Source organism: Cavia porcellus, unplaced genomic scaffold, assembly GCF_034190915.1.
Source record: "Cavia porcellus strain 051 isolate PalLab524CR breed Dunkin Hartley unplaced genomic scaffold, mCavPor4.1 scaffold_19, whole genome shotgun sequence".
Lineage (NCBI taxonomy): Eukaryota > Metazoa > Chordata > Mammalia > Rodentia > Caviidae > Cavia > Cavia porcellus.
Window position 1 is genome coordinate 63,698,955 of NW_026947502.1, and position 144,179 is coordinate 63,843,133.

The following is a 144,179-nucleotide window of genomic DNA, read 5'->3' on the forward strand; positions in this document are numbered from 1 at the left end:
ACACGAACAACAAAATTACAGAGAGGGAAATAAGAGAAACTGGACTATTCACATTAGCAAGCAAAAAAATGAAATATTTAGGAATTACTCTTACGAAAGAAGTGAAAGACTTATACAGTGAAAATTATAATACACTGAAAAAGGAAATTGAAGATGATCTCAGAAAATGGAAAGACATCCCTTGCTCATGGATAGGAAGAACAAACATTGTGAAAATGGCCATTCTCCCAAAACTGTTATGCAGATTCAATGCAATCCCAATAGAAATTCCATCAACATACCTTATAGATCTAGAGAAATCATTCCTAAATTTCATCTGGAACCAGAAGAGACCTAGAATCGCAAAGGCAATTCTAAGCAGCAAAGACAAAGCAGGAGGCATCACAATCCCTGACTTGAAGTTATACTACAAAGCAACAGTAGTAAAATCAACATGGTATTGGAATCAAAACAGAGCCGAAGATCAGTGGAATAGATTAGAAGATACAACCACAACTACGAACACACTCAACCACCTTATCTTTGATAAAGGAGCCAAGCAGGTTCACTGGAAGAACGACAGTCTCTTTAATAAATGGTGCTGGAAAAACTGGCTCTCCATTTGCCGAAAACTAAAGCTAGACCCATGTCTATCACCAGGTACTAAATTAAAATCTAAATGGGTGAAAGATCTGAATATTAAAACAGAAACACTAAATCTATTGGAAGACAAATTAGGTGGAAACCTTGGAGACATAGGAGTAGGTAAAGAATTCATGAACAGGACTCAAACCGCACGGGAAATACTTCCCAGAATCAATAACTGGGACCACTACTTATTAAAAAGTTTCTGCATGTCAAAAGAAATCTCCAGCATAGTGAAAAGAAAACCCACAAACTGGGAAAAGATTTTAGTGAACTCTCTCTCAGACAAGGGACTCTTGTCTAAAACATATAAAGAATTAAAAAAACTCAGACCTCCAAAATTCAAAGATCCAATCCAAAAATGGGCATCTGAGATGAATATGCAATTCTCAGATGAAGAAATGCAAATGGCAAATAAATACATGAAAAAATGCTCATCATCATTGATCATTAGAGAAATGCAAATTAAAACCACACTGAGATACCATCTCACTCCTGAAAGAATGGCCAGGATCAAGAAAACCGACAACAAATGCTGGAGAGGCTGTGGGGAAAAAGGAACTCTCCTGCACTGCTGGTGGGAGTGTAGACTGGTACAGCCTTTGTGGAGATCTGTCTGGAGATTTCTCAAAAAGTTGGGACTGGAAATCCCATTTATTCCAGCTATTCCACTTCTAGGCATATTCCCAGAAGAACTGAAAGCATCATACCACAGTGATATATGTGCACCCATGTTTATAGCAGCACAATTTGTAATCGCCAGATCTTGGAAACAACCCAAGTGCCCATCAACTGAGGAATGGATAAAAAAGTTGTGGTATTTCTATACAATGGAGTATTATTCAGCTATAAAGAAGGATCACATTGAGATATTTATCAATAAATGGGCGCAGCTTGAGACCATACTCATAAGTGAAATAAATCAATCTCGCATGTATGAATCCCGAATAGTTTCCCTAATGTAAGCAATGATTCAAATATATAAAAATATGTGGTAATCATGATTCCCCACTAGGTGGCCTTGGAGCCTTATAAAGTTTTCACTCATTAATTAGAAAGGCTTTATTCTGGGCTTCTTGATATGAAAATATTTGAAGCTAGAGTATATGAAGTTTTATCCAAATATACCAAGGAAAAAGACACTATGGTAACTACTATTAAGTCAGGTTATAAGGTGGTGAAGTACTAGGTTGTTGAAACAGTCATGCTGTGACCTCTATTGTTATATTGTTATGTCCTGCTTTATCTCAATCTCCCCCTTATTGTTTTAAAAAAATTATTTAGTCATTTCTTATGTTTGTCTTAATTAAAGAAAAAATTCAAATTTTAGGATATATAAATAGTAACTCTTTTTGATTTCCTATTAACTTGTTTTGAAGTCCTGTAGTAGTCCCACGATCTTGTTTTGACTGATTAGACTCTGTTCCATTCTATATGGTAGTATCAAGTTTGAAGACATAGGCAACTACTTTGAAGACAATAAGATTCACTAAGATACCCATTCTGGTTTGACTATTGTCTTCTTTGGAAGTCCTGTAATGTTTACAATGCCTAAGTTTTATTGGTCTTGTTCTCTACTGTTTTGTCCAACTTTATAATATCTAATGAGATAGACAATTCTTTTTAAGGAATCAAGGGACAACGTTGATAACCATTGTTGATAAACTTGTTCTCTGTTCTACATCATGTGCTATGTCTATCCTTGGTATTGACTGACAGCTTTGTTTTGCCATATTTGACTGTATTCTCCCCCCCCCAAATAGTAATAAGCACTAAGGAGTAATGAAATCCAAAGTGCATGAATTTTGTTGTAAAAAAGAGAGGGGAAAAAAAAAGAAAAAGAGCTCTAACGGATATAACAGCAAGTGTGTTTAGGGGTGTTAAATAGCTGACTGTATCAATGTTTTTGGATCATTGAACACAGCTGTTTGCAGTCTACCTGTTTGAATGTCCACCTTGTATTCTTTGATACTGTGATTTGAGGAACTATTTTCAAGATGATAATATGTAATGTACTAACAGGTGATTTCTTACTGTTATTTTTTTTGTTTGTTTGTTTTTTTTTTGTTTTGTTTTGTTTTGTTTTTTTGTAGTTCTGTATTACGTGTACCCTTACACCGCTTTGGTTTGTTTTGTGTTTTTCTCTTTTTCCTCTTAAATAAAAAAAAAAATACTTGCTCCTCAGAGTGGTGACAGTTGGGAGTAGTGGAACTATTACGAGGTGGGACGCAGTGCGAAGCCTTCATTCAGGGGCCAGATCCTTGAAGGAGACAATGCGACCCAGCCCCTTGCATTTTCTTTCTCTTCCAGGCCATGCGGTGAGGCTTTTGCTCCACCACACGCTGCTGCCATGACATGTTGCCATGATTGCACAGACAGAAAAGCATGAGCGATCCATCTTGGACTGCAATTTCTGAATCCCCGAGCCACTGTAAACCTATTCACTTTGTAAGGTTCTTTCTCAGGTATTTGCTATGGTGGTGGAAAGCTACCACAAATACTACTGCCAGTGGCACGGTTTAGCCTGTTTCCTTCCCTCCATTTGTCCATGTGGACATTCCCAACATTAGCATGCAGAGCACATCCGCAGCTGGTTCTGATTTCCCTAACATTCGTGTAAGCGCCCCATGTCCTGAATGTATCACACTTTACTTAAATAGCCTCCTTTAGCAAACACTTGTGCTGCCTGCAGTGTTTATATTTTACTGTGCCTAGCCCAGTGATGGTCCAGGATGTCATTTGTTACCAATGAACACTTACAGGAAGGGCAGCTTCCAGGCAGTCAGGCAGCAAGACAAAGGCCAAGTGCATCTGCAGCTCTGTTGACTAAGTGCTGCCTTGTCGCCTCATGTGGTGAGTGGTCACTGCTCTCCTCCGTCACTGAGAAGCCGGTGCCGCTTCCCACTGCTCTCAGAGGTGTAGACCCTTCTTCAGTTTCTGGATGCTCATCTGCTGATAGGTGCTAACAGGAAATTGGCTGTGATATTTATTTGTTAGGCTGTAGTTATCAGTGAGGAATAGCAGGTCATTGTGCTTTTAGTGTGTAGCTAGCTGCATTTAGATTTTTGTGAACTCCCTATGTTCATCGTCCATTTTCTGTCTGTCTCTTTATGTGCTGTGAGGGTAGACTTTGTCAGTGATAAAAGTGCATATTGTTTTCCTTTTTGGTACCCTTCTCAGTATTTTTTGGCTTCCAGAAGTGTCTGTCTTCAAGTACTGGTCTCTGTCCATTTGCTATCAGTAATTACCAGAAAATGGTCATTTACATAGCACAGAAATAGATTTCTTACGGCTGGCACACAGGGAATGCAAGACAAGACAGCAGCGGACTTTATGGTCATGAGGCTGATCCTCATGGGTGGCACTCCTGAGGTGGCCTTCAGCTGGCTGGAATGGCTGAGCTGACCCCGTCAAATTCTAAGGCAAGTCTGAGGAAGACTGTTACCCCAGAGTACTTAGCCATTGAAGAACAGGGGTAAGGCACCTGCGGGCTAGAGATAAATTGCTCTCTGTAACTGGCTGAGACTTGAAAACCGATAATAGCTTTCCTGCTCTTTGTGCCTCAGAGTCCATTCTTGGATCTGGGTCAGTGAGAACATCTCTCATGTAGCAGGCCATGAGCACGGAAAAGTATGCAAACACTTGCAATAATGATGGTGTGGGATTTCCTCTCCGTCAGGTTTCTGACTCAGTGGTAGCGATGTGACCACCACATGTGCTATGAGTATTCACGTGACTGAGAGCCTTTGTCATAAGGGTTGCTGAGGACTTTGCACTTTCTCATTACTTTCCTGGGAAGCCGTGACAGTAGGAGCAACATCAGCATCACCAGTATCTCAAAAGCAGCAGCAGCAGTATTAACGTCTCTCCACAGCTCAGCTCGGGCATAGGATGAGCATGAGCTGTTGTGCCATGTTCTCTCCTCAGGCCACCTCAAATGACCCCCAACCCAGAAATGGCAACGCCTTGGGTCACAGACCAAGTGCAACAAGTGGTACCTATGCCATACTTTTGCCTTAGTTTTATACTATCTGCTGTCACTTCCTACCAACACAGCAGGCACAGCCTGGTCAAGAAGTCCTGAGGCACCTCACCCCAGGTCCACACAATCTGGAGTATTTCTCTGCACCAACTAGGTTCCCTGGACCTCAAATAAAATTTGTGAAGCACTATAGCATACTCTCTACCAACATGGTTTCCATTTTTACCATGAGGGCCAAAGTGGTCAGGAGGAGAAGCAGAGCAAAAACGTGCCAAAACCTAAACTTGAAGCCAGACTTCAAGGACATCAGGGATGAACCCCGTTTTGGAATCAAGTCTTCCTTGGCACTGACAGCACAAAACATCAATGATGTCAGGCAAAAGGAGGGCCCAGGACAGCCTCACCTGAGACTTCGTATGTACACTGTGGGCCCAGGAAGGTCCCCCAGTCCCAGATGCTGGCCTGCATGTCAGCCAATGCTCTGAGACACCTCGTATGCAATGTCAGTGCTAGAAGGCATCAGGCCCTGAAGGGACAGGAGGATAAGGCAGGACTTTGAAGTAGCATCTTGAGAGAAAACAAGCAGGCAGCTGCAAAGCTGGGTATCAGAGCAGGAGAGTGAATCAAACTTTTAGCTATGAGCGTAAGCAGCTGTAGCCCTTGTCACAAGAAGATAGGGTGCTCTAGCAAACTGATTGAAGCTGGTGCAACAAAGACAGCAATGGTTGTGACAAAGAGCTGACTGCACTGAAGATTCATTATACCTTCACCACAGTGCATTTGCAAGATAAAATCTCCACTCAGAGGAGACACAACACATGTTCAAGCACACTGCGGGCACTGTGCCAACCCACACTGCACAACAACCAAATATCCTGTGCACACACCCAGGTGTTTTTGGGAAAAACCCCAGGAGAAAGGATAACAGTTCCTCCAATTCGCACAAAAATATGATGTATCCTTTGTGAGGGCTTCTCTGTCTGTCAAGCAGCTGACTTGCCAGTCTCTTCCTGCAGCTGCCTATAGGTCAGTTGGCTTTGTTTTACTATAATAAATTCATCAGTTAAAGCTTCTGCCTCTTAATTCATGGTATTGCCTTAATTTTGATTCTCACAAACACTGAATCAGGGACTCATACTAACTGGTGACAATTGCACTTCCAGGCAGCCCCACTCCAATGGGAGGCTATTCTCCCTTGTCAGGGTTAGGAGCCTGCCTCCTAATAACTTAGGAACCTCCTCCACCCAGAATGCTAAATGTCTGAAGCCCCAGTATGTTGGAGGCAGAGAAACTTAGTGTCAGAGAGCAGAGAGCAGAAGGAGGCTGGAAATGTGGCCATCGGCATCCACAGGCACAGACCAAGCAGTCTTGTGCACATCTCGTCTCCATTTGGCTGAGTGCAGTCTGGGAGTCTCCACAGAGTTGCTGCCCAGGGGAGTCTGCAAAGCCAGCTTGTGAGTGTGATGCTAAACCAAATAGAAGAAGTGCTTGCAAGGGGCCAGATGTCCTCTCGATGGGAAGGATGGCACAGGTCCAAAGAGCAAGGAGAAACTCACAGCAAACAGACTTGACTTGGAGCCCTCTAACTGGGTAAGCGTGACAAATGAACATGTGAGCTGTCGCCAGGGACAAAGAGGGAACCCACCAAGAGCAAGATTACAGCTCCTGGGCCAAAGGTAGCACAGTGAGGTATGTGGGTACAGAAAGAATCGGCTCTAAATTTAACCATGCAGCTTGACAAGTTAAGGGAAAATAAAGTCCCTGCACTTCTCCCTAGATGACAGGCTGGGGAGGGCTCTACTGGTGTCATGGCGCTAAAGTGCTTGTCCCTAGTACATTGAGGAGAAGTCCCTAGCTGGATGGGATGCTTTCTGTGACTTCTACAAGACTCAGCCTGTATAGCAAAGACCCTAGGAGGCCCTCAAGCTGCGCAACGCACTGGTTCTGAGATGAGAACAGTATCTATGCTGGCGTGCAGGTTGGCTATTGAGAGACTCACTTGCAAATGGAGCCCTACTCCAACAGATGACATTCTGGGACCGGCAGGACTGGCAGGAACAAGGGTAGCAGTGACTTCAGTCAGTTGTTCCCTCCCCGAATGGGATTGGTGGAGTGAGCTTGGCCTGGGTCACGTGATCTGGCCGAGACCCACTAGGTCATCAGCAATCATTTCCCTGTGGGGGCGGTGCACACTAATGCAGTGAAGGCCTTAGCAGGCTGACTGACCCGGAGCAGAGGGGCCAGCATACGCTGCCCCTATTTGCAACTCACTAGCACACTGCAGTGGGAAGGGTCACCTAGACAGCATGCTTCAGAAGAATTGTAATCAACAAAGACAGAAAATGGGGTCTCCTGGGAGAAACAAAAAGATGGGAAGAGAAAGCTACAAGAATAAGTCCCCAGGTCCCAACCCTGAGAACATGGGCCCAGGACAGATAAATACAAAGGAGAATGAGGACAGCAAACATGCAATATCAGATACAGCACCAGTGGGCATGAAGAGATACATTTGGGACCTCATAGACGAATTCAAAAGTGAAATATTTAGCCAAGTAAAGCAAGATACAAGAAGATTAATAAAAGAGATGCTAAGCAACCCCCAAAAAGACACAGAGAGAAGAATGGAGAAACTCAAAGGAGAGGACCATTTGATGAAGAATATAAAGAAAATATACAATACATGAAGCAGATGCAAAGAGATTACCAGGAAATTAAAAATCTATGGAAAGCTGGCAAAACTGCTCAAAAGAAACTAAGGATAGATTATCCAAGCTGGAGGACAGCTTTGCAATGTGGGATGATGAAAGAAAAAGTTTTTAAAAATAAAAAGGAAACAAGCATTAACAATATAAAGGCTAGAAGATGACAAGAGGATCTATAAATTGAGAATAAAGAATGCGAATGAAGAAAAAGGGGTACAAACAATGGAACTACAAAGGCTACTCACAGAAATAATTAAGGAAAACTTCCCAAACATAGGAAAAGGAAATGATAGGCAGAGGTGTGAGGCATACAGAACTACAAGCTAAACAGAGCCACACCTAGGAATATAATAATCAAGATTCCAGAATTTTAATATAAGAACAGAATATCAAAATCTATTAGAGACAAAAAACAAATCACCTACAAAAGAAGGCCCATCAGAATCACGTCAGACTTCTCAACACAAAGGATCAAGTCATGAAGAGCTTGGAGCAGAATATTCCAAGCCCTGAAAGAAAATATCCTCCAGCCCAGATTGATATTCCCTGAAAATCAGTCTCTAGAAATTAATGGAGAAACAAGATGCTTCCAAGACAAAGAAGAACTTGGGAAATTCAGGACCACCAATCCAACTCTAGAGAGAATACTAGAGGGCATTCTAGAGAGAGAGAAAAGTACTAGGATTCCAGGACCAGTGGCAGAGAGGCCTCAATGAATGGAGCAAAAAACAGAATGAAGAAGACAAGCAGACAACGGATGGCAAAAGAAGGGCATAAGAGAAATGAGGCAGAGAAGGTTGGTTATAATCTCTAATATAGATGGCCTTGATACACTAAATTAAAAAAATAAAGAACCACACGTAGTGTAGATCAGGATGTAGGGTCCACCGAGACATGAAAAAGAGTACATGGACTGAAAATCAAATATGAGAAAACAATGCTCTATGTGATAGAGAAACAGAGAGTAATAGGGGCAACTACAGAGGTTGGATAGCTTGGAAAGACAGGCTTTAATAGGTAAAGGAATGCAATTAGAGATCAAGTCTAGGACAGAGAAGGTTGGGAACCACTTAGGTAAATAGCAGGTTGCTCCCCACCCCCAATTTAAAACCAAGGGTCTTGGTGAGACCCAAAGATGCACAGTGTACCCTGGGGAAGTGGAAGGGAAGGGAGGGTCTTAAAAAAGATGGCAGAAGATACTGTTAATAGTGTATCAGGATTTAAAACCCACATTACTTGCACCACTCTGCTTAGATAGATTTTATTCTGTCCCAGTTTGTCTACGTGCATTAGATTTGAGGGCACAGACAGCTATCCCAGAAACATCAGGATATAGCACACTAATCAGCTTTAATTTCCTGTTAACTTAATCTGGAGCCCTGTGTAACTTATACTGTTTTATCATGACTGATAGTGGTTAAATCTAGTTTGTTTGATTGCTGTTTTGTACCAACAGAGTTTATTCAAAACTGATATGATTGATAATATCAATTCTGTGAGTATAAGAACTACACAGATGACAAGATTTACTATGACACACAATCTGGTTTGACTACTGCCTGTTTTTGAAGTTTTATACTATATACAAAGTAGTGTTTTTATTAATAGTTATATACCGATATATTCAGTTATACTATGCCTGACGATATAGCCAATTCTATTGATGATAACAAGAGACAACACAGGCACTACGGTAGAACTCCTTGTATAACAGTCTTATATATCTTTTGCGTTTCATGCATTTATAGGAATATGTTTTGTTTTGTCTTGCTTTGTTTTGTTTCTCCCTCTAATATAGAAAGGATAGAAATACATGTTAAGACTCATGCATGATTTAATTTGCATTTCTCTAATGACTAATGACGATGAACATTTTTTCATGTGTTTATTTGCCATTTGTATTTCTTCATCTGAGAATTGTGTATTCATCTCAGATGCCCATTTTTGGATTGGATCTTTGAATTTTGGGGGTCTGATTTTTTTTAATTCTTTATATGTTTTAGACAGAAGTCCTTTGTCGGAGGAACAGTTCACTAAGATTTTTTCCCACTTTGTGGGTTTTCTTTTCACTATGCTGGAGATTTTTTTTTTTTACGTGCATAAACTTTTTAATAAGACATGATCCCAGTTACTGATTCTGGGAAGTATTTCCCATGTGGTTTGATTCCTGTTCAGGATTGCTCTACCTACTCCTATGCCTTCAAGGTTTCATCTCACTCCTGAAAGAATGGCCAGGATCAAGAAAACTACCAACAACAAATGCTGGAGAGGCTGTGGGGCAAAAGCAACTCTCCTGCACTGTTGGAGGGAGTGTAGACTGGTGCAACCATTTTGGAGGTCAGCCTCGGGATTTCTCAAAAAGCTGGGATTGGAAGTCCCATTTGTTCTAGCTATTCTACTTCTATGCATATTCCCAGAAGAACTGAAAGCATCATACCACAGTGATATATGTGCACCCATGTTCATAGCGGCACAATTTGTAATTGCCAGATCTTGGAAACTACCTAAGTGTCCATTAACTGAGGAATGGACAAAGAAGTTGTGGTATTTTTATACCATGGAGTACTACTCAGCTATAAAGAAGGATCTCATTGAGATACTTATAAATAAATAGATGCAGCTTGAGACCGTACTCCTAAGTGTAATAAATCAAACTCACATGTATTAATACCGAATAGTTTCCCTATTGTAAGAAATGATTCAAATATATAAAACTATGTGGTAATCATGATTCCCCATTATATTGCTTTGAAGCCTTATAGTGTTTTCACTCGTTAATTGGAATGGTTTTATTCTGGGTTGTTTGATTTTATTGTCTGTGATAGCATGAACATCTATTTTGAAGAAAACAAGACATCTTAATAGCTAGTGCTGATCTAATATCATCCTGTTTTGAAGTCCCATCAAGCTGTTGTTCTTCTGTCTCCATTGGTTTTATCATATTGTATCTTATTGGGTTTTATTATATGTGATAGTATAAACAAAAATTTTTATAGGCAAAGAAATAATATAGAAACCATTGTTCATTTTCTTTTAGCTGGTTCTAAATGCCCTGTAATACTTTCATTCTATTGAATGGTTTCACACTGTCTTGATATGTTTGATGCTGAAGTTATACTCAAATATTTCAAGGCAAGAGACACTATGGTAACTACTATTATGTCAGGTTATGTGGCAGTGAAACACAGTGTCGCTTAAATTGTTCTGTTCTCACCCGTGTTGTTGTGTTGTTATGTCCTCTTTTATCTCAATCTCCCCTTTTTTTAAATTATTTTTTTAATTAAGGGAAAAAATAAATTAAAAAATAGCAGGATATAGTATAGTAACTTTTTTGTTTTCTTATTAACCTGATTTGAACCCCTGTATTGCTCTCACCATCTTATATTGACTGATTTTAATCTATTCTGTTTTGTTTGATAGTATCAAGTTTGAGGGTATAGGCAACTACTTTGAAGGCAATAAGATTTACTATGATGCCCATTCTGGTTTGACTAGTATCTTCTTTTGAAGTCCTGTAAGGTCTCCAATGTTTAAGTTTTATTGGTTTTGTTCTGTACTGTTTTGCTCAGTTTTAGTATACCTGATGATATAGGCAACACTTTTTCAGGTAGCAAGAGGCATAATGGTAACCATTGTTGATCACCTGGTATTCTGTTTTCACATCATGTACTATGTCCATCCTTTTGTTTTGACTGAGTCCGTTTCGTTTTGTCACATTTGGTTTTATTCTCTTCAAAAAAACTCATAAGAACTGTGGGAGTAATAAAACCCAAAATGTGTAATTGTTTTTGTAAAAAATAGAGGAAAAGAAAGTGCTCTAAAGGATATAACTGCGTGTATATTTAAGTGTGTAAGATAGATAACCATATTACTGAGTTTTGTTGGATCATTGAACAGAACTGTTTGCAGTCTCACTATTTGAATGTCCACTTTGTATGTTTTAATTTTGTAACTTGAACAACTATTTCTAAGATGACAATATGTAATCTGTTAACTAGTGCTTTCTTACTGCTTATTTTTTTGAAATTCCGTATTGCTTGTACCCTTTTACGGTTTTGCTTTTTTTTATTTCTCTTTAAACATCAATTAAAAAAGACTCATGCATGTGTAGAACCTATAAATATTTTATGAGAACTGATCTTTTGACACATGATGAAATGAACAAATACTTTGAAGAAAAAGACACGCTAAAGTACCAAGTGCTGATCCTGGAGTGTCATAACGGGTATCAAACCAGCAATAGTATTATTCTTTGTTCAGAGTGATATTAGCCTGCTTGGGTTTGTTCAATCTCAACATAATTGAGGAGATGGATAACTGCATGTATGTTTCAGTGTATAGGATTGATAACCATATTTCTAAGTTTTTGTTGGATAGTTGAACAGAACTGGTTGCAGTGTCACTGTGTGAATCCCCACTTTATATGCTCCACTTTAGTATCTTGAATAACTATTTGTAAGAGGATGATCTGCAATCATCAACTAGTGATTTCTTACTGTTTATCTTTTTCTTTGAAAGTATGTGTGATTTCTACCCCTTTTCTGTTTTGTTTTGTCTTTCTTTAAATAAATTTTTTTAAAAAGTCACTACTGTACCCAGTGCTGATCCCAGAGTGTCATGATGTGAAATCCAGCAATACTGTTATTTTTTGTTCAGAATGATTTTAGCCTGCTTTAGTTTGTTCAATCTCAACATAAATGAAGCTATGGATAACTGCATGTATGCTTAAGTGTATAGGATTGATAACCATATTTCTAAGTTTTTGTTGGATAGTTGAACAGAACTGGTTGCAGTGTCACTGTGTGAATCCCCACTTTATATGCTCCACTTTAGCATCTTGAATAACTATTTGTAAGAGGATGATCTGCAATCATCAACTAGTGATTTCTTACTGTTTATCTTTTTCTTTGAAAGTATGTGTGATTTCTACCCCTTTTCTGTTTTGTTTTGTCTTTCTTTAAATAAATTTTTTTAAAAAGTCACTACTGTACCCAGTGCTGATCCCAGAGTGCCATGATGTGAAATCCAGCAATACTGTTTTTTTTGTTCAGAATGATTTTAGCCTGCTTTAGTTTGTTCAATCTCAACATAAATGAAGCTATGGATAACTGCATGTATGCTTAAGTGTATAGGATTGATAACCATATTGCTAAGTTTTTGTTGGATAGTTGAGCAGAACTGTTTGCAGTCTCGCTGTCTGAATTCCCACTTTACATGTCTCACTTTTGTAGCTTGAACAACTCTTTGTAAGAGGACAGTATGCAAACGTCAACTAGTGGTTTCTTACTGTTTATTTTTTCTTCGAACGTATGTATTATTTCTATCCATTTTCTGTTTTGTTTAGTCTTTCTTGAAATAAAATTTAAAAAAGAAGACTGGCTGGGACTGGCCAGGACATAAGCCAGGGTCAAGTCAGGGAAGCAGTGCCTCTGCACTGCGGGCCAAGGAGGGGAGCCCCGCCAACGGTGTCCAACATTCCCACGTGTCACGGACCGGATGACAGGACAGAGGACTCCCGGTGAGCAGCCACGGTAACACAGGGTGCCCAGAGCCTCCTCAGAGCTGCCTGGGGTTGCGAGGGAGGTCTCTAGCTGGGGTGGAGGTAGGGTTGCAAAATGGCAACCCATGCAGGCCGGTCCCCAGCAGCCAGTCTTCCAGAGGAAGGAATCTGTGCCCTCATATTGCCTGTCTGCCCACCAACCCGTGGCCCCAGAGGGACCGAAGATCAAGGTGAGGTCAGACAGCTTCTCTCAAGGCAGGTTAAAGATGGAACAGTCAGAGCAGAGATCACACACAGGACACTCTTTGCGGACAAAGCAGCTCCTCTGGCTCCACGTGGCCTGGGACACAGGATCCAAGACCCCGAGAGACGCCAAGAGAAGCATCACCCCAAAAGGCAGAGCAGGGGAGGGAAGCCGGGGAGGGTGCTGCGGAGCCAAGCTCACAGTGCAGAGGAGACTGGGCAGGGCTGGAGGCAGCTCCTAGAGGTCAGGGCGGCCAGGCAGCCACAGCGCTGTCAGGTGGAATCCTGAACAGGCCTGCAGGGCCCAGGGTGCGGGGTGCCTGCCGAGGGGAGGGGCGTCTTGTGCCGAAGTGGGGGCACAGCGTGGAGGGAGGGAGGGTTTTCAGGACAAGAAGGAGACAGTGAGCCCCTCCACCCTGCCTGCCTTGAGCCGGGCCTGGACTGTCCCCTCAGCGCTGGGCGCCTGCCTACCAGGGGGGGAGGGGAGGAGTGGGCGCCGCGGGCCGGCGGTCCCCCAACGGCTAAGGGGGAGGGCGACCCCCCACAGCTTCCGGCAGCGGGGGAGGGGCGACTCCGGGAAGGTTCCAGAAGGCCCCGCCCATCCCCCAGGACAGTTCAGCAAGGAGGACAGAGCGCCACCTCCGGGGAGGTTCCAAAGAGCCAATGGCTACTCCCGCGGGCAAGTTCCACAAGGTAGGTCAGGGAGGCCTGGCAGAAGGGCGCCACAGGGTGGAGACAGGCGAGCCCCACGGAAGGTTCCAGAAGGTGGGGCTGGTGGGGCGCTCCTAGAGCCTAGTGCCAGGACGGTGCTGCCGGCGCCCTCCGCGGTGCATTAAGCCAGAGATCTAAACATAAGGGCACAAAATGTGCAGGATCAACGAGAGAATACAGGTAGTCAATCTTCATGACTGTGGTTGCGGCAAAGTAATTGAACAACAGAAAATGATTTGCAACTCATGAAACTTCCCAACAACTGTGCTTCGAAATACAGTCTGAAAAAGGCGAAAGTCAGCCCACATACTAAGTGTGCAAATTGTTTGTCTGAGAAAAGACTTATGTTTTCAGTGCACAAAGTACTCTTACACTTCATTCATAAAAAGAGAACCCAATTTTAAAAGTAGCAGGTGATTACAATAAAATAAACAGAAAAACAATAGCACATACAAAGATGTCCAATGTATGCTTATGTATCAATAAGCATAAGGGAAATGCACATCAAAGCAATCAGGAGGGGCCACTTCACACCCACCTGAGTGGCTAGATTCAGAGTGAGATAGCAACTACTGGAAAACACTTACCCTCCTGCTGGTGAGAAACCATTGCCTACCCACTTTGCAAAAAGCAGGCTAAAGATTTCTGGTCCCAAATCAATTCACACCAAATAAACAAGGGATCCCTCCCCGTGATAGCTCCTGTGGCTTCCATGAAGGAAGGTGTCACTGGATGGAAAGCTGTAGTTCCTGCAGAACTGTCTGAGCCCACAGGGTACTGGTCAGGCCCAAGGAACTGTGCCAGCTTCCTTCAGCTTGATCTGAGAATTGGAAAGGACAGAACCTTAGGTGATCCCAGGTGGCTCTGGTCTGAGGGAGCTGGGACCTCACTATTGAGCAGAATGGAGGCTAGCACCATGGCCATTTTGCCACTTGTCATTAAAATAACCTCTGAACCCTAAAATAGCAAGATAATTTTGACACATTTGCACAATGAATATGCAACCCATGATGTCTGAAAGAGAAAAGGCAGTTTGTGTAATGAAAGCACACAGTGACTTGAGTGCGCAGTAAAGGAAAGAAGAGAAATGCCAGTGTCACTGGTCGAGTACATGGAAGAAAACAATTGTTCATGAATGGTTTCAACAATGACTTTATTCCACACTTACAGTGCAACATACATGGTTAAGCTGGGAGACTGGAAGTGTCTCAAGGGGACAATGGAATGTAAAACTGGTCTGAGGAAAGGGAAGGCTATCAGACTCCTCCAAGGAGGGTTTCTCTCATCAGTGTATTGGTGGCAACAATGGAAGCAAAAATCAGGAAAAATGCTGATGCCATCAAACGTACACTCTCACTTATTACCTCATCCTCCAATACAGCGTCCTCTATGTCCCTCTCTACATTAGTAGGTCCTGCATCATTGCATCCCATGCCATTACAACAATGAGTAAAATAGAAACTATTCGTTTTCAACTTTTGTCTTGGAGTTTCAGGTGGCTGTAGGGCTGTATATACAAATGTGCAGTTCCAAGTACAGTTCTTGAAAACCAGTAGCTCACGAGGGCTCACACCTAAAAGGGACACATGAAAGTTACTGATTCCACATCTCCTACTTGTGAACACCATAGCACATTCAACCAAAACTATTTCCATGCGCACATTCTGCATTTCCAAATGTTCCAAAAGTACATCACTAGAACTGTTGACTGAGGAGAATGTCCAGATCCACAAGATGGCGTGACTGCTCCAAGAGCCACTTTTAAAGATATTTCTATCCATACAGCCATATTTAACCTGCCACTAGCCATTCCAAAGTGGTGTTTTGATACCTTGTTACAAAGCTGTGTGTAGTTCACCATACTGTCTTAAGAACTCTGGAGCCCTAGACACTACAGGAAGACTAGAAATTAACTTGTATTTTGGTTCCAGACATGAGCAATCCCACAGATGTTGCATAGGAGTGACCATAGTAATGTGCCCTTTTGCTGCTTTCCTGCAGCTGGTAAAACCCTTTGAGGTTAACTACCTTCCTTATCCCTCTGTATCAGTCACTCTGCCATCACTGAAACAACACAGCCAATGCCTGCAACTTAAAGCAGGAGAATGTTATTTTGGCTCAGATTCAGTGACTGTATTCTGCGGTTGGTTGGCTGTAAGGCAGCAGAAATGGTACAGTAGGAGGACATGGCAGCAGAAACCTGCTTCACCCATGGCCACCCGGAACACAGAGAAAGGAGGAGCGGGGAAAAATAATATGACCTTCCAGATGCCCTTGGTGACTCACCTCCCATCACATCCTACCTCCCATCAAGCCTAAACCTCCCACCAGCACATCTGACCACAGACTCAACAAAGGGTTAATCCACTGATGAGCGCAGCATCCCCACAATCCAATCACCTATCAAGCCCCATTTCTGAATACACAAGACTTTGTGGGGAACATTTGAGTTCTAAATCACAACACCCTCCACCTGGTATTCCAAGCTCTTGCACCAACATGCAAATGCTGATGGGCCCTTAACCCCAAACTCCCCAGCACAGACTTAATGTCCCACTCCACAACTCATGTGTTCACTTTCATTAGAGGGATCACCTATTGGCCTTAGTCACTCAGAGTCAACTGAGTGAGTTCCACCTGAGACATCCTTCAGGAAACCCCTACTGTGGCCTTCATTGCTATTCCTCTTTCCCTGGTGGTTGACAGGGTGTTTATACAGATACTTTCATCTGAAACACCCTAGTACTAGTCGGTTAACTCTTATGTTAACTATAACCTGGAGCCAAACAGGAATGCACATTGTTGTAAAAATGTCTCCCAGGTTCATGCAAGGGCAGTAATTCCGTAATGACAACTGGAAAACCACAGAAGTCCACCATCACTGGCTCCCTGCTGGGACACAGCAGAATCACACCTTTCTTCAGGTGTACCAAATCAAAATGATACCCGCAGGGTGATGGCACTGGGTGCTATGAGGAAGGGGCAATCACAGGGTTCTTTTTTCCTTTTTGCAACAAAACTTGGGAAACAGAATGCCATGGGAAACTGCAAAAGCACACATGGTGGATAACCAAAGGTAGGAGAAGGATTCTCCTCAGGGCCCCAGATAAGGCCTACCCCTGTGCACCAATTGTTCTGCTTGCCATGCCAAGAGTGCTAGATGGGCCACTGGGCCTCTGATCATGAATGTCAAGATTCAAGGAAGTCTTTGGGCTCATCAGAGAGGGCCTCTAGAGAGAAGAACATCTCTCTCAAGTAGTAATGACTTCAGAGTAGGTAGCAAGTGAACTTTGGAACTCAGGCTCTGTCCTGCCGTGTCACTTGGTCATGTCATCTTTGTGTGACAGGCATTGCTCTGAGATGTTCAGCTACTCCCATTGCCAAGACCTAGCCTGTTGAATGCTCCCTCCAGGAACACCTAACTAAAAGTCAAATGGGAAACAAGAAATCACTTAGATTTTCCATTGTGTCTATACACCTGACTATGAAGATACGAGGCCCGAGTCTAGCAATATTCCCACCCAGTGGAGACAGCAAAGATGTGTAGATCCACCTCTTGCCTTGCCAATGAAGTCCTACAAGTCGATTATCAAGAGACCTCACCAACTGTTGGTGAACATGCTCAGTTTGCAACATACCAAAAGGAGTGGTAATGTTGAACACAGAGAGAAAAATAGACTGACCCTGGTCCCTAAAATTGCTCAGGTAGAGTGACTTTCCCACAATGAGTCAAAAGGACAAAGAGATACTTACGAATGGAGACTGTCATACACCGTCTAAACGCATAAACACATCGTCTCTTAACATGACAGGCGAAGGTATTTATGAGTTCACAATCAAAGCATTCCACATTAAAGGTCCCTGAGAGAAGAAAACAGGCACTGGGTTTCTTCTTCAGTGTACCTTTAACCAATCACCAGCCCCCTCCGTTCTCCTCTACCAGCTGCCTTTTTCCTTCTATCCCCAACCACACCCCCAAGCCTGCTCTGCTCAGTCCTCAGCACATTTCTAGTTACAATATGACCAGTTCCTCAAAGCAAAATGAGATCCAAACGGGAACTCTACTCACTCTCAAGACTGGTTTGGGGATGCCCCAGGAAGCCACATGTGGGACTGCTGAGCTCTCCACCCAAGGATCACTCCTCCAAGGATGGCTGGCCACTCCTGAGAGCCTGGCATTCTTCTAGATCTCTCAGGACTCTACCCTCTTCTCTGTCTCTGACCAGGAAGTGCCATCTCCAGACTCCCCCTCAGGTCTCTTGATCTGCAGCTCTTCTGGTGAAACCCTTCCCCTTCTTGTCCCTTTGACTGCTAGTGAACACACTCCAACCTGACCTTGAGGTCCCTGATTACAGTGACAATACATACTCCATCTGGATAGGGTGATCCAATTTCTACCCAAGACATCCAGTGACCCTGATCAACTCCAGGTGAATTCAAATTCAAAGACAGTGAGAGTCTTGGGATGATACTCACATTGAGACTGAGCCTCAGTGACATTGGCTTCCATCCCTGGGAGCTCCATGACAAGGAGTAAGGCAAAGGGAAGCATCAGTCCTACAGGAACAGCCTAGAGCAAAGAGATCCACAGCTATTCAGAGAGGGCATGGCCTTTCTGCCTAGCTTCATTCCCCAAGCAACAAGCACAGGAAGTCTTCCCTCCCCCCTCTTCCCTACCTCTGGAGCCCTCCTCCACTGCAAAATGGAACCTATCATGGGAATCAACAAATGTTCTGCCACAGAAAAAAATATGGTAATTTAAAATTCACTTGAATGTATTAACAGACAACTTGGTGCTGTAAAGGAGAAAATTAGAAAACACAAAATCCCAGAAAGAAGAAAATAAAAAAGAATGATTACAATCTGGAAAAGAAGAGGCAGGAGGGCTGTCGCTCCCTGCCCAGCTAGTGCAAGATACCAACACTGGCCTCAAAAATCAACAGGGCGAAGGCTCTCAGAGAGAAAGAAAAAAAAGTAAGAAGTGAACATCTGAGAGGCAGCCACAGGAAAACCAAAGTGAACCCTTCTATAGCAGCATCGAAAGTGAAAGTCATCATCTCAAGCAAACAATGAAAAAGAGGGAACCAAAAGAAGAGCAACAGCTGCAAATGAGGGAAGAAAGACGGAATTCACATGGGAGCTCGGCGTTCTCCAGGAGTGAACATACACTTGAAGAGTAAAGGCCAAGTGAGAACATGTGACCAAAACTGCTGACCAGAAAATGTTCATAGCAGAAATGCTACAAGATCATAGGGACGATGGAAGGGTGCATTTACAACATCTCCAGACAGCAGGACTAGGACAAGCAGTACCCGAAGCACAGGAGGCTGTAAAATGGAAGGCAGGTGGTGTGAGGTCACCTGTAGACTTCTAGGCCAATTTTTTTTGTGGAACTTGCACCAAGGTAAGAGGATGGCGGTTTCAGAGGAGAAAGCAAATTAGGAAGCTTGAGGGTAACTTTTCTCACTCACTATAGGACTTTACATCAGATATCATTCATCAAAGGGAAACAAACTAGAAAGGAGAACATCCTCTGGGCCATAATTGAAGAGACATTTTCAAATAATAAGGGTCCTTTGGAAGATTCTCAACAGAAATGACACCTATTTTAGATGGAGTGGTGATAAAAATGGAGAGACTCAAAGGTGGTCTAAGCAGTCATAAAGGGACCGGAAAGGAAAAGGAGGGACCCTTGGGCATAATTCAAACAGAGAGCAGAGGTGGGAAATGCAGGGTTTCCACTTCCCATTTGAAGACAGTCAGGAATTGATCCACATAAAGTACCAGGAAGCAACAGGGAGACGATGTCCAGGCAGCTGCCAACACCCCCAAGCTTGGGAGATCGAGGACCAAGGTGGCGTGAGGTTGGCCCTGGGTAGTGAGGAAGCTCATGTGTGTGGTGGAGCCGGTACCCAGGATCGGGGTGGGGGGTGGGGGGGAGAGGAGGAGGAAGGGAGGGGGAGGGGGAGGAGGGGGAGGGGAAGGGGGAGGGGGAGGAGGAGGAGGAGGAGGAGGAGGAGGAGGAGAGGAAGAAGAAGAAGAAGAAGAAGAAGAAGAAGAAGAAGAAGAAGAAGAAGAAGAAGAAGAAGAAGAAGAAGAAGAAGAAGAAGAAGAAGAAGAAGAAGAAGAAGAAGAAGAAGAAGAAGAAGAGCGACGTCCAGGGGCCCTACGAATACAGAACAGCAGCACAAAAGGACCCGGGCCACAGGGTTAAGGTGAGAGGCTCAAGGATCCCCGGAAAATGGAAACCTTGGCAGCATCTCAGGTAGAAGCGGGCGTTCTGGATGACACTTCACCAGGACGCAAGGGACTGGTTTTGGGGAACACAGAGGTTGATAGATTGGAGCACGCGGGCTGGCCACAATAAGGAGGTGAGGAGGGTTTCTAGAATCCCGGGGTTCACAGAATGAAGAAAAGTCCATGGAGAGGAGGCTGCAGGATGAAAGCACCCCCAGACGCAGGTGGGGGGCCAAGAATCCAAACAGACCAGGGTGAGCAGTCCTACCACCCCAACGCCCGGAACCCCGACCGCACAGGGCAAAGCCAGCACCGCGGAGAGTGGCAGCGCCGTCCCGGCACTAGGCTCTAGGAGCGCCCCACCAGCCCCACCTTCTGGAACCTTCCGTGGGGCTCGCCTGTCTCCACCCTGTGGCGCCCTTCTGCCAGGCCTCCCTGACCTACCTTGTGGAACTTGCCCGCGGGAGTAGCCATTGGCTCTTTGGAACCTCCCCGGAGGTGGCGCTCTGTCCTCCTTGCTGAACTGTCCTGGGGGATGGGCGGGGCCTTCTGGAACCTTCCCGGAGTCGCCCCTCCCCCGCTGCCGGAAGCTGTGGGGGGTCGCCCTCCCCCTTAGCCGTTGGGGGACCGCCGGCCCGCGGCGCCCACTCCTCCCCTCCCCCCCTGGTAGGCAGGCGCCCAGCGCTGAGGGGACAGTCCAGGCCCGGCTCAAGGCAGGCAGGGTGGAGGGGCTCACTGTCTCCTTCTTGTCCTGAAAACCCTCCCTCCCTCCACGCTGTGCCCCCACTTCGGCACAAGACGCCCCTCCCCTCGGCAGGCACCCCGCACCCTGGGCCCTGCAGGCCTGTTCAGGATTCCACCTGACAGCGCTGTGGCTGCCTGGCCGCCCTGACCTCTAGGAGCTGCCTCCAGCCCTGCCCAGTCTCCTCTGCACTGTGAGCTTGGCTCCGCAGCACCCTCCCCGGCTTCCCTCCCCTGCTCTGCCTTTTGGGGTGATGCTTCTCTTGGCGTCTCTCGGGGTCTTGGATCCTGTGTCCCAGGCCACGTGGAGCCAGAGGAGCTGCTTTGTCCGCAAAGAGTGTCCTGTGTGTGATCTCTGCTCTGACTGTTCCATCTTTAACCTGCCTTGAGAGAAGCTGTCTGACCTCACCTTGATCTTCGGTCCCTCTGGGGCCACGGGTTGGTGGGCAGACAGGCAATATGAGGGCACAGATTCCTTCCTCTGGAAGACTGGCTGCTGGGGACCGGCCTGCATGGGTTGCCATTTTGCAACCCTACCTCCACCCCAGCTAGAGACCTCCCTCGCAACCCCAGGCAGCTCTGAGGAGGCTCTGGGCACCCTGTGTTACCGTGGCTGCTCACCGGGAGTCCTCTGTCCTGTCATCCGGTCCGTGACACGTGGGAATGTTGGACACCGTTGGCGGGGCTCCCCTCCTTGGCCCGCAGTGCAGAGGCACTGCTTCCCTGACTTGACCCTGGCTTATGTCCTGGCCAGTCCCAGCCAGTCTTCTTTTTTAAATTTTATTTCAAGAAAGACTAAACAAAACAGAAAATGGATAGAAATAATACATACGTTCGAAGAAAAAATAAACAGTAAGAAACCACTAGTTGACGTTTGCATACTGTCCTCTTACAAAGAGTTGTTCAAGCTACAAAAGTGAGACATGTAAAGTGGGAATTCAGACAGCGAGACTGCAAACAGTTCTGCTCAACTATCCAACAAAAACTTAGCAATATGGTTATCAATCCTATACACTTAAGCATACATGCAGTTATCCATAGCTTCATTTATGTTGAGATTGAACAAACTAAAGCAGGCTAAAATCATTCTGAACAAAAAAAACAGTATTGCTGGATTTCACATCATGGCACTCTGGGATCAGCACTGGGTACAGTAGTGACTTTTTAAAAAAATTTATTTAAAGAAAGACAAAACAAAACAGAAAAGGGGTAGAAATCACACATACTTTCAAAGAAAAAGATAAACAGTAAGAAATCACTAGTTGATGATTGCAGATCATCCTCTTACAAATAGTTATTCAAGATGCTAAAGTGGAGCATATAAAGTGGGGATTCACACAGTGACACTGCAACCAGTTCTGTTCAACTATCCAACAAAAACTTAGAAATATGGTTATCAATCCTATACACTTAAGCATACATGCAGTTATCCATAGCTTCATTTATGTTGAGATTGAACAAACTAAAGCAGGCTAAAATCATTCTGAACAAAAAATAACAGTATTGCTGGATTTCACATCATGACACTCTGGGATCAGCACTGGGTACAGTAGTGACTTTTTAAAAAAATTTATTTAAAGAAAGACAAAACAAAACAGAAAAGGGGTAGAAATCACACATACTTTCAAAGAAAAAGATAAACAGTAAGAAATCACTAGTTGATGATTGCAGATCATCCTCTTACAAATAGTTATTCAAGATACTAAAGTGGAGCATATAAAGTGGGGATTCACACAGTGACACTGCAACCAGTTCTGTTCAACTATCCAACAAAAACTTAGAAATATGGTTATCAATCCTATACACTGAAACATACATGCAGTTATCCATCTCCTCAATTATGTTGAGATTGAACAAACCCAAGCAGGCTAATATCACTCTGAACAAAGAATAATACTATTGCTGGTTTGATACCCGTTATGACACTCCAGGATCAGCACTTGGTACTTTAGCGTGTCTTTTTCTTCAAAGTATTTGTTCATTTCATCATGTGTCAAAAGATCAGTTCTCATAAAATATTTATAGGTTCTACACATGCATGAGTCTTTTTTAATTGATGTTTAAAGAGAAATAAAAAAAAGCAAAACCGTAAAAGGGTACAAGCAATACGGAATTTCAAAAAAATAAGCAGTAAGAAAGCACTAGTTAACAGATTACATATTGTCATCTTAGAAATAGTTGTTCAAGTTACAAAATTAAAACATACAAAGTGGACATTCAAATAGTGAGACTGCAAACAGTTCTGTTCAATGATCCAACAAAACTCAGTAATATGGTTATCTATCTTACACACTTAAATATACACGCAGTTATATCCTTTAGAGCACTTTCTTTTCCTCTATTTTTTACAAAAACAATTACACATTTTGGGTTTTATTACTCCCACAGTTCTTATGAGTTTTTTTGAAGAGAATAAAACCAAATGTGACAAAACGAAACGGACTCAGTCAAAACAAAAGGATGGACATAGTACATGATGTGAAAACAGAATACCAGGTGATCAACAATGGTTACCATTATGCCTCTTGCTACCTGAAAAAGTGTTGCCTATATCATCAGGTATACTAAAACTGAGCAAAACAGTACAGAACAAAACCAATAAAACTTAAACATTGGAGACCTTACAGGACTTCAAAAGAAGATACTAGTCAAACCAGAATGGGCATCATAGTAAATCTTATTGCCTTCAAAGTAGTTGCCTATACCCTCAAACTTGATACTATCAAACAAAACAGAATAGATTAAAATCAGTCAATATAAGATGGTGAGAGCAATACAGGGGTTCAAATCAGGTTAATAAGAAAACAAAAAAGTTACTATACTATATCCTGCTATTTTTTAATTTATTTTTTCCCTTAATTAAAAAAATAATTTAAAAAAAGGGGAGATTGAGATAAAAGAGGACATAACAACACAACAACACGGGTGAGAACAGAACAATTTAAGCGACACTGTGTTTCACTGCCACATAACCTGACATAATAGTAGTTACCATAGTGTCTCTTGCCTTGAAATATTTGAGTATAACTTCAGCATCAAACATATCAAGACAGTGTGAAACCATTCAATAGAATGAAAGTATTACAGGGCATTTAGAACCAGCTAAAAGAAAATGAACAATGGTTTCTATATTATTTCTTTGCCTATAAAAATTTTTGTTTATACTATCACATATAATAAAACCCAATAAGATACAATATGATAAAACCAATGGAGACAGAAGAACAACAGCTTGATGGGACTTCAAAACAGGATGATATTAGATCAGCACTAGCTATTAAGATGTCTTGTTTTCTTCAAAATAGATGTTCATGCTATCACAGACAATAAAATCAAACAACCCAGAATAAAACCATTCCAATTAACGAGTGAAAACACTATAAGGCTTCAAAGCAATATAATGGGGAATCATGATTACCACATAGTTTTATATATTTGAATCATTTCTTACAATAGGGAAACTATTCGGTATTAATACATGTGAGTTTGATTTATTACACTTAGGAGTACGGTCTCAAGCTGCATCTATTTATTTATAAGTATCTCAATGAGATCCTTCTTTATAGCTGAGTAGTACTCCATGGTATAAAAATACCACAACTTCTTTGTCCATTCCTCAGTTAATGGACACTTAGGTAGTTTCCAAGATCTGGCAATTACAAATTGTGCCGCTATGAACATGGGTGCACATATATCACTGTGGTATGATGCTTTCAGTTCTTCTGGGAATATGCATAGAAGTAGAATAGCTAGAACAAATGGGACTTCCAATCCCAGCTTTTTGAGAAATCCCGAGGCTGACCTCCAAAATGGTTGCACCAGTCTACACTCCCTCCAACAGTGCAGGAGAGTTGCTTTTGCCCCACAGCCTCTCCAGCATTTGTTGTTGGTAGTTTTCTTGATCCTGGCCATTCTTTCAGGAGTGAGATGAAACCTTGAAGGCATAGGAGTAGGTAGAGCAATCCTGAACAGGAATCAAACCACATGGGAAATACTTCCCAGAATCAGTAACTGGGATCATGTCTTATTAAAAAGTTTATGCACGTAAAAAAAAAAAATCTCCAGCATAGTGAAAAGAAAACCCACAAAGTGGGAAAAAATCTTAGTGAACTGTTCCTCCGACAAAGGACTTCTGTCTAAAACATATAAAGAATTAAAAAAAATCAGACCCCCAAAATTCAAAGATCCAATCCAAAAATGGGCATCTGAGATGAATACACAATTCTCAGATGAAGAAATACAAATGGCAAATAAACACATGAAAAAATGTTCATCGTCATTAGTCATTAGAGAAATGCAAATTAAATCATGCATGAGTCTTAACATGTATTTCTATCCTTTCTATATTAGAGGGAGAAACAAAACAAAGCAAGACAAAACAAAACATATTCCTATAAATGCATGAAACGCAAAAGATATATAAGACTGTTATACAAGGAGTTCTACCGTAGTGCCTGTGTTGTCTCTTGTTATCATCAATAGAATTGGCTATATCGTCAGGCATAGTATAACTGAATATATCGGTATATAACTATTAATAAAAACACTACTTTGTATATAGTATAAAACTTCAAAAACAGGCAGTAGTCAAACCAGATTGTGTGTCATAGTAAATCTTGTCATCTGTGTAGTTCTTATACTCACAGAATTGATATTATCAATCATATCAGTTTTGAATAAACTCTGTTGGTACAAAACAGCAATCAAACAAACTAGATTTAACCACTATCAGTCATGATAAAACAGTATAAGTTACACAGGGCTCCAGATTAAGTTAACAGGAAATTAAAGCTGATTAGTGTGCTATATCCTGATGTTTCTGGGATAGCTGTCTGTGCCCTCAAATCTAATGCACGTAGACAAACTGGGACAGAATAAAATCTATCTAAGCAGAGTGGTGCAAGTAATGTGGGTTTTAAATCCTGATACACTATTAACAGTATCTTCTGCCATCTTTTTTAAGACCCTCCCTTCCCTTCCACTTCCCCAGGGTACACTGTGCATCTTTGGGTCTCACCAAGACCCTTGGTTTTAAATTGGGGGTGGGGAGCAACCTGCTATTTACCTAAGTGGTTCCCAACCTTCTCTGTCCTAGACTTGATCTCTAATTGCATTCCTTTACCTATTAAAGCCTGTCTTTCCAAGCTATCCAACCTCTGTAGTTGCCCCTATTACTCTCTGTTTCTCTATCACATAGAGCATTGTTTTCTCATATTTGATTTTCAGTCCATGTACTCTTTTTCATGTCTCGGTGGACCCTACATCCTGATCTACACTACGTGTGGTTCTTTATTTTTTTAATTTAGTGTATCAAGGCCATCTATATTAGAGATTATAACCAACCTTCTCTGCCTCATTTCTCTTATGCCCTTCTTTTGCCATCCGTTGTCTGCTTGTCTTCTTCATTCTGTTTTTTGCTCCATTCATTGAGGCCTCTCTGCCACTGGTCCTGGAATCCTAGTACTTTTCTCTCTCTCTAGAATGCCCTCTAGTATTCTCTCTAGAGTTGGATTGGTGGTCCTGAATTTCCCAAGTTCTTCTTTGTCTTGGAAGCATCTTGTTTCTCCATTAATTTCTAGAGACTGATTTTCAGGGAATATCAATCTGGGCTGGAGGATATTTTCTTTCAGGGCTTGGAATATTCTGCTCCAAGCTCTTCATGACTTGATCCTTTGTGTTGAGAAGTCTGACGTGATTCTGATGGGCCTTCTTTTGTAGGTGATTTGTTTTTTGTCTCTAATAGATTTTGATATTCTGTTCTTATATTAAAATTCTGGAATCTTGATTATTATATTCCTAGGTGTGGCTCTGTTTAGCTTGTAGTTCTGTATGCCTCACACCTCTGCCTATCATTTCCTTTTCCTATGTTTGGGAAGTTTTCCTTAATTATTTCTGTGAGTAGCCTTTGTAGTTCCATTGTTTGTACCCCTTTTTCTTCATTCGCATTCTTTATTCTCAATTTATAGATCCTCTTGTCATCTTCTAGCCTTTATATTGTTAATGCTTGTTTCCTTTTTATTTTTAAAAACTTTTTCTTTCATCATCCCACATTGCAAAGCTGTCCTCCAGCTTGGATAATCTATCCTTAGTTTCTTTTGAGCAGTTTTGCCAGCTTTCCATAGATTTTTAATTTCCTGGTAATCTCTTTGCATCTGCTTCATGTATTGTATATTTTCTTTATATTCTTCATCAAATGGTCCTCTCCTTTGAGTTTCTCCATTCTTCTCTCTGTGTCTTTTTGGGGGTTGCTTAGCATCTCTTTTATTAATCTTCTTGTATCTTGCTTTACTTGGCTAAATATTTCACTTTTGAATTCGTCTATGAGGTCCCAAATGTATCTCTTCATGCCCACTGGTGCTGTATCTGATATTGCATGTTTGCTGTCCTCATTCTCCTTTGTATTTATCTGTCCTGGGCCCATGTTCTCAGGGTTGGGACCTGGGGACTTATTCTTGTAGCTTTCTCTTCCCATCTTTTTGTTTCTCCCAGGAGACCCCATTTTCTGTCTTTGTTGATTACAATTCTTCTGAAGCATGCTGTCTAGGTGACCCTTCCCACTGCAGTGTGCTAGTGAGTTGCAAATAGGGGCAGCGTATGCTGGCCCCTCTGCTCCGGGTCAGTCAGCCTGCTAAGGCCTTCACTGCATTAGTGTGCACCGCCCCCACAGGGAAATGATTGCTGATGACCTAGTGGGTCTCGGCCAGATCACGTGACCCAGGCCAAGCTCACTCCACCAATCCCATTCGGGGAGGGAACAACTGACTGAAGTCACTGCTACCCTTGTTCCTGCCAGTCCTGCCGGTCCCAGAATGTCATCTGTTGGAGTAGGGCTCCATTTGCAAGTGAGTCTCTCAATAGCCAACCTGCACGCCAGCATAGATACTGTTCTCATCTCAGAACCAGTGCGTTGCGCAGCTTGAGGGCCTCCTAGGGTCTTTGCTATACAGGCTGAGTCTTGTAGAAGTCACAGAAAGCATCCCATCCAGCTAGGGACTTCTCCTCAATGTACTAGGGACAAGCACTTTAGCGCCATGACACCAGTAGAGCCCTCCCCAGCCTGTCATCTAGGGAGAAGTGCAGGGACTTTATTTTCCCTTAACTTGTCAAGCTGCATGGTTAAATTTAGAGCCGATTCTTTCTGTACCCACATACCTCACTGTGCTACCTTTGGCCCAGGAGCTGTAATCTTGCTCTTGGTGGGTTCCCTCTTTGTCCCTGGCGACAGCTCACATGTTCATTTGTCACGCTTACCCAGTTAGAGGGCTCCAAGTCAAGTCTGTTTGCTGTGAGTTTCTCCTTGCTCTTTGGACCTGTGCCATCCTTCCCATCGAGAGGACATCTGGCCCCTTGCAAGCACTTCTTCTATTTGGTTTAGCATCACACTCACAAGCTGGCTTTGCAGACTCCCCTGGGCAGCAACTCTGTGGAGACTCCCAGACTGCACTCAGCCAAATGGAGACGAGATGTGCACAAGACTGCTTGGTCTGTGCCTGTGGATGCCGATGGCCACATTTCCAGCCTCCTTCTGCTCTCTGCTCTCTGACACTAAGTTTCTCTGCCTCCAACATACTGGGGCTTCAGACATTTAGCATTCTGGGTGGAGGAGGTTCCTAAGTTATTAGGAGGCAGGCTCCTAACCCTGACAAGGGAGAATAGCCTCCCATTGGAGTGGGGCTGCCTGGAAGTGCAATTGTCACCAGTTAGTATGAGTCCCTGATTCAGTGTTTGTGAGAATCAAAATTAAGGCAATACCATGAATTAAGAGGCAGAAGCTTTAACTGATGAATTTATTATAGTAAAACAAAGCCAACTGACCTATAGGCAGCTGCAGGAAGAGACTGGCAAGTCAGCTGCTTGACAGACAGAGAAGCCCTCACAAAGGATACATCATATTTTTGTGCGAATTGGAGGAACTGTTATCCTTTCTCCTGGGGTTTTTCCCAAAAACACCTGGGTGTGTGCACAGGATATTTGGTTGTTGTGCAGTGTGGGTTGGCACAGTGCCCGCAGTGTGCTTGAACATGTGTTGTGTCTCCTCTGAGTGGAGATTTTATCTTGCAAATGCACTGTGGTGAAGGTATAATGAATCTTCAGTGCAGTCAGCTCTTTGTCACAACCATTGCTGTCTTTGTTGCACCAGCTTCAATCAGTTTGCTAGAGCACCCTATCTTCTTGTGACAAGGGCTACAGCTGCTTACGCTCATAGCTAAAAGTTTGATTCACTCTCCTGCTCTGATACCCAGCTTTGCAGCTGCCTGCTTGTTTTCTCTCAAGATGCTACTTCAAAGTCCTGCCTTATCCTCCTGTCCCTTCAGGGCCTGATGCCTTCTAGCACTGACATTGCATACGAGGTGTCTCAGAGCATTGGCTGACATGCAGGCCAGCATCTGGGACTGGGGGACCTTCCTGGGCCCACAGTGTACATACGAAGTCTCAGGTGAGGCTGTCCTGGGCCCTCCTTTTGCCTGACATCATTGATGTTTTGTGCTGTCAGTGCCAAGGAAGACTTGATTCCAAAACGGGGTTCATCCCTGATGTCCTTGAAGTCTGGCTTCAAGTTTAGGTTTTGGCACGTTTTTGCTCTGCTTCTCCTCCTGACCACTTTGGCCCTCATGGTAAAAATGGAAACCATGTTGGTAGAGAGTATGCTATAGTGCTTCACAAATTTTATTTGAGGTCCAGGGAACCTAGTTGGTGCAGAGAAATACTCCAGATTGTGTGGACCTGGGGTGAGGTGCCTCAGGACTTCTTGACCAGGCTGTGCCTGCTGTGTTGGTAGGAAGTGACAGCAGATAGTATAAAACTAAGGCAAAAGTATGGCATAGGTACCACTTGTTGCACTTGGTCTGTGACCCAAGGCGTTGCCATTTCTGGGTTGGGGGTCATTTGAGGTGGCCTGAGGAGAGAACATGGCACAACAGCTCATGCTCATCCTATGCCCGAGCTGAGCTGTGGAGAGACGTTAATACTGCTGCTGCTGCTTTTGAGATACTGGTGATGCTGATGTTGCTCCTACTGTCACGGCTTCCCAGGAAAGTAATGAGAAAGTGCAAAGTCCTCAGCAACCCTTATGACAAAGGCTCTCAGTCACGTGAATACTCATAGCACATGTGGTGGTCACATCGCTACCACTGAGTCAGAAACCTGACGGAGAGGAAATCCCACACCATCATTATTGCAAGTGTTTGCATACTTTTCCGTGCTCATGGCCTGCTACATGAGAGATGTTCTCACTGACCCAGATCCAAGAATGGACTCTGAGGCACAAAGAGCAGGAAAGCTATTATCGGTTTTCAAGTCTCAGCCAGTTACAGAGAGCAATTTATCTCTAGCCCGCAGGTGCCTTACCCCTGTTCTTCAATGGCTAAGTACTCTGGGGTAACAGTCTTCCTCAGACTTGCCTTAGAATTTGACGGGGTCAGCTCAGCCATTCCAGCCAGCTGAAGGCCACCTCAGGAGTGCCACCCATGAGGATCAGCCTCATGACCATAAAGTCCGCTGCTGTCTTGTCTTGCATTCCCTGTGTGCCAGCCGTAAGAAATCTATTTCTGTGCTATGTAAATGACCATTTTCTGGTAATTACTGATAGCAAATGGACAGAGACCAGTACTTGAAGACAGACACTTCTGGAAGCCAAAAAATACTGAGAAGGGTACCAAAAAGGAAAACAATATGCACTTTTATCACTGACAAAGTCTACCCTCACAGCACATAAAGAGACAGACAGAAAATGGACGATGAACATAGGGAGTTCACAAAAATCTAAATGCAGCTAGCTACACACTAAAAGCACAATGACCTGCTATTCCTCACTGATAACTACAGCCTAACAAATAAATATCACAGCCAATTTCCTGTTAGCACCTATCAGCAGATGAGCATCCAGAAACTGAAGAAGGGTCTACACCTCTGAGAGCAGTGGGAAGCGGCACCGGCTTCTCAGTGACGGAGGAGAGCAGTGACCACTCACCACATGAGGCGACAAGGCAGCACTTAGTCAACAGAGCTGCAGATGCACTTGGCCTTTGTCTTGCTGCCTGACTGCCTGGAAGCTGCCCTTCCTGTAAGTGTTCATTGGTAACAAATGACATCCTGGACCATCACTGGGCTAGGCACAGTAAAATATAAACACTGCAGGCAGCACAAGTGTTTGCTAAAGGAGGCTATTTAAGTAAAGTGTGATACATTCAGGACATGGGGCGCTTACACGAATGTTAGGGAAATCAGAACCAGCTGCGGATGTGCTCTGCATGCTAATGTTGGGAATGTCCACATGGACAAATGGAGGGAAGGAAACAGGCTAAACCGTGCCACTGGCAGTAGTATTTGTGGTAGCTTTCCACCACCATAGCAAATACCTGAGAAAGAACCTTACAAAGTGAATAGGTTTACAGTGGCTCGGGGATTCAGAAATTGCAGTCCAAGATGGATCGCTCATGCTTTTCTGTCTGTGCAATCATGGCAACATGTCATGGCAGCAGCGTGTGGTGGAGCAAAAGCCTCACCGCATGGCCTGGAAGAGAAAGAAAATGCAAGGGGCTGGGTCGCATTGTCTCCTTCAAGGATCTGGCCCCTGAATGAAGGCTTCGCACTGCGTCCCACCTCGTAATAGTTCCACTACTCCCAACTGTCACCACTCTGAGGAGCAAGTATTTTTTTTTTTATTTAAGAGGAAAAAGAGAAAAACACAAAACAAACCAAAGCGGTGTAAGGGTACACGTAATACAGAACTACAAAAAAACAAAACAAAACAAAACAAAAAAAAAACAAACAAACAAAAAAAATAACAGTAAGAAATCACCTGTTAGTACATTACATATTATCATCTTGAAAATAGTTCCTCAAATCACAGTATCAAAGAATACAAGGTGGACATTCAAACAGGTAGACTGCAAACAGCTGTGTTCAATGATCCAAAAACATTGATACAGTCAGCTATTTAACACCCCTAAACACACTTGCTGTTATATCCGTTAGAGCTCTTTTTCTTTTTTTTTCCCCTCTCTTTTTTACAACAAAATTCATGCACTTTGGATTTCATTACTCCTTAGTGCTTATTACTATTTGGGGGGGGGAGAATACAGTCAAATATGGCAAAACAAAGCTGTCAGTCAATACCAAGGATAGACATAGCACATGATGTAGAACAGAGAACAAGTTTATCAACAATGGTTATCAACGTTGTCCCTTGATTCCTTAAAAAGAATTGTCTATCTCATTAGATATTATAAAGTTGGACAAAACAGTAGAGAACAAGACCAATAAAACTTAGGCATTGTAAACATTACAGGACTTCCAAAGAAGACAATAGTCAAACCAGAATGGGTATCTTAGTGAATCTTATTGTCTTCAAAGTAGTTGCCTATGTCTTCAAACTTGATACTACCATATAGAATGGAACAGAGTCTAATCAGTCAAAACAAGATCGTGGGACTACTACAGGACTTCAAAACAAGTTAATAGGAAATCAAAAAGAGTTACTATTTATATATCCTAAAATTTGAATTTTTTCTTTAATTAAGACAAACATAAGAAATGACTAAATAATTTTTTTAAAACAATAAGGGGGAGATTGAGATAAAGCAGGACATAACAATATAACAATAGAGGTCACAGCATGACTGTTTCAACAACCTAGTACTTCACCACCTTATAACCTGACTTAATAGTAGTTACCATAGTGTCTTTTTCCTTGGTATATTTGGATAAAACTTCATATACTCTAGCTTCAAATATTTTCATATCAAGAAGCCCAGAATAAAGCCTTTCTAATTAATGAGTGAAAACTTTATAAGGCTCCAAGGCCACCTAGTGGGGAATCATGATTACCACATATTTTTATATATTTGAATCATTGCTTACATTAGGGAAACTATTCGGGATTCATACATGCGAGATTGATTTATTTCACTTATGAGTATGGTCTCAAGCTGCGCCCATTTATTGATAAATATCTCAATGTGATCCTTCTTTATAGCTGAATAATACTCCATTGTATAGAAATACCACAACTTTTTTATCCATTCCTCAGTTGATGGGCACTTGGGTTGTTTCCAAGATCTGGCGATTACAAATTGTGCTGCTATAAACATGGGTGCACATATATCACTGTGGTATGATGCTTTCAGTTCTTCTGGGAATATGCCTAGAAGTGGAATAGCTGGAATAAATGGGATTTCCAGTCCCAACTTTTTGAGAAATCTCCAGACAGATCTCCACAAAGGCTGTACCAGTCTACACTCCCACCAGCAGTGCAGGAGAGTTCCTTTTTCCCCACAGCCTCTCCAGCATTTGTTGTCGGTTTTCTTGATCCTGGCCATTCTTTCAGGAGTGAGATGGTATCTCAGTGTGGTTTTAATTTGCATTTCTCTAATGATCAATGATGATGAGCATTTTTTCATGTATTTATTTGCCATTTGCATTTCTTCATCTGAGAATTGCATATTCATCTCAGATGCCCATTTTTGGATTGGATCTTTGAATTTTGGAGGTCTGAGTTTTTTTAATTCTTTATATGTTTTAGACAAGAGTCCCTTGTCTGAGAGAGAGTTCACTAAAATCTTTTCCCAGTTTGTGGGTTTTCTTTTCACTATGCTGGAGATTTCTTTTGACATGCAGAAACTTTTTAATAAGTAGTGGTCCCAGTTATTGATTCTGGGAAGTATTTCCCGTGCGGTTTGAGTCCTGTTCATGAATTCTTTACCTACTCCTATGTCTCCAAGGTTTCCACCTAATTTGTCTTCCAATAGATTTAGTGTTTCTGTTTTAATATTCAGATCTTTCACCCATTTAGATTTTAATTTAGTACCTGGTGATAGACATGGGTCTAGCTTTAGTTTTCGGCAAATGGAGAGCCAGTTTTTCCAGCACCATTTATTAAAGAGACTGTCGTTCTTCCAGTGAACCTGCTTGGCTCCTTTATCAAAGATAAGGTGGTTGAGTGTGTTCGTAGTTGTGGTTGTATCTTCTAATCTATTCCACTGATCTTCGGCTCTGTTTTGATTCCAATACCATGTTGATTTTACTACTGTTGCTTTGTAGTATAACTTCAAGTCAGGGATTGTGATGCCTCCTGCTTTGTCTTTGCTGCTTAGAATTGCCTTTGCGATTCTAGGTCTCTTCTGGTTCCAGATGAAATTTAGGAATGATTTCTCTAGATCTATAAGGTATGTTGATGGAATTTCTATTGGGATTGCATTGAATCTGCATAACAGTTTTGGGAGAATGGCCATTTTCACAATGTTTGTTCTTCCTATCCATGAGCAAGGGATGTCTTTCCATTTTCTGAGATCATCTTCAATTTCCTTTTTCAGTGTATTATAATTTTCACTGTATAAGTCTTTCACTTCTTTCGTAAGAGTAATTCCTAAATATTTCATTTTTTTGCTTGCTAATGTGAATAGTCCAGTTTCTCTTATTTCCCTCTCTGTAATTTTGTTGTTCGTGTATAGGAATGCTATTGATTTCTGAGTATTGATTTTGTATCCAGCCACATTACTGAATTTATTTATTGTATCTAAGAGTATTTCAATGGAGTTTAGGGGGTCTTCTATGTAGAGTATCATGTCATCTGCAAACAACGATAATTTAACTTCTTCTTTTCCTATCTTTACCCCTTTTATTTCTCTTTCTTGCCTAATTGCTCTGGCTAGTACTTCCAGTACTATATTAAATAGGAGTGGTGATAAAGGACATCCTTGTCTTGTGCCTGATTTTAAAGTAAAGGCTTTCAATTTTTGGCCATTTAGTATGATGCTGGCTGTTGGTTTGTCATAAATGGCCTTTATTATATTGAGGTAAAGACCATTTATTCCAATTTTCTGTAAAGTTCTTATCATGAATAAATGTTGGACCTTATCAAAGGCTTTTTCTGCATCTATAGAGATGATCATGTGATTCTTATTTTTGGCTTTATTGATATGGTGGATTACATTTATTGATTTGCGTATATTGAACCATCCTTGCATTCCTGGGATGAATCCCACTTGGTCATGGTGTATAATCTTCTTGATGATTTGCTGGATCCTATTTGCCAATATTTTAATGAGGATTTTTGCATCTGTGTTCATTAGGGAGATCAGTCTATAGTTCTCTTTTATAGTTGGGTCTTTCTCAGGTTTTGGTACTAGAGTAATATTTGCTTCCAGGAATGACTTAGGAAGGATTGCTTCCCTTTCAATTTCATTGAATAGTTTGAGGAGTGTCGGCATTAGGTCTTCTTTATATTTCTTGTAGAATTCTGCAGTGAATCCATCAGGGACTGGGCTCTTCTTGGTGGGTAAGGCCTTAATTACATTTTCAAGTCCATTAGCAGAGATTGGGTTATTCAGCAGTTTTATATCCTCTTGATCTAGCTTTGGTACTTCATATGCTTCTAAGAATCTATTTCTTCTGTGTTATCAAACTTTTGAGAGTAGAGGTTTTCGAAATAGGTGTTGATGATCCTCTGTATTTCTATTGGGTCTGTAGTGATTTCTCCTTTTTCATTTCTTATTGCATGAATTTGAGCTTTTTCTTCCCTTTTTTTAATAAGGTTGGCTAGGGGCTTATCGATTTTATTTATTCTTTCAAAGAACCAACTCTTTGATTCGTTGATTCTTTCGATTGTTTTCTTAGTCTCTATTGCATTGATTTCTGCTCTGATTTTTATAATTTCCTCTCTTCTTTTGGCTTTGGGCTTGACTTGATCTTCTTTTTCTAGCTGTTTGAGGTGTAGCATCAAGTTATTTATTTGTATTCGTTCTGTTTTCCTGATGTGGGAACTCAGTGCAATAAATTTTCCTCTCAGAATGGCTTTCAATGCATCCCACAGATTCCGGTAAGTTGTATCTGCATTTTCATTTTCTTTTAGGTATTGTTTAATTTCTTCTTTAATTTCTTCTGTGACCCACTGATTACTCAAGAGTGTGTTATTTAGTGTCCATGTGTTTGTGGAATTTTTGCAGTATCTTTTGTCATTAATTTCTAATTTCAGAGCGCTATGATGCGATAATATGCAAGGGATGATTTCAACTTTTTTGCATTTGCTTAAATATGTTCTGTGAGCTAATATATGGTCTATTTTAGAAAATGATCCATGTACTGCTGAGAAGAATGTGTATTCTGATGTTGTTGGGTGGAACATTCTGTATATGTCTATCAAACCCATTTGTTCACAGGTGTGATTCAGTTCTGTTATTTCTTTGCTCATTTTCTGTCTGGTTGATCTGTCCCTTGGTGTCAGTGGTGTATTAAGGTCTCCTGTTACAATTGTGTTACTGATAATTTGAGTTTTCATTTCTGTTAATAATTGTTTTATATAACTGGGTGCTCTGGAGTTTGGTGCATATATATTTAAGATAGTTATCTCTTCCTCTTGGAGTTTTCCCCTTACGAGTATGTAGTGACCTTCTTTGTCCTTTATGGTCATTGTTGGTTTAAAGTTCACGTTGTCTGCAAACAGAATGGCTACTCCTGCCTTTTTTTGGATTCCTGCTGCATGGAGAATTGTTTTCCATCCTTTGACTTTCAGTCTGTGAGTATCCTTCTGGGTTAGAAGGGTTTCCTGTAAACAGCATATGGTTGGATTTTGTTTCTTGATCCATTCTGCTAGTCTGTTTCTTTTGATTGGTGCATTGAGACCATTTACATTAATGGTTATTACTGTTAAATGCTGGTTAATTGTAGGAATGTTATCTCTCTGCTGTTGCATCTTTATCTTTCTGTTCTGTTTAATTATTTGCTTTGCTTAGTGGTTTTTTCCTTTGTGTATCTAAACTGTCTTTCAATATTTTTTGCAGGGTTGGTTTGGTGTTCATGAAGTTCTTCAGCTGTTCTTTGTCATGGAAGTATCGTATTGCACCATCTATTTTGAATGATAGTTTTGCAGGATATATCAGTCTCGGTTGGAAATCATTTTGCTTTAGGATCTGGAATACTTCACTCCATGCTCTTCTTGACTTTATCGTTTGTGCTGAGAAGTCTGCTGTGATTCTGATAGGTTTTCCTTTATAAGTGATCTGTCTTTTCTCTCTGACAGCTTTTAATAATCTATTCTTGTGTTGGATTTCTGGGATGGTGATTATTATATGACTGGGTGTAGTCTTATTTTGGTTATGACTGTTTGGAGTTCTATATGCTTCACTGATCCTGATGTCAGTTTCTGATCTCATGCTTGGGAAATTTTCAGCTATTACTTCTCTAAATATCCTCCTGACATCCTTCATGTTGTCTGCCTCTCTTTCATTAATCCCTATCATTCTTATGTTATTCTTCTTTGCATCATCTTGCAGTTGTTGAATTGTTGTTTCCTGATTCCTTGTTATTTTCAAAAGAACTTTCCTTTCCTGTTCACTAGCTGCAATCCTGTCTTCAAGGTCTGAAATTCTATCTTCACTTTCATTAAGGCGGTTTTTACAACTTTCAGTGGAGTTTTTTATTTCCTGTATATCTCTGTGCATCTGCATTATGTATTCTGTTTGCTTCTTATATTGCTCGTCTAGGGATTCTATCTTTTTGTTTAGTTCCTCCAATTTTTTATCTGTGTTTTCTTTAGATATATTTAGAATCTCTTTCATTTCTTTTATCATTTCTTCTTTTATCTGGGAGATTATTTCGAGTTTGAATTTCTTTAAAGCTTCCTGGAGTTGCTTGTCAATTTCAGTGGCTATTGTGTCTGATATATGAGGTGGATGGGATATATTTTCTTCTATATACATCGCTCCTAGGGTTTCTTGAGATGGGCTGGAGGTTTGAGGTTGTAATTTGGTCTTTCGTTTTGTCATTTTCCTATATTTCTGTGTTTCAAGTGTTATTTGAAAGCTTCCTCAGGATCTGATGAAAATCCCTTTCTATGTTTGGAGCTACTGAGACTCTCGCACCGCGCTACCCCAAGCCATTGGGCCTACAGAACCAGTGGCCCTCCTCTGCCTGCTCAGAACTCCACAGTTCCAGACAAGCTGGGCCTCAGGGACACTGTGCGCCCACCTGCCCCTTGGAAGCTCCACAGTTCTTCAATCGCAGCCGGGTTAGGGTACTCACCACAGGCCGCAGTGGTTCAGGAACCTGTGAACCCTCCCTGGTTGCAGAGATATCCAGAGTCCTCCAGACACACAGAGAGGCCAGTGAGGGCACCCCAGATCTGCCCAGCTCCTCCTCTGCAGACCTATGGCCAGGCGCGGCAGCTAAACAGGCTGGGCTAGGCTGATAGTGTGGGCCCGCCCATCCGTCCACAGCTCAGCAGGTCTCCAAGTGGAGCCGAAATGGGGAGGCTGATATGGAAGCCTCAAACCCACCTCTCTCCTTCACTGCACCTGGAAGCCTGGGGGAACTCCAGCAGTCTGGGCGGAGATATCCAGAGTCCTCCAGACACGCAGAGAGGCTGGTGAGGGCACCCCAGATCTGCCCAGCTCCTCTTCTGCAGACCTATAGAGGAGCAAGTATTTATCACACAATTTGAGGGATATTCATGCACCAACTTCTGTCAGTTGTATTAGTGAATAGATTTTTCACTCAATACTTTAGGCATATCATTCCACTGTCTTCAACATGGCAAGGATTCTGTTGAGAAGCTTTGTAACCAAATGAAGAGTCCCCGATCTCTAACTACATGGTGTGTAGTGGGGGAGGGGTGGTGGTATGTGTGTGTGTTTGTAAAGTGGATAATGTGAATGCAGGGGCAGGAAAATCTCAAGTCCGTAGAGCTGGTCAGAAAGATGAAGTCTTTGGCCAGCCACTAAGGCTTCAGTGTTGAGACAATATTTATTTGACACCAAGAAACTTCAGGTTTTGCTGTTAAGACTTTTCACTTGATTGGATGAAGTCCACTGTATTACTGGGGATAACCTTAGTCTTCTTCCAGTCATGTTATTGTCCATGCTAATTATGTCTACAAACTGCTTTCACATCAACACTAATATCAGTACTCGCTTCACTAAGTCAGTACTCATAATATGGGCCAGTAAAATCATCAAAATAAGTATTATAGCTAGTAGAGTGTTTTACTGTTTTGCTGGGTTCACAGTTGAAAGTAAAGTACTTTTGGTGACCCTTAACAGGTAAAATACTGAGAAAACTAGTTTCAAATAAATATTTGTGTGCCAGGTACGAGGGTACTAGTAAGTTGTTAAAGTCATGCAATGAAATCTGGTACAGAGGCTGCCAATGTAGTAAACATCTTCATGAGTTTAAAATCAATCCCTGTCATTCTGCAAGAGCCATGTGTGTTCTGGACAGCCCAAGTTAATAAGCTGAAGGAGTGCGGTGGTTGATGTTCCCTGTCCCTGCATCCTGCAGACGTTTGATCGTGACAGTTCTCTGTGCAATTGTTCTGGGAATGTACAATTGCTTTTTATTTACTGTTTTCTTAGGAAGAGACCACCCTAGTAGCTTCAGTGTGTGTTGTCTTAATATAAAAGCCCTCACTTTACAGCTTAACGGATCAGTGTGAGAGTCTGGCGACACTCCGTCTACTCCAACAATATATTCTGGAGTTGGACCAAATGACCTCCAAAAGTGTTGGGAACACACTGGGTCTACTATGAGATGTACTTGCACCAAAACTGCATCAATCATTTGAGCTCCATAATCTCTTGTATGTTGGATATCTCAAAATTGGTGACGGTGATGTCAAGAAATCCTCGGAACATCCATTGATTTTCTTTCCCCCTCTGCATAGGCATTCTGGTAAAGAGCCATGAACATGTTTGGAGAACAGTGGAAAAAACAGACCATAGCATAAACTTCCAGAAGTGCAGTGGGGTCTTTCCACAAGGGAAACTACTCTTTCTAGGGATTCTGGGTCTGACTAGCAAGATTGGCTCCTGTTACAGTAGATTCAAGGGCCGTGCTTCTCTTGAATACATCATTCAGGTTGCTCCCTTGACCTAGAAATCCTCTGCATGTGCAGCTCAAGTTAGGACTCCTAGAATACATACTTAGCTGACTTTTCAGAAGAACGTGATCAACTAGCTAGTGCCATAGGTCTCTGCAAATGCTACAATTCTGATTTGCTCTTTGAGTATGTTGTCCATTATTGTAAGATGCCACCCTTTCAAGTACTGCACTCTGGCTGCTCTCATCCCAGAATTGAATTATTTCCCTTGTCTGCAAGGATCCCCACACTGTGACAGCAGTTTCTGCTAAAACTTCTGACCTCCGAGGTCCTCAAAAACAGTGGAAATTCTGTCCAAAACATGTGTCACGGTATTATGGTGCTAGATGCCTTTTCAGCCCATGAACCTGATGGATTGGTACAGGACTTTCATGACAACTGTATCTAACCGCCTCGGTCTCTTTGAGCCTTTGGACATACTTCTGGCCAACAGACCCAAGCAGCCCAGGAAGTTCCCATTCAGTTAGGTTGTGAACGTTCCTGTTGTTTCCTAACTTTTGCCTATCGTTCCACAATTAAAGCCAAGTTTTACCTGAGCCACAGCCTCAGTGTAGATTCTGTGCTTAAGGGCCCTTATCAATCGTGTCAGTGTAAACTGATTTTAATTTCCTTCCACCGTGATCTCAGCCCCTTTCACACACATTCCCTCAGGTATCCCACTAAGCCGTTTCCGTAAATCAGAAACACGAAGCAGTTGTTCGGACTCCAATGCAGTTCTTCCTTCATCGCATTTTGTACCTCATTTCTGAAGGCCTGCTGGTGGTGTGGAGTTAAGCATACATATAGGTCTAGAAGCACAGAAAGATGATAGTGCTGTGTGCTAAGGAGGATCTGCAGGATTTTGTAGTGTGACTCCCTTAGGGGATGCGGGGATGCGCTGCAGGTCCTTCAGAGTGTTATAACAAGTGTTACAGCCCATAAAAAAGGTGTTCACAGCTCCTAAAAGGTGTTACAGCTCCTAATAATACAGCTGCGTCAGACTGAGACAATCAAGCCTACCTTCCTACGGGCACCAGTTTTGGAGGCAGGTATACAGTTTTACTGATGTCTTGGCTGACATCCTTCACCAAACAGTCAGGCAACTCTCAGGGAGCACGATTTTTATAGGACTTACAACCCAGTAGGAGGTACAAGAACAGAGTGTTTGCCATTAGTTGACTGGAGAGAAGATTACACTGAATTTCACCTCCCTGCATACAGCAGAGACAGGGATAAAACTTTACATTATTTTGAGGAAAAACAGTTTCAACAGAGGAAAAGGCCAAGAAAACACATTCTGAATGGCAGGGGGAGTCCCTTCAGGGACCAAGTGTTGCTTTGTTTTTGTTTTTGAATTTTTTTCTGGCTTTGAGGGGAGCCATCCTGCGCCATGCAGTGACACCTTCCTTGAGATGTCCCAGCCTGGGCTCTGCTCCATATGCAGCCACACGTCTTTTTCCAGGACATTGACTAGGTGAGGCTTGAGAGACTGCTTGTCTCTCAATTCTCGGAATCAAAGAGAAGATCCTCAATGCAGAGCGCACTGACTGTATTCCCCACCAATGGAAAAGCTGGGTGTTGTGGGCTGCTGTGAGCACTGCTGGGCTGAGGTCTTGGCTAGGAAGACCTGTCTGCTCCCCTGCATTTCTGGTTCCTGCTCCACCACACTCCATTGCCAGGCCTTTTGTGGAAATTCCACTCCTGAGTACAAGTGCCAGAAAACTTTTCATGATAAAAGGGAAGTCACAAAATGCTGCTGGAAGTGGAATGTCCAAATATAAACGAACCCCCAGACAACTGTGCTGTCCCTTACATCATATAAACACACAACAAGAAGATTCCATCCATCAGCTAGAAATGGGCCCTCTCCATGCATGGAACTTGCTGGAAACTTGATCTTGGGATTCCCACCCTCTTGCTTTGTGAGAAATAGGCCTGCATAATTTTCCAGCCACATCTTCTGGGATGTTTTATTACAGCATCTCCAGTGGACTACAGCACTCAAGAGAAGTGGCTGCTGAAATGCGGGAGTGGAATAGGACCTGGGCAATAGGAAGACAATGGTGGATTTTCAAGGTACCTGCTGGGAGAAGCAGCTCTGCAAAGGAAGATGGGAGCTGCAGTGAAGCCCCCATCTTCGTAGAGAACATGAAAGTGATTGTGAATACAATATTGATAGAAATGTGCACGTAAAGCCCACACTATGGGGTTTCCAGTGGAAATGAGGAAAGCATCTGAAAGGTGCTCCTTGTTAGAAACCAGCAAATAACTTGGCTGAAGCTATTCATTTCTCAGCATATTATGGGAGGTAAAAATGTCTTGTGATGAATGATTTGGCAGAATAAATTGCTAAAGAAATTCTTGAATAACATTTCGTTCTATTCAAAGCTTACAGTAGAATGAATGAGAGTCAAACAATTAGAGGTAAAAGTTTTAATCTAAAAGGCAGCAGAAGTGCACCACTTGGAAATTTCCCATCCTTCTGTCATATCAAATGCAAGAAAGTGTGTGCGAGAAGCAGTGTCAAGAGTGGGGTCCAAATACAGCTTGATAGGGAAATGAGGATGGATGCACCAGGGATTATTGACCAGGATTATAGAAGGTTGGCCCTGCAGGAATTGTGAAAATCACTGGGTCTGCCTGGACCATCAAGGGCTAAGCATTCTCGAAGCTGGGAATCATAATGTTTCCATGTGTGGATCACAGGTCCCTGTGGTACCTTAGCACATACTGTCTTGTGCTTCGCAGCTCAGCCGCCTTGATTCTGGAGGCCTAATTGTTTAACTACCTGAAATATGGCTACAATTGGCCAAGGTGTGGCATGGGCCACACAAGCTACTTTCTTAGGAGAAGAAGTGGCTGATGTAAGGGGTGTCCATGTGACCCAGCTCTGCTGGAGGACAGACTTCCTGGGCTGTGGGTGTTTGTTGTCTCTACTACCTACAGACCAGATGGCCCCACACAGCGCTTCTGGCCCAGGATCTAGGCAGGCAGGACTATTTGAGACAACAATGCCCAAGGAATCGATGCAGGTGGTGAAATCGCAAGACACCAGTTGAGGAGAGCATTAGCATGGGCTCTCCTGAGAAAACCCCTTAGGGTACTAGAGTGGGGGTGGGGGATTGCCCAAGTGAGTCTTCATTGTGGGTTTGCCCTCAAACATCTTTCTTGAAAATTAAAGTGTAATGCTGTATGTTCTGTTGGTTCTTTACAATCATTCTGGTTTGTAATATCTTTCTTACTTCCCATGTCTTTCTTCTGGATTGGGCATTTCTATCCAAAGACGCTTTCAATATTGTGCTTTAAAAGCATATAACGTGTTTGACTTCACATCTGTACACCATGATTTGAATCAGGATGACTTGTACTTCGAACATCACCCTTATCAGGATTCTGTGATATTCATGTTGCAACGTCATCACCAGTGTCATGATCATAAGATGGTTGGGCTACCATAGGGTGATTAGGCTAGGAGGACACACTCTTCATGAATAAGGGCTGTGTAGTTACAGAAGTGGATTTAGAGTGGCCTGAGCCTTTTGTACAGGCAGACTTTACCATCTGTCAATCAGAAAATACATTTAACCAGACAGTGTACATACTGTTTTCTTGAGCTTGGACTTCTGAGACCAAAGAAATGTTACAAATAAAAGCTCTCCTGTTTGTGAAATATCTAGTCTACTACATTTTGTTATTATTTCCCTTGGGATACACTGAGACACAGACAGTATGATTTGGTGTAGACTAACCTGGACACAACCCTCTCCTGCACTGGCCTGCCAAGCTGTGCTGTGACAGGTGATCTCAGTGCTAACATTAAGGCTTTCAGCATTTCTCACCACACACTGCAGCTGCCCCTTCCTATACCAGGTCCTGCCACATGACACATGCCTATGTGTTGAGGATAATTAGCAGTCATCAGGAAATTACCATCCCAATCATGCCGCTCCTGTCAGAAGTTGACATCTCTTGGTCCATTCAAGGTTTTTTACCCACACAAGTCCCCAGTTCCCCTAAGCCCCCTCAGGAGCTGCCACAGCAAAGCACAGGGCCTATGCATTTAAAATGTTTGTTTGTCCAGCATTGTCTGCTCTATAGAAGACCTCCCCACAGTATGTGGTTGATGTGAATTACCTATGTGACTGCAGTTCTGTCCAGCACCAGATTTCTCTCTTTGATTGTGGGACTGCTTCAGAATAAGTGATCACAATAATTACAATACACAACTCTACACTGTTGTGGCATCACTCCATGATGGGTAATGTCAATGGTTGATCACCTGTTTTAGCAGCAAAGAAGACATGGACACAAAGAAGACACGGAGTCACAGATTCCCAGGATTCATCCCTAAGATAATACCCAGAGATATGGACATGGGGCATGTGGAAGCCAACAAATGTGTATGAGGCTACACAGAAAGATGAGGGATGTATCTGCCACATTGCTCACCTGATAGTGACCCTGTCCAACATAGAATATTTTCAGGAAAAGGTAGGTGAGGACATGAATTGCAATACCCTGCTCATATAACCAAGTTTCACCTGAATGGTGCCCTGGTCTCACTGAACTTTACTAACCCAAATTTGCCTTCAGGACATTGCATTGACTGTTTCATCAGAAGGTCCACTGGGCAGCAGTGTGTCTAGGAAGCAGTGCCCTTGCAGGAGAAGTGGAGTAGTGGTCTAGAGTCATAAAGACAGACTGTGGTGGTATGGTGGGGAGAATCAGCAGGGCAGTCAGATTAGCTCACAGGCATGAAAGTGAGGAGGGGTGCAGAGGTGGGTATCATAATATACCGGTAGGCGAACTTCACATCCTCTTGGTATGCTGTCTCCACACAGAAGGACTTCAGCCCCTAGGATAGAAGTGGGACTTGTCTCTGTGTTCCTGAGCAGCCCCAGGGTCCTGAATGGTTTGCTCCAGCTCCTAGTGCAGCCTCCAGACTTCTGGAAGGAGGAACTGTGCTCCCATGCAGGGCCACGTTATGCCAGTCCCCAACACCAGCCATGCACCAGCCTAATCTGCAGGGTCACATCTTGTCTAGGTCACACCTCCTCTTCCACAGCACAAACCATCTACCACACAAACTCTGCTTCACTATACATTACCCACCGAGAAAAACCCTTTCCCTAAACTGTGAGAGCCTCTACCACAGAATCCACATCATATATCTTCTAAGGCCCCCTCCTTCCCACAGGCCCCACACACACCACTCACATGATGGAGAAACAGCAGCATCTCCACTTCTGCTATGTGCCATCCAACACACTGGCGAACCCCAAATCCAAAGGTCAGGTGCTTGTAGGTCCCCCTCCTCTCCAGCCAGCACTGTGGGTTATATTGCTGTGGACTCAGGAATACCTCAGGGTCTCGGCCCATGGAGTACAGAGAAAAATGCACCAAAGTCTACAAATAGATGCAAGTGGAGGTGTGAGATGGACAGATGGAAACTTCCAGTAGGGATCATAGAGACTCACTCACCCCTGCTGGGATGTGGTAGTTCTGAAGCACCAAGGGTGAGGTGAGGGTTCTGTTCAGAGACGAAGCAACAGAGTACAGCCTGGGAAAGGGAGTTCAATAGAAATGCTTCAGTTGTGACAGGTCTCAGCATCAGCCTTGTGACCTGGATCCCCAAAAGGATAAGGCAGTTTTCATCCTGAGGGTGGCTGTCCTTCACCTGCACAGCTCACCTAGACACCGCCAACATGGGCTGCTCAGGTTAAAGAGAACATGGAAGTATGCACAGAATGTTGAAGTGGGATCCCAGAGAAAAAGCCACACTCATAAACACAGCATTCCCTGGAGAAGTTGCTCAATAGCTACTGCTCTGTCCTCAAGCCCTTGAGCAGAGACTCAGGACATATGCAAGTGTTCAGTTGGGCCCTACCTCAGGGTCTCCTTGATGGCTGTCCACAGAAGGGGGAGTTCCATTCTGAGTCTCTGGGGATTCTCATAAATACTGGATTCAGTAGCCATGCTCTCCTGTCGCATGGCCTGCTGCATGGTAGGATTCCTGGCCAACTCAAAGAGTGTCATCATCAATGGTAAGGCTGTCTGCAGGAGCCAGAGGGTAAGTATTGGAGTGCACATTGCCGAGCCCTCTATCCAGGGTTGCTCTCCCATACGCACACCCAATACAGAACAGGCTCAGCATCCTGGACTTCAGGACTGCACTGACAACATAGACATGTACACAAGTCCTGATGGAAAGGCCCCCATCCCATATCACTTCAGTGTCTACACGCTTCTTGTAGGCACAGAGAGTGACCCGTAACATCATTAAGAAGTGCTCTGGAGATCACATCCATCAGCTTCTTTTTTTTTTTTTTTTTAATTTTATTTAAGGAGAAAAGAAAAAAAAAGCAGGGAAAGGGTACAAGTTATACAGATTTACAGAAAAAAAATGAACAGTAGGAAATCACTAGTTAATGGATTACATATTGTCATCTTAGAAATAATTGTTCAAGTCACAAAATTAAAGCTTGTAAAGTGGACATTCCATCAATGATACTGCAAACAGTTCTGTTCATTGATCCAATAAAACTCTGTGATATCATTTTCTATCTTATACACTTAAATATACATGCAGTTATATAGTTTAGAGCACTTTCTTTTCCTCTCTTTTGTACCATGACTATTACACATTTTGGGTTTCATTGCTCCCACGGTTCTTATTACTTTTTTGGAAGAGAGTAAAACCAAATGTGACATAACAGAACAGAATCGGTCAAGTCAAAAGGGTGGACATAATAGATAATGTAAAAACATAATACAGGTGATCAACAATGGTTACCATAATGTCTCCCGCTATCTCTAATAGAATTGCCTATATCATTAGTTATAATACAATTGAACAAAACAGTAAAGAATAAAACCGACAAAACCAAAACATTGGAGACATTGTAGGTCTTCAAAAGTAGCTAAAAGTCAACAAGAATGGGCGTCATAATGAATCTCATTATCTTCACAGCTGATGCCTAAACTTTCGAACCTGATACTATCCAGCAAAACAGAATAGGGGAACATCAGTTAAAAACCAGATGGTGAGAGTAATACAGGGCTTTAAATCAAGGTAATGAAAAGTCAAAATGGGTTACTATAATATATCCTGCTATTTTTTTCCTTTAATTAAAAGGATAAAGATAAAAAAGTAAATAATGGAGTGGAGATTGAGATAAAAGAGGGCATAACAACGAAACAGCGCAGATCAAAACATAACCATTTAAGCAGAATAGTGTTTCACCACCAGATAATCCTAACCTAAAAGTAGTTACCATATTGTTTCTTTCTTTGAAATCCTTGAGTACAACTTTGTATACTGTAGCATTAAGTATATCAAAACAATGTAAAACCATTCAAGAGAATGACAGCATTACAGAGTATTTAGAATCGACTAACAGAAAATGAACAATGGTTTCTGTATAATCTCCTTGTCTTTAAAAGGTTTTTGCTTATACTATCGTACATAATAAAATCCAATAAGATACAGCCTATTTAGACCATTGGAGACAGAAGGACAAAAGCTAGATGAGACTTCAAAACAAGATGATACTAAATCAGTATTACCTATTAAGATGTCATTTTCTCCAAAATAGCTGTTCCTATCATCCAATCTTCTCTGCCTCATTTCTGTTAAGCTCTTTTTCTGTCAGTAGCTGTCAGTTTGTCTTCTTCATTTTGTTCTCTGCTCCATTTGTTGTGGCCTCCCCGCCACTATTTCTGGGTTCTTTGTATTTTTCTTTTTTTAGAATATCCTGCAATACTTTCTGTAGAGTTGAATTGGTGGTTGCAAATTCCCCCAGTTCCTCTTTATCCTGGAAGCACCTTGTTTTTCCATCAATTTCCAGGGACAGTTGTGCAGGATATCTCAATCTCGGCTGGAGATTATTATCTTTCAATGCTTGAATTATTTCCCCCCACGCTCTTCGTGATTTGATGGTTTGTGCAGAGAAATCTGCTGTAATTCTGATGGGTGTTCCCTTGTAAGTGGTCTGTTTCTTGTCTCTTACAGCTTTTAATATTCTGTTCTTGTATTGAATTTCTGGAATTTTTATTATTATATGCCTGGGTGTTGCTCTGTTTGGGTTGTAGGTAGCTGGGGTCCTGTATGCCTCATACATCTGAGTATCTTTACCTTTTGCTAAATTAGGAAAATTCTCCTGGATTATTTCTATGAGTAGCTTTTGTAGTTCACTTGTTTGCATCCCTACTTCTTCTTTTATGTTCTTAATCCTTAAGTTATGGATCCTCTTATCATCTTCTTGTCTTTGTATTATTGCTGTTTGTTTCTTTGTTATTTTTAAGAAGTTTTTCATTTCATTCTCCCATATTACAAGTCTGCCCTCCAGTTCAGATAGTCTGTCCTTAGTTTCTTTCAAGCTGTTATGCCAGTCTTCGATAGACTTCTTAGTATCTTGGTAGTCCCTTTGAACCTGCTTCACTTATTCTATGCTTTCTCTGTTTTCTCCATCAAACAATTCTCCCCTTTTTTTCTGTTCTTCCATTCCACCACCTGTTTTTTCTTGGGTGGTGCTTAGCATTTCTCTAACTATTCTGCATACTTCTAGCTTCAGGTCGTTGATAACTTCATTCCTGAATTGGTCTATGAGGCTCTCTATATGGTGCCTTATGTGTATTGGTGCGGTGTCTGCTATTGCCTGTTTCTCAGAATTGGGGGCCGAGGAGCCTTTCTTGTTGCTGCCTCTTCCCATGCTGCCTCTTCTTCTCTGTTCCTTATATATGCAAGCTTATATAAGAGGCCCAGCTTCTCTCCCAGTCAGCCACAGCCTGATCGAATTGCGCCAGTTAGGTGTTCCCGCTCACCGCTGCGCACCAGGGAGTTACGGACCAGGCAGCCTACTCGTCTCCCCTCCCGGCCACCGTCAGGCTCTGGGATCTGGGTTGGGACAGTCTACCAGGTCCACCGGCAGCGTCACGCAGGCCAGGCACTTTTCACCAATCCCGCCCGAGAGGGGGATGTGTGGCTGGAGTCGCCACCGCGCCCTGCTCCCGCAGGACTGCTCGGGCCCAGAAAGTCCTCCGCTGGAGTCAAACTGTGGTAGAGTGTCAGTTTCTCTCACTCACCTCACCATAAGTCAGTGCACACCTCCCTGCCGTTCGCAGATTGCCGTTCTCAGAGCTTCTGCACGTCTCTCCCCTTGCCGAGCCGCTGTAGAGGCAGCCAGCCGCTGCGCGGTGGGAAACCCAAATCGCGGCTTACAATGGCACGGTTCCAGCCTCCACACCGAGTCTTTTCTGTTCCTGTTTTAGCACCAGGACTGCATTCCAAGTTGGCTTCTCTCAGCCCAGTTCGTTCCTGAGTCAGCAGAGCATATCTCCACCTGCTTATGTCTCCTTAGTCCGCACCATTCCTGGCTTCTGAGCCGAGTCTTTCAGAGAGCCGCCGGTAGTTGCTGTTATCTGTCCGCCATGTTCTCCCGGAAGAGTCAAATGGCAACTTAATTGTGTGTACTGAGCAATTGGCTAGATCTTACATCTTTGACATCCTCCATAATATATTAAAAGATCTGAAATACAGTGTTTCTTAGTGCTGGTCTTCCTCTTTTCTACGTTAGAGATAGACAAGCCCAGTGTGGGCGCGTCTGGAGACCTAAGACCCTGAGGCACCCGCGGTAACAGTAACAGGTGACCTGACCCCACCGAGGGAAAAGCCATGAGGACCTCGGGGTCTGGAGCTGGGCGGGAGGCTGCAGCTTCCAGAGCTCGTTCTGCCGCCTCCTCTCAGACCTCAGCCCGACCCCATCCCTTCCCCGGCTCCCGTCCCACAGCATCACCACTGTGTGTCTTTCCGGTCTGCAAGAGTCCTTCCATGAGGCCTGTAGGCCGTAGAAGTCTCAGTAAGCAGTCTAGCCGGGACAGAAATTCTCAGCACTACGTTGTGGTCAGGGCAGCCATGACACCGGAAGTCCATCCATCAGCTTCTAACAGCTTTTCTGCCCTGGCGGTGCACAGCCCTAACTGTCCTAACAGAACATGATTCTCCGGGACTTCATGTGCACTCAGAGTCATCTTTGATGATCTGAAAAACACCTCCCTTTGCCGTTCTGAGTACTGTGTTTCACTGCCTCCAAAAAGGATCATTATGTGACCTGACACACAGAAATGGCCTTGCAAAGGCCTCCCTGACACTGCTGGACTACCCTGAAAGCTATCCTCTCTGTCCTACAGGGTCAGGACCCACTCTGACCTCATGCTTCCATGGTGGGCTTTCTCCAGTCTTAACATAAGGGATTTGTGCTTAGGCCATTTCTGATAGGAGCCCTTTCCCTCTCTGCCCCATCTGCCTCCATCTTTACCTGCCTCAACCATCCTGAAGCCTTGCCAGGTCCTGTGGATTTTGTGCCCAGGGCTTTTTCCCCCATTCCTCGCCTGTCCTGGCCTGTGTTCTTTGCTTCATTACTGCACATTTGGCCCAGGGTCTCTCTGTTCCCTTACGAGTTCCCCCTGGCACTTGTCTTGGTGGATGCATCCTCCCTTGTTCCCTGTGTGTCCCAGGCTGGCTTGACTCTCTGCTCTGAATGTACAGGCCTATCTCTGAGTAAGAACTTAGCAGATGCCATGGAAACAAGGTTTCATCTGTGACAGGAAAGATTCTGCCAGAGACCCAGCCCCCTCCTGCCTGTGTTGCCACCAGCTTCCTCCTCTCCCAGCAGCACCCCTGAACCTCTTACCCTCCTCTGCTCTGTCCACCAAGCATCTTTGCTTAATACCTATGCTGCTTGTCAGGCTTTGTTGTGAGAGCCCACATGTGCCACTCAGCCTTTCTCCATCCTCCCAGGTTCCCTATGTGCACAAGTGGGAAAGACTACTTGAAGGAAGTTCGTCTTCACTCTGCCTGAGCCTCCACATGTCTCCCCACACCTGTGGCTGACAAATTTGTGAGGCTCCATGTGAGCTCCACCGTTCTGCTCCCACCTCAAACTTTCCATCATTTCAGAACTGAATATACGAAGAATGCAGCAACAATGCCTCCATGGGCCTGTTGGCAACTCTGCAAAAAGAGAGTGCAAGGAGTCCAGGTGAGCTTAATGGCCCCTGGTAGGTTAGCTAGTGGCCTGACCGTGTCCACACTCCCTGCGATGAGGTCCAGAGTGTTGGCTTTCATGGCACATAGTGGTAAATTTCCCTGAAGCAGCAGATTTGCCACAATGCTGTTGTACTGAGAGCAACCTCGAGCAAGCTCCTCATATCTCTTCTGGATGTGATCTTCAGCTTCAGAAGAAAACAGAGCACTTAGCACCCCAGAGTGGGTGCCGAGATTCCTTGTTGTCGGCCACATCTCTGTACTCCTTTTGTTACCTCTATCTTAGGCCAGCCCCAGTCTCATCCCAACATGCTGGCAACACTATAGGTTGCTATTACCCTGCTGTTTTTGCCTCCTAGTGATCCTGTAAGAGGGGTGATTGTTGCCTGGGAAAGTAGATGACTCTATTGTCACTGGGCCTTACCATACTCAGAGATGTAGTCCCAGGCTTCAAAGTTCTCCTTCCACACTTGCCTTCTTATCCATTGGGACAGACTTCTCGGCAGGAACATCAACTGTGCTGTGGTTTTGAATATGGCATTCATGGCCTGGGTAAATTTCAGGCTATGAGAGCTGGAGTTATGTCCAACGAGGTCCAGTCTTTCTCCAAATAGTGAAAAATTGCTGACTGCAGAGAGAATGCCATTACTGATTAAAGACGGTGCTGGCCTTGAGTCACCACCCCAGGCCTACATCACCACTGCTGGCTGACTCCCCATGCCCTGGGATATGGACAAATCTTTTTTATTTTTTTTTTAATTTTTTTTTGTCTTTTTCATTTTTATCGGTACCAAGGATCGAACTCACGACGGCCTGCTTGCAAGGCAGGTGCTTATGCCGCTGAGCTAAATCCCCAGCCCCTATGGACAAATCTTTAACCCACCTTCCACAGTATACTTGTAGATGCTGGGCTGAATGTCTATGGTCCAACTCCCCTGGGCACTCTGTCGCACCTTCTCCTTCAGAGCCTCTGAGAAGTCTCTTGCCACTGTGTCCACCATGGGGAGGAACTTTTGCACTGCCTTTGGGGACAGCACATTTGGGTTCAGCCACCGTCGGTTGGAGAGCCATTCAGGCCCATTCTTGCAGGGTAGAGCAGAGCTAAAGTCAAACCCAGCCCCACATTTGTAGTCCCCACAGAGGAACTGTGGGTCACTGGGAGATGAATGTGTCCATAGAGACAGTCTGCCACAGGTGTTTGTTGCGTTCTCTTAGAGTCACCTTCATGTTCTGATATCATAACCATTGAAGTCTAAATGGTGACAAGACAGTGAAATCTGCTGGTTAGCGCTGTTTCAGAGAGGCATTTTCTTTCATCTGAACTCCCAGGACCCTAATTCTGCTCTCACAGTGTTCCTGCCAACTTTACCTAGGTAGGAAGTCTTTATCTCCATGACAGGAGGTTGACCCTACTGTCAAGTTATGCCCACCTGACCCACACTATGTTCCAAGGGGAAGAGAGGGTGAACTTCTGCCTCCCTGCCCTTGTCTATGAGGCAGGCTGCCTCTCAGTCTATAGCTTCTGCCTATCACAAAGAAGGTCCCCATCATATATCAGTAGGTATTCAACAGTTGCACTCATTCCCTCAGTCCCTGGACTTCGGATCTGGCTGGATCTTCTGCTGCCTGTGCTCCCTTGGCTCCCAGATCCCAGAGGGCAGAGAACCTTCAACTGCCCCTCTGAACCCTGTATCTTGGAGGGTGGCAGATCTTTAGCTGCCACTCCCCCTTGACATTGTGAACCTAGACTGCTGTGGATTTTCAGCTGGTCCTTGTCTTCTCAGGACCTTTTACTGCAGTGGGTGAACCTTGCAGGTTTGATGGGAGATTCAGTAGCCCTTCATCAAACAGAGGCCCCCAGTAGGCTTCCATCAGTGGGGCGAGTTTGTCCCTAAAAATATAGGACTTCAGTGCGTATACCAAAGCATTGGCAAAGTCCCCTAAAGGTGCAAAATCTTTATTAGCATGGCAAAAGCTTGAGTGAATCCTTCCTCCATACAGGGAACATCATGTCAGTTGAGGAGAGTGCCAATGAGGCCTCCTCCATTCTAGAGAAAATTAAAAGGACTAATGAGACACCCAGTGACACAGTAGGGTCCCAGCTGTGGCAAGCACTATAGTCAGGTAGGTCTGGTGGTCTGGAACAATCTGAAGACATAGTAATAGCAAGAGCTAAAGGTTGTGTTACATCAATACCCTAGACTAATCAGTCCAGGAAGAATATAGGATTCACCCAATAGGTCCCACATGAGAAATGGCCCTTCTCAATCTGGTGGCCCTTCCCACATGACTGGCCCTTCTCAATCTGGTGGTCTGGAACAACCTGAAGACATAGTAACAGCAGGAACTAAGGGTTGTTGTACATCAATACTCCTAGGATAGTCATCCCAGGAAGAAAATAGGATTCACCCAACAGGTCCTTCAGGATAAATTCAGGTGACTGGCCCTCCCCTTCATTGTGGTACCCAGCAATTGGACAAGCATCAAACACACAGTACGATCCTAAGATATACACCACTGACTGCTGAGACTAGTGGGAGTGGAAGGCCAAATATTAGCCCAAAAGATGAAAACGACAAAATTAAAAAGCAAAATGCAACCTCAAACATCTAGTCCATCAGAAGCAAGTACAGGAGACACTAAAATAGAAGGCATTATAAGTCATACACCGAAAATATCTGAAATGATAGCAAGTGAAATAAAAAAACGAATCCATGAGGCTATAGCAGAAATCAGATTAGAAATAATCTCTCACATAAAGACAGAAATGACAACAAGATAAAGGAGTTTCTCACCATAGCTATAGAAGAAATAGATTTTAAAAAGTACAGGAGCACAGGAAAATGACAGACAACTTGAATGAACAATATAAGAAAGGGAAGTAAAATGCATGAAATAAATTCACAGAGATATCAAAGAAATAAAAGATTCTATTGAGAGCTGGCAAAACTATATAAATGAAGCTGAGGATAGAATTTCAGACCTTGACAACAAGATAACAGCTAGTGATCATGAAATGACAAAACTTTTAAAAATAATAAGGCAGCATGAAATGACAATTCAACAGCTTCAAGATGATGCAAAGAGAAACAATATAATACTAATAGGCATCAAAGAAAATGCAGGAGTCAACATGAATGACATTGGTAAACTATTTACAGAAGTAATAGCAGAAAATTTTGCCAGCATGGTGAAAGAATCTGATATACAGATAACTGAGGCATGTAGAACACCAAACAGTCATAATCAAAATAAATGTACGCCCAGACATATAATAATTAAGATCCCAGACATACAGCATATAAACAGAATACGAAAAGCTGTTAGAGTAAAGACAAAATTCTCCTATTAAGGAAAGCCTATTAGAATCACTGCAGACTTTTCACCCCAGCTTCTCAAGTTCCAATGAACTTGGGGTGAAGTATTTCAAGCCAGGAAAGAAAATAACTTTCAACCTAAATTGATGTACACTGAAAAACTTGCTTTAAAATTTAATGAAGAAATAAGATACTTTCATGATAAAGAACAACTGAAAAAATTCCTGTGCACCAAGCCAACCCCAGAAGGAGTACTGAAGGACATACTAGACAGAGATAAAAATGACTGCAATTTCCAGAACAACAACAGAAAGAAACCACCAGACAGAGAAAGCAATTAAACAAGGAGTAAAAGCAGAAAACAAACAGCAGAAAAAATACATGACAGAGTTGAGCCAGGACATATCAGTTATGTCCATCAATGTAAATGGCCTCAATTCACTGATTAAAAGAAATAGATTGACAGAATGGATAAAGAAGCAGGACCAACAATATGCTGAAACAATATTCAAGAAACAACATTCAACAAACATATCTGAATCAACAGGAAACTCATATAGATTAAAAGCCAAAGGATGGAAAACCATATTCCATGTGACAGGAACCTGGAAATAAGCAGGGGCAGCTATTTTATTTGCAGACAATGTGAACTTCAAACCAAGAATGACGAAAAGAGATAAAGAAACTTGTCAGGGGAATAATTCAAGAAGAACAGCTAACAATCATAAATATATATGCAATATTGGAGCATCCTACTATAGATGACAAATACTAACAGATATGAAAAGCCACATAAGCAACAACACAATTGTAATACCTCATTGTCACAAAGAGATAGACCATCTAGACAAAATGTCAGCAAAGAAATAACAGAACTGAATCAAACCTGTGAGCAAATAAATTTGGTCTATGTTTACAGAGTGTTCCATCCAACCACATCAGAGTACACATTCTTTTTAGTTACACATGGGACATTCTCCAAAATAGACCATCTATTGGCCCATAGAACATTCTTAAGTAAATGTAAAGAGATTGAAATTATCCCATGCATATTATCAGACCATAGTGCACTTAAGTTGGAAATTAATGATGAAAGAATTTGCAAAACCTGCGTATAAACATGGAAATTAAATAACAACCTCCTGAACAATCAATAGGTTACAGTTGAAATTAAAGAAAAAAATTAAGCAATACATACATTCAATGAAATTGCAGATACAACATATCGACACCTGCAGGATGCAATGAAAGCAATCCTAAGAGGGAAATATATAGCCATACATTGTCACATCAAGAAAACAGAATGAGAAACTCAGCTGGCGTCTGGGGTGAGTCTACATGCCATTCCGTGCCTCAGAGACTACATTAAGATCATTGCTCCCAGAGCTCAAGGACCCTCCCAGAGCCCAGTCACACTAGGCTGTGCTCTCTTGGCAGGTTTCAGAAATGAAATGCCCAGCAACCTTCTCTGGAACCAGGAAACCCAGCTGGCGGCTGTGGTGAGTCATACACCATTCTGAACTCTGGGAGACTTATTAAGATCATTGCCCCCAGAGCTCAAAGACCCAACCAGACCCCAACCAGACTAGACTAGCCTTGGGAGGGTTTGCAGCCTGAGTAGATTATGCGCAGCGATCTTCTTCAATTACGGGAGTTGAGAGCAAGTGAAGTGAGTTCCAGGGCATTGGTCTTTGCTCGGGGAGAGCTTTAGCCCATCTTCCACAATGGTTGGGTGCCTGCCCAGCTACCTGAAACACTGAAGGTGGCAGGGGAAGGCCTGAGGGCCTGACTGGACCATGCTCAGCAACCTCCATTCAGTCACCAGAGCCTAGGGCATAGGAGACGATTTCGAACACATCCAGGGGAAGCCTTAGAAAAACACGTGAAACACAGAAATATAGGAAAATGACAAAACAAAAGACCCAAATGCAATCTCAAACCTCCAGCCCATCCCAAGAAAGCCTAGGAGCCACGTACATAGAAGAAAATACATGCCATACACCTGAAATATCTGTAATAATAGCAACTGAAATAAAAAAGCAACTCCAAGAAGCTTTAAAGGAATTCAAACTAGAAATAATCTCCCAGGTAAAAGAAGATATGATAAAAGTAACAAAAAAGATGCTGAACACATATAAAGAAGACACAGTTAAAAAATTAGAGGAACAGAACAAAAAGACAGAATCCCTGGATGAACAGTTTAAGAAACAATCAGAACACATGAAGCAGATTCAAAGAGATATGCAAGAAATCAAATATTCCCTCGAAAGTTGTCAAAACCGACTCAACAAAAGTGAAGATAAAGGATTTCAGATCTCAAAGACAAGATTGCAGCTAATGAACAGGAAAGGAAATATCTTTTAAATATACCAAGGAATCAGGAAATAACAATTCAACAGCTGCAAGATGATGCAAAGAAAAACAACATAACATTAATAGGGATAAATGAAAAAGAAGAGAACAACACAAATGATATCAAAAGGCTATTCACAGATGTCATACTGGAAAATTTCCCAAACATGAGAATGTAAACTGACATTAGGATAAGTGAAGCATATAGAACTCCAAATAGCCATAACTAAAAAGTACACCCACATTTAATAATCACCATCCCAGAAATCCAACATAAGAATAGAATACTCAAAGCTGTCACAGAGAAAAGACAGATCACCTATAAAGGAAAGTCTATCAGAATCACAGCAGACTTCTCAACACAAACAATGAAGTCAAGAAGAGACTGGAGTGAAGTATTTCAGATTCTAAAGGAGAATCATTTTCAACCTAGACTGATGTACCCTGAAAAACTGTCTTTCAAAATGGATGGAGAACTAAGATACTTCCATGACAAAGAAAAGTTGAAGAATTACATGAACACCAAGGCAACCCTGCAAAGAATACTGAAAGACAGTCTAGATACACATAGGAAAAAAACCACTAAGCAAGGTAGACAACTAAACACAATGGAAAGATAAAGATGCAACAGCAGAAAGATAACATGTCAACAATAAGCCAATATATAACAGTTATAACCATTAATGTAAATGGTCTCAATTCAACAAATAAATAAAAAAGACTGGCAGAATGGATCAAGAAACAACATCCAACCTTATGCTGTCTGCAAGAAATCCATTTAACCCAAAAGGAAACTCACATACTGAAAGTCAAAGGATGGAAAACAATACTTCATGCAACAGGAACTGAAAAAAAAAGTGCACATTGTCTGTTTGCAGACAATGTGAACTTCAAACCAAGAATGATCCTAAGAGATAAAGAAGGTCACTACATACTGGTTAGGGGAAAACTTAAAGAGGAAGAGATAACTATCTTAAATATATATGCACCCAATGCCAGAGCACCAAGTTATACAAAGCAAGTATTAATAGAAATGAAAAATCAAATTAGCAATAACACAATTATAACAGGAGACATTAAAACACTGTTGACACCAAGGAACACATCAACCAGACAGAAAATCAGCAAAGAAAAAACAGAACTGAATCACACCTGTGAACAAATGAACTTGCTAGGCAAATACAGACTGTTTCATCCAGCAACATTAGAATATACATTCTTCTCAGTAGTACATGGGAAATTCTCTAAAATAGACCATATACTAGCTCACAGAACATATTTAAATAAATGCAAAACAACCGAAATTATCCCATGCATGTTATCAGATCATAGTGCCATGAAACTAGAAATTAATGATGAAAGAAACTGCAAAAATCACACAAACACATGGAAATTGAATAATGCACTCTTGAGCAATCAGTGGGTCACAGAGGAAATTAAAGAAGAAATTAAACAATACCTACAAGTAAACAAAAATACAAATACACCTTACTGGGATCTGTGGGATGCAATGAAAGCAGTCCTCAGAGGAAAATTTATTGCACTGAGTTCCCACATCAGGAAAACAGAATGAATACAAATAAACAACCTGTTGCTACACCTCAAACATCTAGAAAAAGAAGAGAAAGTCAAGCCTAAAGCCAAAAGAAGGGGGGAAATTATAAAAATCAGAGCAGAAATTAATACAATAGAGACTAAGAAAACAATCCAAAGAATCAATGTACCAAAGAGTTGGTTCTTTGGAAGAATAAATAAAATTGATAAACTCCTAGCCAACCTTATTTTATAAAAGGAAAGAAATAGCACCAATTTATGCAATAAGGAATGAAAAAGGTGAAATCACTACAGTCTCTGTGGAAACACAAAGGATCATCAACACCTATTTCAAAAATCTCTAGTCTCATATGTTTGATAACACAGAAGAACTGGACAGATTCCTGGAAACATATGAACTACCAAAGCTGGGTCAAGAAGTTGTAAAACTGCTGAATAACCCAATTTCTATGTAGGAAATTGAAAATGTAATTAAGTCCCTACCCACAAAGAAGAGCCCAGTCCCAGGTGGATTCACTGCAGAATTCTATAAGAAATACAAAGAAGACTTAATGCCGACACTACTCAAACTCTTCAATGAAATCTAAAGGGAAGCAATTCTTCCTAAGTCATTCCTGGAAGCAAATATTACTCTAGTACCAAAACCTGAGAAGACTCAACTACAAAAGAGAACTACAGGCCAATCTCCATAATGAACACAGATGCAAAAATCCTCAATAAAATATTGGCAAATTGGATGCAGCAAATCATCAAGAAGATTATACACCACAACCAAGTGGGATTCATCCCAGGAATGTAGAGATGGTTCACCATACATAAGTCAACAAATGTAATCCACCATGCCCACAAAGCCAAAAGTAAGAATCACATGATCACCTCTATAGATGCAGAAAAAGCTTTTGATAAGGTCCAACACTCATTCATGCTAAGAACCTACAGAAAATTGGAATGAATTGGAATGGAATGTTTGCCTCAATATGATAAAAGTTAGCTATGACAAACCATCAGGCAGCATCATATTAAATGGCCAAAAACTGAAGGCCTTTTCTTAAAATCAAGTACAAGACAAGGATGCCCTTATCACCGCTCCTATTTAACATAGTACTGGCAATACTAGCCAGAGCAATTAGACAAGAGAGAAAAATAAAAGGGGTAAAGATAAGAAAAGTGAAGGTTAAATTATCATTATTTGCAGATGACATGATACTCTACATAGAAGACCCCTAAAACTCCATTGAAAGACTCCTAGATATAAAAAAATATATTCAGCAATGTATCTGGACAAAAATCAATAGCATTTCTATACACTAACAATAAAATCACTGAGAGAGAAATAAAAGAGGACACACCCTTCACACTAGCATCCAAAAAAATGAAATACTTAGGATTTAATCTCACAAAAGAAGCAAAAGATCTATATAGGGAAAATTATAATATCCTGAAAGAAGAAATCAAAGAGAATCTCAGAAAATGGAAAGACATTCCTTGCTCATGGTTAGGAAGACTAAATACCGTAAAAATGGTCATTCTCCCAAAACTGTTATACAGATTCAATGCAATCCCAATGAAAATACCATCAACATACCTCAGAGATCTAGAAAAATCACTGCTAAAATATATCTGGAACCAGAAGAGACCTAAGAATAGCATAGGCTAGTCTAAGCAGCAAAGGCAAGGCAGGAAGCATCACAATCCCTGACCTGAAGTTATACTACAAAGCAACTGTAGTAAAATCAATATGGTACTGGAATCAAAGCAGAGCTGAAGATCAATGGAATAGATTAGAAGATACAACCACAACTACCCACACACTCAACCACCTTATCTTTGATAAAGGGGCCAAACATGTTCACTGGAAGAACGACAGTCTCTTTAATAAATGGTGCTGGAAAAACTGGCTCTCCACATGCTGAAAACGAAAACTAGACCCATGCCTATCATCATATACGAAACTAAAATCTAAATGGATCAAAAATCTGAATGTTAAAACAGAAACACTAAATCTGTTGGAAGATACATTAGGTAAAAGTCTTGAAGACATAGTGGTAGGTAGAAAATTCATGAACAAGAGTCAAACCACATGGGAAATACTTCCCAGAATCAATAGCTGGGATCATGTCTTAATAAAAAATTTCTGCATGTCAAAAGAAATATCCTGCATAGTGAAAAGAAAACCCATAAACTGGGAAAAAACCTTAGTGAACTGTCCCTCAGACAAAGGACTTCTGTCTAAAACATATAAAGAATTTTAAAAAATCAGACCCCTGAAATTCAAAGATCCAACCCAAAAATGGCATCTGAGATGAATACACAGTTCTCAGATGAAGAAATACAAATGGCAAATAAATACATGAAAAAATGTTCATCATCATTAGTCATTAGAGAAATGCAAATTAAAACCACACTGAGATTCCATCTCAGTGAAAGAATGGCCAGAATCAAGAAAACTATCAACAAAAAATGCCGGAGAGGCTGTGGGGAAAAAGAAACTCTCCTGCACTGTTGGTGGGAGTGTAGACTGGTGCAACCATTGTGGAGGCCAGTCTGGAGATTTTTCAGAAATCTGGGATTGGAAATCCCATTTGTTCCAGCTATTCTGCTTGTAGGCATATTCCCAGAAAAACTGAAAAAATCATACTACATTGATATTTGTGCACCCATGTTTATAGCAGCACAATTTGTAATAGCCAGATCTTGGAAACAACCTAAGTGTCCATCAACTGAGGAATGGATAAAAAAGTTGTGCTATTTTTATACAATGGAGTATACTCAGCTATAAAGAATGATCACATTGTGATAGTTACAAATAAATGGACACAACTTGAGACCATATTCATAAGCTAAATAAATCAAACTACATGTATTTACCGTATAGTCTCCCTAGTGTAAGAAATGGTAAGTGTACATCTAAGAGTTTATAGTAATCACAATTCCTCATTACATTGCTCTAAAGCCTTATAATGTCTGCATTCATTAGTTGGAATGATTTTATCCTGGTTTGTTTGATTTTATTATCTGTGATAGTATGAACAGCTTTGAAGAAAACAAGACATTATAATAGACAATGCTGATTTAATATCATCTTACTCTGAAGTCCTACCATGCGTTTTTTCCTCTGTTTCCATTGGTTCTATCATATTGTATCTTATTGGATTTTATTATGTGTGATAATATACACAAATTTTCTATGGAAAATGAGATAATATAGTGGCCATTGTTCATTTTCTGTTATTTGGTTCTGAATACCCTGTAACACTTTCATTCTTTTGAATGGTTTTATAACATTTTGTTATGTTTGATACTATTGGATATGAATTTATGTTCATCTATTTCAAAGAAAGAGACATTATGGTAGCTGCTGCTAATTACAGGTTGTGTTGTGAAATACTGTGTTGCTTACATTGTTCTGCTCTGATCTGCTTTGTTATGTCCTCTTTTGTCTTAGTCTCTTTAAAATAAATTAGAATTTAAAATAAATAATTTAAAATAAATTAGAAAAAAAGATAAGAGTCAAAATATAGAAAGCTGAGGTCAGGAGGAGCCCTGCTCCAAATGGGAGGAAAGGAACTGCTCAACCGTTGCAGTTCATTTATTGATGTATGCGGTAGGTTAATGTCACAGGACACCCTCTGCCTAGCAATCTGCCTGCATGGTAGCCTCAGGGTGCCTCACATTCTCGGAACTGGAGCAGCTTGTTCACAGAGCTTACCTCAGCTGATCTTTGTTCTTGGACAGGGCTTGCTCCAACCCTGCGCATATGATCCATCTCCAGCTTCAGCCACTCCCCATGTTTTGTCAATATATTATTCTTTAAATTGATGCCTTTTTAAAGTACATAATTTGGTTTTTTGTGGTTTATCATCTTTTTACAGTTCTTTTACATATTTGCATTACATAATAACTACATCCCTTGTGGGGAGTTGGTACATATGCCTAACACATTTCAATGCTTTTTTCACCTTCTTTTCCCCCTCCCTCCCTCCTTTCTCCATTTATTGATCCTATTCCCATATGAAAAAGACCTAGCTCCCTGTTTCTATTATATACCTTTTATTAAGCTCTTTGTATATATTTTGGGTTTATTATATAAGATAAACCATGTAAAATTTAAGCTTATGTGTCTGTTTGATTTCACTGAACATGCTTTCAAGGTGCAACCTTCAAATTTATCATGCTTGTTGGCAGCATAGTACTCAACTGTGTATAAATATCATATTTTCTTTATTCATTCATCTGTTGTTGAACATATAAGCTGCTTTCAAGATTTAGTTATTATGAATTATACTAGAATAAATATGGGTATGCAAGTAGCACTGTAATATGATGTTTTTAACTCTTTCACAAAATACCTAAAAGTGGAATGGCTAGGTCAAATGGAATGTCTAGCTCTAGTTGTGTGAGGAAACTTCATACTGTATAGTGAGTGGTTGTACTCATTTACATTCCCACTGAGCGTGTAGAAGGGTTCCCTTTTCCCTGAAGTCTCTCTAGTGTTTGTTGTTTGGTTTTTTTCTGGCCATTCTTTCTGGACTAAGATGTAGTATCAGTGTCATTTTAGTTTTCATTTCTCCAATGGCCAGTGATTTTGAAAATTTTTGTTACAATTTTGAATGTTTGTCACTTGTCTATTCATTTCAGTTGCTCACTTTTTAATTGAGTTTTTTATTTCGGGGGAACCAATTTTTAATTCTTTACTCTAGATATCAGTCCCCTCTCCTGGGTTTAACTGGTAAAAAAATTTTCCCATTCTGTAGTTTGTAATTTCACTCTGTTGGTTGTTTCCTCTGCTATGCAAAAGCTTTTATTTAGCACAGTCCCATTTGTTGATTCTTGATGTTATTTCTTGTGCCACTCATGTTCTGTTCAGAAAATCCTTGCTTATGCTTACATCTTTAAGAGTTTTATCTATTTTATCTTCCAACAAACTTTTTTCAACATTTAGATCTTTGATTCATTTTGGTTTTAGTTTAATACACTGTGAGATATATGGGTTTATTAGATTCACTCGTCTGCATCTGCATGGCCATTTTTCACAGCATCATTTGTTAATGATGCCGTCTTCTCTCTGGCATAAGTTTTTGGTCCCTTCTACAAAATTTAAGTATTTGACCTGATGCATCTCAGTGGTAGAGCTCTTGCCTCGCATGCATAAGGCTCTGCCTCCTATCCCCAGCACCATACACACACACACACACACACACACACACACACACTCACACAAATATCAGATAATTGAATGTGCTTGAGGTTTCTCCTGAATCCTCTGTTCTGTTCCATTGATCGAAATCTATTTTCCTGCCAGTAGGGAACATCATTTTAATCACATTTTACTTAAGTAGATTTTGTGAAAAATGGCTGCTAAAATTTGTCAAGTGTTTTTTCTCTACTTACAACATAATTAGGTGATTTTTACATTTTAATATATGTAATACATTATATCATTACTAATGTTAAGCTATTATTATGCATAAGCATAAACTACTCTTTCCAATGGTATGTCAATATGGATAAGTACCCAAGTATGAACGTATGGTATTTTACTTGAATTTTTATATGCACATTACTTTAAGAATGAATTATATTTTTCATACTATATCAAATCTTGATATGAAATTCATGTCGAAAATGAATTGGAAAATTTTACATCCCTGTTTTCCAGTATTTTTTAAATTACCTGCTAGGAAGAATTCTGCTTTAAAACCAGTTAGTCTCAACATCTTCTCAAAGATAAACCCTAAACCACTTTATTTCCTTTTGTCATTGACTCACTCAAGTTTTCCAGTTATCCTAGTAATATATTTCTTCTCAATTTGCATTAAGTTGAAAATTTAACTTTTCAGTAAGTAGTACATAATGCTGTTAAACTCAATCACATCAATTTTGATATTATATGTTTTGTCCTTCATTGCAGTGTTTCTTTAATGTGTTCACAAACTCTCTAACAGTCCTCAATTTAAGAGGTGCAATCAGTGCCAGAGACTCAGGTACTACAGGTGGGATATAGCAGAAGTGACCCCACACAACTTCAGAGCCAAGGTAATAAAGCACAAGAAAGCCTCAGTTAAGCTGTGCTTTCTTCTAGGACCCCTTGATCTGAGGAAAGACATCAGGTTCACATTAGGACACCCAGATTACACTGTGGAGAGGACATAGTTTCAAAACTGGAGGCACCAGCCATTAACCAGCACCACCTCATCAGCAAGAATGCAGTGGTCAATTTTAACCTATTTCCTGGGTAAGGAAGACCTAGAAACCTCATGAAGCATGCAGTGTATTTCTGAGGACACCACAAGTGGTAACCAAAAAGACAGAGAAAAACCCACAGACTGACTCAGTTTCAGCCACACAGCCTTCAGTAGCACTGGTTCTGGGCTGGCTCACTCCCTCTGCTGACCAGAAACAAGTCTTGACTTTCCAGTATCTCTGGCCAAGCACTCCAGAGATTTGTAGTGTCCTTCTGCTCCTTGGAGAAAGACAAGATCAAGAGGTTGCAGTCTGTCCCAAGCTGACCCCAAGGCCCTGGACAGAAGATACTGAGTGAGCTGAATTCTGGTGTCCTATCAGCCCTATGACTAGGTAGATAAAATAAATGGCTTAGAGAGCAGCAGTCAAATGAAAGCTCAGTAATGCTGCAATCAGCTCCCCCTACCTCCTCTGAAGCAGAGCCTCCTGCCCAGGGTAGAGCTCACTGGCACAGAATGAAGGTTCACTTTCCACAGCAGCTTTCCTGCAAATCTACCCTCAGCCTCTCAGAGGCCCAAATAGCTGATTTTTTCACCCTGTGGGCAGCTAGGGACCACTCCTGCACACCACTGGCTGTCCTGCTGCAAGAGCTCAGCCTGGCTGTCCCCAAGTCCTCTTCCCCAAGCTGGAAAACCATGCAGAGTTCCAAGCAGGTTTCCTTGAAGAAGGAAGAAACACGAGGCTCAAGTTGAGCCAATCTGCTGGGCCAGGTTTCCCTAGGGCCCACCTAGGCTGACAGAGCTGCCTATAGAGAGAGCCTATGGCTCAGAGCACATCAGCAAGGAGTCAGTCCTCCAAGACAGAGAAGTTAGCGGGAAAGGGTTGAAGTGGCCTCCCACCCTTGGTGCTCCCGGCATGGCATGACTGATTCCCCAAGTGTCCTATCTGCTGGGCCCCCATGCTGACTACAGTGATGACAACCTCCACAGCCTCAAGAAGGGTGGTCTCATCACACTGCCTCCTGGAGTGAGCTGGGGTACAATACACACTGAGCCCTCCACAGTGTGGTCAAGGCCCAGACTGAGGACTTTCCTAGTCCTGAGGGAGGGTGGGAGGCACAGAGGATTGGGCTCAGGGAAAGAGAGATGAGAACAGACACAGGGAAAGGAATTCCAGGGAAGGATCACCAGGAAGAGATCAGAAGGCAGCCCTGAGGCTCCAGGACCCTGTGGAGGAGAGATAGGCAGCAGTGAGAGACCAGGCACCTTCTGATCAGAGAAGCCTTATTCCCACCACAACTAGTAGATACTGGTGTCATGAAACCCTTAGGGGAGGGGCTGGGGATTTAGCTCAGAGGCATAAGCACCTGCCTTGCAAGCAGGCGGTCGTGAGTTCAATCCCCGGTACCGATAAAAAGTAAAAAGACCAAAGAAAGAAAGAAAAAGAAACCCTTAGTGGGCTGACTGGGCTCGCTTATCAGCCTCTGGAGGTCACACTCTCCCTTTTGAAGAATGCAACCATGGCCCCAGTTTTTAACTGTGCCACCTTCCCTAGAGTCCACCTAGGCTGACAGAGCTGCTTGTAAAGACAAACAAGAAACACTAGGCAACTTCTCTCTCTGAGATTTAGTTTGCCCATCTGAACAGTTTCAGCCATGTGTGTGGCACAGAGACAGGGCTAGTGCCCATGTTAACTTGCAGAACAGAAGAAGTAACCATACCCAGTTGCCTTTCCCACCCCAAGATAAATCAGGGCCCCCCTCTCTATTAGGCCTACCAAGAACACAACCATTCAACGCCCCTGAGGGCACAGTGAGGAAGACTTTATGACTGACCTCCTTATTCACACATACTTTCTGTTACCTAAACTCAGAAAAGTTGAACAGAAACTTACAGAAATTAATAAACTCTAAGTTCTAAACTGCATTCTGGGGCTGGGTATATGACTCAGTGCTTGCAAGTGCAAGGTCATGAATTCGATTGCCAGTACCAAACATAAAAATAAAAATAAAAATAAATAATTTGCACAGGTTAGACAGCTTTCTGTCACTGTGATAAAACACCTGAAATAATCAACTTTTAAAAAGAAAGGTTTACTTTGGCTCAGAGTGTCAGAGTTTCCCATCCAGAACCATCTAGCCCTGTTGCTTTATGCCTGTGGTGGCACAGTGAATCACAGCAGGAGCACATAGCAGAGGAATCTGCTCACATCACAACAGAAAAAGAAACAGTGCTCAGGAACCAACATCCCCTTTTGCGGCACACCCTGGTGAACAAACTTCCTCCCACCAGGCCCCACCTCTTAAATGGTCCACAAGTTCCCACTGACATCAAGGCTGGGGATAGGCCCTTTAAGAAGAAACCTGGGATAATTTGATATCTTCGGGACCTCATAGACAAGTTCAAAAGTGAATTATTTAACCAAGTAAAGCAAGATATAAATAGAATAATTAAAGAAATGCTAAAAACCTCCTAAGAAAAAACAGATGGTAGAATGGAAGAACAAAAAAAAGGGGAGAATTGCTTGATGGAGAAAATGGAGAAAACATATAATACATGAAGCAGGTTCAAAGAGATTACCAGGAAACTAAAAACTCTATTGAAAGCTGGCATAACAGCTTAAAAGAAACTAGGGATAGATTATCTGAACTAGACAGTTTTGTAATATGTGAACATGAAAGGAAAAACTTCTTAAAATAACAAGGAAACAAGCAGTAACAATACAAAGACTAGAAGATGACAAAGGGTTCTATAACTTAAGAATAAAGAATGTAAATGAAGAAGCAGGAGTATAAACAAAGGAACTGCAAAGGCCATTCACAGAAATAATCAAGGAAAACTTCCCAAACATAGAAAAAGAAAAAGATGCTCAGATGTATGAGGCATACAGAACTCCAGCCACCTACAATCAAAACAGAAATACACTCAGGCATATAACAATCAAGATTCCAGAAATCCAATATAAGAACAGAATATTAAAAGCTGTCAGAGACAAGAAACAGATCACTTACAAGGGAAAGCCCATCAGAATTATGGTAGACTTCTCGGCACAAACCATCAAATCTTGAAGAGCATGGGGTGAAATAATCCAAGCTTTGAAAGACAATACCCTCCAGCCAAGATTGATATATCCTGCACAACTGTACCTAGAAATTAATGGAGAAACAAGGTGCTTCCAAGATAAACAGGAACTGGGAGAATTCACAACCACCAATCCAACTCTACAGAGAATACTGCAGGACATTCTAAAGAGAGAGAAAAGTACCAGGACTCCAGAAACAGTGGCAGAGAGGCCACAATGAATGAAGCAGAAAGCGAAATGAAGAAGACAGACAACTAATGACAGAAAAAGAGCACAACAGAAATGAGGCAGAGAAGGTTGGATATAATTTCTAATATAGATGGCCTAGTTACACTAACTGAAAGGAAAAAGAGACTCGCAGGCAGAGTGGATCAACAGGTAGGATCCACCGAGAGGGTCTTTATAGGAAATATAATTAGCCTGAAGAAGGTTATATGTACCAAAATCAAATATGAGAAAATGGAACTCGATGTGATAGGGAATCAGAGAGTAATAGGGGTAACTAGACCAGTATTTATGGATAGGCTGAACAGACAGGCTTTAATAAATGAAGAAATATAACTAGAAATCCAGCCCAGGAGTAAGAAAGTTCAGAAACACTTAGGTAAATAGCAGGTTGCCCCCCCCATACAAAACCGTGAGTGTTGGGGAGACCCAAAATTACACAGTTCATTCTGGGGAAGAAAAGGGGAGGAATAATCTTCAAAAAAACAGCAGAACATATAGCTAATAGTGTGTCAGGAATTAAAACCCCTATTACACACACTACTCTGCTTGGTTGGAACTTGTTCTGTTCTAGTTTGTATACAAGCCCTGGATCTGAGGGCACAGGCAGCTGTCCTGAACATATCAGGATATAGCACAGTGGTCATCTTTAATTTCCTGTTAACTCAATCAGGATCCCTGTATGACTTATACTGTTGTATCATGGCTGATCTTAGTTAAATCTGACTTGTTTGATTGCTGCTTATTATTGACAGATTTTATTCAAAACTGTTAGGTTGCTGGTTGAGGAATATAGACAACTATACTGAAATTGACAATGATTCACCACGATATCCATTCTGATTTGATTACTACCTGTTTTTGTGGCTCTACACTATCTACAAAGTTGTATTTCTGTTAATCCTGTTATTGATATGTTCAATTATACTTTCTCTGATGATATAGCCAATTCTGTTGATAACAAGAAACAGCACAGTGACCATGGTAGAACTCATTAAAAAGCAGTTTTATATGTCTTTTTAGTTTTATATGACTATAGGAAAATGTTTAGTTCTGTCCTGATTTGTTCTATTTCTTCCTCTAATATAGAAAGGATAGAAAAACATATTAAGATTCATGCTTGTGTAAAATCTATAAACAGTTTATGAGAACTGATCTTAAGACACATGATGAAATGATCAAATACTTTGAAGGAAAGAAAGGGGCACTGCAGTACGCAGTGCTGATTACAGAGTGTTATGATGTGAAATCCAGTGATATTATTAATCTTTGTTCAGAAGGATTTTAATCTAATAAGTTTTATTTGGTCTCAACATAAATGAAGATATGGATAAATGTATACATGTCTAAGTGTATAGGATTGATAGCATAATACTTAGTTTTTGTTGGATAGTTGAACAGAACTGTTTGCAGTCTCCCTGGTTGACTTCACATTTATATGTTCCACTTTTATATCTTGAACAACTATTTGTGGGGGGACAATATGTATACATCACCTGGTGATTTATTACTGTTTATTTCTTTTCTTTGAAAGTATGTACTATTTCTGCCCATTTTCTTTTTTTTTTTTTTTTTTTTTGTCTTTCTTTAAATTAAAAAGAAGAAAAAGAAACCTGGGAAACCTGGCAGCCAGGAATGATGGTGCACACTTGTAATTCCAGAACTTGGGAGACTGAGGCAAGAGAATCCTTGAAAGTTCAAGATCAGCATGAACTACATAGTGAGATCTTGTCTCAAAAAGACAAAAATGCGAATGAGAATGAGGGGTAGGTAGAAGAGAAAGAGAAGTAGACAGAGAAAGCATAAAAGGGGGAAGGGGAAGGAGAAGAAGAAGCATGGGCAGAATTCAACCAGATGCTCCCAGTGGGGAAGGGCTGTTAGGAAGGAATTTTCCAGACAGAAAGTTGTGCCTTCTTAGCGCTGCCTTGGGGGGTGGTTAGCCATTCTCTGAATTAAAGGAGGACCCCTGTACTGTGTTGCATCCACCACCAAGGGATGTAGCCCCATCAGCCACAACTGATGGTGGCCTCCCCATCTCAGTACAATAGACCAGTCTTTTCAGATCAGTTACTGTCCCACTCTAATACCATACAATCCAGGGAGGGTCCTCATGGCCATCCAGAATAAATACTGAGAGGTACCAGCCTCATTGGGGTCCTTGGCCCAGCTGGCCACACATGACCAGTGGACAGCCCCAGTTTATAGTTCAGAAAGCCCACACTTGGCAGTAGGAAGCAACTGAGAGCTGAAGTCCCCGGCCCCTCCTTCCTTCAATGCCACTCTCATCAACTGTGACATTAAACTTTGAAAGCCTCAGCTTGTGGCTTTCTGTCCCCACACTTCCATCTCCTGAGCATTTCTATTCAAAGAGACTATGTGGGACATGTGGGATGTAACTATGAGCACAGGACAAGTTTTGGCTGTCAGGGAGCTACAAGTCAGGGAAGGTGGCCCACAGGGACACATAGCCACACACTGGAAAGCCAATATTTCCATGGAGGAGTGAGGTCATCTGGGATCTGGAAAAGCCTTAGCAAGGTGAGTGAACAGGTCAGGGAGGTCAGATGAGTGAGGTCAGGGAGTGAGCAGGTCAGGGCATTCTTCTCCATGGAGATTGGGAACATAATCCAATCTGAGGGAGTGCAAGGGACCTGGGGCACAGTGTGAATTACAGCAAGAGCTGCACTGGTTAGAGAGGCCCTTATCAGCACCTGGACAGGCAGGAACCAGGCCCAGAGGAAGGCACTGCCAGCTCCACTTTCAGATATGGGGAACTTGATCAGAGAAGTACTGACGTAAATTAACTCAGCCTTAAATGAAATAAGAAAGTAAATTATCTTGAACCAAACAGGAGTGATTATGCCGTTTGGACAGGGTTCAAATTTCCCTCAATCCTATGTTCTACTGTAGAAGAGGTCACATGAACTTTTGTAGTCACAGAGCAAAGAAGGTCTAAATCAATAATACACTTACCAATTATACAGCAGGATCTTTTCTCATTCTGTTATCTTAAGCATCTTAGCTTTAAGGTTGTTGGAGGCTGGAGACCTGCTAAACTCACCAATAATATTCTGAGAATTTTGCTTCATCACCAAGGGATGTAAGGTCAAATAGAGATGTTGAAAGCAAATGGCTATTCAGGCCTGAGCATAGGCCATGAGGATTCTTCCTTGCATTCCCCAGTCTATCTCCCCAAAACCCAGAGGTTCTACTTAGCTCAGTCAAGCCACTGATAGCTTCTTCAGTGTACAACAGCTCCTCTAGAGAACTCCAGTTGACATCCCCCAAGACATGCAAAGATCATGTCCACAGGAAGAGGGGTGGGCTCATTCCTAGGGTCTGGTGAGGACTGGTCTGAGTTGGTGGGCAGTAACTTTTGGAGAGAGAAAGTTGGTAAGGCCACTAAGTAAGAAGCCCTTGGTTACATTAATACTCAGCCTAGCTCTGCAACTCCATTTTTCTATGCATCTGTAGTGCCATCTACATTCAACATATAATAGAAGCATTATTCCTAAAATTATGATAATAAGAACATAGCATGGCCTGTACATGAAAAAGGAGCAGATTAGGGAAGCAGGCATTAAAACCCACCAAAACATTCCTGCATGATTCAACGCATTCTTCAGTCAGATTGGAAACATTTCCCATATCCACAGTCATCTTTACTTTATGAAATACTTTATTATCTTTCTTTTCTAGTTTTTCTTCTGGTCAGTTTGATTACATGATTGTAACCTCGTGTGAAATGGCTAGCTCTCATTCCAGGCCAGGTCTTAAACATCCAAATAATATTTATTCATTCATCACTCACAACTTTATTTGCCCTATTATTTTGATATTGTATAGGTTCTAATCTAGGGAAGTGAATAGATAGTCACATTACTAGGGAAGATAGTGGAGTGAACAGCAGAGAAAGAGCCTCTCTGAGATTTGGTGTTCAGACACTGGAATATAGCAATGTGAGGAAGAGAAGGAAGAAAGTGGGTCCCTAGGACCCAGCAAGGATCTGAAGCAAGAATTGAAGCCCATAAGGACAGCAAAGAAAGACTTCAGTGAAAAAGGGGGTGGCAATCAGCACTTTCTCCCTGAGACCTGACTCACTGCATGGGAAGGTCAGCATGATCCTGCAGATCCACTGTGACTACTACTAACCCCATGGGCCTTCACAGAGAAATGCACCAATAGAGTAGAACAATGGACACAGCAAACTGCAGGGGTGTTATGGATTAAGAGCTGTTGGTCAACTTAATGCCAGATGGATTACATCAGCATGGCACTAAGCAAAGATGCTCCACCTGAGGAAAGTTGCCAGCATAAATAGGTGGAGAAGGAGAAGGAGGGCATTGAGGCATTAATATATTATTGCACTGAGGCATCGTGGGTTCTCCTATGAGTTGCTGTTTGAGCCATTGGTTCTCTTGGAGAAGCTTTGGTCCTCACATCAAGCATTGTTTCCTGGCTCCAGAGGGGAAGACATGTGCCACTTGGCCTCCAGGATGGGCTTGTCACCCTGGCTTCCTGGCATGTACCTGACTGTGCTTATCATCAGAGGAACTCGGGGCCTCTGTGTCACTGAGGATGGCTGTGGTGCCTTTCAGGACAGCCCTGGCATTGTTATGACTTCTCGGCTCCAGCATAGAACCCTCATGCACCAGCACAACTCTTTCACCCCGCTGGCATGGACTTTCTGGCTTCCACTGCTGAGCTTTGGGCCTTCCTGGCACAGATCCATAAAAGAGACTGGTGTAAGTCCTTCTTGTAAGCTCTGGACTCTAGTTGGACTCTTTGGAGGCATTGTCATGAGCTCTGGGTTTTCATCTAGACTCATGTGGGACATTGCTGTGGGATTTAGGCCCTTGACTAAATATTCTATGTCTTTAGTGTTGCGGATAGATTTCCTGTATTTCCTTGTGTTAACTCCCAGTGACCATTATAAAAATATTATAAACTCTATGTCCTGATTCTAATTGTCCTCTGCACAACCCTGATGACAACAAGGGGCTAATGAGTTATTCAGGTTCAGACATTCCCCAGGAGAGGTGATTGGCCAGTAGCCATCTTGGAGAGGGGCCAGACTGAGTTAGGAACTCAGAGCAACTGCTGGCTCCCTCCAGTAGCTCCCAGTGTCAGGGTGAGGCAGAGCTAAATTCAAAATGGCAGAAGGCACACAGGGTGGTACAGGCTGAACAAATCAGGTTCCAGCCTGGCAGCCAAAAGCCAGCCTGAACTTTGGTGGAACTAAAGGGGCAGGCTTGCTGGGATTCTCCACTGCCCACTGTAAATCTACAGTTGGCTTAATGGAATTAATCAACAAGGGTATGGGATCTGCCCAATTTGTCTACTAGAGAGAGAAGAGACACACCTGGAAGCATACATCTTTTTCTTTTCTTTTCTTCTCTTTTATTTTATTTTCTTTTTTCTCAATTGTTTGGTTTTGTTTTTATATGAATACAAACACTGTTTCTGTTTTTTGCCATTTGTTTCTGTTCTGTTCTTATTTCTTCCTTCTCTTTCCCTCCTGTATCCTTAACAGTTTTGCAAAATTTGCATAATCTTCCTTTGTCCTCCAGCCTTACTTCTAATCTCTTCCTCTTCTATTTTGCTATTCCCCCACCATAATCTCTTTTAAATTTTCTCCTCAGAGGACAAAAAGTCTGTGTTGAAGGCATATTTACTGTATACAATTTTCCAGTTTATTTCACATTTTCATATAATCACAAATATAGTTTATATGGCTAAAGGTAGCAAATCAATAGTTACCAGAGCTTTTGTCAGCTGTCTTTGGTGCTACTGTTATTGCTGACTGTGTAGTTTACCCAAGGTGACATAATTGTTCTAATCAGTTGTTCTTTCTGGTATGCCAAGAAATGAGATTGCCTAGGGGTCATAAATGCTATATGCAAGTGTCAAAGAACTAGGGAGCTAAGCAAAACAGGCAGCAACATCTCATTCCCAATGAACTGACTTTGCATCAGACTCAAAACCCAAAAGCCACCTATAGTTGGAAAACATCTCTGAGGAATAGTCATTTCCTAAAGACGCTAACTACTAGAAATGAGGCTACTTGTCATATGCAATTTACAAGTATCAACACATGAATTAAACTTTTAAAAAGTAGAAAATAATAAGAAACCTAAGCAACTTGCACTTCAGACTTTCAGCTCACCAAAGACAAATCCAGGGGGCAATGAGGTATAACAGTTCAAAAGCCACCCACCTGAACTCTCTTAAGTAGTAACAACGGAAGTAACAAAGCAATTTAATGAGGCTCTAAAAAAATTCAAATCAGAAATAATTTCTCAGATAACTACAGAGATGGTGATCATAATGACAGATTGATCAGTGACTATAGAGCAGACACAGATGAAAAAGTAGAAGAGCTTAGGAAACTGATGATAACCAAGAATGTTCAACATAGAAAAGGTATGGAATCCATGAAACAGTCTCAAACAGGTTAAAATATCCAAAAGGTTAAAAATTCCAATAAAAGTATATGGAGCAGAATGAGGTAGTGTGAGGAAAGAATACTGGATCTAAAGACAAGATTTCATCATGAAAGGAAAAATGTCTTAAATAAGGGGCCATGAAAAACTGACCTAGCAACTACTAGATGATGCAAAGAACAATAACAAGATTGGACAAAGTCAATGAAGAAGCAGGAGACAGCACAAACATTTTAAAAAAAAAACCTTTTCACAGAAGTAATGGCAGAAAATTTCTCAAGCATAGAAAAAGAACCTGACATTCAGATAAGTGAGGCATATATAAACTCTAATTAACCACTATAAAAAGAAAATCTACAACATGTACTATTCAGTATTCCCGAAACTCATAGCAAGAACAGAATATTAAAAGCTGTTAGAGAAAAACAAACCTGTAAAGGAAAGCCATCACAATCACAGCAGACTTCTCAACACAAAACCTCAAGTCAAGGAGAGCTTGGAGTAAAGTATTTCAAGTCCCAAAAGAAAACAGCCTCTAACCCAGACTGACGTATCTCACAAAACTATCTTTCAAAATTGATGGAGAAATATGAAACTTCCATGACCAAAGACACTTGAGGAAATTCATGATCACCAAACCAGCATTCAAAAATGTTCTGAAGGACATTATAGAATGAGATAACAAGGACTGTGACTCAATGAACTCCAACAGAATGAATCCACCAGGCAAGGCCAACTATTAAACAGAGGAGAAAAACAGAGAAACCAACAACAGGAAAATAACATGACAAGGATAAGGCAACATATATGTTACAATCATCAAAGTAAATTGTTTCAATTCACCAATCAAAAGAAACTGACAGAATGGATCAAGAAGCAAGACTGAATAGTATGCCACATACAAGAAACACATTTAATTCAAAAAGAAATTTACAGACTGAAAGTCAAAGGATGGAAAACAATACTCAGCAACAGGAAACCCAAAACAAGAAAGGGTAGCTATTCTATTTGCAAAGTGAACTTTCAAGCCAAGACTAATTAAGAAAGAGCAAGTGCAAATAAAGAATCTCATGTTGAACCTCAAGCTTCTAGAAAAAGAAGAGCAAGTCAAGGGAGGAAATTACAAAGATCAGAGCAGAAATTAATGCAATAGAGACTAAGACAACAATACAAAGAATCAATGGATCAGAAAGTTGGTTCTTTGAAAGATTAAATAAACTTGCAAACCCTTAGCCAACTTTATCCAAAAGAAGTAAGAAAAGACTCAAATCCATGAAATTAGGAGTGTAAAGGGTAAGATCACAACAGATGCTGCACATATACAGAAAAACATCAATACCTACTTCAAGAATCTGTATCCTAATAAGATGGAAAATACAGAGGAAATGGACATATTCATACATACATGTGAGTTATCATACTTCAATTAAAAATATAAAAATTCTAAATAAACCAATATCAAAAGATGAAATTCAAGGTGTAATTAAGAACCTACCAACAAAGAAAATTCCACGCCCTGACAGACTCATTGCTGAATTCTGTAAGAAATTTAGACTAGTTGATGCTACTCCTTCTCAAACTCATTACCGAAACTGAAAGGCAAGGAGTACCCCAAAATTCATTCCTGGAAGCAAGCACCCCTTTGACACCAAAACCAGAGAAGGACACTCACGTTACAGAAGTCAAACAACACAGTATTACTGTGAACTCCTCCTCAACAAAGTCACTGTTTCCCATAGACCAAACATTAGAAATCGGGGTGTAATGTGTTATCTTTGACAAAGAGGCCAAACATGTTCACTAGAAGAAAGGTAGCCTCTTTAATAAATAGTGCTGGAAAAACAGGTTTTCCCCATGCCCAAGACTAAAACTAGACCAGTGTCTATTACTATGCACTTTTTAAAAAGTCAAAATGGGTCAAAGATCTAAATATTAAAACAGAAACATTAAATCTACTGGAAGACAAAGTAGGTAGCAATATTGAGACGTATGGGCGGGCAGACAGCTCATGAACAAAACACAAAAACTACAGAAAGTATTTCAAAGACTCAACAACTGAGGTTTCATCTTATCAAAAAATTTTTGCACATCAAAAGAAATCACCAACAGAGTGAAAAGACAACCCACAGAGTGGAAAAAATTTTAGCCAATTGTCCCTCAGACAAAGAATTTCTATCTAGAACATGTAAAGAATTGAAAAAAAATCAGGCCCTCAAACTTCAAAGACCCAATCCAAAAATGGGCATCTGAAATTAATATGCACTTCTCAGATGAAGAAATACAAATGGCAGTTATATGAAAAACATTCAACATCATTGGTCATTTGAGAAATACAAATTAAAACAACACATCTCGTGTCACCCCAGAAAGGTTGGCTATCATCAAGAAATTAACCAATAACAAATGCTGGAGGGGCTGCGGGGGAAGAACTCTTCTCCACTGTTGGTGGGAGTGAGAATGGTATAAACACTGAGAAAATCAGTGTGGAGATTCGTCAAAATGCTAGAATTAGAGGTCCCATTCAACCCAGATATTCCACTTTTGGCAGTTTTCCCAGAAGAATTAAGAACATCATATCACAGGAATATATGTGCACCCATGTTTATAGCAGCACAATTTATAATAGCTAAATCTTGGAAACAGCCCAAATGCCTATCAACTGAGGAGTGGATAAAACAGATGTGGTATTTTTATACAATGGAGTACTACTCTACTATAAAAGATAAATTCGGGGCTTTTATAGGTAAATGGATACAAATTGAGACCATACTCATACTTGCATGTATAAACATCATATTGTCATAATGTAAAAACCTGAAAGAGTAAAATAAGATCTAAAACATACAATAGATATTGTAAAACAGGAAGAAACTGCTCAAAAGGAAAAAGAAACTGGAATAGAGCAGAAGAGAAAACAAGGAATGGAAAAGAAAAATATATATATATATTAGTTATTAGTTATTAGTACTAATTACTTCTTTTTTAATTTTATTTAAAAGGAAAAAGAGAAAAACACAAAACAAAACAAAGTGGTGTAAGGGTACAAGTAATACAGAACTACAAAAAAAAAACAGTAAGAAATCACCAGTTAATAGATTACATATTATCATCTTAGAGATAGTTGCTCAAATCACAGTATCAAAGCATACAAAGTGGACATTCAAACAGTGAGACTGCAAACAGTTGAGTTCAATGATCCAACAAAAAACCTTAATATGGTCAGTTATTTAATACCCCTAAAAACACTTGCAGTTTTATCTTTAGAGCTCTTTTTTTCCCTCTCTTTTTTAAAACAAAATTTACACATTTTGGGTTTTATTACGCCTTAGTTCTTAGTACTTTTTGGGGGGGAGAGAATAGAGTCAAATATGGCAAAACAAAGCTGTCAGTCAAAACCAAGGATAGATATAGCACATGATGTAAAACAGAGTACAAAGTAATCAACAGTGGTTATCAACAATGTCTCTTGTTTCCTTAAAAAGAATTGTCTATCTCATTAGATATTATAAAGTTGAACAAAACAGTAGAGAACAAGAAGGAGACGATAGTCAAACCACAATGGGCATCTTAGTGAATCTTATAGCCTTCAAAGTAGTTGCCTATATCCTCAAACTTGATACTATCATACAGAATGGAACAGAGTCTAATCAGTCAAAACAAGATAGTGGGAGTATTACAGGACTTCAAAACAAGTTAATAGGAAATCAAAAAAGTTACTATAATATATCCTGCTAATTTTTTTAATTTTTCCCCTTAATTAAAACAAACATAAGAAATGACTAAATAATTTTTTTAAAGAATAAGGGAGAGATTGAGATAAAACAGGACATAACAACATAACAATACAGGTCAAAGCATGACTGTTTCAGCAACCTAGTGCTTCACCACCAAATAACCATACTTAATAGTAGTTGCCATAGTGTCTGTCTCTTTCCTTGAAATATTTGAATAAAACTTCATATACTATAGCTTCAAATATTTCCATATCAAGAAGCCCAGAATAAAGCCTTTCCAATTAATAAGTGAAAACTTTATGAGGCTTCAAGGCCAAATAATGGGGAATCATGATTACCACATATTTTTATATATTTGAATCATTACTTACATAGGGGAAACTATTCGGCATTCACACATGCGAGATTGATTTATTTCACCTATGAGTATGGTCTCAAGCTGCGTCCATTTATTGATAAATATCTCAATGTGATCCCTCTTTATAGCTGAATAATACTCCATTGTATAGAAATACCAAAACTTTTTTATCCATTCCTCAGTTGATGGACACTTGGGTTGTTTCCAAGATCTGGCGATTACAAATTGTGCTGCTATAAACATAGGTGCACATATATCACTGTGGTATGATACTTTCAGTTCTTCTGGGAAAATGCCTAGAAGCGGAATAGCTGGAATAAATGGGACTTCCAATCCCAGCTTTTTGAGAAATCTCCAGACTGACCTCGACAAAGGCTGCACCAGTCTACGCTCCCACCAACAGTGCAGCAGAGTTCCTTTTTCCCCACAGCCTCTCCAGCATTTGTTGTTGTTGGTTTTCTTGATCCTGGCCATTCTTTCAGGAGTGAGATGGTATCTCAGTGTGGTTTTAATTTGCGTTTCTCTAATGACTAATGATGACCAACATTTTTTCATGTATTTATTTGCCATTTGCATTTCTTCATCTGAGAAGTGTGTATTCATCTCAGATGCCCATTTTTGGATTGGATCTTTGAATTTTGGGGGTCTGAGTTTTTTTAATTCTTTATATGTTTTAGACAAGAGTCCCTTGTCTGAGAGAGAGTTCACTAAAGTCTTTTCCCAATTTGTGGGTTTTCTTTTCACTATGCTGGAGATTTCTTTTGACACACAGAAACATTTTAATAAGAAGTGGTCCCAGTTATTGATTCTGGGAAGTATTTCCTGTGCGGTTTGAGTCCTGTTCATGAATTCTCTACCTACTCCTATGTCTTCAAGGTTTCTACCCAATTTGTCTTCCAATAGATTTAGTGTTTCTCTTTTAATATTCAGATCTTTGACCCATTTAGATTTTAATTTAGTACATGGTGATAGACATGAGTCTAGCTTTAGTTTTCGGCAAATGGAGAGTCAGTTTTTCCAGCACCATTTATTAAAGAGACTGTCGTTCTTCCAGTGAACCTGCTTGGCTCCTTTATCAAAGATAAGGTGGTTGAGTGTGTTTGTAGTTGTGGCTGTATCTTCTAATCTATTCCATTGATCTTCGGCTCTGTTTTGATTCTAATACCATGTTGATTTTACTACTGTAGCTTTGTAGTATAACTTCAAGTCAGGGATTGTGTTGCCTCCTGCTTTGTCTTTGCTGCTTAGAACTGCCTTTGCTATTCTAGGTCTCTTCTGGTTCCAGATGAAATTTAGGAGTGATTTCTCTAGATCTATAAGGTACGGTGATGGTATTTTTATTGGGATTGCATTGAATCTGTATAACAGTTTTGGGAGAATGGCCATTTTCACAATGTTTGTTCTTCCTATCCACGAGCAAGGGATGTCTTTCCATTTTCTGAGATCATCTTCAATTTCCTTTTTCAGTGTATTATAATTTTCACTGTATAAGTCTTTCACTTTTTCATAAGAGTAATTCCTAAATATTTCATTTTTTTGCTTGCTAATGTGAAGAGTGTAGTTTCTCTTATTTCCCTCTCTGTGAATTTGTTGTTTGTGTAAAGGAATTCTATTGATCTCTGAGTATTGATTTTGTATCCAGCCACATTACTGAATTTATTTATTGTATCTAAGAGTCTTTCAATGGAGTTTAGGGAGTCTTCTATGTAGAGTATCATATCATCTGCAAACAACGATAATTTAACTTCTTCTTTTCCTATCTTTACCCCTTTTATTTCTCTCTCTTGCCTAATTGCTCTGGCTAGTACTTCCAGTACTATATTAAATAGGAGTGGTGATAAAGGACATCCTTGTCTTGTGCCTGATTTTAAAGTAAAGGCTTTCAATTTTTGGCCATTTAGTATAATGCTGGCTGTTGGTTTGTCATAAATGGCCTTTATTATATTGAGGTAAAGACCATCTATTCCAATTTTCTGTAAAGTTCTTATCATGAATAAATGTTGGACCTTATCGAAGGCTTTTTCTGCATCTATAGAAATGATCATGTGATTCTTATTTTTGGCTTTATTGATATGGTGGATTACATTTATTGATTTGTGTATGTTGAACCATCCTTGCATTCCTGAGATGAATCCCACTTGGTCGTGGTGTATAATCTTCTTGATGATTTGCTGCATCCTATTTGCCAATATTTTATTGAGGATTTTTGCATCTGTGTTCATTAGGGAGATCGGTCTATAGTTCTCTTTTTTAGTTGGGTCTTTCTCAGGTTTTGGTACTAGAGTAATATTTGCTTCCAGGAATGACTTAGGAAGGATTGCTTCCCTTTCAATTTCATTGAATAGTTTGAGGAGTGTCGGCATTAGGTCTTCTTTGTATTTCTTGTAGAATTCTGCAGTGAATCCATCTGGGCCTGGGCTCTTCTTGGTGGGTAAGGACTTAATTACATTTTCAATTTCATTAACAAAGATTGGGTTATTCAACAGTTTTACATCCTCTTGATCTATCTAGCTTTGGTATTTCATATGTTTCTAAGACTCTGTCTATTTCTTCTGTGTTATCAAACCTTTGAGAGTAGAGGTTTACGAAATAGATGTTGATGATCTTCTGTATTTCTATTGGATCTGTAGTGATTTCAACTTTTTCATTTCTTATTGCATGAATTTGAGCTTTTTCTTCCCTTTTTTTAATAAGGTTGGCTAGGGGCTTATCGATTTTATTTATTCTTTCAAAGAACCAACTCTTTGATTCGTTGATTCTTTGGATTGTTTTCTTAGTCTCTGTTGCATTGATTTCTGCTCTGATTTTTATAATTTCCTCTCTTCTTTTGGCTTTGGGCTTGACTTGCTCTTCTTTTTCTAGCTGTTTGAGGTGTAGCATCAAGTTATTTATTTGTATTCGTTCTGTTTTCCTGATGTGGGAACTCAGTGCAATAAATTTTCCTCTCAGGACGGCATTCATTGTATCCCACAAATTCCGGTAAGTTGTATCTGCATTTTCATTTTCTTTTACGTATTGTTTAATTTCTTCTTTAATTTCTTCTGTGACTCACTGATTACTCAAGACTGTGTTATTCAGTTTCCATGTGTTTGCGGGATTTTTGCAGTATCTTTTATCATTAATTTCTAATTTCAGATCGCTATGATCTGATAACATGCAAGGGATGATTTCAACTCTTTTGCATTTGTTTAAATATGTTCTGTGAGCTAATGTATGGTCTATTTTAGAGAATGATGCATGTACTGCTGAGAAGAATGTGTATTCTGATGTTGTTGGGTGGAACATTCTGTATATGTCTATCAAATCCATTTGTTCGCAGGTGTGATTCAGTTCTGTTATTTCTTTGCTCATTTTCTGTCTGGTTGATCTGTCCCTTGGTGTCAATGGCATATTAAGGTCTCCTGTTACAATTGTGTTACTGATAATTTGAGTTTTCATTTCTGTTAATAGTTGTTTTACATAATTGGGTGCTCTGGAGTTTGGTGCATATATATTTAAGATAGTTATCTCTTCCTCTTGGAGTTTTCCCCTAACGAGTATTAGTGGCCTTTTTTGTCCTTTATGGTCATTGTTGGTTTAAAGTTCACATTGTCTGCAAACAGAATGGCTACTCCTGCCTTTTTTTGGATTCCTGCTGCATGAAGTATTGTTTTCCATCCTTTGACTTTCAGTCTGTGAGTATCCTTCTGGGTTAGATGGGTTTCCTGTAAACCGCATATGGTTGGATTTTGTTTCTTGATCCATTCTGCTAGTCTGTTTCTTTTGATTGGTGCATTGAGACCATGTACATTAATGGTTATTACTGTTAAATGCTGGTTTATTGTTGACATGTTATCTCTCTACTGTTGCATCTTTATCTTTCTGTTCTGTTTAATTATCTGCTTTGCTTAGTGGTTTTTCCTTTGTGTATCTAAGCTGTCTTTCAATATTTTTTGCAGGGTTGGTTTGGTGTTCATGAAGTTCTTCAGCTGTTCTTTGTCATGGAAGTATTGTATTTCACCATCAATTTTGAATGATAGTTTTGCAGGATACATCAGTCTAGGCTGGAAATCATTTTGCTTTAGGATCTGAGGTACTTCACTCCATGTTCTTCTTGACTTTATTGTTTGTGCTGAGAAGTCTGCTGTGATTCTGATAGGTTTTCCTTTATAAGTGATCTGTCTTTTCTCTCTGATAGCTTTTAATAATCTATTCTTGTGTTGGATTTCTGGGATGGTGATTATTGTATGTCTGGGTGTAGTTTTATTTTGGTTATGACTATTTGGAGTTCTATATGCTTCACTGATCCTGATGTCAGTTTCTGATCTCATGCTTGGGAAATTTTCAGCTATTACTTCTCTAAATATCCTCTTGACATCCTTTATTGTGTCTCCTTCTTTTTCATTAATCCTTATCATTCTTACGTTATTTTTCTTTGCATCATTTGCAGTTGTTGAATTGTTGTTTCCTGATTCCTTGTTATTTTTAAAAGATCTTTCCTTTCCTGTTCACTAGCTGCAATCCTGTCTTCAAGGTCTGAAATCCTATCTTCACTTTCATTAAGGCGGTTTTTACAACTTTCAGTGGAGTTTTTTATTTCCTGTATATCTCTGTGCATCTGCATTATGTATTCTGTTTGTTTCTTATATTGCTCGTCTGGGGATTCTATCTTTTTGTTTAGTTCCTCCAATTTTTTATCTGTGTTTTCTTTAGATATATTCAGAATCTCTTTCATTTCTTTTATCATTTCTTCTTTTACCTGGGAGATTATTTCGAGTTTGAATTCCTTTAAAGCTTCCTGGAGTTGCTTGTTAATTTCAATAGCTATTGTGTCCGATATTTGAGGTGAATGGCACATATTTTCTTCTATATACATTGCTCCTAGGGTTTCTTGAGATGGGCTGGAGGTTTGAGGTTGTAATTTGGTCTTTCATTTTGTCATTTTCCTATATTTCTGTGTTTCAAGTGTTATTTGAAAGCTTCCTCAGGATCTGTTGGAAATCCCCTTCTATGTTTGCAGCTACAGAGACTCTGGCACCACGCTACCCCAAGCCCCTGGGCCTGCAGAACCAATGGCCCTCCTCTGCCTGCTCAGAACTCCGTAGTTCCAGACAAGCTGGGCCTCAGGGACACTGTGCGCCCACCTGCCCATTGGAAGCTCCACAGCTCTCCAATCGCAGCTGGGATGTGGAGGCAGATGTAGACGCCTCAAACCCACCTCTCCACTTCACTGCACCTGGAAGCCTGGAGGGACCCAAACAGTCTGCGCCGAGATATCCACAGTCCTCCAGACACACAGGGAGGCCGATGCAGGCACCCCAGATCCGCCCAGCCCCTCCTCTGCACACCGATGGCTAGGCGTGGCAGTCCGGAGCGGGCTGGGCTCCAGGTATTGTGTGGGCCCACCCACCCATCAGAAGCTCAGCAGTTCTCCAAGTGCAACCAGGATGGGGAGGTGGATGTAGAGGCCTCAAACCCACTTCTCCACTTCACTGCACCAGGAAGCCTGGAGGGCCCGGAACAGTCTGAGATTTGGGCACTGAGATATCCACAGTCCTCCAGACACACAGAGAGGCCTCCTCTCTATAGCCCTGTGTGTCTGGAGGACTGTGGATAGCTCGGCCTGGACTGTTTGGGTCCCTCCAGGCTTCCAGGTGCAGTGAAGTGGAGAGGTGGGTTCGAGGCCTCTACGTCCGCCTCCCCATCCCGGTTGTACTTGGAGAACTGCTGAGCTTCTGACAGGTGGGCGGGCCCACACTATCCTTGGAGCCCAGCCCATTCTGGACTGCCGCCCCTAGCCATCGGTGTGCAGAGAAGGGGCTAGGTGGATCTGGGTGCCTGCATTGGCCTCCCTGTGTGTCTGGAGGACTGTGGATAGCTCGGCCCGGACTGTTTGGGTCCCTCCAGGCTTCCAGGTGCAGTGAAGTGAAGTGGAGAGGTGGGCTTGAAGCGTCTACATCCGCCTCCACATCCCGGCAGCAATTGGAGAGCTGTGGAGCTTCCAGGGGGCAGGTGGGCGCACAGTGTCCCTGGGGCCCAGCTTATCTGGAACTGCAGAGTTCTGAGCAGGCAGAGGAGGGCCATTGGTTCTGCAGGCCCAGTGGCTTGGGGTAGCATGGTGCCAGAGTCTCAGTAGCTGCAAACATAGAAGGGGATTTTCAAAAGATCCTGAGGAAGCTTTCAAATAACACTTGAAGCACAGAAATATAGGAAAATGACAAAATGAAAGACCAAATTACAACCACAAACCCCCAGCCCATCTCAAGAAACTCTAGGAGCAACGTGTATAGCAGAAAATATATGCCATTCACCTCAAATATTGGACACAATAGCTACTGAAATTGACAAGCAACTCCAGGAAGCTTTAAAGAAATTCAAACTCGAAATAATCTCCCAGATAAAAGAAGAAATGATAAAAGAAATGAAAGAGATTCTGCATATATCTAAAGAAAACACAGATAAAAAAATTGGAGGAACTAAACAAAAAGATAGAATCCCCAGACGAGCAATATAAGAAACAAACAGAATACATAATGCAGATGCACAGAGATATACGGGAAATAAAAAACTCCACTGAAAGTTGTAAAAACCGCCTTAATGAAAGTGAAGATAGAATTTCAGACCTTGAAGACAGGATTGCAGCTAGTGAACAGGAAAGGAAAGATCTTTTAAAAATAACAAGGAATCAGGAAACAACAATTCAACAACTGCAAGACGATGTAAAGAAGAATAACATAAGAATGATAGGGATTAATGAAAAAGAAGGAGACAACATAAAGGATGTCAAGAGGATATTTAGAGAAGTAATAGCTGAAAATTTCCCAAGCATGAGATCAGAAACTGACATCAGGATCAGTGAAGCATATAGAACTCCAAATAGTCATAACCAAAATAAAACTATACCCAGACATATAATAATCACCATCCCAGAAATCCAACACAAGAATAGATTATTAAAAGCTGTCAGAGAGAAAAGACAGATCACTTATAAAGGAAAACCTATCAGAATCACAGCAGACTTCTCAGCACAAACAATAAAGTCAAGAAGAACATGGAGTGAAGTATTCCAAATCCTAAAGCAAAATGATTTCCAACCTAGACTGATGTATCCTGCAAAACTATCATTCAAAATTGATGGTGAAATACGATACTTCCATGACAAAGAACAGCTGAAGAACTTCATGAACACCAAACCAACCCTGCAAAAAATATTGAAACACAGTTTAGATACACAAAGGAACAAACCACTAAACAAAGCAAATAATTAAACAGAACAGAAAAATAAAGATGCAACAGCAGAGAGATAACATTCCTACAATAAACCAGCATTTAACAGTAATAACCATTAATGTACATGGTCTCAATGCACCAATCAAAAGAAACAGACTAGCAGAATGGATCAAGAAACAAAATCCAACCATAGGCTCTTTACAGGAAACCCATCTAACCCAGAAGGATACTCACAGACTGAAAATCAAAGGATGGAAAACAATACTTCATGCAGCAGGAATCCAATAAAAGGCAGGAGTAGCCATTCTGTTTGCAGACAACGTGAACTTTAAACCAACAATGACCATAAAGGACAAAGAAGGTCACTACATACTCGTAAGGGGAAAACTCCAAGAGTAAGAGATAACTATCTTAAATATATATGCACCAAACTCCAGAGAACCCAGTTATATAAAACAACTATTAACAGAAATGGAAAGTCAAATTATCAGTAACACAATTGTAACAGGAGACCTTAATATGCCATTGACACCAAGGGACAGATCCACCAGACAGAAAATGAGCAAAGAAATAACAGAACTGAATCACACCTGCGAACAAATGGATTTGATAGACATATACAGAATGTTCCACCCAACAACATCAGAATACACATTCTTCTCAGCAGTACATGGATCATTCTCTAAAATAGACCATATATTAGCTCACAGAACATATTTAAACAAATGCAAAAGAGTTGAAATCATCCCTTGCATGTTATCCGATCATAGCACTCTGAAATTAGAAATTAATGATAAAAGATACTGTAAAAATCCGCAAACACATGGAAACTGAATAACACACTCTTGAGTAATCAGTGGGTCACAGAAGAAATTAAAGAAGAAATTAAACAATATGTAAAAGAAAATGAAAATGCAGATACAACTTACCGGAATCTGTGGGATGCAATGAAAGCCGTCCTGAGAGGAAAATTTATTGCACTGAGTTCCCACATCAGGAAAACAGAACGAATACAAATAAATAACTTGATGCTACACCTCAAACAGCTAGAAAAAGAAGAGCAAGTCAAGCCCAAAGCCAAAAGAAGAGAGGAAATTATAAAAATCAGAGCAGAAATCAATGCAATAGAGACTAAGAAAACAATCCAAAGAATCAATGAATCAAAGAGTTGGTTCTTTGAAAGAATAAATAAAATCGATAAGCCCCTAGCCAACCTTATTTTAAAAAGGGAAGAAAAAGCTCAAATTCATGCAATAAGAAATGAAAAAGGTAAAATCACTACAGACCCAATAGAAATACAGAAGATCATCAACACCTATTTCGAAAACCTCTACTCTCAAAAGTTTGATAACACAAAAGAAATAGACAGAGTCTTAGAAACATATGAAGTACCAAAGCTAGATCAAGAGGATGTAAAACTGTTGAATAACCCAATCTCTGTTAATGAAATTGAAAATGTAATTAAGTCCTTACCCAACAAGAAGAGCCCAGGCCCAGATGGATTCACTGCAGAATTCTACAAGAAATACAAAGAAGACCTAATGCCGACACTCCTCAAACTATTCAATGAAATTGAAAGGGAAGCCATCCTTCCTAAGTCATTCCTGGAAGCAAATATTACTCTAGTACAAAACCTGAGAAAGACCCAACTAAAAAAGAGAACTATAGACCGATCTCCCTAATGAACACAGATGCAAAAATCCTCAATAAAATATTGGCAAATAGGATGCAGCAAATCATCAAGAAGATTATACACCATGACCAAGTGGGATTCATCCCAGGAATGCAAGGATGGTTCAACATACGCAAATGAATAAATGTAATCCACCATATCAATAAAGCCAAAAATAAGAATCACATGATCATTTCTATAGATGCAGAAATAGCCTTCGATAAGATCCAACATTTATTCATGATAAGAACTTTACAGAAAATTGGAATAGATTGTCTTTACCTCAATATAATAAAGGCCATTTATGACAAACCAACAGCCAGCATCATACTAAATGGCCAAAAATTGAAAGCCTTTACTTTAAAATCAGGCAAAAGACAAGGATGTCCTTTATCACTACTCCTATTTAATATAGTACTGGAAGTACTAGCCAGAGCAATTAGGCAAGAGAGAGAAATAAAAGGGGTAACGATAGGAAAGGAAGAAGTTAAATTATCATTGTTTGCAGATGACATCATACTCTACATAGAAGACCCCCTAAACTCCATTGAAAGACTCTTAGATACAATAAATAAATTTCAGTAATGTGGCTGGATACAAAATCAATACTCAGAAATCAATAGCATTCCTATACATGAACAACAAAATCACAGAGAGGGAAATAAGAGGAACTGACTATTCACATTAGCAAGCAAAAAATGAAATGTTTAGGAATTACTCTTACAAAAGAAGTGAAAGACTTATACAGTGAAAATTATAATACACTGAAAAAAGAAATTGAGGATGATCTCAGAAAATGGAAAGACATCCCTTGCTCGTGGATAGGAAGAACAAACATTGTGAAGATGGCCATTCTCCCAAAACTGTTGTACAGATTCAATGAAATCCCAATAGAAATACCGTCAACATTCCTTATAGGTCTAGAGAAATCACTCCTAAATTTCATCTGGAACCAGAAGAGACCTAGAATAGCAAAGGCAATTCTAAGCAGCAAAGACAAAACAGGAGGCATCACAATACCTGACTTGAAGTTATACTACAAAGCAACAGTAGTAAAATCAACATGGTATTGGATTCAAAACAGAGCCGAAGATCAATGGAATAGATTAGAAGATACAACCACAACTACAAACACACTCAACCACCTTATCTTTGATAAAGGAGCCAAGCAGGTTCACTGGAAGAACGACAGTCTCTTTAATAAATGGTGCTGGAAAAACTGGCTCTCCATTTGCTGAAAACTAAAGCTAGACCCATGTCTATCACCATGTACTATATTAAAATCTAAATGGGTCAAAGATCTGAATATTAAAACAGAAACACTAAATCTATTGGAAGACAAATTGGGTAGAAACCTTGAAGACATAGGAGTAGGTAGAGAATTCATGAACAGGACTCAAACCGCACAGGAAATACTTCCCAGAATCAATAACTGGGACCACTTCTTATTAAAAAGTTTCTGCGTGTCAAAAGAAATCTCCAGCATAGTGAAAAGAAAACCCACAAACTGGGAAAAGATTTTAGTGAACTCTCTCTCAGACAAGGGACTCTTGTCTAAAACATATAAAGAATTAAAAAAACTCAGACCCCCAAAATTCAAAGATCCAATCCAAAAATGGGCATCTGAGATGAATACGCATTTCTCAGATGAAGAAATACAAATGGCAAATAAATACATGAAAAAATGTTCATCATCTTTGGTCATTAGAGAAATGCAAATTAAAACCACACTGAGATATCATCTCACTCCTGAAAGAATGGCCAGGATCAAGAAAACCAACAACAACAAATGCTGGAGAGGATGTGGGGTAAAAGGAACTCTTCTACACTGTTGGTCGGAGTGTAGACTGGTACAGCCTTTGTGGAGGTCTGTCTGGAGATTTCTCAAAAAGTTGGGATTGGAAATCCCGTTTATTCCAGCTATTCCACTTCTAGGCATATTCCCAGAAGAACTGAAAGCATCGTACCACAGTGATATATGTGCACCTATGTTTATAGCAGCACAATTTGTAATCGCCAGATCTTGGAAACAACCCAAGTGTCCATCAACTGAGGAATGGATAAAAAAGTTGTGGTATTTCTATACAATGGAGTATTATTCAGCTATAAAGAAGGATCACATTGAGATATTTATCAATAAATGGGCGCAGCTTGAGACCATACTCATAAGTGAAATAAATCAATCTTGCATGTGTGAATCCCGAATAGTTTCCCTAATGTAAGTAATGATTCAAATATGTAAAAATATGTGGTAATCATGATTCCCCATTATGTGGCCTTGAAGTCTTATAAAGTTTTCACTTATTGATTGGAAAGGCTTTATTCTGGGCTTCTTGATATGGAAATATTTGAAGCTATAGTATATGAAGTTTTATTCAAATATTTCAAGGAAAAAAGACAGACACTATGGTAACTACTATTAAGTCGGGTTATTTGGTGGTGAAGCACTAGGTTGCTGAAACAGTCATGCTTTGACCTGTATTGTTATATTGGTATGTCCTGTTTTATCTCAATCTCTCCCTTATTCTTTAAAAAAATTATTTAGTTATTTCTTATGTTGGTTTTAATTAAGGGGAAAAATTTTAAAAATTGCAAGAGTTATAATAGTAACTTTTTTTGATTTCCTATTAACTTGTTTTGAAGTCCTATAATACTCCCACTATCTTGTTTTGACTGATTAGACTCTATTCCATTCTGTATGAGAGTATCAAGTTTGAGGGTATAGGCAACTACTTTGAAGGCAATAAGATTCACTAAGATGCCCATTCTGGTTTGACTATTGTCTCCTTTGGACGTCCTGTAATGTTTACAATGTTTAAGTTTTATTGGTCTTGTTCTCTACTGTTTTGTTCAACAATATCTAATGAGATATACAATTCTTTTTAAGGAAACAAGAGACATTGTTGATAACCATTGTTGATAACCTTGTACTCTGTTTTACATCATGTGCTATGTCTATCCTTGGTTTTGACTGACAGCTTTGTTTTGCCATATTTGACTTTATTCTCTCCCCCCAAAAAAGTAATAAGAACTAAGGAGTAATAAAACCCAAAATGTGTAAATTTTGTTGTAAAAAAGAGAGGGAAAAAAAGAGCTCTAAAGGATACAACAGCAAGTGTGTTTAGGGGTGTTAAATAGCTGACCATATTAATGTTTTTGGTTGGATCATTGAACACAACTGTTTGCAGTCTCACTGTTTGAACGTCCACTTTGTATTCTTTGATACTGTGATTTGAGCAACTATTTCTAAGATGATAATATGTAATCTATTAACTGGTGATTTCTTACTGTCTTTTTTGTTGTTGTTGTTCTGTATTACGTGTACCCTTACACCGCTTTGTTTTGTTCTGTGTTTTTCTCTTTTTCCTTTTAAATAAAATTAAAAACATAATCCTCCTTGGGTGTGTTGTCCACACTCAAAATCAGGTGGATTCAATTCAGGTGGATATTCATCACTCGAACTGACAATTAGTGGATTCACAACCATAATGGGCATAATCAGTTTTCTCAGAACCACTTGTTAAAGAGACTGTCTTTTGTCCAGCGTATATTTTTGGCTGCTTGTCAAAAATTAGATGGCTAAATGTTCACAGCATTGTTCTTCTACCCTTGTTTCTATTCTACTGATTCACATCTTTTTTGTATTAGTACCATGCTACTTTTACCATATAGCTTTGTAATATAATTTTAAGTTCACAATGGTGACACTTCCTGCTTTGTTCTTTTACCCAGTATTGCATTTGTTATTCTGAGTCTTTTCTACTTACATGTGAACTTTGTAAGATTTTTTTTTCTAATGCTCTGAAGAATGGTCTTGGTGTTTGGATTGAGAATGCATTGAATATATCAATTTTGGAGTTGTAGCTACTTTGCTATTAGTTCTGGTGTTGAGAAACAGAAGTGTCTTAGTTATTTTATGATCATCGGTGAGACAAAATACCTGATGCCCATGTTGGGAAAGGAAAGGTTTATTTCTTACAGTTTTTGGAGGTTTCAGTCCACAGTCAGTTGGCTCCAAGACAGGCGAGCATGGCTGGACTGCCGTTCATGGTGGCTGCAAACAGCAAGCTCGAACCAGCAAAGAGAAAGACACACCTTCTTCCTGCCATTACATCACATCTTGGCTCCACCCCTATGTGGGTGGAGCACTGACACCATCAATCCAAGTACTATACAATGAACCATCATATATGAACAATGCAAACTCATGAGGCCTGGGGAACACAAACATAAACCATGACAAGGAGATATCTTTCCATTTTCTCATGAGTTTTTTCATCTCCTTTTCCAGAGTACTATGGTTTTTTTTTTAATAGAAGTCTTTCATTTCCCTGGTTTGGTTAATTTTAATTTTTCTTGATGCTATTATAAAGAGGATTGTTTTACTAATTTCTCTCTTGGTGAGCTTATTACTGGTTTACAGGAACACTGGTGATTTTTTTGTATTGATATTGAATCCTGTTACTTTGGTGGATTTGTTTCTTTGAGCTATTTTGCTGAATGTTCTAGGTGTCCTTCATTGGAAACTTTTATGGGTCCTCTATGTAAAAGAAGACCCATGTCATTTGAAAATAAGAATAGTTTGACTTCTTCCATTCTAATACATATCTTTTATTGTTTTCTCTTCCAGAATTACTGAGACTGAAATATTATATTGGCTATGAGAGGTGATAGTGTATAGCCTTGTCTTGGCCCTTACTTTACAGGAAAAGCTTTCAGGTTTTTTTTTTCCTATTTAGTTTGAATTCATCAGTAGATTTGTCATAAATTTTTATCAGATTGATAAAGTCTTCCCATATAGTTTATTTTACATGATTTTTATCATGTATGCATGCATTTTGGATTTTTTCAATACTTACTCTGCATCTGTTGAGATGACCATGTAATTTTGTTCTTGGTTCTATATATGTGATGTGGTACATTTTTTATTTGTGTGCACTGAATCATCCTTACATCCCTGGGATGAAGCCATCTTGTAGATAAGGTATGATATTTTTAGTGATTTGTTGCATTTTTGCCAGTATCCTATGAAGGTGTTTGTACCTATGTTTGTTAAGGACATTGGTCTGGAAATTTTCTTTATCTTTTTTCTGTGTTTTTGTTAAGTGTTTGTCTGGATATCAAGATAGTGCTAGTTTTAAGGCATGTGTATGTCACTGCTCCTTCTCTTCCAAATTCATTGGTAAGTGTGGGGAAAAGAGAGGTATCTTGGCTGAAGTTCTGTTAGAATACTGTGGTGAATGGGTTAAGTTCTGGAAATCTGCATGTTGATAAGTACTTATGACTGTCTTTCTTTCATGGGTTTATTGATTTGTTAAGATTTTTATATTTTCTTGATTTGATTTTGGTAATTCCTATACATCCAAGAATTTTTCCATTCTTTTTGGTCTTCCAGTGTATATTTCCAATATACAATTTATTTCCAATTTCCAATATAAATTTATTAGACCTTACTGAGATTTGCCATCCAGACACTGGAATAGAGCAATGCCAGGAAGCGAAGAAGAAGGGAAGTGGATCTCCTCAACCCAGGATGTATCTGAAGTGAGAACTGAAGCCCAAAGAGAGAGCAAAGAGAAAAGCATCACAGAAGATGAAAGAAATGGTCAGAGGAGCCATCTCTCTGAGTCAGGACTCACTGTTTGGTAGGAGCAGATCAAACATGTGACTACATGGTGACCTCTAGTGACACTGGAGGTCTCCTTGGAGACATGCAGCAGTGGAAGGGAGCATTGGACATGGAGGACTGCACTAGCTGGTGATCAGTGCTGCAGGTCATCAGGCAGTTGGCTTGGAGCCACCTTGGAGAGGGGCCAACTGAGCTCAAAACTCACAGCAATTGCTGGTTCCACCTAGCGCGGCCAGTACTAATTACTTCTATTAGTTCATTGAACAGTTTGTGCTTATATTGCTTGATCAATTTTTCATGTATATATCTTGTAATCTGAGCAACTACTTTGAAGATAACAATATGCAATATATTAACCACTGTTAACCTATTAACTTATTTTGAAATTCTATGTTACTGTTTTTATTGTTTTTCCTCTTTCAAATAAAAAAGTAGAAATAGGGGTGTAAACAAGAGGTCACATATAAGAGAAACCAGGATTTCATTTGTGAGTATAGCTAAACATTATTTCTTAGTTTACAAACAGGAAGAGAAATGAAACTCCAATGTTATTTGCCACTATTGCCTATCTGTTTCCAATTGGCAGAACAGGAGTACAGCTCAGTATGTTTCCAATGCCAGCCAAGAGTACTATGGGGTATCTTGTTATTTGTGAATGTTAGTAACACAGAATAGCAACATTTATTAGAGAGACAGAGTATTTTAAAGATTCACTCAATCAGGGAACACAGACTCTGAAGTGCCTGTGTCTTAAGTTACAAGCTCCACTGATCGTGTTCCATGATTGAGGTTTCCATCAAGTTCCCACAGCTCACAGCCCTCACTTTTGCTCTGAGCAGTGCCAGTTAGTATCGCACAAATACTTCACACTGCCAGCAGTTCTTGCTGTCACATGCAAGTTCTCCCCACCTTTGGGATCTGCACAGTTTATTAAGTATTGTTGCATCCACCCTTCTAATACATAATTTTTTAAGAGTCTGTTACCCTTTTCCTTAAAGTAACATCTTCTCTGTGTGTCTTGTTTTTCAAAATGAAATTTTTTGTTTGGTTAGTTGGTTGGTTTTTTGTACCAGGAATCAAACTGATGACCTTGCACTTACCAGGCAAATGTTTGAGCTGCTGAGCTAAATCTCTGGCCAAAATGAGCTTGTTTATACAGAATGTCTTTCTTCTCTGATAGCACATTCAGCTTGTCCTAGAATTCCTAGTCCAGTAGCCCTTTCTTCAATGATGCTGCTTTTGGTTCCAGTTATTTGGCCAATTTTGATAAACCTGCCATAAATACTGCCATTGGAGGCCTATTGTTTTGTGGGATATGGATAAAAAGATGACCTGTGATAAGCAGTAGAGTCAACGTGACTCTGAAGCAGGTGGAATCCTGAGTGGAGCATAGGGCTTCAGAGAGTCTCCTGGGCCTGATGTATTACTCACTTCAGGTGGAATGCGAGCTATCAAGTTACTCTTATGAATTTCAGTTTATATAATAGTCAGTACTGTCAGGTCCCATGCAGGGGTTATTCAACCAGGGATGCAGTACAGTTGCTAATCATAACAGATTGTGCTCTGGCTAGAAACTTAAATTGACCACTATATCCAGAACTGTGTTTTATCTTACCTCCATTATCAATATACAATAAGCCAATTGGTTGGAACAAGTTAATATACTTTCTTTCACTTTGGTAGGAATACATTCCTCCCCACCCCCACCCCTAATACTGGCGATTGAAGCCTTCATACAAAGATAAGGCCCTAGACCTTTTTTATATTTTATTTTGAGACAAGGTCTCGCTAACTTCCAGAATTCTAGGAAACTGAGGCAACAAGATCACAAATTTGAGCCCAGCCTGAGCAACTTAGTAAAACCCTGTTTCAAAACAAAACATTATAAAAGGAAGGAGGGGCAGTACCTCAGGTCAAAGGTCCTGGGTTCAATCTCCAGCATGCAAAAAAAAAAAGGCAGAACAGTGGATCAAGAAAATTTGTTGTCACCTAAGCAAAGGGGTCAAATGTCTGTTCTGCACAGTATACCGCTGATTCCTGACCTTCCTCCACAAACTCCTATAGATGACTTTTACCAATTTGATCACAAATAAGCTCTGCTGCAAACCCCATTCTTCCTGAAACCCTTTTTAGCTTTCTCAAAGCTTCATAACATGCCTAGCCCCTTAGCTTAATACAATAGCTCTTTCCTCTTTGAAAACACGGTTATTATTAGGATAAAATGTACCCTCTCTTTCCCTCAAAACAGCCTGCTGTAACTTCCCTTGTAAAACATGCCTCTTCCTCCCCTACAGAGTTGTCTCCTTTTCTGTTTCAGTTTTGATTATCTATTCTTTGCAACTGTGTTGGGTGGACACCACAGCAATGCCAGAGACCTTCAATTTCCTTATCTGCCAGCACCAGGATGGACTAAGGGCTTCTTGTGAGCTCGCTTACCTGTTAATCTCCACTGCAGATAGTCCCAGCCAGGTATAGGACAGCAGTACCCAACTCTCCTTGCTCCTTGTCACAACCCATCTAAGCACACTTAGCCCTGAGACAGGACTGGGAGACATCCAGCATTAAATGTGCTCTCTAGGATCTAAGCACCCTCACCCAAACCTCAGAATTCTCTGAAAGGCGGGAGAAGAGGGCATTGTGAAGGTCTACACCCACTGCATGGAGGTCACACCCCTTGGTCCTTTTTCCTGCTAGGTGTCCTGTCTATATACCAGGCTCCCCTGACTTCAGAGCCTGGTCACTTACCTAGGACAAAATACTTCCTCAGCTGTGGCCAGGGTCCTCCAAGTCATAATAGGCCTGTCTTTCTGATTATCTCTTGGATGAAACCTGGGAGACAGACAAATGACTGAGCCCTGGGAAGAGAGGCTACTTGTGCAGAAGGTACTTTCTCCTCTTCAGAGCATGTACCTCCCTGCACTCATTCATTCATTCATTCATTCATTCATTCTTTACTCCACTCTTTCAAGATGCTCTAGTCACCCTAGGCCTAAGGGGCACAAAAGCTAGGGAAGACTCTACCAGAGTAGTCATGGAGAGGGCTGGCCCCCAAAGCCTCTAGTGCCGGGATGCTCTTAATTACCACCAAGGAGGTGAGTATAAAGGCCTGCTCCAGGAGAGGGTCCAAAACTTCTCAAAGTTGGGAAGGGTTAGGGAATGAGAGGCAAAAGGGTCATTCTAAGTATAGAGAAAATTCTCTGCCCACCCCAGCCAAAGTGCCTCCATCTTGTAGTGGGTACCCGTGTAGCTGCCCATGGCTCCTGCCAGGTTCTAAGGCTGTGTACCTGTCTGCAATGCAACAAGGTCATTACCACCACTGCTGGACAGTGCTTCCTGATAATGGTGGGATGAGAAGGGAGGGCACAACTTTTCCCCAAGCCCATTCCTGTTTTGATCCTGCCTTTGCTGTGTGAATCAGTATCCTCAAAACCAGTAGCAAAGAGGTGTTGGAAAATTTGGTGATAGTGCATCTCCATGTCATCCACTTCTCTTTGAGTGACCCCTAAAACCTCAGTTGCTCACCAAATTGTACTTCTCTAAGTCATTATTTGGTCTGTCAGCTCTTTCTAAATAGGGTGGGAGTGTTTCTTTCACATCTCTCAAAATTGCCTGGATCTGCTGGACTGCCTACCTTGGCCTCTGGGTCATTAGGCAGACATGAGGGGCAGGCCCGGGGTGGAGCCTCAGGAGAACCCAGGAGGGCTAAGGAGGCATGCGCCCCACCCAGCCTTACTGCCTCAGGTAGAGCCTTCTCCGAAGAGCACCCATGCAGTGGAAGGGAGAGAAGTGAGTAAGGAAGCAACCCCACACAGAAGATCCTGTTTTAAAGGTGAAGACAAGCTCAGTTGCCACAGAGGAAGGTCCTGTGCCTCCACCCACAGGATTCAGTCTACCCGGGCTGTGAGAGGAGCACTGCCCTTCTCTGCATGTTCAGAAGGGCAGTGCCCAGTCAGCCAAGGCCAGCAGGTCCAAACCACAGAGGAAGGACACATCTATGAATCATAAAATTGCTTGAGGTTAGGATGGTGGAATTTGAGGATCTGGAAATGCACACAGATGGAGGACTAAATGCCTTCCCAAAGGCCTCTGGAGATTCCATATCCGTGAGGACTGGGGAACGCTGAACACAAGTACTCCTGAAGGTTACATTCTCAGATGTGAGCCAGCCAGATGGAAAAAGAGCAGACACAATGGATGGTGGAGGATGGGAACCCAGATCACCAAGGAGGAAGGACTAGGAAAGCCACAGCACTGAGGCAGCTGAGATGCCCATCCTGGGATGATTTGATTTCCCCCAGTGCAGCCAAAGTAACAGTGTCCCCTGAGTGCCAAGGCCTACTGAGGTGGGTATCTCTGTACATAGGGAGAAAAGGACAGTAAGTAGGTCACCTCACCAGAGGCCATCTTCACAGGGTTTACCCTTGGGAGAGCAGGTCCACAGGGATATAGGCCCACCTCACAGTGGCATGGACACTGGACCATGACCATACCATTGGCCCAGGACCAAGTCATACCAGATGGCCACTGTCACCACATGGTGTCCAGTCAGCCAGAAAGATTACAATAATCACACTTCCCATGTCACACATATTATGGAAGATGGGTGTGTGGATTCAGGCTGCTCTCACCAAAACCTGAGGCCAGATTCTGAGAGCCCCACAAGAGCCTCCCCTGAAGAAGACAAAACAGTGCCAGCCAGGGGCACCCTCTGCAGGGTGGGCCTTGAGCAGTCTCCTAGCACAAGATGTATGCAGACCACAGGGGCTGGCCTGGGCACTAGAGTCCAGGGGTACCAGATTCATGAAGGGACAAACAGTACCACGCATTGGTCCCTCTACAGGAGAGACATGGGAGTCAGGGGCACAAGTAGAGTCCGAGTAGGTCTGCTACAGCATCACTCTGGATGGTGACCTCTTGGGGACCTCCTTCAGGAAACATACACCCCAGCCTCCTATGTCCTAGGGAATGCAGCTGTTCCACAGATGAGTGTTCGAGGCTAATCTAACCTGCACAAATACTGCTCACACAGCCCAAACCAGGCATGGCACAAAAGGAGCCAGCCAGATGCCCTATAGGGCAGTTTGCAAGAAATGACCCCACCAGAGATACTAGGCCTTGACAAGGCTCCACCTTGGCCATGCACAGCTGCTGTCCTCTACACACAGCATTTCAAAGGCACCTGCGCCATCATATATACACACTGACATGTGCTATACTTACCACACACTTATACACACTTACAAGTGCTGCATACACCACACATACTATACACAAACCATACTCATACCACACACACATACATATCTGACCGGAGCCGCGGGAGACAGGAGGCCAAACTCGAGCAGGATCAGCTCTCAAAGTTTATTGCGTACAGCGAACCGGACCTAACAAGGTCCGCCACCCTCAATGTTGGTTCCTCTTCTGCCCGTTGGGGGCAGGAACAACCTCTTATAAGGGGAAGCAGTATCCAATCACAGAGAAGCGCGTCTAACAAGCTGATAGGCTAGCGTCACGGGTAACTGGGCAGACATGACAATTTGGCGGGCTTGTTCAGGCCGGGAAGAACCCGGAAGCAGGAAATGGGCGCCATCATAGGCGGCTTCCCACATCTCCCCCTTTTTTATTTATTAAAATAGGATGGTCTGTGGGTCCCTCCAAGGTGTCTATGACCTTGTTGCTGTTAGACACCTAGGAGTGGGCCTACCTTGTAGGCCGAGGCATGAGAGAATGTAGAGGTCTATACCCTGCTGTGCATCACCCTGTTTTGTGCATACCCTTGTGCCAGGACCATGCTCAAGGTGAGTGGTTCATTTTTTCGCAGGGCCAGGCTTTTGTGAACCAAACCTGGATGCATATAGACATTCATTCCTGCCTTCCCCCCAACCTTTGGGGCGGATGGCACTGCAGTACCCTTGGTCTCGCATCTCAATGCCAATAATTTGACTCCGGGAGGGATCCCTGGCCTTATAGGCCATGTATATCTGAGTGGAGCCTGTCTTAGGTTGACCAGGAGGGCTTTTCCCGTCTTACCCGTCATTGGCTTGCCCACTCAGCTCTTATAGCTGATGTTCTGCAATGTGAAGGAGATATGCGGCGGCCTGCTGGCCTGATGGGCCACCTGCTGCCATTTGCATGGCTGCCATAGCTGTGATCTTAACCTGCTGCTGACTTTGTATGAGGCGATCTAACAAGTATTTAATAACCACAAGCCCCACTAGGATGGCCACGGCAATCAGGATCCAAGTAGTCAGGTTGGGCCAGGAGAACCAGGAGGTGACGCGTTCCCACAAACTGGCTATAACACTGCCTAAAGTTGATAAATCGAACCTGACTGGACCTAGTTGGATACCGTCCATATTGTCAAGTTCCTGACCGACTATGAGGGACAAATTGTGAAACTTAGGTAGGTAGGTGTCTTGCAGCCAAGCTGTCATATTTTTAACAGTGTTGGTCAAATTTGTGTGAACAGGGGTGATTAATAGGAACCCACAGAATAGAAAAAGCTCCAAACCAGACATTTTAGTTTGTAGATGGTCTCGGGCGCTGAGCGTCGGTCCCAGAAGGGTCGAGTTGACTTGTGTCCGCGGGCTTATCCTCCTGTGCTTTATCAGGAACTGGTGGGGAGTTTACTGCTCATGTCAATCTTTCCGGGACCCACAGCGGTTCGCAGCCTGGTTCCTGTGGGAAGACACAAACCACACCTCAGGTCCAACTAACCACTGGATCCGGGCCCATCCATTGTCCTGTAACGACATCTTTCCATCTCACCAGCCTTTTGTCGGCCGGGGACGGGTTATTGTGCTCCATGGCAGGGGAATGATTATTGTGATTAAGGTTTAAAAAATTTATGGTAAAGAGTGCCAATGATATTCTTCCTTTGGGCGTTAGGCCGTGGCCTATCCCCTCTTTTTGCTTTTGTAAGACACCCTTGAGTGTCCGATGTGCCCGTTCAATGATGCCTTGTCCTTGAGGGTTATATGGAATGCCATGCTTAAGGACAACATCCATTTGTTGACAGAATGTTACAAAAGTTTTGCTGGTGTAAGCAGGACCATTGTCTGTTTTTAATATATTGGGCTTTCCCCAAGCAGCCCAGGCTGCAAGACAATGATTAATAGCATGGGTGGCCCTTTCTCCAGGTTCTGCCGAAGCAAACATAACCTGAGAAGCGGTGTCAACCGAAACATGTACATATTTGAGTTTTCCGAATTCTGGGATGTGTGTAACATCCATTTGCCAAATATGATTGGGGCGCAGTCCTCTCGGGTTAACACCAATAGATTGTTGAGGTGAAGAGATCACACAGACCTGCCAATGCCTCTAAAAGCGCCATGGTAAATGGCACATTGGGCTCATAAGCTGAAACTGCGTCCTTGATAGCTTTAAGTTGTTTAATTTCTAAGGGCTACCGGGAATGCATGGAGACCGGAACACTCAAAGGGAAGCCGCGACCATACCCTCTGGTGGAAGGAACGTCCTCCTCCCTCCCCAGATGGGGGCGCAGAAGGCAACCCAGGAAGTAGCTCTCCCTCTAACCAGGGCGGTGCCATAGGTTATGGGCGCCCTCTGGCGGCCACGGGTGGAGGTGGCAGCCCAGGGAGCAACTCCTCTTCCGGCCACGGCGGTGCAGTGGGGCCTGGCGCCCTGAAGGGGGCGATCGTGGGTCGCGAACTTGCCAAGGAGCGGAAGGACCTAAGTTCCTCCCGCAAAGCGGAGTAGCTCGGGCAGGGTGGTGTTTGGTTCCCCTTTTTATCTTCCCGAGCCCTAAGTTCCTCTTTTAATGGTGTAGGAGGGTCATGCTTAGCAAAGACGACCTCCTCTTCTGAGCCTTCCGAATCCGAATCAGAATCGGAGCCCTTGTATTTCTCTGGAGGCCCAAAGTCAGGTGTGACTTCGGGCTCCTCCGAGCACTCGGATCGAGCTTTGTCAAGAGCCTGTCGGGCTGAACAAAGCCCGGGGGTTCGTTCGTCCGTCAGACAAGCCCTAATCAGTTCCCACAGGGGTAAAACCATGGGATCCAAGCGTCCCTCTTCTCGGGCGCATCTAAGATCCCCTCCTAACTTCTCCCATGACGGGAGGGTTAGAGAGCCCGTGGGCCAAAACCAGGGGGCAATTTCATTAACACTATCCAAAAATCTCGAAAGGGTGACCCGGTTTATGTAGATGCCTCGGGTCCGCAGCAGGACTCTTAGGGAGTTAGCGAGGGGTTTGCGAGCAGCGTTGCCCACAATGGCGAAGCGAAAGTGAAACAAATGCAAAGAAAAAAAAAAAAAAAAAAAGACCGGCGTCCACCCGTGTGGCGCTCAAAATCTGTTAGGTGCGTCCACCCAACCCAGGCGATCCAGTACTCACCTGTCCCGGGAACCACTGTATCTCACGTAGCTGATCAGGGTGATGAGAAGAGGCGCTCGGGGCCTTCCGTTGTTATTGGGCCAGGTCCTCCGTCGTACCGCAGGCGACAGCAATCGCACCTCCCGGCCGAAGAGGCACGTCGCTGAGTCTTTTACCTTTTTCCCCGTACGGGCCACCAGATGACCGGAGCCGCGGGAGACAGGAGGCCAGACTCGAGCAGGATCAGCTCTCAAAGTTTATTGCGTACAGCGAACCGGACCTAACAAGGTCTGCCACCCTCAACGTTGGTTCCTCTTCTGCCCGTTGGGGGCAGGAACAACCTCTTATAAGGGGAAGCAGTATCCAATCACAGAGAAGCGCGTCTAACAAGCTGATAGGCTAGCGTCACGGGTAACTGGGCAGACATGACAATTTGGCGGGCTTGTTCAGGCCGGGAAGAACCCGGAAGCAGGAAATGGGCGCCATCATAGGCGGCTTCCCACACATATCATGCACTCACACATACCACACACACTACACACAAATGTACTCACACCAGGCACACACACATACACTCCATACATGTACATGTACATATACATGCACATGTACGTATACATGCACAACACACACAGATATACATATGCTCACTCAAATCACACACCATATTCGAAGATGAATGTGCCCTGGTCTTGCCTTGCCTGGCTTCCTTTCCTAGGTGTCCCAGTCCAGTTCTGTTCTGGCTCGCCCACCATCTTGCCTCACACCCTGCCCTTGTCTCCCGCTCCCTAACCCTCCTCTGTGTTCAGAGCTAGGTAGCTCCTTCTGTGGAACCCCCTTACTGTCCACAGCCACAGCTCAGAACACTGGCCACACACCTCAGTCTGAGTGTGGAAGAAAAGACTCCCTCTCCATTGTCCCTGGGTAATGCTGGGGAGGTGAGGTGAGCAGAACGGGGTGACCCAACTACTGCTGTGAGAAATACGCTACAACAGAGTGAGGTGCAACTGTTAGATGGTAGGTGGCCCAGACTGGGACACCCAGGCCCGGTACACAAGGTCTGTAGGAGTGCCAGATAAACAGCCCAGCCTGAAGGCCAGCTCCTGCCCATTGTCCGATGTCTCCCATCAGGCCCCTCCAAAGAGGCAGGAGGCAGCCCACAAGCAGTAGCTGCACACTGGATGAAACAGCACTTGGTGGCCGCTGGAAGACAAAAATACATGAAAGATAAATGTGGAACGCAGGTGAAGCGGCGGGGTCATTCTACCTGAGCCGCAGCGGGGAAAGGATGCTGGGGGGGGGGCTGAAGCGGGAGGAGGCTGTGGTTCGTCCTGGCTGGGGTCCCAGAGCAGTGAAGGCAACTGCCTGCACAGAGGGGAAGAGGGTCTGGGCCCGATGGCCCACAGAAGCCACCGACTACATCCTGAGGCAGCTGGGCCGGGGCAGAGATGAGGCTCTGGAGCACAGGTGCATCCTCCCGCTCGCCCCGCGCTGTGCCACCGTCCTGCAGAATGCGGCCCCCACACTGCCCAGATGGGGTCTGGCCAGGACCCCCACAGGCCAAGTGTCAGCGGCTGTTGCAGTGCCCTAGCTGCCCATTCAGCCCCTCCAGGGCGGTCCTCCTGCGATCCTCCAGGGATCCAGCCGGGGAGGAGAGGGACTGGCCGCTAGCTGGAGCTCAGGCGCCACCGCGCTGGGGGGTTCTGGAGGTCACACGTCCTCTCGGGGTGTCACGTGGAACCTGTAAATGTTCGCCGAGCGCTCACGAGCGAGGATCCGGACAGATCCTACAGTCAGAGCAGGAGACACAGTGCAGCTCCAGGACTCTAGGACACCCTGATTGGGGTCGTCCTCCCTGCTTGCGCCCCGCCCCTCCCCGCCCCGACACCCTACCTACATTTACACCCACCCCACCCCCAACCCGGGCCTCGCCCTCTCCTGCTCAGGGTGTTGGCGCTCCGGAGCTCAGCGAGGCGGTGACTCTGGGTCCTCCTTCGATGAGTCGCCTGCGCCCGCCAACGCCCGAGGCCGGGAAAGGATGGGAGTGAGCTCCTGGAGCCTGGGGTCGGGCCTCCAAGGCAGGTCCCCAGGCTGTCTCCACTCCCACCTCTCCCCGAGTATTTCCTAAGGTCTGGCACAGGAAGGAGAACCCATCAGTCAGCGCTCCAGCTGGGACAAACTGGCCAGTGGATAGGCGCGGGATTTTGAGGAAGTCCTAATCCGAAGGGGAGGTTTACCGGTCCACTGCTTCATTACCCGGGAACTGAGTTCTACCCTAGGGAAGAAGAAGCAATCTCTTGGTTTGGAGCCAATTATGCATGGAAATATAGTGTCTGCAGCACATGGACCCTTCCTATCCCTTCAGACCAGGCAGGCTCCTCTTTCTCTTGCTGGCCACTCAGGAGTCCTGAGTTGGGTGTCCTAGATGTCACTGCCAAGGGCCTACTGGCTCTTGCTGCCATAGGGAGCATCAGACAGACTCGTGCTACCCTGCCAGTGCTTTAGCTCAGCTCTGCAAGAGTTGGACAGGGAGGGATGCCACCCAACCTGCTTGAGGCTGTGCATGCTAGAGCTTCCCTGGAGACAGCTCAGGGCTCTTCCTGGCTAAAACCTCACTTTCTGGAGGACGAATTGTAGACTGTGGTCTCTCTGGACTGTCTGAGGAAGAAAGACGCCCAGCCAGGTTTGGCACTGATGTTGGCCCTAACTTTGAGCATCTGGAGCTCTCTCCAGCCCCAGGATGACAGTGTGTTGCCAGGCCAGTGGGCTGAAGGCCTGAATCTGAGGCTTGGATTTTTCACCCACCTGTCATCAAGTAAGAGAAAGTTTTTTTAAAAGTGGAAAAATGAGTTTATTCATAATTTGGCCAAATTGGGAGGACAGCTAGTCCACTCTTTAAGAGCTTATAGACGCACACTCCAACATGCAGGGCCCAGACTGGGAACACTGAGTCTTCCTTGGCCCCAGAGCTTGGGGGTGGAGTGGTGTTTGCTTTCAGCTGGAGAAACAGCTTATCTTTTTTAAATCCTAATTTTTAAAGATCCATTTTAACGTTTCAGATACAGGCTGAAGTCCAGGCCTAGAAAGAAGAGGCCTGGGACTCATCCTCAGGGTCCTGGCCTGTGCTCCAGCCCTCTTGGTCTTGGCCGGCCCAGATCTGTACTCCCCAGGATTCCTTTTCCTCCCCTGTCCAAGGCTGATATGAGCCAAAGCCTGCCTCCAGCTTGCTCCATCCAGTGCCACAGACGACAGCCCTACAGAGGAATCCTGGTGCAGAGCCCACAGCCATCAGGAGTCCCTACCTAGCCAAGATTCACCTGTGCCCTTCCTGCTGTCTCCTCTCTAAGCTGCCTCCCAGCCATGGAGTGGGTGGAAGAGCCTCACTGAGGGCGCCCCTATGGAAACAAGAAAAAGGGGAACGGGCCCCCAGCCCTCATCCACAGGGAACAACTCAGTGCCATAGCCCTCTACAAAGCCCCTAGGGCACCACCTGAGGAGTGGCTTGGACTGTGGGCATCCGGCTAGCCAGTACCATTTTTGATCACCGCTCCTCTATGTCAGGACCACCAGCAAGGGCCACTCCCAGGGTTTTGGTTTCTGTCAGATTCCAAAAATGTTGATGGTACCCCAACCTGGCCTTGCTGTTCCCAGATCTGGTGATGGAGGTTTGTAACTAGCTAGATGCTGACAGGTCCCTGTACAAAGTGGGGATGCCTGACACTTAGGGAGAGTGAGGTATGCCCAGTCACCTGTCACCATCTGATCTGGGTCCCTGGCCCTCTAATAGCTGCATCTCTCAGGATTGGTTTCTTTGGCTTTGTAAGCCCTCCACAGACATCTGTCCCCTCAAGCATGAAGGTCTTCCTGCTGGTGCTGCTGGCTGTCCTCCTGGGTGTGGAGCAAAGTGTGGTGCCTGGGACCCTGGGATTCTTCATAGGCCAAAGCCTCATAGATTCCTTCTCCTGGCTGCCCTGAACAGAGACCGGAAGTCCTTCCAGGACAGGGCCCATGGAGACTTCTAGGTTTTCCTGGACCCTCTGGAGGTCTCAATGCTGGTCTGGCCATTCTCTTGTCACTCTGTGTTTGGGGGTCACTTAAGCTTGGGAGGATCAGAGTCTGATGTCACCAGTAAATGTCCACAAGCAATTGAGTATCAAGGGTTAGCACTGGGAAGCCAGACTGAAAGGCCTCCCAGAGAGAGATATGCATAGTCTGCAGCACGTCCCTCCTTCTACAGCCCACTCCCTCATGTGCTTCTCCTGCAACAAACAGAAGAGCAATTTCTACTGCCTGTGGCCAACCATCTGCTTAGACATTGACAATTACTGTGTGACCTTGTCTACCTCTACTGGCATTGGTAAGTGCTGGTAAGGAGTAGCCAGGCCTCAGTCTCATTGTCTCCACCTGGCTGTCTCCCCAGCCTGAGACTAAGGCTGTGCAGGGCCTGTTCCTGTCACCTGTGGGATATCTGTCCCCTCACATCTTTTTCCACACAGGAAAAATCATTGACTACGGCTACAGCCTGAACAAGGGATGCTCCCCTACCTGCCCAGTCTCAGACTTTGGCATGAGTGTGAGAGCTGTGGATAGTACATGCTGCTCAACCTCCCTGTGTAACTTCAGTGCTGCTGGAGGTGGGCCTCAGGCTAGTGCCCCACTGCTGAGCCTTGAGCTTCTGCTCAGCCTGCTGTCGGCTTTGCTGTGGCTGGCCTCCCAAACTCCTTTACCTGACGCCCCATGCTCCCTTAGCTCCAGAAGAGAAACCCAGCTCCTTCCAGACACCAGGAGGCTATTGGAGCATCCACCTCCTCCTCATGCCTGATCCACCCTTGGGACCCAGCCCACCCTTGCCCCAAAGCCAGCTACATCATTTCTGAGCTCAGTCATGCTCCCTTGAAATATTAGGGTCTTAGGGATGGAGCTTAGTCCTATAGACACACAGGAAGAACACCAAAACCCCAGTTCCTTTTGGCAGGCTGGTGGGGGAGTGGAACATTGGGGACCCAGGATGAGATCAGACCCAGTGGGGGCACCCCAGAAAAGCTCTTACTCTGCCATTTCTGAACATGCAATATTCTAACTTCAGGGTGCTACTAATAGCTTCAGCTCTAGGTACCCACCCTAGATTCAGTTGAGTTCCAGTCCCCCAACCCTCACACAGGTGCCCTGTGGCTGCTTTGGTGCCTCAAATAAATGATTTTCCCACCCCTTCCTCCTCTGCACTGCTGTCCTTGTGCCCCTTCCTTTCCCTTTCCAGATGCCCCTGCCAGCAGGGTCTATATGAGAGAGTGAGAAGCAGAGATCCTCAGATTCAGAAGAGCTTGGGTATCCTCCCTGGTACAGGCCAAAATGAGCCCACTGGGGTGGTGGAGGAGGATAAGGACCCCATAAATCCATAGCCGGATGCTTATGAGGTCTAAAAGGGAACCATGACCCAAAGACTTATACAAGGTCAAGAAGGAAGGTCATAGCCTCAGTTTGGGGATGTAGAGACCAATGGTGCTTCAGCTAGCCTGGGTTGAAGAGTGCACTGTCCCAGGCCTGTGGGAAGACCAGGACAGGCTGGATACAATACCTCTCCACAGATCCCTGTCTGTCTGGACAGCCAGGAACTAAACCGATATGCATGTGCCCACTTGCCCTTTTGTCTTAGTAACTTTTCTCATTGTTGAAATAAAATACCTGACACCAAAAGTTAAAGGAAAAAAGGTTTATCTAGCTCATAGTTTGTAGAGATTTCAGTCGATAATTTGCTGGCTCCAAGGCAGGGTGGTGCATGGCAGAGAGGCAACAGTTTATGGCAGCAGAAGACACCAAAAATAGCAAGAGCAAAAAGGGGGCAGCAAGCTTCTTTTCCTGCCTTATAGTGTATGCAGACTACCTGCTCTAGGACAGGGAGTGTAGCACTCACACTCCCCATCCCAGCACTAGACAATGAACCAATCACAATCTCTAGATTTGGGACAATGAACCAATCACAATCTCTAGATTTGGCTCCCTTGGAAAAGCACCACCACCACCTCCACCACATGAAACTTTGGGAAGACATCCAGATACAAACCACAAGACCTTTTCCAGTGAAATGTGGTCTGAGCTTAAAGCAAACATGGCCCAGGCCAACAGTTGTTCCTAGACCATGGGGCTCTTGGCAATGGACTGGTAAGGAACAGGAAGCAGAAGCATGCAAGAAGTTGCTCTCCTTGAGTCTGGATGCTCTTTTCAAACTGGTGCTTTGTGGGCACTCCTTGAGTCTCCGGTTGGGAGAGGCAGAGCTGGGGCAGGGTCTGCTCCAGGACTATGTTCTGGCTGTTCTCCTGTGTCAGAGGAGGATCTAGCAGGGAGGTGGGGCCTGCCTGTGGCCATGATCCCCTCCCCCAGTCCTCCATATAAAACTATGCCGTACTCCATCTGGACAATGGGCATGTAACAAATCAGTGCCCTAAAAAGAGAAATGTCACCAAACATCTCACCACAGACACAAATAGAGCAACTCATCCTACAGCCCAAGAAACCCCTTGCTGATGGGTCAGATGACCCAGGAACAAGGCAGACACCTTTATAGACAGCCTGAAATGTGCCTAACAGTCAGACAGTTAAACCTCTGGTGAGCTCTCTGGCCGCCTTCACTCATTGCTTCCACCCCTGCTGCCACTGTCACATACTCCATTGATGATTTGCCTCAGGGTGTGTCTCATTTTAAGTCACTGCTTGTCCAGGTGGCAGATTGTGTCAATGTCCTCGGAACCCCACCCTGTAGGGGGATGGTGGTCTTCATGGAGGCTCAGGGTGGGCATCTGAACCCTGTGTATCTTTATCATTGTAGTCAGAGGGGGCCAGCCTGGGACTGACCCCTAAAAGCATCAGGAAGCCATCAGCCTCACAGACAAATAGAGGTATCTGCCCATAAAAGATGGCTGCCTGGTTCCAGTTAAGCACGTCTGGGGGAAGGCTGGGAATCATGGTTGAAAAGAACAGTGCCTCTTGAATGACCAATGGTGTTAAAAAAAAAGAAAGAAAGAAAGAAAGAAAGAAAGAAAGAAAGAAAGAAAGAAAGAAAAGAACAGTGTCTGCAGTGTTAAAAAGCAAGAAGAACAAAGGTAGGAGTCAGCCCTCCATGGTGCTCTGGCCATGGCCCTCAGGCAGACAGTGCTTCTCTGGGCCTGGTCTCAGGGTACCTGGGTCCACTCAGGGTCAGGAGGTAGGATAGCACTCCAGGGACAAGGGAGTCACAGGGACACTAGCACTCCCTCCTGGTACCATCTGTACCTGTGACTCTTTTCATTACTCAGAGGAGTTGAAGCTACTTGGCTTTCTCTGGTCTGGGACCTCAGGGCCCAGGTTTCCCTCTGCTCTGCTTTAAAGGGCAGGGTCCTCTAACGGCTGAGGTCCAGGCAGCCTGGACCTCCTGGGGTAGCTGGTACTCCTGTCTGGTTCCTGCTGCCTCAGGAGAGTAAGAAGGCTGAGGGGTCTGCAGGGAGAGCCTGAGTCATGGCCCCTCTGTGGAGGCAAGGGGAGCCTAGAAGCTGAGTTTCCATTTCCTGAGCCAGGAGGAGGGAGGGAAGTGAGCTGTATACAGAAACAGGGTCAGAGGTGGGGGGAAAGGTGGAAAATACACAGCATCTCTGGCAGAACCAACACGGAGTTTAGGAACAAAGCGCAGTTTATGACAGCATCTCTATAATAGACTAACATCTTCTTGAGAGCCCTGAGAGGCTTTGTTTCCACTTTTATTTTGTTTCTTTTCTACAGGACAATTTTTCCTTTGGAAATCAGCACAAAGTGAAGTCACAGAAGCAAAGCAGTAACTAAGGGGGTGAACAGTGATCAAGAACAAACAGGGTTTTTCCAAGTCCGATATGCTTTGCTGACATTACATCATACCGTACCCATATAACCAATGTCTTAACCACCTGTTTCCTACGAGAGCACAAGGCAATTTTCAGGGAATGTGCTATGCACTCTGCTAGCTCCATGAAGAGGTTTCAGGTCACTAAGGATTGCAGCAGAAGTTGGATCTTTTGTGGCAGACATGGTGTTACTTCTTGGGCCTTTACAATTCAGCAAGGAAAAGTTTCTACCCAGTTTGAATAGGTGTAAATCCTGATGAAGAGGTAGTGGAAACCTCCACATTTGGGCAGTTCTGTGCAACTGACTTAAATATCTTTAAATGGTGCTGACTCTACTTTTTAGACTCCTATCAGGGTCCTCAGAGTGACTTTGGGGTAGTGATGCAGTGCTGAACAATCTGTTTTGTCAGGGCAGTCATCCACCAGATGTAGAAATACTAGCCAAGCAAGAATTTATCGGGTTTTTTCTTCTTAAATGGGTGATTGTAGGAGACATCTGGGCCACCAGGAGCCCCAGGAGCATGGGCACCACAACTTGACTGTCCAGGAACTTCCACCATCCATTCAAGGTCTTAGTTCCTTCTTCTCATTGCAGCCCTTGAACCTCTTCTGCCATATACAACGGTTTCTCTTCTGAACCAGGGAACTGTGGTGAGCACCTCACAGTCAGCCTTATCGTTGCCCAGTTGCTTCTTAGATTTCCTTTTCTGGTGTTCTTTGCAATGGACAGCAGTGACTTTATCCGGGTCCCAAACTGCTTTTCAGAGTTGAAGAATATTTTGAGAGTATTTGATTTTTTTTACCCTCTGCCATGAGCTGTAGGAAGCTCTATAATTGGCTGCCACCTTAACCCCCTCGAGGAGTTAAGTTTGGTAGTTCTTGCCTAGCATGTTTGACCCATTAGGGATTATGCTTATGAGCCCACCAGTGAGAAATTTGAAAATTTGATTTAACCTATTACCCTCAGTCTTGCCACTGTTGCTAAGTTACCTGCTGACATCTCAGAACCCAACTCCCTCCTCCCCCAATGCCCTATATATTTGTTACTTTTTCTTGAATAAATAAGACTTGATTGGATTTCTGACTTGTCTCTGTTCTTTGAGTCTCTTGTCCCCTTTTATCCCCACTCCCCCTCTAGGGTCTCTGTGGACTTACCCACAGGCCAGGACAAGTGGCGCCCCAATGTGGCACTCAAGAATGGGGGACTTTGTGAGGGACGCTGTTCGTGGGCCCAAAGTGGAAAAAATATGAGTTCCTCTCTCACAAGCATTAAGCAAGGGCTGGGGCCTTAGCTTAGTGATCTACACAGCTGCCAGCCAAGCACAAGGTTGTGAGTTCGGTCCCCGAGGCAGGGGATTTAGCTCAGTGGCACAAGCACCTGCCTGGCAAATGAAAGGCTATGAGTTCAATCCCTGGTATCAATGACATTGGAACTGCTTACCAGCAAGGCCTTCCTATGGCTACTGCCTTGCAAGAGTTTACAGTTAAACAGTTCTTTATCTCAAAAGCATAAACAAAACTATTTTACCTGTGGAGAAACTGGTCATTTTACAAAGAACTGCAAAAAGGACTCCAAAGATAGAACATCTTAACATTAATCATATAAAAGGCATAATTAAAAGGGCACATTTCTCCCTAAAACTCACTGTTGATAAAATATAAAAGGGGGAATGGTACCCCAAAAGGGGGACACCTAAAAATATTCTATCTCCTGCCTTATTCATCCTTAATTTTTAAATTTGGATGCTGCTAGACAATCAGCAGCCATCCATTTTTGGCATACTGAAACACAAAAACAATTTGCTTCTCTACTATGGAGAGACCCCCTGACTAACTCATGGCATGGTCCAGACCCAGTCCTTATCTGGAGACGAGAATCAGTATGCATATACTCTAAAAGAGATAAAATCTGCGAGATGGCTACCAGAATGATTGGTTAAACAAATAGATCAAATGTAACAAATAGAGGATAATGTTACATATGACTCTAGGGACAGAAATGACCCCTGAGAGATTTTTCCCAGCTCTTGTTTTTCAGATGATGGAAGTGACAGCCTGGATCCTGTCCCTTGGGATTACGATTCTACCGCTGCCAGAAAAGGGAGGCATTGGATTCCCTGGCAATGCAAGGGCTCTGAGTGCCACTCTATTCAGTTCATTTTCATGTGATTGAAAAGGATGTATAGTTAAAACTAAGCCCACCTCTTACACTAGAATGACAGATTACAATGATAAGATGGCATACCTTCAATACAGTTCCCAAGTGGGAGGAGCCTATGCACAAATATGGATATGTCTCCCCAAGCCTCCTATAACCCCTCAAAATAAGGATCAATTAGACCATGTCCTGACTTAAAGTGTAATGCCAGCCTCCCCCTTAGAGTACAGCCTACATGTTTCAGAGATTCCCCCTACCTCCAGGGAAGTTCTCATAACGATACCTCTGACATTGATGTTGGGTTTGTCACCCTCACTAACTACAGTTCTATAATTAGTTGGACCATTGCTTGGACTGTTCGTTTTACTCTCCTTAGGTCTTTTTCTTTTTAATAAGTTGATGGCTTTTGTCAAACAACAGGTGGATGCCATAAAAATGCAACCTATACAGGTCCATTACCACAGGCTTAGAATGGCTAATAGAGAAAATTACACAGAGCCTGCAAAACCGTATTATGATCATTGCTTTGTGAAAGCATACTGCCCTCTCTATTTCTCTTACCTTGGTGCAATAGACTGGATAGCCAGAGACAGGCAACTGGGCCTCACACAGGATGCCAACCTCCACCTAAGACAGGAACTGGGCCTTTCATTGCCCTGCCTTCCAATGACAGGTAAGGCTAGGTTGCCCCCCCTGTGGAAGTGCCCTGACCCAAGACAGCACAGTCTCCTCAAGAATGCAGCTCTTATAAGCCTCTTATATTTTAAAGTAAAGGGGGACCTGTGGGAAGCCCTATAATTGGCTGCCACCTTCTATCTGCAGGCCACACCACCTTAACACCCTTTAGGAGTTAAGTTTGGTAGTTAAGCAGCTTCTTGCCTAGCTTGTTTGGCCCATTCAGGGATTATGCTTATGAGCCTGTGTGCAGGAAATTTGAAAATTTGATTTAACCTATAACCCTCAGTCTTGCCACCATTGGTAAGTTACCTGCTGATGTCTCAGAACCCAACTCCCTCCTCCCCCAATACCCTATGTATTTGTTACTTTTTCTTGAATAAATAAGACTTGATCAGATTTCTGACTTGTCTCCATTCTTCATGTCTCTTGTCCCCTTTCATCCCCACTCCCCCTCTAAGCTCCATGGACTTACCCGCAGGCCGGGACAATGAACAGACCTCTTTTTCTATATAGGGTACCATGTATGTGTAGAGTTAGGAAAGCATACTTAGAATCAGTGTAGATATTTAGTCTTCTCCTTCTCTTTCTCTCTCTCTCTCCAACTCTAGCATTTGGATTAGGGCAATTAACTCTGTCCTCTGCACCAAGGTTCCTTGTGGCAGTGTTGGCATTCTACAACTTCGATTAGGATGACAACCATATAGCCAGCCCACCTTCTCCCTTTCTCATCTGTGGGGCTGCTCCCATCCATGAAAAACTCTAAATCGGATTTAGAAGAGGCTGGTCATGTCAGTGCGACCAGCTGGAGTAGACCTGTTCTAAGGCCTCATTGCAATCATGTAGAGGTCCTTCATGTTAGAAAAGGGGGTGACTGGGTTCGAGTTGTTGGAAGCTTCCATTCAGATGTGAGGGTTCTTATAGAGAAAACTCTGATATGGAGTCAAGCTCAAATTACTGAGCCAGGGGTGACCTTTCACATTCATCACAGTGACCATTGAGTGTGGAACCCATACTCACAAATCTTCACCTACAGTCAGCTTGTCAGCCTCCTTGGTCAAAAGGGCAATTGCAATGAGAGCCGTCAAGCAAGGAGGCCAAACCTGTGCTACCCAATCAAGTTATTTTCCCAAATAGGCCACTGGCCTTTTCTGGGAACCAAGGGTCTGGACCACCACCCCAGTGACTGTCTTTTTCCAGTCCATCACGTAGAGGGTAAAGGGCTTGCTCAGGTCAGGGAGGCCTAATGGTAGCACCTCTTAAAGTTTCCCTTGAGCACCTTGAAGATAGTTCATTGTTATTTTTCCCAGTTCAAATATTTATTTCTCCTCCCCTTTGTAGCTTTCTATTTTGCTAAAATAGCACAGTTGGGGAGTCATATCCTGAGGTAAAAACATCAGGCTCCCAAGAAGACCTGCAATTTCCTGTGGGTCTGGGACTCAGGCACGTTTTGTATCACTGTCTTCTGGGCTTCCTCCAACCTCCTCTTTCCCTTGTATAGATGAAATCCCAGGTATCTGATCTCCATGCAGTACAACCTGTGTCTTTTTTCAGGATGTTATATCCCTTCCAGCACAGGTGTACGAACAGCTCCTCTGTGTCTTTCTTGCATTTGTCTTGGGTTTTTTAGCATTTTAATTAAATTTTTATTTTTAATTAATCATATTTTAATTAATTCTTAATTATTTAAATTAATTTTTATTTTTATTGGTACATATTCAGTACTTAATCATTACATTCTTGTGAGGAGTCTATGCATGCTTTCTGTACTTTTTTAATGGAAAAAAAGTAGAACAAAATTTCATATAACAAAATAATAGAATAACAATAGTTAATACATTAAATATTGAATATTGTTATCATTAAAGTAGTTGCTCAAAGTGTAAGATAATAAGCATAAAAATTCTCCAACCAGTATTAGCACAAACCTTTCTTTTTAGTGAACTAAGAGAAACTAGTAGTTTAACTATCTTCTATATTTTTTCCCTTTTCCCTTCCTTCCCTTACTCTTTCCTATGTTCTAAAAAGAGGTCATCAACATACTGCAACAAGGTATATACCAGATTTTGTGCAGGAAATGAATGGAGGTCTGGTGCCAAAGCCTCCCTAAAAATGGCTAAAAAACCTCGTGGCAACTGAGTGCAAGTAAGTTGCCCCTGTTGTCCAGTGCTGACCGATCCCCACTGAAAAGCAAAGAGAGACTGGCTCTCTGGGGCTAAGCATATGCAGAAGAAGGCATCTTTCAAATCTAGGTAGGGAAGCCACTCTGCTGAAGCTGGAAACAGTGTAGTAGAGCATAAGAATTTGGACTGCTGGAGTGCTGAGTCACTATGGCCTGATTGCTCAGAGATCTGGATCAGGTGATAGTCTTCAGTCCTGTTTTCCTGACTAGAAGGGGAGGCATGTTCCAGGGAGACTGGTAGGGAACAAGAATGCTATAGGTTTATAGTCTTTCTAAATGTGGCTGATTTCTCCACTGGGCTTCCTGAGTGCTCCAGTATTGACGGTGAGCAACTGGAATGACACTCGGCTTGAGTTTACCTTAACTGGGGTCTGATCAATGGCCAGGATGGGCAGGATGTCTTCTGGCCAGATTTGGGGTTAATGTCCAAGCAACTTCCTGTCTCCTTCGGGGACTTTTTGAATTGGCCTGTCATGAGTTCACCATTCCTTCTCCCAAAGGATAGTCAGGGTCAATATCAGCCATGGCAGTGGCAGTTTGAGATGTACCTCTCCATCCCTGAAGTCAGTTTTTGTCTTTAACAGACTCCTGCATAAGAGAGAAACTGGGAAATCTAGCATGTACAGAAATTGATGTATCACTTTGTGGCCTCCAATCTTACATTCTGCAGCCAACAAAAAGCCTGGGCTTTTTAGATCACTCCATGGCCCCTTTGATATCAATAATTCATCATCTTAGGGGTCCAGTAGGAGACATTACAACTGAATAGTCCACTCCTGTATCTATCAGGAATTTTATCAGCTTACCCCTCACTTTCACATAGATCATGAGACCCATGGGGGATCAGGAACCCAGTCATTCTCAGTCCTCAAAGAGAGTTTCATCCTACTGTAAAAGAAGAGCTGATCACCTCTGGGTTCTCAGACTATCTTTCTCTTTAGCTTTAGGCATTCACACTTGTAATGGCCCTTTTCCTTTCAATAGGCAATTTGTCCTCCTCCAGGGGCACCTGTGACTTACAGGTATGGTTCTCTTCCTTCTTTTGGTTTCCTTTATGTGTGCCTGGAATGTCTGTCAGTGTGTCTACCAGGGCTGTGGTGTTTAGGTTGTCTTTTTCTTCATTTGTCAACTCAGCTTCTCTGCATTTTTCCATGTCTCAATTGACAAACACTTTGTTAGTGACTGCCAAGCGTTGGGCTGTATTCATACCTGTGAAGTCTTCCAACTTTTGGAGCTTTCAAAGAATGTCCAATGAACTCTAGGCTGGCCACCTTACCTGGAAGGAAGGCTTTTCCACTTCACAAATGGTAAGCAGTTTTCCGGGAATGAGTTTCTGCCCATAGTCTCCATTATCAGGAGCTGATCAGGCTCCAGAACTTAAATACAGCTTATAGAAAAGGATTAAATAAAAACAAATTTAAGTATTTGTGGTGAGTCCAGGAAGGTAAGAACTCTATTGGAGCTAAGATGAAGACTTCTCTGGGTAGCCACATTTATTGGGTTTCAAAGCCCAGAGCATGTAAGGAAGTACACAGAACAGCTAGGGTAAAGGCTTGGGAAAATGAACAGGCCTTGAGAAGTTAAAACAAATACAACAAAGAAATTCTAGGCTGTAAATTTTCCAGGATAAGACAGAATTGTCTTATCTCTAAGACTGCCAGTTTATTGCCCTTGAATCCTTTGGGTGAAATTCACTCCTTTGAAGCTGCAGCATTATCTTGTCTGCAAAGACTGTGAATATAAGCTTTTCCTTAGCAACTACCCTAACCCAGCACCAACCCAACACTCCATAAAATCCCTTTTAAAATTTTTTGATCAAAAAGCTAACAGAGTTGACTTACCCTGAATCCCTCCCATGGCTTCCACCACCCACAGAGAAAGATGACAGAGACACCAAACCCTTTGTCCTTTCCCCAGCCAATCTCCTCTTGAAAATGTTTCAGGCCCCTCTTAGAATTCACAGGCCAGTGATTCTGTCTATCACCGCGGTGCTGCCTTAAGCCATATGTGGATGGCCCTGGAACCACATTCCTGGACTCCACACCTCACTTCAGTCCTGTGCACCCAAACTGGAGTTCAGAGTGCAATGTCCATCTCATTCACACACTTCCACTCACACACACATTTCACAAGACTCCACTACAGCATTCCAGTTTCACTGCCTATTTGGCGGCTAGTCAGGGAACACAGAGATGATCAGTCCTCTGAAGGTTCCTCTCAGATCTCCTTCCAAGCTGGATATCCTGTTTCTGGATAATCTTCTCAATCGGGGCCCCTGTACTTACTGATTCAGATGTCTACCAAATGTCATTTGGTCCTCTGTATGTAAGGCCTCCCGGGACAGTACACTGAGGCCCTTAGGCAGCCTCCCACACAACAGGGAATATTCTGCCAGTGCTCAACAGCAGGAGTTCACCATCTGGCTAGTCAAGCTCCCCACTCTGTCTGTAGGGGAGGCAGTTTGCCACAGGTGGTTGTGTCAGATCCCAACTTTGCTAGTAAGAGAACTAAATGAAGCAGGATAATGCACAAGATTCCCCAACAAACCAACAAAAACATGGCATTTAGGAAAAAAGAGCACTTTACTCTACCAATGTTTCCTTTTTTTTTTTTTTTTTTGGTAACAGCAATCAAACTCATGACTTCACGCTAAGTTAAATTCCAGCCCTGAGAAATGGTCTCCTTGAGAACCCTGAAAAAGTCTTTCTTTGCACTTTCATATTGTTTCTTTTCTACAGGGTCATTTTTATTGGAAATCAGGATGATGAAGAAGAGTTTCAGAAACAAAAATGTTATTAAGTGGGGTCAACAGAGGTCAAGGAGTTCAGATGAAGCTTTAAACCCACTGTTCTCCACCAAAGTTATCTTATAGCTGTATACATACATAACCTGGGTCATAACCATCAATTTCCTCTGGAAACTTAGCTGTGTAGTTAACCCATACTTGCCCTGTTTCACCCCAGGAAGGGGTTTCTTCTCTCAAGGGGACCCCTGATTTTCCTGTTTTTACTTCTGGGGGTGGTTGAGGGTGGGGGGAAAGGGAAGCATAGTGAAAGGAAAGATGAGCCCAGACGCTGTTTCAGTTTCCTGAGCCAGAAACTGTGGAGAGGGAAATAAGGGAAGATTGAACGGGAGGAGTGGAAGGTGTGGGGCAGAGTTTCCTTTTGTCAAACCTGGAGGAGAGTGGAGAAGAGGGAAGTGGAGGGAAGGGGCAGCACCTACACTAACCCCACCACCCCCAGGGTCCAAGCCTGGGTTAAGGGGCCCAGGTATGGGAATCCAGCCCTGTGCATGCACAGGCAGCAGCTTGCACTTCCCAGTCCAATGCCCATGTGCTCAGAACAAGGCCTTTACCTCCACAGACAAATCTACCCAATTCCTGCCATTCCCAGCACATGAATGAGATGAGCCCCCTGGCCTCTCCTGACCCTTGCCCTGGCTAGCTCCCAGCTGCTCTGGCCCATGGGAAAACCCAAGACTTCAGGCTTCATAGTCAGGTACTTCCTGCCCAGACCTTCCCCACTCCTTGCCTACTATGTGCCCAGCCCACAGGGTGCTTCCTCCATTGCAAAGTCCCTGTTCCCCACACTGCCTGGTAAAGTTGCTTTTCATACTGACTCCTGGGAGGGACTCCCAACGCAGAGCCTCTATATTACATTTTCTGGTACTTGAAACGCAGAAGAAAGGTTGGCAAACCAGGTGCAGAGGTGCAATCCTGTAATTCCAGCATTCTGGGAGGCCAAGCCAGGAAGATCATAAATTCAAACCCAGCCTGAGAAATTTAGTAACTTGAAGACTGCCTGTCTCAAAATAAAATTTTAAAAAAACTTTTTGAAAAAAGGCTGAAAAAGTAATATGAAGTCCTTGAGTTTAATACTCAGTACCTTTTTATTTTTCCAAATGCTGACATGACTATAAGAAGCCAGAAAACTTTTCCAAGGATGGGCTTCTGCTGACACTGATTCCTGCAGGCGCTGCAGGGGTGGAGCTGATGACTCTGTCAGAAATGACCACTGGGAAAAGGAAAACCCCTGACCCTTAGTCTGTTATTTATTAAATGCATGATTTGTGTTCTACAATAGTCTGGACCTTTAAAAGGTGGGGGGTTTTTTTGCTAAAAAGCAATAGTGAAGAATACCGTGACTGTTCAGTTGGGCCTACAGGTGTCCAATGGTAACTGAAAGTAGTGTAGAACTTGGCCTTCATTTTGTATTCTTATTACTTTAAACCTTAGACACAGGTGCAGCACCAGACAGGATCCAAGGAGGGCCTCCAAGCAGAGATGGGAACCTTGACTCACACAATCCATGAAATAGGTTATAAATTCACTACCTTCCACTGCAGAAAAAGAACTTTCTGGGGATAGGTCAGTAAGAGACATAAAGGAATTTATTAGGCAGAATTTTAAAAGCACACACTCAAAGAAATAGAGTGGGAGCCCTTAAGAGAGAGGCACATTATCTTCTGGAACTGGGAACATTTATGTTAAGCAGTATCCTGAGGACATGAAAACCTATGAAAAAGATGGCCCATCCCTGGAAAGGGTAATAGCCTTTTTTACAGGATGTGAAAGGTCTGAGTCTATTGTGGTTTTTGTTTTCAGATGGATAATTCAAGCATCCTTTGAATTTTGTCAGTCTATTCCTTTAAAATCAACGTTTTACTCTTTACTTTCTCAGTGAAATTAACTTTCAGACTTAGAGTATCCTTAAGGAATTTGAGTCGTCCTAGGTCTGGCAGGACAGGAACATAGATTAACCTAGGGAATGTGGATACAGATAGATTAACCTAGGGAATGGAGATGCAGATAACTTTGACTGTGTCTGAGAAATCATAGTCTTTTTAGAAATAAAATTTTAAATTATTATTTTCCTGACCCCTTTGCTACCTTTCTTCTGTTCTATCTCAGATATGCTACTAATTGGCAAGACAATAGTTGTTAGCTAGCCCTAAATTTACCTAGTTACCACCTCATTGTCCTTCAAGATCAGCGCTCATCAGGACACCACTCACATCATTTTCAGGATTCTCAGGGACATCTGATTACCACAGGATCCCTAGAGCAACTCTTGGAGCTGTTGGCCTAAATTTGGGTCCCAGGAAAAGCAGAGCTTCACGTGGCTCAAACAGCCACAGAGACCATCATTTTTTGAGGCAATTGCTTTTATGGAAACTGAATCTCACCACTCAAGCTGTGAGGAATCCTGCAAAGCTAAGAAACTAGCGCTGAGATAGTGATCAGCCACGCCTCAGCCCACCACCCATATAGCTGGTCTCTGTCCTTTTGTGAACAGGCCAGTCTGATCCTCCTCTCCAGACCTGCTCCCCTTTCAGCTCCTCTGGCTGAAGCCCTTTCCCTATCTTATCTGACTGTCCTTGCTTGAGAGATGGACTTGACCTTGGTCAGAGCTCTACTCCCCTTCATTTTCTCTGTCCAAAAGCTTTTGCCTGTAAGTTCATACTGTAACTATTACTAAAGTAAGGAGATGCAATAGCTGGTGACACTGGGAAGGACTGATAGAATTTTTGGCGTGGAAGGGAACCATCTAATAGGATTTTTGGCACAGCTGAAAAGATAACAAGTATGAAATAAAAGAGACCTTTACTTTAAGAATGTAGGGAGAGACCCCATGACTCTCCAGGGTCTGGCATTCTCTCCACCAGACACGTGGTGTGGGGGCATACATGTAGTTTAGTTTTGGGGTGGTGCCTAAGGGGCATTACTGATGCACAGGTAGCCCATTGGTATTCATTTTGTGCCACAGGTAAATTCCTAGGGGTGGGAAAGATGACCTCAAGATAGAGCCCCTTGGTTCCGCCTCCCAGCTTTTCACCAGCTATAGTGTCCCATCTGGGGCAAAAACCTTTCAAGGACCAAGGTAGAGCCAGGCTCTATCTCCTTTCTGGCTTCTGAGACCCTGGGCTGGGTCAAAAGAGGGATTTAGGGCCTCTCAAGGGGTGATCACCAGGTAGGGAGGGTCTTTGCTTTAGTGATAATGGAAACTAAAAGGAACATGACTGCATGACTGCACAGACAAAAGCTTTAACTGAAAGATAAGAGAAGACTGTAGCTTGGGTAACTGGAAGGATTGCACATCTGATGAAAAGGATCAGACTGGCCTGTTCATAAAAGAAAGGAAACCAATTTTGTGGGGTGTTATGGTGTGTTGGGGTCCAGTCTATCATTATTTCAAGCCTGGTTTCATAGCCCAGGCTGAATCCCTGTGACTTGAGAAGCAGTTTGATTGCTATGAATCCTCATGTCTTGACGAGAAATTTCAGTTATGTGAGGCTGCTGGGATCCAAGGCGACCCTAGGTTTGGGGCAATGGAGATTCTCAATATAGCAGGATGTTTCTATAAATCTCTTACCTAGGCGTCCTCAGTCTTGAAGAAAGATGAAGTAGTTCAGGTAAATTTAGGACTAACTTTGCTTTACCAACTCTTAGATAAACACTTCTGAAACCATTAACATGCCTGTATGTGAGAAACTGAGAAGGATTTGACTTGTTTACAAGTGAAGGTCAAGATTTGTTCTACTTTTAGTTTCCTATTAGGCAGCAATAGACTCAAGCGAAGTTATTTTTTTAAACAAAAACTACTGTTAAATCCCTATCTGCCTCAGAACAGAACACAAATTGTCCTTTTGATGAGTAACAGGTGAAGGGCCCTAGAGTTTGTTCTTTCTCCCTATGGTGGCTTTTGTGTCATGACTTAGGGCATGAATTGGGGCACCTGTTCCTGTCATGGCAGGATGGGAAGTCCCTCAAGGATACCCAGACATCTTCTATCCTCATCATCCCCCCCACACCCATCTCTGAGCCCTCAGGCAACATCTCTGTCCAGCCTCACAGAGACCCACACCTGCAGCTTCTGGGACAAACAGGAGACACATGAAATAGATAAGGCAGGGGATTAATCCCCTCCAAGGTGCTGGGCAAGGGGCAACCAGGCTGCCAGGGGTGAGAGGACAAGCCCCTGTGACACTGTTGGGTAGAGAAAGTCTGGGCCCTGTGAGGGGTCCCCTTTACATGGCAGAACAAGAATTGAGTCCCTGGGGGCCCCAGGACTAGGAATGGAGCTCTGGGAGAAAAAAAGCCTGGAAAACACCCAAAGCTTCCCAGAAGATGACTGACAACACAGATGTGTCCTGGTCACCCAGATCAATCATAGGTTACTGACAGCCAGCTGTCTTGTCAGCTGTGCTGCTTGCCTGAAAAACTTAAAGCCTGGATGCTGAAGCCAAAGATTCACCACAGATGTCAGTTACAGAAATACCACAGACCCACAAGCACTGGCTCATTAGACCTGGCTCTGGAGCCATATTCACACTCCTGACAACCTTGGGCTCATTGTAGTCTCTTTATAATGATTTTTAAGACACATTTACCAGCACCAGGACAGATCTGGCCATGCCCAAATTAGGGAAGAAACAAAGCAGCACCTGATCCCTGGAAACCCTTCCGTAAGAAGGCATGGAGAGAGCAAGCACCACACCCGGTTGGTATCCTCAGGCACCTTGAACCTGCTGTGAATGTACCACTGGGGGGGGGGGCATTCCCTTGCTCAGGTGTCACCTATCCCTATGGCCAGGCCCTGTCTATAGATGAAATGGATAAAACAGCCAAAAAGTAGGAGTTAAAGCAGATGCTAGCTGGGTGTTGTGGACCATATGCAGATATTTTTCCAAAGCCTCATGCACTCATAGATGGAGTTTAAGGAGGTGACTAGATGTGATACTGGATTACTCCACAACAAAGTACTTTTCAGTCTTTAAGCTTTAACTTGACCCTCAGTAAGAAACACATATATATGACAATCAGAGCACATGCAGACACACACACCAAAGAGGTGTTTTACGTTTGTATCTGCCCCAAGTTTGCAAAGTGCTGATCACCCATACTTCCTGTAACAAGCTAACACTCACCCTTCTGTTTTATTCGAGAGCATGTTGTATTCATTAAAGGCTTACAAAAGACACAAGAAAAACACTCCTGAGTTTTTAAAACATTTCATTTGGAAATTACTATCCTTTCACTGGAACCTACAAAGACAATTCAGCAAATTCCCCATGCCTTACTTCTGCCCCCCAGCAATGACAGATGATGTTGACACCTGCCCTTTGGCACCGCTGTGTGACCAAAGTGGACCCACATGTATCAGGGAGTCACATTACCATCAGAATGGAAACCCCAGGGCAGCACCCCAGCACTTGCACCCCCAGCTCCCTGTGGTCACAGCTGCCCACTTCCTTACACTGCTAATCCGGGCAATGTCTACACAGTTCTCAGGTGGACCACGTGGTGTTCCTGGATTGGAGTCATACAGAGAGTGGTGTCTGTGGTGGTATTTAACTCTATTTACTCGCAGGTCTTTTGATTGAGCACACAAAAAAATATAAGATACCCAGCTAAATCTGAATGTCAGAGAAATAATAAGTAACTGTTTTTACTAATATAAGGGACACAGTCATGCTAAATATTTACTTACTGTTTACCAGAATAAATCCCCCAGTTGGAGTGACCAAATCCAAAGAGACAGAACAGTGTCTGGACAGTGGCTGTCCCCAGTGCGACAGCACAAGGATGAGAAGTCAGGACATGTCACAGGACTATAACTATAACTATAATGTCTGAGCCAGCTCTGAGCCTAGGCAGTGAGTGGCACTCACCTCCAGGGGACATTAGACCAGCAGGCTTACAAAGGCTTACAAAAGACACAAGAAAAACACTCCTGAGTTTTTAAAACATTTCATTTTATAATTATTTTGGCCTGCCCACCACTGAGACGACCTCCCAATTGATCCTCCCCTGTCCCTGTTCCCCCAGCCCCAAAAATGCTCATAGATTTGTTGGGACCATTCTGTGCCACAAGCATCATCCCTAAGGGGACCCCTCTCTCCTACCAGCAAGAGGTACCTCACCCCAAGCTGGACTAGCATTGAGCCCCAGCCAGAGGACAAACATGACAGGTGTGGGAAAACTCAACCTGATCCCAATGGTGACTCTACTGGGCCACCCATGGTTGGCTACTCATGGTCCAGGGATATTCTCTGCACACCAGGGTGCTGGCCAGAGTGTTGCAAGGACCTTGGCAGGGACAGATGACAAAGAAAAACTAAGCCCTGGTATTGGTGAGCAGAAGGGATTATTAACTTCAGAGGGAGGAGCAGCCCTCAGAGGGAGGACAGCACTGCCCCAGGGAAGTAGTTGTAGGATGGAGCCTTGGAATCCAGCCCCACATCTCCCTGGGACCCCAAGGTCCAGAGTAGCAAGCAGCAGAGCTTAGACTGAGGGAGGCTATGAATAAGCTGGCCTGGTAGGGAAGGTGGGTCTTAAGGCTATTAGCACAGAGACAAACTGAAGTCACACATGTGCCCTATTTGTCTAGGAGACTCACAGGGTCAAAGCCAGCCTCCCACCCTGAACTCAGGGCTAAAAACCTCTCAGAATTCTTACAATTGATTACTAGTGTTCCCAAAGGAGAAGCATGGACCACCTGGAAGAAAAGAGGGCCGAAAAACAGAAAGGACCAGAGAAGCCCTCACAGCAGGTCCCAGAAGAAGGCCAACCCCAGGCTGAACAGGACCCCCCCCAACAGGGTCCAGGCATTGCCCCCCACCAGTATTCCAGCGTTGCAGAGGTTCCTGTTGCAACACATTATTTTGACTGTGGTGTGGAAGCCACTGAATGTCGATCTGAAGTCAGTGTCCTTGGGGCAGTCAGGAAAGCACAACTTATCTTCCCTTTTCACAATCTTAGAACCTGTAAGAACATAGTATGACCTTAGGGCCCTGTGCGAGGACTGCCCAGACAGCTCAGCGCCCCATCATTTGGGGCTTTGGCTACCAGGTCCAGATGGCCAGGGAGAGGCTGCCTGCACCCTCTAACAAACAATGAGGCACAGAGTCCCTCTGTGGCTGTGTGGAGGTAGGCTGTGCTGGGGATGGGGCTCCACCTGCCCTGTCACTCTAGAGGACATGGCTAGGATAGGAGAGATGCAATTCGGGGAACTGGAAATGTCCCGGCTCTACTCTCCACCCTCCCGAGGCCTGGCATATACTCCACAACTCCTCTGGCTTGCAATCTGCCTCTAAGTCCCTCCATCAGATGAACTCACAGAATGCTCACAGCCCACCCTTGCCTCAAGCTGGAAGGCTCCTTGGCATTCGATGTGGGCAAGTTAGAAAGAACTGCAGGCTGCAATGGGTACCATAAAGACCTCCTGGAAGAGAGGGCCCTGCTGGGGTGCTAGGAAGAGAGCAAGAAAGGCCATGTGACTGACCCTAGAGGCCCTGCCCCTGGTCCCAGAGTACTGGGCAGGTTGAAGGATGGTCCTTAGTCCACAAAGAGCTATTCCTCAAGAGACATCTCCTCCTTGTCACCACACACTCTGGAACTCACCCAATGTGAAGCTTTGTTCTTGACTGACGCAGACCTCCTTCCCTCCAGGGAAGGAGCACATGACCTGATCACAGAATTTCCCACTGGTGTAATTCAGGCAACGGTAGCAGTGCAGACCCTGGACTGGGGAAAAGACAGGCCTATGATGCCCGAGAGGTGCCTCCCTTCTGAGCTCTCAAGGGGGTCTGCAGCCCATAGCACCCACCCTGCACTGTTCTGAAGTGACTGAGACTGGCAGGACAGAGCAAGGAGGCCCCTGATGAAGCTGTCCAAATGCAGAGGGCTCTCCCAGGCTTAACCCACCCAGTTCAAGGCACCTGCTGGTGACCTCCAAATCACAGAGGAAGGACTCAGACCCCAGAGAGTCAAGCTACTGGGCTGTCCAGTCACCACAGCTTTGTTGAATAAGTGGATGAATGAATGTATGCTGGGGCCCTAGAGAGGGCTCTCTGCCTAGCTCTGGGCTCTGTCCCCATTGCTGGCCCTAGGGTCAGTTCAAGTCCTTTTCTATCTCCTCCCATTTCTATGTCTTTTAGCAACACCTCTAACTGCACCTGGGGACCACACCAAGCCACCACAATGGAGCTGCAGCAGAGTGGAGGTCAGTTGCACCTGAGAGCCCTGGTGGTACTGGACAGTTTCCGCATTTGTATCTTCAAGTGATGAGGGAGGTCAAGATGAGTGCCCGCTGTGTGCTGTGGGGCACATGGGGCTGGGCAGGCAAAGCAGGATGGGAAGCCTGTGCTGGCCCACAGGCCTCAGGACAGGGTGGAGCTGGGGAGCCTAGAGGCTAACATGGTGACCAGGCCACAAGGAAGAGGAGGCCCCAGGAGACAGGAGGCCACCGTGTCTGCCATGTAGACTCCACAGAGGAAGGACATGTCTAGAGGCTGGGGTGGAAGCCAGTGAGGGAGGGAGAGGTCTGAAGCCCTGGGGCTAGGGCTGATCACTAGGAGCTGGAGGAAGCAGGGCAGGCTCAGTGTGCTGCCCTGCCCTGGGGCAGATAAACACTGCCCAAGCCATCTTAAAGTATATCTGTCTCCATTCTGCCCAGCTCAGCAGATCCACACTGGCTCACACATCTACCCAAGCCTCACAGCCTCAGGACCTCACAACACAGGACCTGAGGCCCTCAAACCCATCTGCCTTATTCCCGATGCACTGCCACCAGACACGTGTTCCCAAAGCCCAGGCAGGAGCACATGACTCAGCACAGAAGCACACAGGGCAGGAACAGGATCCCAGCAGGCCAACACCCACCCCACCAGCGACAACCTGGGATACCAGGAACACCCTAGAAAAAGCAGTATCCCTGGAATTCCCTCTGGTTCCCTCACCTGTCTCTGCACACAGCAGGGCCACCAGCAGCACCAGGGCAGCGGGCTTCATGACCTGGGGACCGTTCATCCTAGGGTGAGAGATATGCAGGAAAACTTCTGCAGACTGGAGCAGCCACCCTGCCCTACTCCCACGGCAGATGTCCCAGACAGGGTCAGGAAATGCTGGACATTGGATTCTTCGTCTCTCATCTTCCATACAGTTCTGAGGGGAGCTCCATCTCCTTCTCCTACCCCAATCCTCACCACCCCTTTCGCATCTTGGCCCTGAAAGTCCCACCCAGAGCAGTAAGCCCCTCTCAGTCCTGAGTTCTTCTCCTCAACCTACCACCCAGCAGCCCCTGTCCTGACCCACCTCTCCTCCTGTCTTCTCTCTGGCAACAAGTAACTAAAAATCAGCTCAGCCAAGAATCAGGGCTGAGGCAGGGAATATCTTGACCTCAACCCACGCAACAGGGGAGGGTTTTCTGTTCTCAGAGATTTACTGCACGTCCTCTGGCCTTTGAACAAGAACTGGCTGTGTCCCATGATTTATGCTCCAGAGGATGAACACACTGGCCACAAGTGATCACACAGGCCTGCCCTACCCTTTCCACAGGTGTGCTGAGCACCTGGAGGCCCAGACATGTGAGGCAACCTGTACAATGGGTGGGTGGGCCAGATCCACTGTCTGCTCACCACCCTACCCACTGTCTGCTCTGCTCATCCCTCCATTTCTAGCATGTGGCTGTGGCTTGGCATGTCAGTACTACCAACCTTTCCTGTTCAGGCAAGGGAACTGGTGGGAGGGATCCTGAGTAGGACCTCATCGTGAAGCACAGCCTCAGGTGAGAGACCCCCACAGAAAGTCCTGAACAAAAGTAACTCTGCCCCACCCTGGGGATGTCATAATTGGGCTAGGGGGTATCACTGGCATCTTGTGCAAAACTAGGGATGCCGGCTCCTGTCCACAGTGCCATCCCAATGGGGCCGCCTCGCCCCACAGGAAGGCAACTCTGGGTTGATGGGTGAATCATGATGTGAGGATGCTTTGCTCTTCTTTGCAGCCAAGTAAAGCTGTGCTGAGTTAAGCCAAAGATTTGAAAGCAGCATGACCACAGCCCTGTGAGGGTCAGGGCGTCCCACAAGGAAACACAAGTTTCCCTAACTCTCATGTCACTATATATGGCTTGGTATTCAAATTAATTAAAAGTCCAGTTCTTATCTGTCAACTAGCATCTATGGCCAGGTCCTGGGACAAGCACCAGGGGCTCTGCAGTAAACCAGGTGTTAGAGTTCCCACCTCGAGAAACCTATAGTCCAGGCTGCTCCCATCCAAGTGCCTGTCACTGATGGCAAGCAAGGGATGGATGGCTGGGTGGTGACGATCCGAGCTGGGACACTTCTCTGAGGCCCCCTGAAGTCACCTGAGGTCGGGGGAGGAACGTGCACATCCAGTGAGCCATTTGCTCCTAACAAGGCACAAAGACATGTCAAAGCCAGCATGCCTGTGTCCCCCACCTGACTCTCCAAAAGAAAGGAGGGAGGAATTAGAGGACACTGGGCTCAGAGGGCTCACAATGTCCCTCCTGGTAAAAGCCAAAGGGTAGGGATGAGGTTTCTTTTTTTGCTGGAAATAACCCAGCTATTCCTGCTAGTTTGTGCATTCACACCTGGAGCTCGAGGGCTCCAGTGTGTGGTCAGTGTCCAGTCCTTGTCCTTAGACGCAGAGCAGACACTCCCAGTTACCTGCAGGATGAACTGACCTGACTCACCACCAACTGCTGTTCCAAACCAGGTGGTGGAAGGGAACAGGAGGAAAGGAGAAAGAAGCCCTGTTGAACTCACATACCCAAATTTGTCCACATGTCAACTCACACACCGTGCTGTCCAGCTGAATATATGTAAGTGGAAGAGGGGGAGCCACACACGTCTACCCCTCTGTATCAGGGATCTACAGTCACAGGTTCAGGCTGATGCCTCTGTTCTCACCCAGCACCCTGCATTCACTCTGCCCTGGCTCCTTTGCTTATTGGCTTCCCTCTCCAACAGTGAAATGTGACGCACTGTTCACAGTGTGTGCAGCTTGTAATTCAGTTCTCAAACTGAGAGAGCTTTGGAATGGCTAATCCTCACTTCTGGGAAAACAGAACATACTGAGCAGGATTCAGTGTTTGCCCCACACGCTGTCTGCCTCTCACACAGGGGTGGCCATACAAACTATGTCAAAACCACTGGGGTTAAATTTTCTCCTCTGCTGTGTCGCTGGCTCTGTTATTCATTGAAAAAATGAATCTTATTTATTGGTTTTTCCTTTCCCACCATCTGTAATAACTTTCTTTCTTTCTTTCTTTCTTTCTTTCTTTCTTTCTCTCTTTCTCTTTCTTTCCTTCTTTCTTTCTTTCTTTCCTTCTTTCTTTTTCATCCTTTCATTTCCACTCAGTGGCTACCGAAGTCAGAACTGTACAGAAGGTGCACTGGGATGGAGGACGTTCTCTCCTGGTTTCTGTCCCTCCACCCCACCTGCACTTCCTGCCCTGCCTGCCTGTGGCCCCCACCAAAGCTGCAATTCTCTGTGTTGTCTTCATGCTTTTGTTTTCTCAAAACTGAGTGGAGACCCCCCCTACTTTCTTATTGCCTCTTTTCTCCCACAGCTGACTGCTGTAGGTAGCTGCTGCTGTCGATGTCCCAACAGTCTATTGGAAACAAACAGGTAGGTTGTTCCAGGTTTGACTCTCATGAATAACACAGCTCTAACATGCAGAGGCCTTTCTCTGGGGGACTCAGTTCTCAGAGTGTATAATGGGTAATAGAATTTCTGAGTCGTGTTCCGGTAAAGATGGCGGATAGATAAGAGTAGATCACAGAAGCTCCCTGAGATAGTCAACTTAGATGCCAAAATAATACAACATGGGGAGTCCCAGACAAAGGGAGATGGATCCTTTTGACCCAGGAAGAAACTAAGGTGAGAAGAACCAATCAAACAGGCAGTCCCAGTGCTACTATTGGAACAGCTAAAGGTTCAGTGCTCCCACTGCAGTGCCCAAACTCACACAGCCACAGCTTACCAAGCTGCCCAAACTCCTGCAATTTCGACTCACTGGAGCCTTGGTCATGAGGTGAGGGGTCAGTGGGCCCAGTGGAGATCTGGATTGGTAGGGGGCCTGCATCAACCTGCGTTGAGTGCTGGGAGTGGAGCCTTCCACAAAAAAGGTGCACCAACAGGACAATATGTGGGAAATGGAGAGGACTGGCAAGAACAAGGAACAGCAGTGACTTAAGTCAGTTGTTTCCTTCCCAGACAGGATTGGTGGGGTGTGCTTGGCCTGGGTCACTCCCCTGGCTGACACCCAATAAGCCATCCCAAACCAATTCCCTATGCCCATGGCACATGCTAACGCAGTGAAGGCCTCAGTGGGTTAACTGACCCGGAGGAGAGGGGCCAGCATTTGCCACCCTGTTTGCATCACAATAGCACACTGGAAGGGGCAGGACCATCTAGCCAATGCTCTTCAGAAGAACTGTAGCCAACAAAGAAAGAGTCTGGGGTCTCCCCTATATGCCTGTATGGAAGAAACAAAAAATGTGAGAAGAGGAAGCAACAAGAAAAAGTCCCCAGCCCCCAATCCTGAGAACATTGATCCAGGAGAGGTAAATACAAAGGAGACTGAAGACAGCAGGCATGCAATATCAGACATGCCACCAGTGGACATAAAGAGATATCTTCGGGACCTCATAGACCAGTTCAAAAGTGAAATATTTAACCAAGTAAAGCAAGATATAAATAGATTAATAAAAGAAATTCTAAGCACCTCTCAAGAAGACACAGATGGAAGAATGGAGGAACACAAAAAAAGGAGAGAATCATTTGATGAAGAATATAAAGAAAACATAGAATACATGAAGCAGGTTCAAAGAGATTACCAGGAAATTAAAAACTTCATTGAAAGCTGGCAGAACTGCTTGAAAGACACTAAGGATAGATTATCCAAACTGGAGGACAGGTTTGCAATATGGAATCATAAAAGGAAAAATTTCTTAAAGATAACAATGAAACAAGCAGTAATGATACAAATGCTAGAAGATGACAATAGGATCTATAACTTAAGAATAAAGAATGTGAATGAAGAAGCAGGGGTACAAACAAAGGAACTACAAAGGTTATTCACAGAAATAATTAAGGAAAACCTCCCAAACATAGGAAAAGGAAATGATATTCAGAGGTATGAGGCATACAGAACTCCAGCTACCTACAAGCAAAACAGAGCTACACCCAGGCATACAATAATCAATATAAGAACAGAATATTAAAAGCTATCAGAGACAAGAAACAGATTACTTATAAAGGAAGACCCATCAAAATTACAGCAGACCTCTTGACACAGACCATCAAAGCAAGAAGAGCTTGGAGTAAAGTATTCTAAGCCCTGAAAGAAAATAACCTCCAGCCCAGATTGACATACCCTGAAAAACTGTCTCTAGAAATTAATGGAGAAGGGAGAGCACCGCCACCGCAGCTGCCGTCTGGAGGAGGGAGCAGAGCTGCGGAGGAGGTTTGGGGCTTGTCTAGGCTGCACAGGTGATCTTCTTTCAGCCCGGGGAGTTTTGCCACCTGAGGTGGATGCGTGTACAACATCCGATCCCCAGGAGAGTTTAAGATTCTTGTTCTGGGTGGTTGGGGACCTGCCCGGCTTGCAGCCACCCTAGATTGGGCTTGGCAGGATTCAGGCCTGCCTGGACTGTACCTGGTGGCCTTCTTTGGGTCCAGGGAGCTTTGCTGCCAGAGAGGGGAGCTGTGTGGCCTGAGGAGGGTGTAGGCCTGCCTGAGCCTCGCATGGTAAGCTTCTTTTAATCTGGGGGCCTCACTACCAAAGGAGGGAGCTACTCTACCAGAGGAGTCCCAGGAGCCCAGACAGTTAGCAGACAATGTCCAACACAGCCCAGGGGAACCTTTGGAACAACACTTGAAACATGGAAATATACAAAAATGACAAAACGAAAGATTAAAATGCAATCTCAAACATCCTGCCCATTCCAAGAAAGCTTGGGAGCCATGTACATAGAAGAGAAAAAATGCCATATGCCTGAAATATCTGAAATAATAGTAACTGAAATAAAGAAACAACTCCAGGAAGCTCCACACTAGAAACAATCTCCCAGGCAAAAGAAGAAATGATAAAAATAATGAAAGAGATGCTGAACATATCTAAAGAAGACACAGTTAAAAAATTAGAGGAACAAAACAAAAAGATAGAGTCCCTGGATGAACTATATAAGAAAGAAACAGAATACATAAAGCAGATGCAAAGAGATATACAGGAAATAAAAAAATCCATTAAAAGTTGTCAAAACTGCCTCAAGGAAAGTGAAGATAGAAATTCAGATCTCGAAGACAAGATTTCAGCTAGTGAACAGAAAAGGAAAGATCTCTTAAAAATAAGAAGGAATCAGGAAATAACAATCCAACAGCCACAAGAAGACTCAAAGAAAAACAACATAAGATTGATAGAGATAAATGAAAAAGAAAAGGACAGGACAAATGATATCAAGAGACAATTTAGAGAAGTAATAGCTGTAAATTTCCCAAACATGAGAATGGAAACTAACATTAGGATTAGTGAAGCATATAGAACTCCAAATAGTCATAACCAAAATAAAAGTACACCCAGACATATAATAATCACCATCCCAGAAATTCAACATAACAATAGAATATTAAAAGCTGTTAGACAGAAGAGACAGATCACCTATAAAGGAAAGCTTATCAGAATCAAACAGACTTCTCAACACAAACAATAAAGTCAAAAAGAACATGGAGCAAAGTATTTCAGATCCTAAAGGAAAATGATTTCCAACATAGACTGATGTACCCTGAAAAACTGTCCTTCAAAATGGATGGAGAAATAAGACACTTCCATGATGAAGAACAGCTGAAGAACTTCATGATCACCAAGCCAACCCTGCAAAGAATACTGAAACACAGTTTAGATACACTTAAAAAAAACCACTAAACAAGGCAGACAAACAGAATGGAAAGATAAAAATGCAACAGCAAAAACATAACATGTCAACAATAAACCAGCATTTAACAGTAATAACCATTAATGTAAATGGTCTCAATGCACCAATTAAAAGAAACAGACTGGCAGAATGGATCAAGAAACAACATCCAACCATATGCTGTCTACAGGAAACCCATCTAACCCAAAAGGATACTCACAGACTGAAAGTCAAAGGATAGAAAATAATACTACATGCAACAGGAACCCAAGAAAAGCAGGGGTAGCTATTCTGTTTGCAGACAATGTGAACTTCAAACCAAGAATGATCCTAAGAGATAAAGAAGGTCACTACACACTGGTTAGGGGAAAACTTAAAGAGGAAGAGATAACTATCTTAACTATATATGCACCCAATGCCAGAGCACCTAGTTATACAAAGCAAGTATTAATAGAAATTAAAAATAAACAATAACACAATTATAACAGGAGACCTTAACACACCATTGACACCAAAGGACAAATCAACCAGACAGAAAATCAGCAAAGAAATAACAGAACTGAATCACAACTGTGAATTAATAGACTTGACAAACATATACACAGTGTTCCATCCAACAACATCAGAATATACATTCTTTTCAGTGGTACATGGGACATTCTCTAAAATAGACATACTAACCCACAGAACATATTTAAATAAATGCAAAAGAGTTGAAATTATCCCATACATGTTGTCAGATCATAGCACCATGAAACTAGAAATTAATGATAAAAGAAACTAGAAAACCCCCACAAACACATGGAAATTGAATAATACACTCGAGCAATCAGTGAGTCACAGGGGAAATTAAAGAAGAAATTAAACAATACCTACAAGCAAATGAAAACACAAATACAACTTACCAGAATCTGTGGAATGCAATGTAAGCCGTCCTCAGAGGAAAATTTATTTGCATGGAGTTCCCACATCAGGAAAACAGAATGAATACAAATAAATAACCTGATGCTACACCTCAAACATCTAGAAAAAGAAGAGCAAGTTAAGCCCAAAACCAAAAGAAGGGAGGAAATTATAAAAATCAGAGCAGAAATTAATGCAATAGAGACTAACAATCCAAAGAATCAATGTATCAAAGAGTTGGTACCTTGAAAGAATAAATAAAATTGATAAGCCCCTATCCAACCTAATTTTAAAAAGGAAAGAAAAATCTCAAATTCATGTAATAAGGAACAAAAAGGGCAAAATCACTGTAGAATCAATGGAAATACAGAAGATCATCAACACTTATTTCAAAAACCTCTACTCTCGTAGGTTGGATAACACAGAAGAAATGGACAGATTCCTAGAAATATATGAAGTACCAAAGCTGGGTCAGGAAGATGTAAAAGTGCTGAATAACCCAATTTCTACTAATGAAATTGAAAATGTAATTAAGACCTTACCCACAAAGAAGAGCCCAGGTCCAGATGGATTCACTGCAGAATTCTACAAGAAATACAAAGAAGACATAATGCAAACATTCCTCAAACTCTTCAATGAAATTGAAAGGGAAGCAATTCTTCCTAAGTCATTCTTGGAAGCAAATATTACTCTACTACCAAAACCTGAGAAAGACCCAACTAAAGAGAACTACAGGCCAATCTCCCTAATGAACACAGATGCAAAAATCCTCAATAACGGCAAATAGGATGCAGCAAATCATCAAGAAGATTATACACCACGACCAAGTGGGAGTCATCCCAGGCATGCAAGGATGGTTCAACATACATAAATCAATAAATGTAATCCACCATATCAATAAAGCCAAAAGTATGAATCACATGATCATTTCTATAGATGCAGAAAAAGCTTTTGATAAGCTCCAAAACTCATTCATGCTAAGAACCTTACAGAAAATTGAAACACCTCCCCTCCCTGCAAGCGGAGGCAGGGTGGCAGCCTGCAGCCCTTCCAGGGGGAGAACTAGCAGTGTCTCCTGAGATCCACACCATGCTGGAACTTAGGACTCTGGGAAGCCAAGCCAGCACCTCCCCACCCTGCAAGCGGAGGCAGGGTGGCAGCCTGCAGCCCTTCCAGGGGGAGAACTAGCAGTGTCTCCTGAGATCCACGCCATGCTGGAACTTAGGACTCTGGGAAGCCAAGCCAGCACCTCCCCTCCCTGGTAAGCGGCGGTAGTTTAGCCCACTTCAGCCCTTCCAGGGGGAGAACTAGCAGTGTCTCCTGAGATCCACACCATGCTGGAATTTAGGACTCTGGGAAGCCAAGCCAGCACCTCCCCTCCCTGCAAGCGGAGGCAGGGTGGCAGCCTGCAGCCCTTCCAGGGGGAGAACTAGCAGTGTCTCCTGAGATCCACGCCACGCTGGAACTTAGGACTCTGGGAAGCCAAGCCAGCACCTCCCCTCCCTGCAAGCGGAGGCAGGGTGGCAGCCTGCAGCCCTTCCAGGGGGAGAACTAGCAGTGTCTCCTGAGATCCACACCATGCTGGAACTTAGGACTCTGGGAAGCCAAGCCAGCACCTCCCCTCCCTGCAAGCGGAGGCAGGGTGGCAGCCTGCAGCCCTTCCAGGGGGAGAACTAGCAGTGTCTCCTGAGATCCACGTCATGCTGGAACTTAGGACTCTGGGAAGCCAAGCCAGCACCTCCCCTCCCTGGTAAGCGGCGGTAGTTTAGTTCACTGCAGCCCTTCCAGGGGGAGAACTAGCAGTGTCTCCTGAGATCCACACCATGCTGGAGCTTAGGACTCTGGGAAACCAAGCCTGCGTCTCCCCTCCCTGTAAGCGGAGGCAGGGTGGCAGCCTGCAGCCCTTCCATGGGGAGAACTAGCAGTGTCTCCTGAGATCCACGCCATGCTGGAACTTAGGACTCTGGGAAGCCAAGCCAGCACCTCCCCTCCCTGGTAAGCGGAGGTAGTTTAGCCCACTTAAGCCCTTCCAGGGGGAGAACTAGCAGTGTCTCCTGAGATCCACACCATGCTGGAACTTAGGACTCTGGGAAGCCAAGCCAGCACCTCCCCTCCCTGCAAGCGGAGGCAGGGTGGCAGCCTGCAGCCCTTCCAGGGGGAGAACTAGCAGTGTCTCCTGAGATCCACACCATGCTGGAACTTAGGACTCTGGGAAGCCAAGCCAGCACCTGTCTTCCCTGGTAAGCGGTGGTAGTTCAGCCCACTTCAGCCCTTCCAGGGGGAGAGCTAGCAGTGTCTCCTGAGATCCACACCATGCTGGAACTTAGGACTCTGGGAAGCCAAGCCAGCACCTCCCCTCCCTGCAAGCGGAGGCAGGGTGGCAGCCTGCAGCCCTTCCAGGGGGAGAACTAGCAGTGTCTCCTGAGATCCACACCATGCTGGAACTTAGGACTCTGGGAAGCCAAGCCAGCACCTCCCCTCCCTGCAAGCGGAGGCAGGGTGGCAGCCTGCAGCCCTTCCAGGGGGAGAACTAGCAGTGTCTCCTGAGATCCACACCATGCTGGAACTTAGGACTCTGGGAAGCCAAGCCAGCACCTCCCCTCCCTGGTAAGCGGCGGTAGTTTAGTTCACTGCAGCCCTTCCAGGGGGAGAACTAGCAGTGTCTCCTGAGATCCACACCATGCTGGAGCTTAGGACTCTGGGAAACCAAGCCTGCATCTCCCCTCCCTGTAAGCGGAGGCAGGGTGGCAGCCTGCAGCCCTTCCATGGGGAGAACTAGCAGTGTCTCCTGAGATCCACGCCATGCTGGAACTTAGGACTCTGGGAAGCCAAGCCAGCACCTCCCCTCCCTGGTAAGCGGAGGTAGTTTAGCCCACTTAAGCCCTTCCAGGGGGAGAACTAGCAGTGTCTCCTGAGATCCACACCATGCTGGAACTTAGGACTCTGGGAAGCCAAGCCAGCACCTCCCCTCCCTGCAAGCGGAGGCAGGGTGGCAGCCTGCAGCCCTTCCAGGGGGAGAACTAGCAGTGTCTCCTGAGATCCACACCATGCTGGAACTTAGGACTCTGGGAAGCCAAGCCAGCACCTCCCCTCCCTGGTAAGCGGCGGTAGTTTAGTTCACTGCAGCCCTTCCAGGGGGAGAACTAGCAGTGTCTCCTGAGATCCACACCATGCTGGAGCTTAGGACTCTGGGAAACCAAGCCTGCATCTCCCCTCCCTGTAAGCGGAGGCAGGGTGGCAGCCTGCAGCCCTTCCATGGGGAGAACTAGCAGTGTCTCCTGAGATCCACGCCATGCTGGAACTTAGGACTCTGGGAAGCCAAGCCAGCACCTCCCCTCCCTGGTAAGCGGAGGTAGTTTAGCCCACTTAAGCCCTTCCAGGGGGAGAACTAGCAGTGTCTCCTGAGATCCACACCATGCTGGAACTTAGGACTCTGGGAAGCCAAGCCAGCACCTCCCCTCCCTGCAAGCGGAGGCAGGGTGGCAGCCTGCAGCCCTTCCAGGGGGAGAACTAGCAGTGTCTCCTGAGATCCACACCATGCTGGAACTTAGGACTCTGGGAAGCCAAGCCAGCACCTCCCCTCCCTGCAAGCGGAGGCAGGGTGGCAGCCTGCAGCCCTTCCAGGGGGAGAACTAGCAGTGTCTCCTGAGATCCACACCATGCTGGAACTTAGGACTCTGGGAAGCCAAGCCAGCACCTGTCTTCCCTGGTAAGCGGTGGTAGTTCAGCCCACTTCAGCCCTTCCAGGGGGAGAGCTAGCAGTGTCTCCTGAGATCCACACCATGCTGGAACTTAGGACTCTGGGAAGCCAAGCCAGCACCTCCCCTCCCTGGTAAGCGGCGGTAGTTTAGCCCACTGCAGCCCTTCCAGGGGGAGAACTAGCAGTGTCTCCTGAGATCCACACCATGCTGGAACTTAGGACTCTGGGAAACCAAGCCAGCACCTCCCCTCCCTGTAAGCGGAGGCAGGGTGGCAGCCTGCAGCCCTTCCAGGGGGAGAACTAGCAGTGTCTCCTGAGATCCACGCCATACTGGAACTTAGGACTCTGGGAAGCCAAGCCAGCATCTCCCCTCCCTGTAAGTGGAGGCAGGGTGGCAGCCTGCAGCCCTTCCAGGGGGAGAACTAGCAGTGTCTCCTGAGATCCACGCCATGCTGGAACTTAGGACTCTGGGAAGCCAAGCCAGCATCTCCCCTCCCTGTGAGTGGAGGCAGGGTGGCAGCCTGCAGCCCTTCCAGGGGGAGATCTAGCAGTGTCTCCTGAGATCCACGCCATGTTGGAGCTTATCTCAATCTCTCCCTTATTCTTTAAAAAAATTATTTAGTTATTTCTTATGTTTTTTAATTAAGGGGAAAAATTTTTTTAATTAGCATATAGTATAGTAACTCTTTTTGATTTACTGTTAACTTGTTTTGAAGTCCTGTGATACTCCCACGATCTTGTTTTGACTGATTAGACTCTGTTCCATTCTATATGATAGTATCAGGTTTGAGGGTATAAGCACCTACTTTGAAGGCAATAAGATTCACTAAGATGCCCATTCTGGTCTGACTGTTGTCTCCTTTGGAAGTCCTGTAATGTTTACAATGCCTAAGTTTTATTGGTCTTGTTCTCTACTGTTTTGTCCAATTTTATAATATCTAATGAGATAGACTATTCTTTTTAAGGAAACAAGAGACAATTTTGATAACCATTGTTGATAACCTTGTACTCTGTTCTACATCATGTGCTATGTCTATCCTTGGTTTTGAGTGGCAGCTTTGTTTTCCATATTTGACTATATTCTCTTCCCCCCAAAAAAGTAATAAGGACTAGGAGTAATAAAATCCAAAATGTGTAAATTTTGTTGTAAAAAAGAGAAGGGAAAAAAAAAAGAGCTCTATGGATATGACAGCAACTGTGTTTAGGGGTGTTAAATAGCTGACTATATTAATGTTTTTGGATCATTGAACACAGCTGTTTGCAGTCTCTCTGTTTGAATGTTCACTTTGTATTCTTTGATACTGTGATTTGAGCAACTATTTCCGGGATGATAGTGTGTGGTCTATTAGCAGATGATTGCTTACTATTATGTTTTTTTTTTGTAGTTCTGTATTACGTGTACCCTTACACCACTTTGTTTTGTTTTGTGTTTTTATCTTTTTCCTCTTAAATAAAATTAAAAAAAAAAAAAAGAAAATTGAAACAGATGGTCTTTACCTTAATATGATAAAGGCCATCTATGACAAACCAGCAGCCAGCACCACATTAAGTGGCCATAAACTGAAGGCCTTTACCTTAAAATAAGGCACAAGACAAGGATGTCCCTTATCACTGCTCTTATTCAATATATTATTGGAAATACTAGCTAGAGCAATTAGACAAGAGAGAGAAATAAAAGGGGTAAAGACAGGAAAAGAAGTTAAATTATCATTATTTGCATATGACATGTTACTCTATGTAAAAGACCCCCAAAACTCCATTGAAAGACTCCTAGATATAATAAATTCAGCAATGTAGCTGGATACAAAATCAATGCTCAAAAATCAATAGCATTTTTATACACTAACAACAAAATTACGGAGAGAGAAATAAGAGAAGCCACACACTCTTTACACTAGCATCCAAAAAAATGAAATACTTAGGAATTAATCTCACAAAAGAAGTGAAAGATCTATATAGGGAAAATTATAATACACTGAAAAAAGAAATGGAAGAGGATCTCAGAAAATGGAAAGACATCCCTTGCTCATGGATAGGAAGAATAAATATTGTGAAAATGGCCATTCTCCCAAAACTGTTATACAGATTCAATGCAATCCCAACAAACATACCTTCAACATACCTCATAGATCTAGGGAAATCACTCCTAAAATTCATCTGGAACCAGAAGAGACCTCAAATAGCAGACAGTTCTAAGCAGCAAAGGCAAGGCAACTGTAGTAAAATCAACATGGTATGGAAAAAAACAGATCTAAAGATCAATGGAATATGTTAGAAGATACAACCACACCTACAAACACACTCAACCACCTTATCTTTGATAAAGGCCAAACATGTTCACTGGAAAAATGATAGTCTCTTTAATAAATGGTGCTGGAAAAACTGGCTCTCCATATGCTGAAAACTAAAACTAGACCCATGCCTATCACCATATACTAAACTAAAATCTAAATGGATCAAAGATCTGAATATTAAGACAGAAACACTAAATCTGTTGGAAGACAAAGTAGGTAAACATCTTGAAGACATAGGGGTAGGTAGAGAATTCATGAACAGGAATCAAACCACACGGGAAATACTTCCCAGAATCAATAATTGGGATCATGTCTTATGAAAGAGTTTCTGTATTTCAAAAGAAATCTCCAGCATAGTGAAAAGAAAACCCACAAACTGGGAAAAAATTGTAGTGAACTGTCTCTCAGACAAAGGACTTCTGTCTAAAACATATAAAGAATTTTTTAAAAGTCAGATTTCCAAAATTCAAAGACCCAATCCAAAAATGGGCATCTGAGATGAATACACAGTTCTCAGATGAAGAAATACAAATGGCAGATAAATACATGAAAAAATGTTCATCATCATTAGTCATCAGTCATTAGAGAAATGCAAATTAAGACAACATTGAGATCCCATCTCACTCCACAAAGAATGGCTAGGATCAAGAAAACTACCAACAACAAATGCTGGAAAGGCCACGGGGAAAAAGGAACTCTCCTGCACTATTGGTGGGAGTGTAGACTGGTACAATCATTGTGGAGGTCAGTCTGGAGATTCCTCAAAAAGCTGGGATTGGAGGTGCCATTTGACCCAGCTATTCCACTTCTGGGCATATTCTCAGAAGAACTGAAAATATCATACCACAGTAATATATGCACCCATGTTGATAGCAGCACAATTTTTAATAGCTAGATCTTGGAAACAATCTAAGTGTCCATCAACTGAGGAATGGATAAAAAAGTTGTGATATTTTCATACAATGGAATATTACTCAGCTATAAAGAATGATCACATTGAGATACTTACTAATAAATGGGCGCAACTTGAGACCATACTCATAAGCGAAATAAATCAAACTCACATGTATAAATACCATATAGTCTCCCTAGTGTAAGAAATAGTAAGAGTACACAAGAGTTTATGGTAATCATCATTTGCCATTACACTATCTTGAAAACTTATAATGATCACATTAGTTAGTTGTAATGGGTTTGTCCTTGTTTGTTTGATTTTATTATCTGTGACAGTATGAACAGCTAATTTGAGGGAAACATGTCATTATAATAGCCAGTACTGATATAATATCACCTTACTTTGAAGTCCTACCATGCTTTTGCTCTTCTGTTTCCATTGACTCTATCATGTTGTACCTTATTGGATTGTATTACATGCGAAAGTATAAACAAATCTATAGAAAATGAGATAATACAGTAGCCATTATTTGTTTTCTGTTATTTGGTTCTGAATGCCCTGTAATACTCTCATTCTCTTGAATGTTTTTATACTATTATATTATGTTTGATATTATTGTACATGAAGTTATACTCAACTATTTCAAAGAATGAAGCATTGTGGTAGTTACTGATAATTACAGTTTGTCTTGTCGTGAAGTACTGTGTTGCTTACATTGTTCTGTTCTGATCTGCTTTGTTATGTCCTCTTCTGTCTTAATCTCTTTAAAATAAAAAAATAAATGTTATATAATATGAATAAAAAAAGAAATTAATGGAGAAACAAGATGCTTCCAAGACAAAGAGGAACTGGGGGAATTCATGACCACCAATCCAACTTGACAGAGAATACTGAAGGACATTCTAGAGAGACAGAAAAGTACCAGGGTTCCAGGAACAGTGGCAGAGAGGCCTCAATGAATGGAGCAGAAAGTGAAATGAAGATGACAAACAGGCAACTAATGGCAGAAAAAGAGCTCAACAGAAATGAGGCAGAGAAGGTTGGCTATAATCTCTAATATAGATGGCCTTGATACGCTAAATTAAAACAAAAAAGAATCACAGACAGAGTAGATCAAGAGGTAGAGTCCACTGAGATGCTCTTTATAGGAAATACAATTAACCTGAAAAAGGTTATAGGGACTGAAAATCAAATATGAGAAAACAATGCTCTTTGTGACAAGGAACCATAGAGTAATACGGGCAACTAGACCAGTATTGGCAGATAGATTGAAAAGACAGGCTTTAATAGGTAAAGGAATACAACTAGAGGTCAAGTCCAGGAGGGAGAAAGTTTGGAACCACTTATGTAGATAGCAGGTTGCCCCCCAATTTAAAACTGAGGTTGTTGGTGAGACCCCAAAATGCACAGGAGTGAAAGGGGAGGAATAGTCTTTAAAAAGATGGCAGAAGAGATCTTTAATAGTGTATCAGGAATTAATATTACTCATACCGTTCTGCTTAGATAGATTATATTCTGTCCCAGTTTGTCTATATGCACCAGATCTGAGGGCACAGACAGCTATCCCAAAAATATCAGGATATAGCACAGTAATCATCTTTAATTTCCTATTAACTTAATCTGGATTCCTGTATAATTTATACTGTTTTATCATGACTGATCTTAGTTAAATCTGGTTTGCTTGATTGCTGTTTGGTATTGACAGACTTTAGTAAAAACTGTTATGATTGATAGTATCAAGTCTGAGAGTATAGGCAACTACACTGAAGATGACAAGATTCACTACAACACCCAGCCTGGTTTGATTACTACCTGTTTTTGTAGTTTAACACTATCTACAAAGTTGTGTTTTTAGTAATACTGTTATGTACTGTTATATTCAGCTATATTATGTTTGATGATATTGAATTCTATTGAAGATAACAGGAGACAACACAGTAACCATGGTAGCACTCCTTGTACAGCAGTTTTGTATTTCTTTTTCATTTTATGTGTTTATAGGAATATGTTTTGTTTTGTCCTGTTTTGATTTGTTTCTTCCTCTAATACAGAAAGGATAGAAATACATGTTAAGACTCATGCATGTGTAGAACCTATAAACAGTTTACGAGAACTGATCTTATAACACATGACGAAATGAACAAATACTTTGAAGAAAAAGAGACACTACAGTACCCAGTGCTGATCCTGGAGTGTCATGATGTGAAATCCAGCAATACTATTACTCTTTGTTCAGAGTGATTTTAGCCTGCCTTGGTTTGTTTAATCTCAACATAAATGAAGATATGGATAACTGCATGTATGTTTAAGTGTATAGGATTGACAACCATATTACTAAGTTTTTGTTGGATAGTTGAACAGAACTGTTTGCAGTCTTGCTGTTTGAATCCCTACTTTATATGCTCCATTTTTGTATCTTGATAACTATTTGTAAGAGGACAATCTATAATCATCAACCAGTGATTTCTTACTGTTTATTTTTTCTTTGAAAGAATGTATCATTTCTACCCATTTTGTTTTGTTTAGTCTTTCTTTAAATAAAAATTTTTTTAAAAAGGAATTACTGAGTCACAAAGTGTGCATATGTTTTAGTAAATAACGTCAAGCTGGTCCTCAGGTTGGTGCACCCACTGACTCCTACACCTAAGCACACACCTAGAGAGCTCTGGTTGCCCAACTTTCTCATAATCCTTGCTATTTTTAGTACTTTTCCTATAGGCACTCTGGTTTGCATCCTCTGACTGATACCACTTATTGCAATAGACTTGTTAGCCATTGTAGTATATTAAAAACTAGTGATCAATTTAACACCAGCTGAACTGAATCAGCATGGTGCTAAGTGGATGGCCCACCTGAGAATTGTTGCCAACGTAAAAGAACTGGAGAAGAAGTTAATGTTGCCTGGTGCTGTTGGTTCTCCTGTTGCCAGGGGTTCTCCTGGAGAAGCTTGTCGAGGCTCTAGTCCTTAGGGTTGGCTCTTCTTGTCTCCCAGTCTGTGCATTGGAAGGGGCTAGCATCTGGCTCTCCCCCTGCCAGTGGCCCACTCATAGGGAGGGCTTGACTTTTGTTGGCTTCTTGTTCTCCTCCCCTGCAGTCCACAAATGGCACTTACTCACAGGAAAAGGCTGACATCTGGTTCTTCCCCAGCAGCCCACACATGGTGCTGACTCACAGGGAAGGCTTGATTGGGTGACTATCATAAAAACTATAAATTATATGTGTCCTGTATGTAATTGTCTTCCTTACAATCCCTAACTACAATAGCCATGTGAATAGTCTCTGAGTAAGATGGCTGCTTAAATTTTTTTATTTTGATTCTTGTTTCTACATCTGCACCACATAGTGATTGCATTCTCATGGATGGTTTGTACATATACAGAATACATCTTAATTCTTTTAATGTCCCCTCCTGCTCTTCCACTCCCTCTGTGGTCCCCTCTCCATTTGAAAAAGATCTGTGATATCTTCATGTTTCCTGTTATCAATGTTTCTTTTGTTTCTATTTATATTTTGAGTTTGTCATAGAAGAGAAGCCGTGAGATATTTAAACTTGTGAGTCTCATTTATTTCTCTTACTATTGCTATTAAGATGCATCCATTTTCCTTCAAATTTATCATTATAGATGGCAGAGTAGTACTCTATTGTGCACAAATATCACATTTTCATTATGCACTCATTTGTTGACAGACATTTTGGTCACTACCCAGATTGAGCTTTCTCTATAGTTATGCATGTGTCACTGTAATATGATGGCTTTAACAACTTTGGGATGATACCTAGAAGGGAAATAGCTGGGTCAAGTGGGATTTCTAATTTTAGTTTTTTGAAGCATCTCCATCTGATTTTCATATGAAGGGTTTCTTTTCCCTAAAGCCTCACCAGCATTTGTTGTTATTCGATTTCTTGAAGGTAGTCACTCTTTTTGGAGTAAGATAGAATATCTGTGTTTTTTCACTTTATTGTTGTTGTTGCTGCTGTTTGTTGGTTTGTTTGTTGAAACAGAGTCTTGCTATGTAGTTCAAGTTGGCGTTGGACTCACTAGGTAGCCTAGACTGGTCTCTAGCTGCAGAGACCCACCTGCATCAGCCTCCCAAGTGCTGAGATCATAGCATATACCACTGCACTCACTATCAGGGTTGTTCTAATTTGCCTTTCTCTGGTAACCAGTGATACTGAACAGTTTTCCACATATTTATTGGCCATTTGTATTTCTTCTTCTGAGAACTGTCCATTCTATTTCAGCTGCCTGTTTTTTAACTAGGTGTTTTATCTTGGGGGAACTAATTTTGTGAGTTCCTTATGTATTCTAGATATTAGTCCCTATCCAAGGTGTAGCTGGCGACATTTCCCTCTTTCTGTAAGTTGTCTCCCCACTCAGTTGTTTCCTTCACTGTGCAGAAGCTTTTTAATTTGATGCATCCTATTTGTGGATTCTACTATTTCTCACGTTCTATTCAGAAAGTCCTTCCTATGCTTATGTCTTCAAAAATTTTACATATTTTATCTTCCTGAGGACTGTTTTCTCTTTAACATTTTGAATGTGCCTTGGGTTATTTCTGCATCCTATTTTGCTCCATGGATTTATGTGTTTGTTTTTGTGCTAGTATCATGATATTCTGAAATCCCTCTAGTTTTGTAATATAACTTGAAACACAGGATTGTGATGCCTCTTGCTTGGCCCTTGTTACCGAGGACTGCTTTTGCTATTGTGGGTCTCTTTCGGTTCCACGTGAGTTTTAGGACTGTTTCCTCTACTTCTGTGCAGAAGGCTGTTGGTATTTTGATTGGGGTGGCATTAACCCTGTGTATCAGTTCTGGAAGTCTGGCCATTTTTACTTAGTTTTGTCTTTCCAGGAACAGGGAAGTCTTTCCATTTTCAAATGTTCTCTTTGAGCTCCTTGTTCAGAGTATTATAGTTTTAGTTGTAGAGGTTGCCCTTTTTTTGTTAAGTCCTAAGTTTTTAATTTTTTTAAGCTATTATGAATGGTATTGTTTCCCTTATTTCTTTCTTGGTGACTTGTTTATATTGGAATGTTCTTGGGGGGGGGAGTTGTGTTGATTTTGTATCCTGCTAACTTGCTGAA

General features: G+C 42.9%; 4 protein-coding genes across 7 annotated transcripts; 1 reads left to right on the forward strand and 3 right to left on the reverse strand.

The window, feature by feature from the left end:
• Positions 1-14,937: 14,937 nt before the first annotated feature.
• Gml (glycosylphosphatidylinositol anchored molecule like) lies at positions 14,938-20,564 on the reverse strand. The gene is made up of 4 exons (XM_063231368.1): positions 20,444-20,564; positions 18,239-18,332; positions 17,516-17,623; positions 14,938-15,335 (listed from the first exon to the last, which is right to left on the reverse strand). The coding sequence occupies exons 1-4, from the start codon at positions 20,471-20,473 to the stop codon at positions 15,019-15,021; spliced, it is 549 nt and encodes a 182-aa protein (XP_063087438.1). The 5' UTR covers positions 20,474-20,564; the 3' UTR covers positions 14,938-15,018.
• A 23,767-nt stretch (positions 20,565-44,331) lies between these two features.
• Positions 44,332-102,975, reverse strand: LOC100727186 (cytochrome P450 11B1, mitochondrial-like). Its single transcript, XM_063231347.1, is given in 11 exon segments — positions 44,332-44,445; positions 44,808-44,996; positions 45,072-45,150; positions 45,478-45,644; positions 50,671-50,822; positions 51,059-51,262; positions 51,518-51,717; positions 52,202-52,274; positions 102,127-102,262; positions 102,439-102,509; positions 102,960-102,975. Coding segments are annotated over 11 exon segments (1,401 nt in total).
• Positions 102,976-104,574: 1,599 nt separating this feature from the next.
• Positions 104,575-105,544, forward strand: LOC100727466 (lymphocyte antigen 6E). Its single transcript, XM_003463717.3, has 3 exons — positions 104,575-104,626; positions 104,960-105,079; positions 105,219-105,544. Exons 1-3 carry the CDS (start codon positions 104,575-104,577, stop codon positions 105,542-105,544), a joined length of 498 nt encoding a protein of 165 aa, XP_003463765.3.
• Positions 105,545-122,317: 16,773 nt separating this feature from the next.
• Positions 122,318-132,860, reverse strand: Ly6s (lymphocyte antigen 6 family member S). Of its 4 annotated transcripts, none has more exons than XM_063231153.1 (5): positions 132,748-132,860; positions 132,208-132,325; positions 125,324-125,394; positions 123,987-124,109; positions 122,318-123,347 (listed from the first exon to the last, which is right to left on the reverse strand). In XM_063231153.1, exons 2-5 carry the CDS (start codon positions 132,258-132,260, stop codon positions 123,127-123,129), a joined length of 468 nt encoding a protein of 155 aa, XP_063087223.1. In that variant the 5' UTR covers positions 132,261-132,325; positions 132,748-132,860; the 3' UTR covers positions 122,318-123,126. The 4 variants fall into 4 exon arrangements, with proteins under 4 accessions (XP_063087223.1, XP_063087225.1, XP_063087224.1 ...); XM_063231155.1 differs by lacking the exon at positions 132,748-132,860 and adding an exon at positions 128,371-128,865 and having other exon boundaries at positions 132,208-132,331; XM_063231154.1 differs by lacking the exons at positions 132,208-132,325; positions 132,748-132,860 and adding an exon at positions 126,080-128,358.
• Between the last annotated feature and the right edge of the window lie 11,319 nt (positions 132,861-144,179).

Bases quoted from the DNA above. Each gene is read 5' to 3' on its own strand.
- Gml (XM_063231368.1), bottom strand. From the start codon at position 20,473: ATGGCTACTCCCGCGGGCAAGTTCCACAAG. The intron at 18,333-20,443 runs GTAGGTCAGGGA...TCTTTGCTCTAG, and splicing joins CCGCGGGCAAGTTCCACAAG to GCTGTTCCTGTAGGACTGAT. The intron at 17,624-18,238 runs GTGAGTATCATC...TTCTTCTCTCAG, and splicing joins CACTGAGGCTCAGTCTCAAT to GGACCTTTAATGTGGAATGC.
- LOC100727466 (XM_003463717.3), top strand. From the start codon at position 104,575: ATGAAGGTCTTCCTGCTGGTGCTGCTGGCTGTCCTCCTGGGTGTGGAG. The intron at 104,627-104,959 runs GTGTGGTGCCTG...CTCCTTCTACAG, and splicing joins CCTCCTGGGTGTGGAGCAAA to CCCACTCCCTCATGTGCTTC. The intron at 105,080-105,218 runs GTAAGTGCTGGT...TTTTCCACACAG, and splicing joins GTCTACCTCTACTGGCATTG to GAAAAATCATTGACTACGGC.
- Ly6s (XM_063231152.1), bottom strand. From the start codon at position 125,522: ATGGAAGATGAGAGACGAAGAATCCAATGTCCAGCATTTCCTGACCCT. The intron at 124,110-125,323 runs GTGAGGGAACCA...TCTTTTCCCCAG, and splicing joins CCTGCTGTGTGCAGAGACAG to TCCAGGGTCTGCACTGCTAC. The intron at 123,348-123,986 runs GTGAGTTCCAGA...ATGTTCTTACAG, and splicing joins AGAACAAAGCTTCACATTGG to GTTCTAAGATTGTGAAAAGG.